Source organism: Rhagoletis zephyria, unplaced genomic scaffold, assembly GCF_001687245.7.
Source record: "Rhagoletis zephyria isolate East Lansing unplaced genomic scaffold, Rhagoletis_zephyria_1.1 Rzeph_scaffold_00224, whole genome shotgun sequence".
Lineage (NCBI taxonomy): Eukaryota > Metazoa > Arthropoda > Insecta > Diptera > Tephritidae > Rhagoletis > Rhagoletis zephyria.
Window position 1 is genome coordinate 62,280 of NW_016157308.1, and position 144,179 is coordinate 206,458.

Here is a 144,179-nt window from a genome sequence, read left to right on the forward strand (position 1 = left end):
AATTTTTAACCCTTCTTCTCTCTTGTAAGCAGAAGTAAGCGAATTTTTGATCCAAAGCGATCACTTTGTCTAAATTAACGAATATTTTTTCAAGATCAAAAATCATTTACGAAGCCTCCATTTTAGTAATTTGGCGGCCTACAAATGTTTTTAACAAATTTTTCAATTAAAACTTATATAGAAATACAACAAGGCGATATTCTATGTAGAAAGATTACCTTGCTCAAGTCTTGTACAAATTATGGAAGAATGAATTGTGCTTTGTAAAATATTGAAAAAAATTAATTTGCACACAAAAACAAAGGAGTCATAAGCCAAGCTCAAAGATGAGGGTCAACATAAATATTTATTCCAACTATTTTTGAGCATTCCAATCGTTTCTGTTTTTTTGAACTTGTTATTCTAAAAGAAAAAATGTGTACACATTCCCCGACATAAACTATTTATTCTTCTTTATTGGCACTGCAACCGCCTAAGATATACTATTTAGAGCCAATTACAAAAACTAAGAGCAAAAAAAAAACAATGAGTTTTGGAAAATATTTAATAAAATAAAACCCTCCCCCCCTTTAAAAAAATAAATTTCTCTAAAGCAGTAGTTCCATAAGTACATACTAAAAACCTATGTATGTGCGAACACATCAACATTGGGGTGCCAAACCAAAAAACAAGTTGTAATTTTTTCCACGGGACTAACAAAATTTATTATATTTGCGACTGCCGCCAAATTTTTCGGAACATTATTGAGATTTACGTTTTGAAAATACCTTCAAAAATCTTATTATCGTGATTCCGTTGATAAAATTTGTGAATTTTTCTATACAGACCTTTTAAGCTTAAACTCTTCTACCATCTGAAATATCTATCTTTTGTAAAAAAATATTTGTAAAAACTAATTTTACTTATAAAAAATTCGATTTTTGGAGATATTTTAAAATAAATCCAGCTCAGCTTTTTATAATATTTCGCGAATATTTTAAAATATAAAACTTTCTTAAGTTCCGATGGAAAAAAGTAACAGTTTTTTCTTATATTTAGAGTGATGCGCACTTATGTGCATCATTATGTATTTGAACACATCTGAGTACATATGTACATATATACGTACGAATTTATCAAAAAAAAAAGAAATATGGAAATATCGCCAAAGCGTTAGGGAGCGAGCGAGTGAATACGCGAACCATCGCCAAGACGCATTGCCATCTCATTCAGAATACAATCAAAATTGGCACGAAAAGAAATTAAAATAAATAGAATAAAAAGAAAAGCCAGCAGCGGGAGCAATTCCACGGCGCCAGCACACACACAGCCGCCTTACAAACGTATTGCCGAAATGCCAAAGTGCGACTGTATTTAATAGGAGGCGACTGGGTGGGTGGTGACAGGCGTAAACAATTGACAGGAGCGCTCGACTCATACACAAACACACACAGGCATGCAAACAGACGCACATACATATGTACATAGATATTTTAGTTGGGGTTGTGAATATAAATTTGAAATGGTAAATGTGAACTCGGATTTAAATGTACTAATGTTTGAGTGCTTTTTATTTTTGTTGCTGTTGTTGTTAGTGTTGCGAAACTCCCCGAAAAATTTTCGCCGGAAAATAGGTTGTAACACCCAACAAAGCACCAACGGCAAAAATGTTGTTGCTGGCACCGAAGCACGAGAGAGTGACTGCCTAACGAAGGCTACATTTGCGGAGCGCATTCAAGTAACGGTGTCGCACAGCCATTGCCTTCGACAGCGCCATCGCCATTGTCATTGCTTGCGACATTGCCATCTCATTCGCACAAGTATTTGGAAAAGGAAAAACTCAATTTGTCATTTGCTTTTTTAATTTAAATATTAAAATGTTTTCCCAATAAATGTAAGCGACGATGGTGGCGCCGCCAATTGTCTGTTACTGCGCCTGGCTGTGCATGTGTAGGTGAGTGTGTGCAGTGAAAGTAGGGTTGTTAGGTACTATATATGGAAGATATGTATAGAAACTTGCGGACAGCGAAATAGGTGCGCCTTGGAATGCAAACATAGTAATATTATAATCCTTAGACAGCTGCTTTTTTGATATACTATTCGCTCTCGGTTTAACTATTATTGCTTTTTTAATAGCAGTGATCGTGATATCTGTCGTTGCTGTAAAGCTGCTAGAAACAAGTCAAAGTGGGGATGAGGTATTTATCTGCTCGTGTAATCATTCAGCTATCATATCATACTCATCTTTATATGAAACTGAGCGATATTGTCACTACAGCACATTCCCTAAAGCCCCCTATGTGGAATTTGTATGCTGTTACAACAACATCAACAACATACTGACGACAGCTGATTCTGTTTGAAAATTCAGTTGTCCTCAGCCGTCTTAGGGGTGCAGCGCAGGAACATCTCAGCATCTACCATCGATCTCATATTTTCTTTGAAACCCACAAGAATCCGCAGAACTAGAGTCATGCGGAGGTTAGGTAAATTGACTTTAGGCTATAGTTGCCCTTTTCACGGTGTAGATGGCTTTGAACGAGTATATGAATGGAAGCGGTGTAAGAAGCTCGGCGTGAAATGTGCATCAGCAGATGACGAGACTACATTTAAGTATATACCAGAAATCTTTCGGGTAAGGCACAAGTGTATCACCATAGCCAACAGACAAACGATAAACAGATGTTCAAACCAGTAGATTTTTTAATTTAAATTTATTACCTTAAAATTCAAAACTGTAGACTGTAGGTGTCACTAAAGTTATAAGGATCATCCTGTAAAAAAGTGAATTAAACGGGAAAATTATGTATGCCAATCATAACATAAGTCAATAACAATGACGGGTATCCATTCAGGGGTTCAACGGGGAACCTGAATCAACAATTCGTGCTCGTCAAGTGGATGTGAAAAAGCACAGCATGCAGGAGAAAATTCAGAAGATTTTGAATTAAAAACCATATGGTATTGAAGTTGACGGAATCGATCCATTCTTATATGAACAGCTTAATATGCGCAGTAAATTTTCTTAAGCAAAATTATTGGAATTTTTCCGAAATTCGGCAATAAAATTACCTTTCAACAGACTATCTGCAGTATTATTAATTGGTAAAAAAATACCCAACCTGTAGTTAGCATTTTTGTGGGATTTTCGATAAATAGCTCAATTTTCATTAGCTAAGACAAACTAATAGGTTTCTACTTAAATACTCTCATACAAATTTTTCTTTGAATACACTTTTCCGCACAAATAATTTTTCGAATTCAGGACAAAAAAGAAATGATAATCGAAACTTTATACTATCATTTGAAGTTATGTCTGACGGAATTCGAAAAAGCGGAATATGTAAGCAATGTTAAATCAAGTAAATAAATAAACTTGTAAAAAAATTAAAAGTATTTTTTCTTATTGATAATTTATATCCCAAATAGTTAGTTGACACCAAATGTAAAGCTAACCATACAAATATAGTAAGCTTTCCTCAAAGAAAATATGTATATAGATGATAGCAACCTTTAGTTCCTTTCTAACCAACTTTCAGTTAAATTATTTACATTTCCTGCTGGGTATACACAGTATAGCTTCTAAGTAGTTGTGAGAAATTAAAGTATAATATCTAAGCAAATTATAGAGGAAAATCAGCAAGCAGAGAAGATGAACACAGTGAAATAAGAAAGTGAATCACCAACAATTTTATGAAAATACTGTAATACTTCTTGACATTGTTTCCATCATATCAGCATTTTGTGAATACAGAATATATTTTAATTTTTGAGATTTTTATAATTACCACCCCGATTCACTTTTTATATTTGTTCTTTAAAGGTCCGAGGTTTACATCTGGACTTGTGGGTATCGCAGAAACTTAATTTTGATTTTTTGAGAAACCACATTTTGAAGAATGATCAATTTTGAAGAAAATAAAGAAAATTGCTTGGTGTAATTTTTATACCGTTTCATTCAAACTACACAAAAAATCTGCATATATTTTGGATTCACTAAAAATTCGTTAAATTTCATCAACAACCATTTGGTAACTTTGAAAAAAATATGGAATTTTCTTAACTGCAACATTTTCCCTAATATGTACAAATGCCATGTATCTACATTTTTCTAATTCATATTCATATTTAAAAGTCCCCTATAATAATAGTCTTGTCATGCCGCTGGCTTTATTACATACAAAATTTTACTTCCACTACCGTTCCTATTTCAATGGCATTGACTGTATATTTGCTAGGGGGAGGAGCAGCTTCTTTGGTTCTCAAACATTAGTCGCTGATCTTAATTTATATTATATTTTATAATTCTTTTTACTTACTGAAACAATTTTTATGAAGTGACAGAAATTAAATAAATATAGATATGTATGTGTGTCTCAACAGCATACCTATCTATATAAGTGTTTGTTGTTTGAAAATAAATTTGATACCAATTTTTATCACATAAAACTGTTCTTTTTAATTCTGCAAATTTGAGTAGGTACGAACAATTACTCATCTCTTCTTGAAATCCACCTTTCTACATCTTAAAATGAATATCTATCAACGAATAAAAAGCAATTCAGCAAACATCCACACACAAATGTCATTCCAAACTGCAAATCGTGTGAATGTGTTCTTTTCGTGCCCCTACTGCGCACAGCTAAAACAAAAGCAAAAAACACAGCAAAAATAAAAGCAAAAAAATAATATGAATTCGCAGAAACATTCGTAAAGCAGAGAAGTAAATAAAAGCGCATGTTTATTGGTGCAGCCCACCTGCTCGCTGCTGCCGTACAAAAAAAAAAAAAACACCGCAAGGCATTGCAGCAACTGAGTATTAAGAGAGAGAGAGAGTGCACAACGAATGCTGGCAGCTGTACATGTTGTGGCGTGCACAAGCGATGAGTGTGAGTGAGAGCACACAACCGCTAGCCGAAATGGAGCCAGGTGCGAATGTGATGCCAGCAGTCGGCCGCACACACAGTGCAACTACAACGAACGAGTGTGTTTGTGAGCTGTGGAAACGAAATGATATGCGAAATGAATTCAGCAAAAAAAAAAACGCCAAAGCAAAATAAATACAAACCAATAGGAAGAGTAAGAGCAGCTGAGAGAAAAAATAAAACAAATAAAACAAATAACAATCGTATTCGAAACGGCAAATTGGGGAACAAATAGTAAATAGTTAAAGGGAGTGTGTGTGTGTGTGTGTGTGTGTGTGTGTGTGTAGTGGTGCACAGTACCACTTTTTATTTAAATACCCAGCCATTTGCGCATATTATCCGCATATGTTTCATATTCATTTCGTTTCATATTCATCTTCGTTTTATTATTATTGGGGCTTTATTTTCACTTCAATTTCAGCTGCAGGCGATTTGCGTTTATTTTATTTCTTTCTTTTGCCGATTTCGTTTATTTATTTATTCCACTTTGTTTTCGGTTTGTGGCCCATTCGAAGATGTTCGACACATTTGAGTGTTTGACGCATTTGTTGTCTTTCTTCCACACGTTGGCTTGCGACGACTGTGGGCTGAGAAAGCCAAGACGTGTGTGTGATATGTGGAAATCCATTAGTTTGTAAAGCGAATACGAATGGATGGCGGCAGAGGGCATCAGCCGCTGTCACTGGCTCTGCCAGCATTGCTGCGAGTGCTACTTGTTTTTATAACTGCTGCTATCACTGCCGTTGCCGCTGCTGCTGCCGCTGTCTGTGCTTCTGCTGAAATATATGTACGTATGTATGTATGTATCCATGAATGGCTGCGCTGCTTTCTTTTGGCATCTGGAGATATCATTTCTGTTCAATGATTTGTTGTTCCATTCGTTGATTCGTTGTGTACATATTTATTTTAACAGTAGATTTTTATTTGCTGATTACTTTTTTTTAATATTTGCAGGTTTACGTGATAGGTAAGTAGGTTCTATTAGTATGTATGTACATATGTATGTATTAGAGGTTTACGCCGACAGGCTTTGCGGCGGCGGCGTGTTCAACTTCAAAAAGAATCGGCGGCGGCGGCGACGCCGGCGCGTCTGGAAACGCCGGCGCTACTGCCCATAAGGTAGAGTCCAAAGAGCCATGAGGCTTCTAATCTCATCATGTCATCAGATTATAATTCTATTTAATTCATTCATTGAATTCAAATGTTGAGTGACTGCTGCTGATGGATGGGCGAACAGAAGAAAGTCTATATAGTATATACATTAGGTTTCCCATTGAAAATGATTTTTTTTGAAAATTTAAAGACCCTACCCCCTAATTTGATTCGTTTTTATGAGAAATATTATTGCCTATTTTTATAGATTTTTTAAAGGCCATTTAGAGGTCGCGGCCTGTCGATTTAGGTCAGAAAATACGATTTTCTAGATTCGTGAGTTTTTGAGAGACTATTTTTGCTTGAATTTCAATGAATTTTGTATATTTTGACCATCGATAATTTCCACAATTTGAAAATATGTAGTACTAATGCACAAAAAAAACTATTTTCGATGGGCACCCTAATATACATAAATCTCTATGTACTCTAAAAATGCGTATGTACTATTTCAATTTAAAGAAATAAAAAAATTTAAAGGTTAAGTTATTGGGGTAATTTATGTCGCTATCAATAAAGTTTTGCAATAAGCTTTCAACCGTTATGTTAAATTACGGAGTTCTTACGAATTTTTGCGGGTTATATATTGAAAATAAGGTTGGCCTACTTTTTTCCAAAAGTTTAACCCATCAACTCCCACCACAACGGGCCTTTTTGACCCACTGTTTGAAAAATGGCTTATAAATAGTTAAATTTCCAATAATATATTAAGTGCCAAATTTTTCTAAGGAGAACAGAATGTAATGCAAAATAATAGTAATTTTTACCAAAAAGGGGGACTTCAACTCTGTGTAGAAAATATTGCTATGCGCGGGAGCAAAACCTTCCTGGGGTTTGACCACTACTTAGGAAAAAAACTTTTCTACCCTATTCGACCCTAATTTAACTGTAATAAACGCTGTCGATCGAAAAACATGTTACCTATATATTTTTCTGAGTTACGCTTTTTTTTTAATGTTCAGTGGCCCAAATTATGACAAAAAAACATCTTTTAAAAATGTAATTTTCATTTCGTAAAATAGTGCTTTTATACGAGTAGTTAGTTAGTTCCTTCAAACGATGTATTTCAATGTGCATACAACATGAAAATTTTGTACAAAATTCCCTAGGCGCCGAACGCCGCCGCCGCCGCCGCCGCGCCGATATTTTCGTAACTCGGCGGCGGCGCGTGAGAAATGACAAAAAACGGCGGCGGCGGCGGCGTGGCCCGGCGGCGTATACCTCTAGTATGTATATATGTTTATATGTATTTATCTCGTCATTATATACTGCAAACTGTGGGACTCGGTGACTTACTCTGGAATCAGGTGCACTAAGGTCCTCCGGTAGTAGATCTGGAATCTGGAACTGAAATGAACTTATCTGCATTTTTTTATTAGCTATCTGGTGAAACAGCTAGAATTTTTACACAATCCAAGAATCCGATGAAATATGTAGTTGTAAAACTGAAGTATTGTAAGCCCTTACCTAAACCACGATTATTAATCTGGTGGGCTAGTTCAAATGGGTATGTATTGGGTAGCTCTCGGAAAAAAAGAAAACTGAGTTGGTGAACGGTAGATCTATCACAAATCTCACTCTTTCTCGGGATCCTCATACTGGAAGAGCTGCAAGGCGGGCTTTCGGGGTTTCCATTATGCAAGAAAAGGGCCACTTAATCTGAAACTAGTCGATCTGCGGACTTGCAATTCATCCAATATAAGGGAACGTGGTAATAACCACGGTAAGGCGAAACGCAGCTTCCATAGACAGTAGACGAGGTGGATCCTCTCCTGGATGTATGATACTATAATCAATCTTATTGTGCGGGCCATCCCCTGGTGGAATTCAACATAAAATATGCCGAAGATCACTACGATCTCTTCAACAGCACAAAGTCAATCTTTATTTGGACCCAAATGTGCGGAAGATTCATTTAGCATTTCATGCGCAAATGCCCAACAGTCTGGAAAAAGCGCCTCCAACTTTTTCGAGGTCTTATACAGCTTGCAAAAAGCTCTAAGGTCTAGAAGGATTCGACAGAAATTTAAGATGGTTTAAAGACATTTAGGGACAGGCCTGGGAAAATTCTGTCTTAGGCATCACCATTTACCTTTGCGCAGGTTTTGAGCGAACTCCTTTTACAGAGATAGCAGTCTAACCAACCTAACGGCCATTCAGCGAGGCACTTGGGTCGCTTATGGTGCGATCAAAACTGCTCAAGGAATGATTGACCTCTCTGTCGGTCACCTAGGATTAATTCTAAATTAGGCGGATTTGGGTTGCAGGAACATCCCAGGAAATTGCATGGCACATAAAAGGTAAGGAATTGCGCCCTGGAGATCATGTCTATTGTGAGGCAAGGCATGTGAGTTCCTGTGGAAATCTTTGAATTGCTCCTGGACAGATACGACTCTTCGTCGGCTACGCGAGAGCTGAACGAAACCCGCTAAATGCAAAGTTGCTTAGTCCTTCTGACCGTTAGCCGATCGAAGGCGATTAAATGAACTTCTTCAGCTGGCTAAACGTCAAAGCGGGAGTCAATCCTCAGGCCCCACAATAGAAGGGGAGATCGGGCTTATTTCTTCTCAGACCCGTAGAGTTAAGGGGTCGAGAAAATGAAGATGGAAGTAAAAAACTCGATTATATTTTTTTTTTTGGGTAGGGGGCCGTCACATACTTAGTACGGGGCCCGGCTTTTCTTTTGGCTGCCCCTCCATCTACGCTATTTTGTCGGTCGTTTACATCCACAGCTGTTTGGGAACAACAACCCAAGCTAAGCTAAAGTAATTTTACCTAACCTTCAGTCTTTTTCAAGAAGACATAAAAAATATCTATAATTGAAAACTTGTATTAGTAGGTTCATTTTTTTAACATCTCAGTAAAAGTAATGTCGCACTAAAACACCCATCATGGAAGAGTTGAATCAACTATTGGGGAACCCAAGTTCCAGATTTTCTCGCTGTTATCCAATCCATGTTATTTCGAAACTTCAAACGACATTAACACATTTGACCCCCTGAGTGTGTTGATAATGTTATCTGCTATTTTTTTTTTAGTTTTACAGCCAATTTTACGTAAACATTTTAGGAGAAAAATTACTTCAATTTTTTTTTTAAGTTTATATGGAAATAGACAGAAATTAAAAAATCATTTTCCATTTAAATTGCTGGTGAAACCGGCTGTTAAGGTTTTTCGCTAGCTATTTAAAAAACATGATAATTAATTGAATGGAAACGAAGACATGGTATTGCAAATTTGTACCCACATACATAGATTCTCAAAGAAAGCATCTAATCATAGACTCATACCTATACAATTTTAATTCTGAATGTTTCGTAAGATGATTCTTATATTTTGTAACAGACTGTTAAGAAATCGGTACATATACCTACTCATAGCAACGTTATTGGCACTAAAATAAAATGTATTCTTCAACTGCTCTTCGCAATGTTATTGGTACTTAATTTTTTAATACAAACAGAAATTTATATGTACAGTCATACATACCAACACTTGCGCATTCAAACACTCACACATGCATAATTGCGAACATCTTTATAGGTAATCTGCTTTCACAGAAATGAATTTCCTTTAGTTGCTGTCTCATTTTTCAATGCACACATTTGCTCACTTTACCAGTCCCCACATATGTATGTATGTATGTACAAGTTCATGCATGCATACATTTGGATGCCTCCAAGCAGATTTTGGGGTTGCAATTGCGCACAAATACACAACCAGACCAATTTCGCCGGAAGTATTGTCATTACAATTGTATTGTTGTATTTGTATAAATACAATTCGTTGTTTGTGGTATTTTTGTTGTCGTTCCGTTTCCATTTCAATTGCTCAGAAACTGTTTATTTGTTGTTTCATTTGCTATCTCGCTTACACGCACACAATACGTCCATGTTTTGTCACCATTTCCACACACACACACCAATCCACTGGCGCGTTCTCCGCAATCAACTCAAACGCATACGCCCATCTGACATGCCATTTTCCATTTCCATTTCCATTCCCATTCTCATGGCAAAGTCTCGCACTGCCATTCGTACACTCGCAATTGCATTCGTATTCGTAATTCATACATTCGTATTGCACACATTCACAATCGTAACGAGGATAAATAGAGCAGCAGCAGCAGCGATACGAATCGAACGCAACAGCGATCGTTGTGTCACAACAACAACATGAACGCAATATGCCAAGCAAACACAGCAAATAAACAACAGACAGTGGCGACAGCAGCAGCAGTTGAACTTTTCTTTTTTTTTATTTACCTGTCTGCGCCGCTAGCCCCACACTGAGCCACCGCACAAAATCACCACACCACCCTCACTTGCTGGAACGACGCGCCGCTCTTTTGCCTACCAAGCGCTAACCTCCGCTACTCACTCATCGACACTTTACTCCTCCTCGTCGACTTAGATTTGCATTTTTTTTTTTTTTTTCAATTTCTTATCCCATTTCAATCCCCTCTAACATTTTTAATGCAGCGCGCGTTGCTGTTGTGCCACTGTGGAGTACAACTACAAATACAAATACAAATACATTTCTCAAAGCAAAGCAAACACACAATTACAGCTACAGCCGCACACTCCAACCATAACAGAAAATATACAGTTGCAGATACAATTGGGGAAATGTGTGTTGTATTGCTTTTGCTTTTGTTGTTGTTGTTGCTGTTGCTGTTGTAGTTATTGTTCTGGTTTCATGCTCGCGCAACGGCAGCCAGCACACATTTCAAATCGGTTTCATTACGAATTTGTCATTCGTAAGCGAAGGTAATACAATAAAAATTTTTGCTGTGCGCGCTAAAACTCTGCAACTCGTTCTGTTCGTCGTCGCGTCGCGTTGCGTTGCGTTGCCGCATTGCCGTGTTGGGCAGTGTTGTTTTGCCGTTGACATTGCCATTGTGGCTCAAACGCGTTCGGTGTTTATTCGTAGGCTGCGCAAGCCATTTGGTTATTCGGTTCAGGTGTAGAGTAATCACTGGTAGGGACGGTTTAATTTCGATGAGCGCGCGTTTATGTATGTGTGTGTGTCTGTGCATGGCAAATGTACGGAGTGTTGTTTTGCATTTGCCGTCGCCAATTGGCGACATTCGTCAAGTGAGCGGTGTCAGCAACAGCAACTGACAAATACTAATCGGTTGGTATCTATTAGTGCGGATTGTTTTTTTATAAACAAATAATTCGATTTGCGTAAAACTAATTAAGAAAATTTTAAATGTGTGTTTTGTGAACTTACAAGTGGAGGTGAAAAAAACAACGAATTAATTGGTGACACAGTGTGTATCATTGAAACTAAGTAGCAGTGTTTAAAATTGTTTTGTGGTTAAAATAATTTTACGTAAAAATTTATGAAAAATAAGTGGAACTTTAAAAATAAATTTATGCATTCAAACATCATCAAAAAAAAAACATTGAACATTAATTGTAAAAAGTAGTTGCCGCAATTATGTAGGCATTTTATTTTGCCAGATAGTTTACAATTGAAAGCTTAAAAAAGATTCGTAGTAGGTAAAGATTTAAAGGGCGCAAAATACAAAAACTGCAGCAGCTTAAATAAACCCGTTTATGGAAGAACGATTGCCTTATTTTCTTTGGTAATTTTCTTCAAAGGGGAACAATTTCGTATTGTTGGTGGATGAATCTCCCAACAGGGTGAAAAGATGATATGCATATTTTGGAAAAAATTTCGGCCATCGCTTGTCAATTGTTGTTTGTAGACAAACCGGTTTTCCAAATATAAGTATTTGACAAATTTTTTTGTTAAATCTTCATTTCAAAATTTCGAAAATTTAACCAATTGGACATTATATTCGGGTCTTCCCTTGCATGAAGTTCTTCTGGCACCAAAACACTAAACTATTACAAATCACAATAAATATTTTTCATTATTTCTGTTGCTAGGAAAGGAGTGTGGCGGATGCTGTAAATTTTCTAGAAGAACTAAATATATGAGCTTTTTTTTCTTAAGACCTGCTCACTGATTTAAGAAATTTTGATAGGGGAAAATTTTTTTTCCCATTTCTGGTGCATAATTTAGTATCAATTTTTAGTTTCCCTTGAGAGCTACAGACAGGTCTTATAAAAAAATTCTAAATTTGAGTACAAAAAGGCACGCTTTCTGGTATTCCACTACGTATTAACTTGTAAAACGAGTTCTGAAAGAAAGAAAATCTTCATTTAAACACTAGTCAACGCGAACTTCTCGAAATATCATGTCAACCGACCTCAGTTTTGAGAAAAAGATAAGTCACCTGCAATGCGTCCAGCACACTTCTCCGGTGATATTAACAAACTTAAATTAGTTAGACCAAACCCTAATTTTCTCTATAAAAAAAGTTATGTACTTGTTTTTGTCATATCACGGTAGGCCTGACCTAATGAGTGGAGCTATGCAATGCCTTCGTTCCAACTGACATAAAATTTTGTGAATGCCCTTCAAAAACAAATCGTGAAAAAAGTTAAACAATGCCATATTTTTTTTCTACTTTTTGAGCTCAACGTCCGGTTTTCGCCTAAGAAGAATACGAAAGATTGTGTGTTTAGCAAAAGTTAGTATTAAAACTAACATAAAAAAACTTATAATGTCATCGGCGATACTACAAAACGTGCTATGTCATTTATTATCTATCACCTGTATTTGAACGCTCTTGTTAAGCGTTCATCTTCATCAGCCAAATGAATACAGGTTTCTCTTCAGTTTTTAAGAGAGTATGTATACCGATGCACGGCATAGGTAAGAAACCATCTAAGCGCCAAAGCTAATAATGGACATACAGTCGAGATTCGATGGTCCGACCACTCGATAATCCAAATATTCAGCAAACCGAACGGCTGTTCTCATAGCATTACCTACTCAGTAATCTGAACTAATTGCAATTCTATAATCGGAAAATGCATTTGAAATCAAAAAATACTTAGAGGTCGCTCAAAGCGCCCAAAATTTTCCATGTATTTTATATGGGGAAAAAACAACTTTTCGTAGAAATGGTATAGAATCAATAACAATCAATATTTTCCTACCAGAAAACTCTGTTTATCTGCAGGAGATTACCAATAATAATACCCAATTATGTATTTAACCATTTTTTCATCGCAACTAAAATTTATAGGTCCGCCATAAACCCACAAAAACCCCGAAAAATTCAATGGGGGTACAAATAAAAAGTCGTTGTTATTAAAAAAGTTAAATAAACAACTAGGTACTATTATTGATAGTCTCCTGAAGAGAAAAACAGTTTTCCGATAGAAAAATATTTATTTTCAAGAATTCTTTACCATTTCTACGAAAACTTTTACTTTTCCCATATAAAAATACATGGAAAACTTTGAGCGCTTTGAGCGACCACTAAATATTTTTGATTTCAAAATAAAAAATAGGAGTATACTTTTTTCGATATAGAACAATCCTAGGGGGTGAGAGCATTACAATTCCGACTTTACTGTTTTTCGACCACCCTATTGTGCATATTTATCAGTTTATGTGGTGTGATGATCGTGATTAGACAAGAAATGAAAAGTAATTTTTTAAAGTACATACTTATTTGCGTTACCTCTAATATGTAATTTTATAGGTCTCTCATAAATGAAATGTTTGATTTTTTTTACAAAATATTGTGGTTTCTCTAGATTTTTTCGACTATTTGAATCCGCTCTGGAATCATTAGTTCGGATGATCGAGTTTTGACTGTACTTAGAACGTTTGGCAGTATCATCAACGTAATGCGCTTAATAATAAAAAAAATTCCTAAAGGTGAAAAATTGGCATGTAAAGCTATCTTATTAGTTTCCATTAAAATCACTAAAAGCATCTCATACTTTTCTGATTATTTATCGTCAGAGTCATACGATCTTGCAAATCAATAATAAAAACTTTGTAACTTAAGTTGCGAAATGGCCTTTAAATATGGCAATTAATTTAAAATAATAACCAAAAACCATTAATTTTTTTGGTTTTAGGGCCTGGGAAAGGAACTTGTATACATCTAGGAAACGCCCCTAAAGTTCTAGAAAAAATGTGAAATTTCAATAAAATTTGAGTTTTGCCCATTATAAAAAAATACGTCTTTGCGGAAATTAAAATTCTGTTAAAAAACCAAAAAAAGAATAGTTTTCGATTGTGTCTCACACGAAAAGAATTTGTTCAGCTAGCGTCATTACTTAAAAATTTTAACTAGAAAAAACACTAACAACCAAAAAGAAAGAAAAAATCTATCTCCAACTAAAATAAGTGGGCAAATTAAGGCTTGAAGATAGTTTTGTTCTTTTGATAAAATATTTCTACCATTTACAGTCCAACTCCTCTCTAACGAACTTCTGCTTAATGAAGTCTTTTATATTACTATTATTTAACTAGTTTCGATATATGTACCGAATTTTTCTTTATACAGACAATTTTTGCAGCCTTCACTTGAAAGGGGATGCGTTTCATATTCCATATAATGAATTTATCCGAACGAGTTTTCTTTATGCATCTGTATGTAGATAGTTTAAAAAAAAGTATAATGTGTTTTCAAGGGAGCCACCAAAACTTGAAAAATACAATTACAAAGGTTAATTTCTATCGAAAATGTGCCATCGCTCACATTTTTGGCAGGAGATATTGCTTTACTTCTACATGCCGCCATAATCAGTTAAGAAATGTTCCAGCTGCCGATTCAAAAACGTCCTATCTCAGCACATTTTCAATACGTTTTCAAGTGATATATGTAGGTCGTTTTAGGTATAGGTCTGAGATAGGGTATTTTTGAATAAAATTCTGAAATAGGTCGTTCTTTAAAAGTTTTTTGAGATAGAGCGTTTTCGAACTGGCTGCCGAGATAGGTCGATCTTTCACTCATTAGTCGATATAACGGTGTATTTTTCAGCTTTTTTGCGATTCGTTATAAAATGCATATTTGATCGGGATTTCACAATTCTATCAAAATCGAATTCAACGATCTCAAAAGCGGTTTGCCACGTTTATGGAATTTGTCACCAATAGTGCAATATTATTTGTAGTTTGATGGTTAAAAAGATATCAGCTTTCACCATGTATTGATAAAAATTCAAGTTTTTTTTTTATAGATTTTGGCCGATACTCTTCTTTAAAATCCGTTCCAAGTATTTAAAGGATAATTATTCAATTCGGTCCTACTATTTTTGAACATAATCGGTAGAAAACGTCCCACTGCTCAGCGGCACAGGTTAAATATCAACCGATTGCAAAATAAAAAGGGCGGGTCTGGCTGAAAAAAACTTTGCACCGCCCTAATATATTCATGCTTCTCGTTATTTTTTTTTATATAACAAGTGCAATTTACAAAAAATGATTTTTTGATATTTTGTTGCTAACGGTCTGCCGCATTTTATTTCATAAGAAACTCATGGCAACATACAAATCTGTATGGAAAAAAAGAGCAAAAATTCGTGACCAAAAAAAGTTCTAAAAAATCAAAGACATTTTTTAGCCGTTTGAAACTTGCACATCATCAGACTAAAATTTTCTAAAGACTCAGATTAAAAAGTTGAATTTTTGATGAAAATTTGTTGAATTTTCCTAAATTTTGTGTAAAGTTTGGAACTGTGATTTATATGATTTGGTTAAAGCTTAGATGGTAGATATTTTTTATAGAAAACAAATGTTGCTTAAAAAACATTACAAATATTAGAAAAAAAATCAACACGTGGTCATTTGTTTGAGTCACTATATGTACATATGTATGTATCTACGTATGGCACAAAAATCAAAAGAAAAAAGAAATTTTTAGGCACTAATTCAAGAGATATATATTAAAATTTTTGCTAGTTCTAATATCTGAGTTTACACTGTAACACACATTTGAGTTAAAATATCAAACACAAAGTACATATTAGGTACCTATGTATGTATATTCCAAACTTTACATAATGCATACATATGTATGTATGTATGTATGTACTTTTCAAATAAAAATCCAGAATCTTCGAATTTTTCCATAAAATCAACAAACAATCCCTTTATACATACATACATACATATATCTTTCTCACACAGCAATCACTGACAAATAAAAGTCCACAAAAGTTGAAAAACAAAAACAAATAGCGACAACAATAATACCAACTTCGCAGCCAATGTCAAACGTCTGCCTCTACCTACCTCTCTGAGGCTCCACTAAAGTCACCGCCGTTAAATACACAACGAATGCTCCACAAAAATACCCTAAAGCTTGCGCCACAAACAATTCTCAAATGGCACCACCTACATACATACATATCTACATACATACATATTTCATTTCCAATTGTATTTTCAACCCCCAAAGCAGTCCGAAATCGCAACATAACATTTTCATTACTCACAACCCCAACCCCAGCACCAAAACTTAAAATTATTAAAAAAAAAAAAAACACAGAAAAAGTCCACTGCGACCGCAACTGTTTCCCCTTTTCAAACAAACAATTCGATTCGATTCAATTGCCAATACGTTTCGATCCACCAACAACAAAATCACATCGCCACGAATTAAATCGATGTTGTGCAGCGGCAGCGGCAGCGGCAGTCGCGCAGCAATCACATTTCTCTCATTTCCGACGCAACTACAAAGCAGAGCTGAATGTCATTTTGCCGCTGTTAATGTGGCTGCTGCTGTTGCTGTCGGCAGTGTAGCAGCGTCTCTGCCGCCACTATTATTGCTGTTAAAGTTGCGTCAGCATCACCGTCGGCTTCGTTGTCGGCATCGCTGCTGTCGTTTGCAGTTGGCGTCGTATTTTCTCTCTGTATGTGATTTTCTTTCTTTTTTTTCCGTTTCTGTTCCTTCTGCAATTGCAATTGTATGTAATTGTTGTTTGTCCCTGTTCTGTGTGTTTGTAGTTAGGTATGTGTAGATGTGCAAACTTGTTGTATTTGTGTGTGTGTGTGTGTGTGTGTGGGGGCATATCCGCGCATTTCCTCCGCAATGCCATTCCATTACTCTTGTTGGTGTTGTTGCTGTACACCACTGTGCCCGAGATGTGACTGTGACTGCTTCTGCTTGCTGATTGTGTATTTGGGCGGCGCGCCGTGCGTCTATTTACTATGTGAGTTTTGCATTCGTATTCGGAATGGCAATCGTATTCGTCGTATTCGCCGTGTGTTTCTGTGACTGTCTGCAATCATTTGTCCTCTCATACGCGCAGTGACACGCCGTCGGTACGGTAGTTAAATGCGGTAGTTGGTTAAATTTATTTTGCACTGACTTTATATACGCGGATGTTCGTTTTGTGTGGAGGAGTTTTTTTTGTTTTTTTTAGAAATTATAACTAATGCATAGTTTACGTTTATTAGCTAATTAAATTGGAGTGGTTAATCGGTTTAGAACTGTTTGTGAATTTTTAAACCTTTTTGTGTGTGTGTGTGGTGAGACATTTTAGTGACTGCATGAAGTGCAAAAAAGTCGGTTTGAAACAAAGTTAATTTAAAGAATTAAAACTGGTGTTTTGCAGTTTAAAAAGTACCTCAGTTATTATAGTAAAAAAAAAAAACATAACTTAAAGTTACTAAATAAGCAATTACCTACATAAAGCATTTAATTGCTAAGATAGTTACTTACATAAATAAAATATGCAAATTTCAACTAAATATGTACATATTTGATTTTTGAGCATAAAATCAAAAATTAAAATTTTAAAATGAATACCTACAATAACTAAATATTTAAATATTTTGCTGTTCTAATTTCAATAATTATGTAGTTGATAGCTGATTTCAGAAATATTTAAATTGAATTAATAGGTAGATACATGAATATGAAATCTGTTAAAAAATTTTATTAAAAAAAATATTCAAAACTAAAATTTATGAAAGTAAATATGAGTCGTACATAATAAACAGAATCAAATCGAACTTTAAGGCCGAAAGGACGTACGTGATTTTTTTTTTCTAAATTTTCTTTTTGATGCAGAAATGTTTCTAGAGCATAGAAAAAAATAAATAAATAAATAAAAAATAAAAATAAAAACCAAGTAATTTTTAAGCAAAAGCAAAACCGATTTCAATTCTCATATAAAAGTTTAGGAGTACCGTTAATTTTTTCATGATACAATGATTGGATCGAAACCAGATTAGTATGGGACCACCTCTGAGACACTACCTTTCTGTTGGTCCAAAGTTATGCGGTAACATACATAAAAAAAAAATAAATATAAAATATTCCGACGATCTGATAACCTCCTCCTGTTTTGGAAGTCGGTTAATAAAAAAGTGGAAACTAAAGCAATAGTTTACAAAGGACAACGTTTTCAAGTTGGAATGCAATAAAAATTGCCTATTTCTTTAGTTAAATACAAATTTAAAAAATATATACATACTTTAATTTAACACGGAAAGTGCTGTAGCATTTTGTCTTGATTTGACTTAAATCTTCTTTATTTCTTTGCAAAGAATCTATGCTTTTCAAGCGTTCGGCACTTTTCAGGTTTCCAGCGCTATATACAACTATAATATTTACATATATGTCGTGGGCTCGAAAGCTAAAACATCTGATAAATTAAATGTTTTTTTTTTTTTGTTGTATAAAAGTGCCAGAGTTAATCTGTGTTAAAAATATGCAGAACAACGAAATTTTCCACAAATGTTTCATTCGAACTTACGGTTCGGCCAAACCACTTTTCTATAAAAGTTTAATATCCGCTTCGATCAATTTTTAATCTTTAAAATTTTGGGCACTTTTTTATTTTGATAAATATGTTAATGCCATGTTTATTTACTTGCTAGAAGACTTTCTTCTCATCAATCTCAACTGATTATTGTAAATTATTATTTTTTTTATCAAATATGATTTTTTTACTGCGTATGTAAATTATATATTTTATTCGTAGTTTTTGGATTGTTCTGAATAAAAACAAGACAAATTTACATCGTGCTTTTAAATTCCCGCACCGTTGAACCGAACCGAAACTCCGGTCCAAACAAAAAAAGAAAAAAAAAACGTTTTGACGAACCAATCCAAAGGTGTGAGACCGGTTTAAACCGTTGAACCGAACCGACAAAGTTTTTAATCCAAGTCACGTCCCTGATATCTATATACTCTCCGAGAAAAATTGTGCTCTAAAAACAAGTCCGGCTGAGAACACATTTTTAATTTTTCGTTCTTAAAATTTTTAAATCTTTTCATTCTGAAACGTTCTAAAAATGTCAATAATCATGAAAGTTTATGTTAACGGTCTCCCAAAAAATTCTCAAAACAAATCTTTTTTCTTGACTCCGTATAAAAATTTTCGCAGTTACCGCACTTCTGTGACATAAATTCTTGATTTCGGTTTCATTTAAGTGTAAAATTGTATTTGTTTTTTTTTTTTTGAGTGCACATATCTACTGTAGATTTCGAATTTATGAGGTTTTGAGGTACAGTTTATATTTGTGCCAAGTCTGTATTTGAGGAAATCTGTGTAAAAATGCCATAATGCATTAAATAGACAATCAGTTGGGTTCCAAAGTAAGCATTGGTTGAGCATTTCAGAGGCGGTTACAAATCGGGACAGCTTTCATTTTGTATAGTCACCATAAATAATACTGTGCGTCAAAAGGTTAAAGTTTGAAAAATTTATTTTATGTATAAATTATGGCAACCCTGTTTGAAAGTATAATAAAGAAATTAATGTTGTACTTCTGTTCGCAATTGCAGACTATTTTCGTCCAAAAAGGCGCCCTGCCGGGGAATGTTTTTGTTGAACATTTCAACCTTAGCCCCAAAAATGTGTGCCAGTAAATATTACTATTGGGGTATTCACAACGGTGTCGTAACTGTCGTATTGTTGTATTTCGTACACTTTAAACGCCTAAAAAATATGTTAAGGGGGTTCGCAAAGTACCATCAAAGTCATATTATGAATTTTCGCAGTCTTAAAAAATAGTTGGCTGTGGTTTCAAATTCTCTAAACATTGATTTAAGCTTTTAAAGTTTACGACATACAACAATACGACACTTACGACACCGTTGTGAATCCCTCATATGTATATACCATTTAAGACAAGATTTTTTAATTATTTTCAGTTCACCATTTTTATACAATAAGAACAATAAGTTTTTCATACCAATGCCAGGAAACGATCAATTCAGGGAAAAATTCAAAATCTTATCGGATTGACTTGAAACTTGTCAGACGGTGGTTTTTGGGGTCGTTGATTACGAATTTGGCATTGGCGGATCCAATATGGCGGAAGATATTTTTAAAATCGATCGCATTAGCTTCAACTCTGTTAGTAAGGAATTTTTCGTTGTCGCTGATTGCGAAGAAAAACTCAGAAATAAAAAAATTAAATAGTGGATGCAATTTGGTCTACATTTTTATTATCGTTGAACTGACTTGAAACTTGTTTCATGATTGTTTTAGGGGTCACAAAAAGGTCGAAAATAACAGTTACTTTTTTCGATGTTATAACAGTCCGGGGCAAAATATTATCGTAGAAGAAAGTTATCAATGTTCCTTTGATGCCAGGACCTCCTGGATAAGAATACTAGATTATTTTTATCTTTCGAAATTTTAGGGAAAGAAAATAATAATTGATTTTTTAGTCCAATAATAACAGAAAAAAAATCCTTTCCTAATAATAAACCAACTGCTTATCCAAATTAAGCAAATTTGATACCAAATGCAAGAGGACTGAAATAGCTTTCAAACGGAAATACCTAAATGTAGGTTACCACCTATTTATATATATTTTTTTATAACGGGTGATTTTTTTGAGGTTAGGATTTTCATGCATTAGTATTTGACAGATCACGTGGGATTTCAGACATGGTGTCAAAGAGAAAGATGCTCAGTATGCTTTGACATTTCATCATGAATAGACTTACTAACGAGCAACGCTTGCAAATCATTGAATTTTATTACCAAAATCAGTGTTCGGTTCGCTTTACGTCCGATTTATGGTCTACATAATCGACCAAGTGAGCAAACAATTAATGCGATTGTGACCAAGTTTCGCACTCAGTTTACTTTATTGGACATTAAACCAACCACACGAATGCGTACAGTGCGTACAGAAGAGAATATTGCGTCTGTTTCTGAGAGTGTTGCTGAAGACCGTGAAATGTCGATTCGTCGCCGTTCGCAGCAATTGGGTTTGCGAAACACATTTCGAACCGAACACTGATTTTGGTAATAAAATTCAATGATTTGCAAGCGTTGCTCGTTAGTAAGTCTATTCATGATGAAATGTCAAAGCATACTGAGCATCTTTCTCTTTGACACCATGTCTGAAATCCCACGTGATCTGTCAAATACTAATGCATGAAAATCCTAACCTCAAAAAAATCACCCGTTAATTAAAAGAAATTCGTATACATGACCCAAGGTTTGTTCTATGGTAATTAAATAACATTTTTTATTGAAATATTTTGCAATAGGTGGCATTATTCATTTAAATATTTCGATTTGAAAACTATTGCGGTTTGCTTATTATTAAGAAAGGACTTTTATTTCGGCCTGAAAAAATTGTTGACCAAGTTTAACTGTTATTACTGGACTAAAAAAACTAAAAGTCCGGGTTAACCGAACGTTACAAAATATATGATCCCCCTTCGTCGGAATAAAGCAACACTAAAATAGTCAAAAGAATTTTATTTCAACATCGACTTTGTTAGTCCAATATCATTATGTTAATAGTGAAAAAATTATTGAAATTATATTTTACAGCATCGGTTATGAATAATCATTCGAAACATTAAAATTACACAAATCTAAAAAATAAACTGAAAACTAATCTCCAAAGCGAATACAAAGTGATTGAATTAAAAAGTGTAAAGAAAAAGTCAATGCGAAATCATCAAAAACACAAATAAAACAAAAACTACTAAAAGTGTTGTTAACTCGTGCGAAGTAAAAAGCATTTAAACTAAAGAAATAACACAAAATACCGCTCGCAAAAACAAAAAAAAAAAAACAAAACGCAAACGGCCATTGTCGCATGTGACAAAAAAGCATGGATTCTACCGTTACGGATGCTCATTCGTTAACAAGTGAACACAGTGTTGCCTCCTCCACGTCGTCATCGTTGGCGCTGCATGGCGCCGTGTTAGCGGCTGTTAAGCGCGAACGTTCACCAACACCGGTTTCGGTTTCAGTTTCGGATTCGATCGGCAAGGCAATGAACACCATTTCAGTGGCAACTAATCTTACAAACAATAATCACAATAATAATATTAATATCCACAACAACAACCACAACAACAATAATAATAGTCCACGTCACAAACTGAGTCCCAGTTATCATCACAGCAATAACAATAACAACAGCATACTGTTGGCGCACAGCATGAATCCCACTGCGCTGCTGATGCATCATCAGCAACAGCAGCAGCAGCACCAGCAACAACAACAACAACAACAACAGCAACAACATCAGCACCAACAACAACAACAGAATGGCGCACGTGATGGCAATGGCAGCCGCGGTGGCGGCAGCGGTCCCGGCGGCAGTGGCGCTGGCTCGCTAAGCGGCAGCATCGGTGATGATCGCCCCTCCAACGGCCGCCTTTCGCATACCGGTCGCGGCTCCAGCTGCTCGCCAGCCAGTTCCCCCACACGCCATCCCAGCGCCGTCAGTCCGGTGACATCGCTCAATCATACGATGATGCAACAAATGCAACAACAACATCACCAGCTAAGTCCGCCACCACATGTGACGGGTGTACCTACGCCCAATGGACTGCCCGCTGGCTTGCCGCCGCGCATGCCGCACGGTCTGCCGCCTCACTCGCTCGGCTTGCTCAACTCGCTACAAATGATGCATCACGCCTCGCCGCTGGAGCTGATGGCCGCTGCCCATCATCATGTGCCGCCGCGCTCCTATAACAGTCCGCCACCCATTTCCACCTCGGATCCCAGCGCCAACGAATGCAAGCTGGTGGAGTATCGTGGCCAGAAGGTGGCCGCATTCATTATTAGTGGTGACACGATGCTATGTCTGCCACAAGCTTTTGAGCTCTTCCTTAAGCACCTGGTGGGCGGTCTGCATACCGTCTATACGAAGCTGAAGCGACTCGATATTGTACCGCTGGTGTGCAATGTGGAGCAGGTGCGAATACTGCGAGGCCTCGGTGCCATACAGCCGGGCGTCAATCGGTGTAAGCTGCTCGCCTGCAAGGACTTTGACGTGCTGTACAGGGATTGCACGACTGCCAGGTAGGTGGATGTACCAAGTAATGCATAGGCGTTGTGTAAAGTGGGAACATTGTGGAATGAATGTGGGGTTGTGGTTCCAAAACGTTGACTGGGGTCTATTGAATATGTTTGATAGAGGATGTTAAGACTAGGGAATGGAGCTTGAATTTATTTTTCTTCAAATTGCTCTGGAATTACCAGATATAAATATAGCGTTGCAAGGTCAGAGCAATAAAATATGGTTGCATAAATTGAGTTATTGGGTTTGTACATTTTTGCGAGACTTCTAAATTCTAAACTTTATGGGCTGGTTTCTCCAACTCAACTTAACTTAGTCAAGCCAAATTTCTTGACTTAGTCAAGAATAAGCTGTGTAAAACGTAGGCTAACTTTTGACTTAAGTCCGAAAAGTGGCTAAACTAAGTTAAGTTGAGTTGGAGAAATCAGCCCTATGTTTCAAGATAAGATTAAATTAAATTATTATAAACTGATATCAGTATGTTCTTACCGGCCCTCTAATTGTCAGAGCCACATGACCTATAAAAACACAAACCCCCATTTTTTTTAATAGGTTGATTGCGCGTTCAACTTTTGTTGAATTTGACTTGCTTTGAAAAACTTATATATACTTTGATTTTCCGCTCTTTTCGGACACATATGCATAAATCCACGATTCGGTAAAGTCTGTGCTGTTCACTAAGTGTTTGAGAGTATCCATCGTATTTCTCCAGAATATTTTAGAACCTTCGATTTGAGTGTTCGCCAAATTATGCGGAAACGAGCGCGAACAAATATTTCGTATTCCCAATGGGTTTATACTTAAGATTTCGATATCATTTAATATTATTGTTATCAGGGATAAAGACCCGTGACCTTAAGATCTATTGTGTCTCGGTCTTATATGTAGTGATACGAGTTTATTATATGTCTATCAACTCAATGTCCGAGAGAATTTCTAGTATTTGGACTAAATATCTACACCTTTTCCAATAGTATTTCAGAAAAACACAAATGTATTTCAGAAAAAGCCAAATGAAATTCAGAAAAGGGCAAATGTATTTCCGAAAAGGCCAAATGTATTTCAGAAAAAGCCAAATGAAATTCAGAAAAACACAATTGTATTTCAGAAAAGTTCAAATTATTTTCAGAAAAACGCAAATATGTTTCAGAAAAGGGCAGATGTATTTCAGAAAAGCACAAATGTATTTCAGAAAATATGCGTCAAGTAGTTTCTTTACCCATTCTGCAAATTCAGCATTGCTTAAGCGAATATATTACCAGTTTAGTCAGAGGTAGTTCAGACTGAGTTATTTCTGGATATGCTCGTGCATCCCACATATTTTTCTTTTTAAAACAACAAAAACTAATAAATTAGAGCATATTAAATTAATCAAAATTAAGATAAAGCAAAAGGAAATAAAAATATTTTGAAAAATTTAATGAAATTGGAAATTTTTTTATTTTTAAAATAATAAAATATAAAAATTAAATTAGAAAAAGCAAAACTGGAAGAAAATAGTACCTACTTAAAAATAAAATAAAACTATATAAAACAAAAAAATTTTATTTCGCAAACAAAAATTAAAAGAAAATTAATTTAAAAAGCCAAAAATCTTAATTCAAATAAACTAACAAAAATTAAATGAAATAAAACAAATGTATTTTTCTTTTATAAAACAATAAAATATACAAATTAAAAGAAAATTAAATAAACAAAAGGAAAACAAGTTAAATTAAAAAAGAAGAAACAAATAAAATGAGTTTCTAAAATTTAAGTAAACTTGAAAAATATACTTGTTTTTAAATAATAAAATCTATTAATTCAAAGAAAATGTACCTAAAAAAAAATACTAAGAAACAAAAGTTTCTAAAAATTAAATTAAATTTAAAAAATATTCTTCTTTTTAAAACAAAACCCTAAAAATTAAAATATGTATTTTGTTACCAAAAAATACATAAAGTAAGTTTCTAAAAATTAAATAAACGTAAAAAAATATATTTGTTTTTAATCAATAAAATCTTAAAATTCAAAGAAAGTTTAACTAAAAAATAAATAAAAAATTATTTGGAAACGGAAGTTCCTAGAAATTAAAAAATATTATTCGTTTTACAACAAAAATTTGTAAATTAAAATTTCTTTTTTTTTACGAAAAAATACATAAAATAAAGTTCTAAAAATTAAATGCAATTAAAAAACATATATTTTTATTTTTAAAACGATAAAATCTACATATAAGAGATAATTAAATTAAAAAATTGATGTAAAAAAAGTTCGCTGCCCGAGAACTCGAACTCGGATCTCTCGAATGGCACGCCTGTGCTTTGCTCACTCGGCCATTGCGACTGTTGGAGCAGCGCGAGCTAAATGATATGCAAGTGCTTTCTCTCAGAATAACTTTTCACCACGAGTGGTGAATGAGAGAGCTTTTTTCTATGACTTTTGTGCCAGAAAAACAAAAGTCTTTCAAAAGATTTTGCAAGTAGGGTTCGAAATTTCAGACTTTGGTATCGATACTGAGTACTCATTCTGGCATCGAGCTCATGGTATCGATACTCTAAAAGTATCAGGGAAAAAGTATCGATACTACTCAGTATCGGACTCATTAAAATACGTTTTTTGGGATACTAAAATTATTTTATTCTTCAATCGTATATCTAGTTATTTCCTGAAATTAAAACAATAGAAATTTAAAATATTTAATTTTTATTTCATTGCAGAACTTACTTTCAGGTTAGAAGTAATTTTAACGTCAAATGTACATACATATATATATATATATGTATATATATACTTTCACGAATTTCAAGTTTTATTAAGAAATGTTGTAAAGTTTTAGTATGCATTTTTGTAGCCTATTCAATTTTAGTATAATAATGTGCACACTGAGAAAAGAGTTTAGTTACGTCAACTAAATATGTTTTTATCAACACATGATTTGGTTATAGTTACATTATTTGTTTATAGTTACCAAATCATGTGTTGAGAGGAATATATTTGGCTGGCTTTTTTCTGAGTGCAAGTTTGAATTAAAAGTCAACGGTAGTAGGCTACACGTAAATTTGAATAGGTTACAGAACTGCATTCCCAAAAAGTTTCTAAAAAATCTGCATTTTCGTGAACTTTGCGTAAAGTTTTATGGCCTTATTCATAAAAAATAAAAAAGGTTTATAAACTGAAAAATGTATGAAAATGTCATTTTATTAAGCTCTTTAAACCTACTTTGTTTTTTATGAATAAGGCCACTAAACCTTCACTTATTTGGTTTATGTTATGCAACAGAATACACGCAATTGCAGTTTATTTTAAGTGATAGACAAAATAGTAATCCATATAAGCAAAGAAAGCAATGGAAGAAAAAGTTTAAAAAGTGAGCGTTTTAAAAAGTATTCGATACTACGAGTACTTTGCAAAGTATCGAGTAAAATCACCAAATAAGGTATCGAGTATTAAAGTACTCATTTTTATACCCTCAGTATCGATACTTACTCAGTATCGATAGTATCGTTCGAACCCTATTTGCCACATTTCTTTCATTTGTCTTACGAAAGACTTTTTACTATTTTAGCCAGAATTGCCCTGTAAGAATTTTATTCTTGGCTAACTGTATCTTCGCAAACCTAGCCATAATTTTCTAAATTAATGTAAATTTAAGATTTAAGAAAAATTCGAATAACATAATAGGTAAAAGGGATTTTATCACTAACACAAAAACGCAGTACTTTGTTAACGCACATTAATATCTAATTACTCGTAACTTTGGTCTTCATACTAATATTTTTTTTTTTTAAGCGCGATCTAATTAATATTTTTATAACAGTTATTAAAGTTTATGCTTTATATCTCGCGCTCTATTAGTTTGGGCCAGAAAAACAGGCATTTAGACCACCGTGCACCGTCAAAACAAAAAGTATTCGCGTTCAGCATTAAAAAAGAAATAAGTGCACCAATACTAACTACCTAGAAAAGTGGGTATTGGAAAGTTTTCAACCGGAAAAACAGTTGACAGCGCACGCATGCCAGTTACAAGCGCAAGCAGCAATAACGAAAATAACAATAATAATAGCAAAATATCGGTCGGTAACTAAAATAACAATTTGAAATGCATAGAGAATATTTGGTGAGGCGCAAACGAAGCTGTATGTATGTATATTTATGCAACAACAATAACTAGTACCCATGCTTGTAAATAGTTACTTACAACATTTTTTTGCACTAATCAGTGCGCACACAAAAACTCCAAATCGAGTGAATATGCACTCGTGCTTACATATATATAGTATTTATATGTACATCCATACATATATACATACTCGTACGTCGATGCAGTAAATTCGTTTGCATTGCGTATTTCCGTTTAATGTCATCGCGAACGAATGTCCAACCAAGCGATCGAAAAACTTTTGTGATTACCTCGCAAATTGTTGTAAATGTTATTGTTGGCTGACAAGCCTGCCTCGCTTATTCTAACACACACAGCCGTGCGCACTTTCGATATGCACATATGTATGTACGAGTGTGTGTGTGTGCGCGTTTGTATAAATCTAGCCTAAATTAGGGCGTGTGTGCTAGGGACGCGCTTGGCAATGGCGGCGGCGGCGGATGTTTGCTCGTAAGCAATTGCATACACTTTGACATTTCCAGACTTGCAATTGGTTTGCATTTGCCATTTAACTTACACATTCTTCTGTATAAGTGTGCATGTGTGTGTGTGTGTGTGTGTGTGTTTATTCATATCAAAACAGAGCGAAAAAAGCAGAACTACAGAATTGTAATTGAAGTTGTTCGACAGCGTAGCTCAGTGCTGTAGCTCTCCACTCATTCTATTTACATTGATTTGCTAGTCGCACGCAATTGTGTGAGCGCTACGCCCCGTTTTTATTTTGCAGTGACTTCTAAGTGACTGCTAAGGTTTTTCGCATGCGTATGCGTGTGTGTGTGTGTGTGTGTGTGTGTGTGTGGGTCTAGTTTTTATTGATACTCATTTTAATTTCTAACAATAGCGGAAACAGGAAATGAGAAAATTTCTTAGTCTACGTTCGTACACGGCGTGGAGACGTCAATGACGATCGAGTATAACTGCATATTTTTGCATTGATTTTTGCTACTTTGTGCTGTTCGCATTAGGACAATGGAATAAAATACGTTGCGTGTACTTTTTAGAGTTCGAGAACTGTTACCGCCTACACTCTAAAATTTTTTTGTTTAAATTTGCGCATATTCAGATAGGCAACCAAGTTTTCTCTCTTTATGAATATAAATTTACACATCGTGTTAATTAAATTAAACACCGCCCGTTTACTTTTACTTATCATATGTGTGGCGTGGAACAAATTTCAAATTAGTTTGCTGACTTCTAAAAATTTATTGTTCACAATTTCGCAGTTTACTCATAAAATGTTTGAAATTTGCTCTAAAAAATTTTTGTTTAAGTTGACGCTTATAAAGAGAGGCAACTAGTTTCCTCTGTTAATGCGTGCAAAATTAAACGTTGTCTGTTTACTTTTACATACCAAATTTGTGACGTAGAGTAAAATTACACACAAAGTGTTTAAATTTTTGCAATTTTAAAAATTTTTTAAACATCTCATGTTCGAAATAAAATCTTGAACATCCTGTACGTATATTTATACAGATTCTGGTTGAAAACTAAACACTTTTCCGTAGTAGTTTTACATGTACTTCTTAAAGTGTATAAAGGATTTAATTTAAAGGCCTCTATGAAGACCTTTTATTTATAACTTCAACAGTAGATATTTTGTAATGGCTGTTATAGATTTATGTTTGTACTTTCTAAGCTCTAAACCTCATCTCGACAACTTTCTAGTCCAGAGCAACCCATACTTTTATCGATATGTTAGCCTGTAGCCTGGCGTGCTGAATAAAGTAAAAATTTGGTGGTTTTAACAGCCAATCACTATGGAACAAAGTTGGTTACTGTTATTTAATACTTGAATCATTTTGCTTAAGTTTTTTTTTTTAATTCGAAAGATTTTTCATTTTTAATGGTTAGTTGGTGGTATTGTTGGCTTATGGTTCGATTCCCAATCTGAAGAAGGAATCCCTTTTTCTGTCGATGTCATCCGCCATTCTAAATATGACGTCATAAAATACATGTTTTATTTGCATGTCTGGTACAATTTTAACTCCATTTTCTCCATTCTCTCTCCACCATATATGTATATTTTACGATGTTACAACGGGCTGCTCTCTCCCAAGCGGGGCAATACTGGACCCATCTAACGCCATTAGTACCATTGTAACATGGTTTCTCTTGGAACCACTACTGTTATCCAAGAATGATCGTGACTGTTATCTGCTGTCGCGTTTCCTAGATGTCTTCGAACCCATTGAACTTGTCGATGAATCTATGTACTTACATATCGACACCTGAGTGGAAGATCGACCTATCTTAGAATTCAGTTCAAATACGCCATATCTCAGCTGAAAATACATTGAAAATGGGCTGAGATAAAGCGTTTTTTAATCGATATCTGAGATTGGGCGTTTTTCAATCAAACGCTGAAGTAGGGCGTTCTTGAAAAGTTTTCTCAGGTAAAGAGTTTTCGAACTGGCTGCCGAGATAGGTCGATCTTCCACTCGGGTATCGATATGGACTGGTATATTGGCGCTGCAGCATATAGAAATATTTAACTATACGATTCTATATAAAAAAAGTGTCTAGTAGTGTCTCATGATCAGTTACGGGCACTCAATAAGATATTGTAAGAATGTTTCTCTACTTTCTTCAAGATTACAACCACGTCCCTAAGAGTTGTTGGGTGGTGCCATATAGCAAATAAGTAGTTACATATTCCTCCACTTTGATAATGTCTCATCCCGACTTTTCGCATAAATAAACAAATATTAATATAGGTATTGAACATAGCTAAATAGATCTGAGCCATTTTTTTCTCGTTTTTTTTTGGGATAATTTTCAATGAGGGCAAAACTATTTATCCATGGATATGTATTAGATATATATTATTCCGACAGGGTAGGAGTACATATATCTTATTTTTGAATGAATTTGCTTGTTAAATTTGGTTTGGAGACAAGTCGATTTCGAATTGCCATTTTTCGTTAAAATTAGACAACGCATGGTAATAATTCGTTCCAAAATGCAGAATTTCGTACTCCCGCCTAGTGCCTTTTCAATATCCTACAGATGTCAACTGCGTACCGCATTAAATTTTCAGCCTCCATAGCTGCTGCCAAATTCAAATCAATTTTTTTTCTTCTTAATTCCCTACCAAAATCTTACGACAAAAAGCGGTATGAGGCAGCTGATAAGTTCGACGGTATCTTCTGATTCTAAGCGAATGTTGAGCTTAGGTAACAGCAGACTGAGATTGAAACTTTTCAGGCCGTCTTTGGAATACTATGGAATACCATGTCTTCAAAATTGTTCGTGACAATTTCTTTATATATACATATGTTTCGATCACTCAGGCTACCGCACCTTCTCCGTTTTCTTAATTCAATGCCTAACTTTTCAGCTAATTGTGTGGCATTTGGGAAAATTCCATGGAAGTGATATTCTAAATGGATTCTTCGATTGCTTAGCGTTCCTACCAAAATTATCACGATGGCTGAAGCCTTCGGATAGCCGATAGTTTCTTACTGCAAAATCACACTCAGTGGCTGCATTACTGATAAAATGTCACTGAAGCAGAAATCACCAAAACGAAATTCAAAGTTACATAGAGGAAAGTTCTGATTCATTCTGTCTAGTTCCTTTAGCAGAAAGCATGTTAGACTTATTCTCCTCAAGTCGACTGCTTTCGAGTTTTCATAGCATCTTATTTCTTAATTAATCTAGACCTTCGCTAGGGGTCGCAGGTGTCGATATATTTGAGAAATCCATATTTATGGTCCGATATGGTTCGTATTTGGAATGAATGTTACCTAAATGAAAAGGAATAGCTCCACAAAAAATTTTGCCCGATAGGTGGCACTGTGGTCGGTTTTTATTTTTTCTTTATTAACCAACAATGAAAGCTTGTCTTCGCAATTTTTTTTTATAACTTGTTTACTATTTCATTGCATATTTGTATGGTTGTCAAAAGCTTTACTTTACACTACTCACCTCCAAACTAGTAAATTTGCCATTGAAATATGAACACACATTTTAAACTCCAGCTCAGAATTCTATTGCAATTCCTTTTGCCAACCACTTTATTTTGCGAAATTTTTGATAGCAGCCACTTAACTATGGTGAGCCGCAACATTAACTCCAGCGCATTGGCCGCAAATAGACACCCTCGTCTAAAAATGCATTGGATAATTTCATTACAACAACTAAAGCGACTAAATTGGCTTTTAGTAAAAACGTAAACGTAAAACAGCAAAAGTGGGTTCAAAGCGACGAAGAGTGAGTGCTGAGTTGAAAAGTATGTAGTGTGGTAACAGAGTAAGTAAATGCGGTGCGTCCATCCCCAACGACGAAGGCCAAACAAGCAACTTGACGAGCAGCCACACACTTCAACTGGACTTATGTTTTGGGATGAGTAGAGGGAGAGCAGGAAGGCAAAATGTAATGCAAAATTTTATAAAGGAAATTTCAAAAATGCACAACGCACACGTTTTTGCACATGCAAATGCTTAAATTTATCTACATACCCTACAAGACATTGCTGAGCACTTTAGGCAAAAATTCTAACACATTTACAGTTTTGTTTTTGTAGTACGGCATAAATGAGTAGTTTGACTATTAGCACTGAGGACTTTCTGATGACAACATTGAGGGGAAAGTACTCAAATTTTTCCCATGGCCTGAACGAAAATGAGGACTTTGATAAGCACTTTTGTGATTAGGAGTAATGATAATATGAGTACTCATATGATACTCAGCTGTCTTGTAGGGTACATATGTACGTACGTATGTGCGTATGTATATGTAGATATGTACAGTATGTTTGTAATGCAACATTACAACGGGGCACGGGTGCAAAGGCAGCAAAAATTTCACAAAAACGGCAAAGTTAGTTGTAAGGTTATAATTACCCTTTCGTTGGGTCGTTTCGAACCTTCGACTGTCGCTTGGACGTTTGGTCGCCGCTTCGTCGCTTCGTCGCTCATTCGGAGTCCAACCGGACATTGCACATCGTGCAATCGTGCTCTCTACTCAGTGGGGCGCATCGCCACTATTAACAGCAACTTCTGTGTCTGGCTGTCTGGCTGTCTGGCTGGCTGGCTGACTGCCGGGCTCACATGTAAATACATATTCTGTTTTTAATATCGACCAAAAGGAATATGAAAATAGCGAAAAAATACAAAAATAAAACAGTTACATGTGTACCTAAAACATTTTGTTTGCTTGTACCAATGTCCTATAGTATGTATGTATGTATGTATGTAAGTACAAACGCAACATGCATATATTCATCTTTTTGTTGTTATTCGACCCTACTGCCCTCTTCAGTCGTGGTAGTCGTCGATGTTTAACTCTCCCTGTCAACAGCTTACCACCTCTGTTCGGTCTCTTCGATATCTGTTACCATCTGGGGTTTACAGGTGTAGATGCTGTTTTGTGACTTTTATTGCTAATACGAATGTTGTTAGCAATAATATGTTAACAATATTTTCACTTGTGTATGCACACGTGTTTACAAGGTAGCCCGAATTGTTTTTTTAAAATTAGATGCTGAGATTCAATGGGTTAATATTGAAAATTTAACTGAATTTCTGCTTGACCTATGGCCATTAGGCTATTGAATACTTACAGGTCTATTCTGCACGTTACCAAAGATTTTGTAACCGGAAAATATTATTACCAAAAAATGTTACCAGTTCTTGTCACCACGATTCTAGTTACGTTGGTAATGCAGTTAAAATTTTCAGCAATTCAGCTATGAAGAATTGTGGACATTCTGGCATTGCATATTTCACGGGGCAATACTTTGTTACCAGCTTATAAGATGGTCACAAAATTTAACGCTTACAAGAGTACACAGAACTCGAAATGGGGTTTAAAATATGACAGGAACTTAATTTACCGGTTACAAAACATTTATTACCAGCGCAGAATAGGCCTGTTAAGCTAAATTACAGTATGTATTCACTGAAAGCCTATTTTACATAGAGGATTTGCATGACACTACATCGGCCAGAAGGTGGCAGTAATTTTTCGTCAACTTTGAAACTTCATGCTTAGAATCTTCTAAAAGTTAGAACGCTAGATATCGATGGTGTAATAGTATGGTGATGTACTTTAGAAAATATTTATAATAGCATTTGATGTGTGTCTATAAATGATTTTTGTCCCCCAAATCAATTTCTCGTTTCCTTTCATTTATAGGACATTGTCTTTGGCAGCAAATGAAACTAGATTTTGTACTGTCCTTTGTATCTTTTTCTCAGCCTAAAATAATATTTAAAACTAAGTTTATGACAAAATTAGTGTGAAATAGTAAATCTAATTTCTTATAATCTAATATGTAAAATATGTATCTATTTATATTCTGCTATATTTATTAACTCAAAACTGCAATATTCCATGAACAAACACAAAACCCTGCATACATCCCATGAACATTTGTATTTACAAAACTTTGCATATTTTCATGCCACATTTTTTGTATCTCTACTGTATGTATATGTATATACATATGTATGTAGCTGTACTGCATATTTATAACATAATAACCTCAAATACATATAGATTGCATTTTGAAAACTCGGTCAATACATTACTTTTTTCTCTTTTCTCTTTTTTAATTGCAGATGCTTATCGATCAAGCCACCTGAGAGGTAAAAACATAAACATATCCCTTCCTTACTATGCAAAAAAAAAAAAACTGAAGAAAACAAACAAAAGAAAAAATTCCAATACCAAATTATTAGCCAATGCGCAAAAATAATTGCAATAAATGCAACAACAAAGAGTAACGAGAAAAAAATAAACAAAATGTGACTGCACTTGAGCGTTTTTAGAGCGAGGAAAAATGAAAATTACATAACAAAATAAGCAACTAATTAGAAAATAACTGTAGAATATGAATGAACAACGGAACAAAAAACGTTGATAATGAATGATAAGGTTTACAACGAAGCTACGACGGCAACAGGGTAGGAGAGTGCGAAAAAAATGCGGGGAAGGGCGCATAACTGTCAATACTGTTTTTTCTGTTTTTTTTTGTTGTTTTTGTAATAAACATGATTATCGTGTCAAGAATATGGAATTTCCAGCAAAAATATTTGGGTGAATGCTGCGCATTTTTAATTTAAAATTGTGCAAAATATTTGAAGGTTTTTTTTTTTTGCTTTTCAGCTGCAACGGAAGTGCAAGGAAGGCTGTAATAAATAGAGCGGAAAATGTATGCTTGTATGTGTGTGCGAAAAGTGCTTTGTACGTGTGTGTGCGAGATGAAAAAATAATTGGATTAGTCGAAGAAATTACAAAGATTTGAAATCTTTATTAAAAAAATGCATTAAAATCTATTTCATTTTTTTTTTGAACTTAGTTGTTAAAATTTTCTGAGAAATTCAAATTTAATTAGAATTGAAATGCTGTATAATATTTATACAAATTTATAAGAAGAATTATCAAACTGCCCAGTCAATAACACAGCGCCCAAAACAATTTTCGCTTTTTAAAGCTTTCCATAGACTATCCATGGAAGCTTGCATTCATGTCTTGATCAAAAAAAGGCCCTCAAAAAAAAAAAAACAATATGAGTTAATGTTAACCAGTGACGATCACAGAGAGATATCTCTTCGAGGTCGTGGCTGCTTAAAAGAGTTGTTCATGTGCGCAGCGATCAGAGAGAGCTTTTACTTTGAGCTCGTCCATGCAACAAAGTAATTAACAGAGAATGCTTAACCCTTTGCACGCCTATACAAAACTATAAGAAAGCTTAAAAAAGCAGAGCGAGTATTTGACGCACGTGGTCAGGCAATACACTAAGCTCAGGTTTACGGCTGTGCGCACCACTGTGCATGAAAAACCCCGTTTTTAATACGATAGTTTTGATGAAAAGAGCATTTATATCAGTGAAGATAAGAGGAAAGCTTTTAATCTCTATGCAACAACTTCTCCAGCGATATATGTGTTGGTCGTGACTGATATATGTACTTATGTATAACAGCAGCGGCCACATAGAGCTTTTGCCCTATGCGTGCTCATATAAAATTTGCAGAAAGCTTTGAAAAGCTTAGTACGCGAGATTTGTTTTAGCCGTTACCGCTGTATAACGTCAAAACTTTACTTTCTTTAAGAGCTTTTTAAAGCTTCCTAAGCATTTTTGCACACCGGGTAAATGCTCTGGCAATATATATGTCACAATGATGTTCAAAACGTAGCTATGGGAAGACATTTTTTTCGATCCTCTGTAGGTTTCATATCAGTGACGGTAACAGGGAGCTTTTACTCTATTTGCGTTCCCATAAAACTGTTGGAAAGCTTAAAAGAATTTCCTCGGCTGGATATGTTTTGTTCTTGACTGATGTTGAATTTTCGATTATAAATCATATTGTTAAATCGGGAAAAAAATGTTAACAAATTTTGAGAAAAAGGCAAAATTCTCACCCTAAAAATTTTCCTAGATTAGGGTTTCAGATCGAACAACAGTTCATAGCCGAGATGTACTTACATGCTAAATATAGACTTTTTTGTGGATTAAAAAATTAATATTGAAATTAATGGTACACTGCTGAAGCTCCATATCTTAAACATATTTTTTTTTATAAAAATTCCATTCATTCCACTGCTGAAAGCATTCATATCCACTTCATACAAACATAAATACATGAATACATAATAATCACTCTAAAACACTCTTGCGCAAGTCATTTTTTTATACATGTTTATAATTTGTTATTGTATTTCAAAATCATACCAAAAACATTAAAGAAAGTTTGTCTTCAAAATCATTTCCAATCCAAATCCACATCCTTCCCGTTTCTACCTTTCAGCAACCTCAAGTGGCTGTTGGTTAGCATTTTTTTTTAGATTTTTAATTTTCACATTTTATTGACTTTATTTTCATAGCATAATCTAATTTAGTTACTTTTACTTACGTCTTTACTTATACCCGGTTCTCTGAAAGTTTTGGCCGCCGCAAAAAAAGGGCTGCCGTTCACATGTGCCTGACCCAAATTGAGGTTGACAACGAATAGTAACTGTCAAATCGCTGTCAACTTTACAATGCCCTACAAACGTTTGCTTGTCCGCCTACGGCAGACTTCTAGGCGAGCATAGAAGTACAGATATGCATACTTATGTGCATTAGGGTGGGAAAATTCGTATGGAGGAAAAAATAGTAGCTATAACTTCTACCAAAATGTAAATTGTTTTTATTTTCGACAAAAATTTTCATTATAAACGGCCTCAAGCTCAATAAAGTTTTTGAATATAATTTTTGTAAGGCCATAAATAACAAACACAAATTTTTTAAATGTAGATTAAAGTAAACAAATTACAACTGACAAATGGATTTATTAAAGTAAATAAGCTTGCATAAAATAACTTAAGATTTTTGAAAAAAAACTTGACGAAAGAAAGATTTTTAAAGTAAAAAAAAATTATTTGAATGCAAAACATAATTTTTTAATAAAATGTTGAAATAAACGCATTTAATTTTTTAAAATTTTTTATAAAACACTTCAATAAAACATTTATTTATTTATTTCATATTTGGAAAAAAAAATTAAAAAATTTTTTAAATTAATTTTTCCCCACTTGACACATTTTTGATATCAAAATTTAACACATTTTTTAATTGATATATTTATTACTTTAATAAAACATTTTATTAAAAAAAATATCTTTTTTCCAATTCAACGGACCTGCTCAGCGTCTTAAAAAAGTAAAATTTTTTGTTCTTTTTTCAATTGAAAAACTAAATTTTTTAAATAAACTTTTTCCCCCATTTGACACATTTTTGATATAAAAATTTTTCACATTTATTTTTTCAAATTAATATATTTATTACTTCATTGAAATAATTATTTTTGTTATATCCAGCATCTTCAAACAAAATTTAATTATGCCTTTGTAAAAATTCGACCCACACTAATATGCGCAAGTGTGTGCGTGATTTTCGCCAATCTTCTGTGCGGCCATTTGCGTCAAACCATGACAGTTAAACCACAAAACGCGCCGCTGTTTTTTTCCGCTCCTCTCCACCTCCAGCTGTCACTGCCCTTCTCTCAGCCTTTGTCTCCTCATAAAGTCATACAAATTTTGTTTATACATAGTTTTGGCCTTTTTCCTCATGAGCTTCAGCAAATTGCAAATGAAATCTGAAATCTCAATCGATTCAACAATCTTTTCCTTAGACCTATTCTCCATTGTTGTTTGTCCATCAGTTATTGCATGCTGTTTTTGTATTCATATTCACTATTGGCAATGATCGGCAATGACAGTTCTGGCTGGCTAGTCCCGAAACGATCGCAGCAGGTTGTGTGGGTTGCTCAGTACAGACGGGCAATGGCGTGTTGCCAGCCTAACCGCGATGTCTTTTAAATTCTTGTGGTCTCTGATCTCTGCTTATTGAGTTGCGACAGCTTCTTGTGCTGCCAGACAAAGCGGCGTTTACTCGAGTTCGAAACTGCATGGAACCCAGTGCTGATGTGGGTTGATGCTGTAAGAGTAGTAACAGCGAGGGTAGAGGGTAAACCACAGAAAAATAGTTGTAAATTGCATGCGACAAATTGTGTTGACTGAGATAACTCAATGAAGAGTTTTGTTGATAGCATCTCAATTGACGGAGGTGGAAGTGGCTTAAGGAAACTTCAAATGAAAAAATTTTTACTGCATTTTAAAAGAGTACAATCTACGGAATGATTGATGAAAAATAATATACTCGTAATATAATTGGCCCCAAAAAATACGTAAAAATTGGAAGGAAAGCAAAAGGGGAAAAAAAAACTTTGAAAATGAATTCCAGTAGATTCTTGAAAGTCACTACTAAAACAAGAATAGCCATAAATTTTCAAAAACGTTTGAAACGAGTCCGAAAAATTACAAGAAGGCTACTTTGGCCACAAATAAATAGATAAGAAAAAGGTGAGAGAGTTGCTCAGCCTCGCACGAGAGGATATTGCAAGGGGCATGGCTTGTGTTACCGGTCATTGGCTATTTGGCAGGCACTCTTCGAGTATAGGAATATTCTCCCACGAATATTGTAGAAGTTGCAGGAATGAGGAAGAGGAAGAGGAAGAAACAGTAGAGCCCTTCTTTTGTAGCTGCCCAGCTCTGGCCAAGAGGAGAGCACGTTTTTTAGGTAGGCCCGAAGATTAGTCACAAAGGTTTATTGTGTTCTGCTGTGTTACCACAATGGATCTTTAAAAGGTCTAAGTGAGTTGGTAATTTGAATCGACTGCCACATGAACCCAATTTAACTTTTGATGGAGTATACTTTGATTAATACAACCACCTACATAATTTTGTAGGACTCCAGAATAAAATAATTCAAGATTGTAAGATTTAGAAAAGAAAAGTTTCGTTTTTCATAAAAAGTCTGTTCAAGAATATATTCAATTAATTTTTAGACAAAACGACACGGTTATGAACTGCAAAAGATCTGTGAGGCGTGCGTACATACATATGATGGATGTTTAGGAGTTAAAATGGTTAAGAAGTGCTTTACTGAATACCAGTGTTGCCAACTTTTGAATTTCAAAAAGCACCAAACCTTGGAAATTTGAGCGTTTTACCGCACTAAAAGCACACAATTTTTTTTAATCAAAGGATACTTTCTTTTATAACAGTTTGTAGTAAACAAAAGTAAAAAAATAAACAATATTTACATGTTTAAATAAATACACATTCATGCTTACGAAGTAATACCGAAGTACTGCACATTAAAACTGGTACATCTGGAGAAAAAACAATCGAATCGCAACAAACGAAATGGAATTTTGAAGGGGAAGAGTAATACTTAATGATACCCTAAGTAGAAATGAGCGAAAAAATTTGTTGTTTTATAATAAACCGTGTTTTTACACTTAGAGGTTAGGATATCTCAAAATTCTGACGTGGTAGAGAAATTCTGCAGCCAGATTTGGATTCAGCACCGAAAAATCTAAAAACCGATGAACTCAGGTGGCAAAAAAAGTTAAAATTTTTCGGACTGTGTAATCAATCAATAATCAAGAAAATAAAAAGTAAACACTTAACTTATCTGCGTGCTAGCATTTTCAACGCGAATACAATTTAACAAGAACGCAAGAACGTGGGTTTGCAACTTCATCTTTTTATCAATCATGGTTTGCATTTTATAGCATTTAAATTTGTAGATTCTTGTAAATTCAGAAATTTAGTGCAGAAAAAAGCACTAAAAAGGGCACTAGGCACTAGACCATTTTTTTGGCGTTTTAATTTTCAAAAAGCACTAAAGCTTAAAGCACCAAGTTGGCAACTATGCTGAATACCGTAGTGGCCCTACCAGCTCAAGTAACGCATAACGTTCAGTTCGCCCAAAATAGGTCGAGACGCCAGAAATCGCCATTCTAATCCATAGTATGCGGATTGGCCGATGCTAAGCGAGTACATCACATTTCACTTGAAAATTAGGGCGATAGGTGTCATTATTGCACACGCTGGACCAAAAGTGCAACCGTGGGACTACTTCAAAGGAGTGCCCGGTCCGGGCTAAGGCTGCCCCAACAGAGTCATGGCGAACGTTTTTTTGGTATGCACGCCATCGCTTATTTCAGAAATGTTAAAACGATTAGCGGTGAATATTATTTAGCCCCCTTGGACAGATGTGCCATTTATTTTAAGTAAAATACGACCGCATGTCGCAATATAAAAGGGCTATTCCATCAAGAACACCGCAATCACTATGTGAAAATTGCATGACCGAGGTTACAAATTACCCGCTAATAAGCATATTCGCCAGATTTAGCCTGCTAGGGCTATTTTATATTTCGAGGGAAATGGCGGGTAGACAAGAGTTGTAAATGAAAAGGTCAGCACTGAAATAAACGTCCGTGTAGAGAACCTTGAGAAAACCCATTATTTGGAAGTGATAAAAAAAAATTGAGAAAGGCTGAACTATTTAAACCTTCATCATTCAGAACACCTTTTATTAATAAAATTTATTAAACTGCCCTAGTATGGAATATATACTTATGTTCAATAAAAGTTTATTTGTAACAAAAAAAAAAAAAACATAATCTTTAATACAAAGTTTTATTCCAAATTAAAAATAAAAAGTAAAAATTATCGACTTTTCTTGCTCAAAAATTTGTATTAAATGCAAAAAGTTTTTCTTTTTACAATCCTTTTTTACATTGCAAATGTTTTGGGTTAAAGAGTTTCAAAGAAGGACTATTTCAAGTCCCGACCTCTTCAATTTCTCTTAAATGTATTCAATACTATAATTTTCTGCATTCTCTAATTCTTCTCCATCCAAATTCAAATTCTTCTAAGCCACTATTATTTTTGTATTTGCATATGCTCGCTGTTATTGGTTAGATTCCAGATGGACCCATGATGTTAAAATTTTAGCACACATCTTTGTTTTCTATTACAAAGCTATGAAAAAGCATCTGGGAAGTGCAGAATAGAAGCGTATTTGAACGAAAAAGCCGCCAAACACATACATATCTATGTAAAGTAAATAAGCCCTCCGTTGCATTCCTTTTTCTATAGATAGTTCCTTACCAGTTCTAAATCCGTCACCTTAGATAAAGATTTCTAATGAAAAAAGTGAAATAAAATAGTTTTTTAAAAGTACCACATTTCGCCGATTTTGGACTGGTGGGGATTCATTTACTATCGGAATGGTTCGTTTTTGGCGATAAAGAACTAGTACGGAACCAGAACTCTGATTCACTAGTACGCGGTTTCACTAGTTCGCGGCTTCCCTGCAGGGCATGCATGCTTGAATGTATGTACATACATACATATGTGGCAGCCACCACAGCACCGACGCCTTCAATTAATTCTGCTGCATTACCGTGGCAACTTAATTTAATTTAGCGTGCTAATACCTCATTTAGTTTAAATTCAAGAAAAAAGTATCAAAGTTGAATTCAAAATACGTAAGTATTATGTACATTGTACATACATACATACATACATAAGTATGTAGTTAGTTTGAAAAAAGTATCTAAGATGATTGGCAGCAACAAAAAGGTGAGCGTGCAACAATTAGACGCAGCAAGTGAGCTGTCAATAGACAAACTTACTGAGCCGAATACTAGTAGTGAATTTATATTGTAATAGAAGCACATATGTTTACCCGTGTATAGATGTACAACATTAGGACAGGTCGGAATTCGACTTAAGGAGAAATAATATGTAGAAATTGTCAGAATAGCATTTAATCCAAGAATTTACTATTATTAACCCACATTTATGATATTTCGTCGTCCCTCTTTCTATTGGACACTTTGATGTTTTCCAACCAGGGAGGAGAAATTTGGAACTTAAACAACTACTATATTTCTTTTCTCTGATCTGATATGAAACGGCTGATAAAAAAAATGGCAAATTTCGATCCTAGCTTGTCTAAAAGAAAAATACTTCTGTACTAGCTTAGATTTAAATTAATCAATGATTTTAATTGTGAAGAAAATGAACTTATCATCGCTTTCCGAACATTTTATTTTTATGACTAAGGTCGGCTGCCTTTCAATCATTTGCAAAAAATTTGTTTACTTAAATATGCTATTCCCTTTTAACGACCCACCCTAATGTGCCTTCATCTAGTATGTGTTTTTGAATACTGCCCGAATGCCAGTACGAGTAGTAAGTATGTATATCTGCTTCCAGTTAGTCGCCCACAAATTCAACAAAATTGTCTGGGAATCAGCTGAAAACTCCAGCTACATAATTTTTCTGGCTCTAGGCGCCAATGATGTGTTGCACTGCTGCGGCCGTTGCTGCCACTACTTTACGTAAAAATCATAGAAATTTTAATTATTTTGTATTTTTTTCGAATACTCTTGCATTTTTCTATGTGCAATGGCCTTTATAAAGCTGTATTGTTATTAATACAGTTTTCTTGAATTATTTATTTCGCTGCCACTATCTACTCAATTGCAAGTAGTACATAAATACCTGCTGGTAATGCAATATAGCGCGCTGCGTCCGATTACGCTTCACACTTAATTAAACCTCATTTAAACAAGCAAAATCACACCTCAGCCCCTTTTTGTGAGCTTCCAACGATTAATTTTTGTATTTTTTTTTTTTTTTTTGTTCAATACAAAGTTGCAATTTTTTTTTTGTACGTCTATAAGAATTGTGTAAACTAATTTGAGCTGTAAAAAAAAAATCGTGTCTAAAACAAACGGCTTTGGAGTTAATTAGACTACAGCTAATAGACATTACTACTAACACAGTGCACTGCAATACAGTAGCCAACATTATTAATGCACTTGAGGGCTTCAGGTATTCGTATTTATTAATCGCATTGCTTGAAAACGAAATGTATGCGGCCACGCAGGCGCCAATGCGCATTCCAATTTTGCTTGATTGCCTGCCACTGGCGCCTCATTGCTTTCATTTTTACTACTCGTATAATAATTTAAGCAATTGTGTGTTTGTTACCTTCTGCATTTGCAAAATGCTACAATGTTAACGTAAACGTACAAGACTTTACAGGGCGTCGAAAGCCACCTCAGGATTATTAGGGTCATTCTTGAAAGTACAGCTGGTGCTTGTTTGCTTAGTATCCTGGCCGGTATTATTGCCAAATTTTTTAGGCATACTAAAATGGCTGTGCTTGGGAATAGATCCGGTTTCAATAATCTAGGACGGACTTTGGAGGGTGTTCATATTTCTGACAAGGAAGTATCGAATGCCTAACTCGAAATCCGTCGACTCTTCCGATATGACCATTTAATACTTCTTCGGGAGGGGTTAGAGCTCTAGGCGCTACTACGTTCTTTACTGTCAGTTGTCATGCTTCACTGTTCCATGAAGTTCGTTTCTATATCGAATATCATCCGTATCTAGCTTTTTAAGTACTGTTGGTAATTCGATTTATGAACCAGATTACAGGGTTTTCACCAATATGCAGCATTAATGAAAATGAGAGTTTCATCATTCCCACGATAAGCGGTTCTACGTACCGGAATGATACCGGTTTTACCCGACCAAGGGGTGTTGTTTCGGCGCTCTAAACCCGTGTCGGTCGGGGAAATCCATCAAACGCTGTTCTGGGGCTAAGTCTGCGCCGTATATTTCTGCTCAGGGCTGGCATAGAGTCAAATCCAGCGCCAGAAATATACACCCTGCTGCGTATGCCACAGACGAATGCATGTAAAATCCACCTCGGTCAGGTGTATCAGTTGCGACGAGTGGAGTCATCTCCGCAACTGATCGGGCTTAAGAACGCACCGGAAGTGAACTACGTCGTTTGTGGCCCCATGCTGTGCTAACCGAACCGTCATGATTCATAAATAAGCTCTGGACCCAACTGCATACCGACCGGCCTTCAACGGCATTCACAGCGCCGTTTGGGGCACACAGCTACCCGACGTGGACGGGAGAGAACTTTGTCTGGCAGTGCCCACCGTGCGGAAAGTCGCCACATGACTTACAAAACCCCGCCCAGCTAACGCCCTTGTCCCTGTGGACAGATTCTGTGAAAGTTGCGCGCTTCTTGGGCCTCCCTTTAGCTGAGTCAGACGATAACGTTGAAGTATGAACCGACCCGAGCGGGGCTTAGTAGCCGCTACAACAACAATATACGGGTTTCATTTTATTCCAGGTATCTTGATTCTTCAATCCTAGGCGTGAATCTAACTCCCTGTGCTCTTTATTCACCCATGCGTCAGTTCTGGGGCCAGTTAATTTTGCAACCTAATTTCTGTTGTAATATTTTCTGTGGCAAGCTTCACTTCTGCTGTGCTAGATTTTCTATTTTTGCCGATTTCCTGCGCCTAGAAGTCAAGTGGAATCTCCCATATATGAAGATTGCTACATCCAACAAAAATATTCTGTATGCAGAGAATATATCTATATGTTGGAGCAATACCTTGAGTATGTGAAGATCGTTTAAATGTCTCAAACCAGTCTTTCGCTCCCTACAGGAGTATTTAAATACGAGTATCCCACTACTCATGCCTCATGGTACTCGTCTGAAGCTCTGCTTCTATCCGTTAATGTTTGTCCAGCCATTTTTAAACCCTAATTAAGATGCTCGTATAAGTATAGCCGAAAATCTACCAGTATCCTAAACATGCTGTAGAACAATCTCATTATGCTCCTTCTCGTCGCTAGTTCAACATTGTATACGCTTTTACGACTGCTAATGAAAATGACTTCCGTTTTGAGAGTAGCAAGTTTGGAAGACCTTGCTCATAGCCGTTCTGGTGCTGCTTTAAAATATATTTCTCTTATCGCTACTACCTCTGTCATCATTGTAAGCCAGCCTTTACCTTTATTATTCACATTTCGGGTGACAAACACTTTCATTTAGACTCTTGATAGTCTGTGTTTGACGCAATGTCGATTGCGCAAACTTCGGTTGAGATAAAAATAAACTCAAAGACTTAGAGGCAGGCAACCTTTCTGCAGAGCTACTTATTACCCTATTCTGGACTTAAACGAAGATTTTGTAACCTAACATTTTTTACTGTTTACAAAATTTTTGTTTCCAGCGCAGAATAGACCTGTTAGTCGCCGAAAGAAGACCCAAAGGTCACATTTGAGAACTAGTTCTCAACAACATAGATACGCATTTAGAGCACACTATGTCGTTAGCCTAAAGAATACTCGTTTTTCTTCAATCAATACCCAATAAAAGGCAGTAAGGCAGTTGTAAGTCTACGTGTTTTTAGCTGGAATCGCCCCCAAGTGCAATTTGACACAAAGGGTGCCTTCTCTGTCACTTTGTCCAGCACAAGAAAAAATTCCCATGAATTCTGCAAAGACAAACCCCGAAGAAAAAATGATTGCAACACAAGGAATAACAATTAGAATTACATTAAGAATGTAAGTGCCTTGCTTAAGCTGCCAATTCGTTGAAAAGCTAAAGACCACACAAAAGCAAAGGCGGACAGTTGTACTTACGTATTTAGTAAAGCGCAACAATTCATTCCGTGAAATAACTCCAACTTGGCTTGGCACACGAGGAGGCAAAAAGAAATTTGAGCTGAGACTTTTGAAGTTAAACACTTCATACTTGTATGGAATGGCTGTTAAGTTGTTGGTGTGGAAAATCAGGGTGTCATGGCCGAACTTGTGGGGTTAGTTACCGATGAAGCTCTGTCACTAATATGGTTACTTACAACTGTTGCAAGGCTACTTAATTGAATGCCGAGTGGCCAAATTCACAAAAGTTGCAAGACGAAACGACATCAAAGTAATTGTTGGCTATTAAACAGGTCTGAACTACAAGGCAACAATTGATTAAAGAGTTAAAGTCTGTAGGTGAAAATAAAAGTCGTATGAATGTATGTATGCACATATGTATGTATGTATGTATGTAAATGTGTAGAACAGTTGCAGGTAAACTGGACTCAAATTCGAAGCAATTGGCATTGCGTTTGGCACTCGTGCCAGCTGTCAAGAATAGCAACCTTTTCCAATATTTTTATTTATGTTTGTATGTACATTAGGGTGAGTCATGCAAATATTTGTAAATACGAAATACTTTTCTTCGAGCTGCTTGCTCCAATACTCATACGAATAGGTCGGAGAAGCCCCTCAAAGCTCACCTTCCTCTAAGCCGCGAGCCAAGACTCCACACTGGCTCATTGCCGGATCTCGCACATGGGCAGCTCACGTTGCATCCATTTACCTTTTTTGCCCGGATCCAAGAAAAAAAATTAATATAGTCGGGCAATTTTAACTGCGTAGCCAGAGTGCTCATACATATACCCCTTTACACGTAAAAAAATACAATCCAGAAAGTTAAAAGACACTTCTAAAAGATTTTAAGACCGGGTCCAGCTGTTTTAAGCATGGTAACATATGTCCAGAGTACCCTAAAATTATAGACGGAACACTTCTGGATCCTGCTCAGCGGAGATAGCGAGCTCCCAATAGAGAGGAGATCGAACTTCCATTCCATCGATGCGATACAGGTTGGCAGGTTGGTGGCAATGGAAGAAGAGGAAGGATTCCATATCGTTGGAAAGAACAGATTATGAAGGTCGCCTAATAGTTTTAATTGACGCCAGTTAATAAGAAAAAGGAACGATTTTCCGGCTATATTCAATTCGATCGAAATCGCTTAAGCGATAATAGAGAAATTTTGCTAAATTGTGTGGCACCACCCATTAAAAAGTCTTTGGAACCGCTAAATCCAGTTGTAAGTAGCAAAATGTCCTCTCTTAAATGACATATGTATAAGACTTTTTTTTTATCGCAGAAACAGAAATAAATTCACGTGCAAATAAATGCTTCAACCTATCCAAAATATGTTTTGGGCCCCAAGTCCACATTTTGAGGATCAATTCAAAATTCTGAGTATGCAGATTTTTTTTCTGCTTGACTGGACCTACAATTTTAGCTTTGTCTCGCGGAAAGTATATTTTAACTGTCATACAGTTTTATCTCTTTAATATTTGCTCCGACGTCTATTTGTTCTTTTAAATGGACACAATAAACCTAAAATTTCAATGGAATCCTAAGCAGCAGGAAATATTGCCAAGGCGGTCAGCAGATTTTATAATAACCATATATCTACACAATAGTAGGGGGTCTATGATTTAATTGAAAAAAAAATAGGTAATACTATATCAGAATAAACGTCCAATTAAGTGTTTTTAATATTTGAAAGATTTTATTGGTTGCAATCGTAACTACATAGTTAAGTGCCAGTAGCAGGCAATAATGAAATTCCAATTGGATATTAAATCAATCCAAGCGGTTTAGGTGCCAGCAGGCGAATGACGCCAAAAGTTTAAGCGAATTTTTGCAAACTTAATTTAATAATTTGCAGCAACAACAAATACATATTTATGCATGTAACTGTAAGACATTTATGCACTCATAAACATATTTATGTTTATAGGTTGCTTTTTTATGTAGTTTTCGCAAAACACCTGCAATGCTGTAATTTATGTTTGCGTCATACCGGGCACGCCTATTTATGTAGCTCCTGAGGTGAATATATATATGTATGTATGCACATTAGGGTGGCCCATTTTTTAACAGAATTGAAAAATGTCGAAATTTTAGTAGACAATAAAGACAAGAATTTTTTTAACAGAATACAATGTTAGTCTAGGAGGAGCTCAATAGACGAGATAGAATGAAATGTAAGCAACTTAGTGGGGGCGATGGCTAAAGCCTATGAAGGATCAAACCCATTGGGTGTCATGAAAAATAAATTCCCGCCCTGATGAAATGGTGAGCTTAGGTATTTGGCGGGGTTGCCACATGTTTGAAAAATGAAAATCCACTTAATTCATCACTTAATTAAAATATGTATAGCAATGTCCGGCGAAGGAAAAAATACTGAAAATACTTTTGAAGAGGGCTGCCACCTGTTTGAAAGGTCTAACTCAATTAACTAATACAAAAAGGATATGAAATATAAAAATACCGTAGTCAAACGAAAGCATTGTTAAGAAATCCTTAGTTTGAACATTTGGAATGTTTGAAGAGGGTTGCCACGTGTTTAAAAAGGTACATTGAAATTATTCAATAAGTTGGATGAATTACTAAAAGATGGGTATAAATCCAAATGGGAAAATGCTCTATTCCTAACATTTGTTTAGGAGGGTTGCCATTTGTTCGAATAATCAAATTTAAATAAGTTCATCAGTTTATTGAAATACATGTACAATGTCAGACCAAAGAGATTTAAGAAGATTTTAGTTTGAGAATACTTTGGAAAAGGAATTTCAAAAATGGGCGGTCAAATTAAAATCCTTAGCCTGTCGATGAATGATAAAGTTGTATTTCTTTAATTAAGAACTCTTTTCATCGGTGTGGGTTGATTTGAAATTTGATGAAATTAAAAACATGTACTATGCGAGACTGCTCTGCATTTCACATTTGAAATATTTTTAAAGTTATTGGTAATTAGAATTTGTTTAAGATATTCCTAAATAGACTAAGTAAATTAGTAAGGCTTATGGAAATTCGAAGTTAACGCTAGTAAGTAATTTTCTTAGAAAATTTACGTGATAAAATATTTGCATTATTTACCTACCCAAATTGATATTAATCTACTCCAAAGTAAATCAAAACTGTAATTCTGGGAGATGGCAGTAGGAAAATTCCAAAAAACATTATGTTCCTGTGAATTTTTGGACCACGTTAATGTACACATTTATATGTAAGTACATAGTTTTATGAACGAATACAATTTGGCATGGAATTTATGATTCGTTAGTTTAGAACTAGCATATTTGACTTTGGCGTTTGATATTACGCAGTGCATATTTTTTTAGAAAATTAAATATGAATGTATGTATAGTTACATATCAACTTATGTAAATATATACCATCCCACCGAAATATTGTTTGCATAAAAATTCCACGTTAATATATATGTAAACAGTCAAACAAATGGAATACAAATAGAAACAAATTAAATCTCAGTGTAAATATTTAGGCAACAAAGCTTCTTATGCGGCATGTATACCAAAAGACACAAGACACAATAATTACATATACATATACAGTAGCAAACAAATAATGCAGATAACGGTTTGAATGAATTATTAAAAAAATAATATCATAAATAAATATCTATGAACAAATGTACATACATATGTACATACAAATTTGTGACTACAGTCATCGTGACGCTTATCTGCCCGCAGAACATTTGTGAGATCAGCAACATTTTTATTGCCAAACGCACAAATATTTACTTTCATAAAAACAAAAAACTAGGTATGTACGTATGTAGATATGTATGTAACAAGCGTAAACAAATTTGTAAAATTTATTAATTTATGCGATTAAATTTATAATTATTTGCATAATTAACGCATAAGTACATATTTATAATGTTCATGTTTGCCTACATACATATGTAGGAGGACATTAGGGTGTTCAAGAATTTTTTTGTTGCGAAATTTGACATTGAAAGTTATTCTCTTGAATGACAATTTTAAAATGATATCTTGTTTTTGTTATCTAAATTACCTTACAAATACTTCTCTCCGAAAATCCCAGCCAAACTCTTTAATTTTTAGTTGAAATCATCAAACGAACCAAACTGAGTATCACTGAAGTTAATATTCTTCATAAAATCCAATCCTAAACCGAGTACTTTGGTTACCTAGCGACCTCCGAGAATACTCAGTTTTACTCGGCTATGGCGAATCTCTGCTCGGGCGGACGACCCTCTTTTTCGCGATTATGTACCACCGATGGCTTCAAAATGGAACGCGGAGTTGTAGCAGGCGTGACTCCCTGAATCCCTGTAATTAGGGAGGTCTACTAATTTGCCCGATTTTGCAAGTGTTTGTTAATTTAAAAATAAAATTTCAAACAGATGGCAACCCTACCCAAACTTATTTTTGGCCGCAAACTTTCCTAAGCCTCTTTAGTTTGATACTCATATTGAAATAATTAATTTATCTTATCAATTAAATCAAATTGGAATTTTCAAACAGGTGGCAACCTTCCACAATATAATTTGCGACTCTAAGCCTCCTTAAATGTATTTCTTTAGACAGCCATGTTGGAAAATTTACTTTGTCTTTTCAATTTATTTAAACTGCGATTTTCGAACAGGTGGCAACTCTCTAATTGTTTTTTCTCCTATATTATAATTTAGACCTTTAGCAATGTATCGGTGAAAACTGCATTGGATTCCATCATTAGTTTTCGACTGATGAGCGTGAAAACATACCTACATACATATAGACAGACGGACAGACAGACAAAAATTTCAAAAATTTTTGATTTGGCTTCTGTTGCTCTAATAAAGACCCCCATATTAATTTTTCTTTAATATCTATAATGTTCAGGTCGGTCTGTTACAATTTTGTTATAAACTTATACAACAAAAAATAAAAATAAATTGTGAAAATTTGTTAATAAATATGTGGTGCAGTTATAATTTTTTCGATCACTGTATCTATAAACATATTTGCATGCGTGAAGAATATCTTTGCTATGACAACTTCTCCAACTTCAAAACAATTGACTCATTTGCTTGGCTTTAAACATTCCCCTCCATTGGTTTGCAAAAATTATCTTCTATGAATTTCATCACTCGAATGACATTTCATCGCTACGTGTCTCCTCCGCCAAGTGGAATGGCTTGCAGAAGAAAGTTGTTTGCACTTTGAATACGTGCGAGTGCAGCCAACTGTGTTTAATGAATTGTATTGTAAATTTCTTGCACTGTTTGTCCGGCGAGCGACAGTCATAAAGAATTTATGACATATCACATAGCATCGGTCGCAATCATGTGATTTTAATATAACATTTTTAAATACAAGTTAAATATATATACAAGAAAATGAAGGCAAAATTAAGAAATCAAAAGCGAGAATGGCTCCAAAATAATATAAAAATGTCCAGCCTCGATTGACAAGTTGATATTTGTCTGCAAACATTTATGCTTTTAATTTTTTAAATTTGTTTATAAAATTTATATTTTTAAATATTTAAATTTTGTTTAATGCCATATTTCAACTTATGCGGGTCGAGTAAATATTTACGTAAGTAAATCCCTTATTTTCAAAGAACAGATTAAAATTAAAGTAAATTTCTTTCAAGAGAGTTTGCAGCTGCTTAGATTTATTAATTTTTTTATGCACAACAAATTTCAATTTACTTGCATACATAAGTAAGTATACATTTTTTAGTGCCTAGTTGTATGCGCATTAGGGTGGTCCACAAACAGTAAAGTCGGAATTGTAATGCTCTCACCCCCTAGGATTGTTCTATAATGCAAAAGTATACCCCTATTTTTTAATTTTGAATACAAAAAATTTTTAGCGACCTCTAAAAAATATTGATTTTCAAGAATTCTATACCATTTCTACGAAAAGTTGGTTTTCCCCCATATAAAAATACATGGAAAACTTTTGGCGCTTTGAGCGACCTCTAAATTTTTTTTGATTTCAAAATAAAAAATTAAGGGTATATTTTTTTCGGTATAGAACAATTCTAGGTGGTGCGAGCATAAAAATTCCGACTTTTTCACGTGTATTTTTGGACCACCCTAATGCGCATACATACAAATGTACTTATATATCAGTGCAATAGAATATGCTTGTCTCATCGTTGTTCAAATATTGGTTTGGGAGATTTTGAAATGTTTATAAGGAAATATTTACAGATAAGATTAAATGAGATTTCGGTGAAAAGCTAAATTAAATAGATAAATTTTGAGAAAAAAAGAAATATAAACAACAAAGTGCTATATATACTGCAAGGTGAAAAAACAAAATTTTGAAAAATAATAAATTGTTTTTTGTTTTGCGATAACAAAAATTTGTCATTAAAAGAATATGGTGAAAAAATATAGATGCATAACTTTTTTGCCTCTTATGGGCTTAAAATGCTTAATGTATAATTAAATTAGTCTTGCTACTAGTGATATTTTTGTAAACTAAAACCCGTGCCATATTTCCAATTATTGAGTGTCCACTCGAGTACCTGCCTTCAGCTCCTGGTAACACTAATAACAAGGTTCCCACAACGGGTGCTACTATAGGGTACATTTTAAGCCTCTAACGCTTCAATAGGCGGGCCATTTTAAGAAAAGGGCAAACACATACACGAAACAGGCATATAAAGGGTTAAAATGTTTTACAAAAACATTTGCCATTAAATTCTCCTATAAGTCTCTGAACACACCAAAGCTCAAAATTCATATTCCCTGTCACATACAGCTTTTTAGCAGAAGAACTTGTCTTCCGGGTACAAATTTGAGCTTTTCGACGGCCTAAAAATACTGTGTCGCATTGCAAGCTATTTAAACTGGAATACATTTTATTCGTTGCAGTGAAACTCTAATTTGACCCACCAGTTTGGGCCAAATTTCGTCCTCTGCTACCGCCATATGGGTAACGAGTGTTTCTTTAACTTGTTGTTGCTCTTGTAGCGACTACAACAACCCCAGATTGGTTAGACCCTCAATCGTTGTCGTCAAACTCAACTAACGGGAGACCCAAGAAGCGTGCAGCTTTTAAGGGTCTGCCCATAAGGACAGAGGCGTTAGTTGAGTGGGGTTTTGTGGGCATGCGAAGAGATGTCTTGAGTCGCGCTCAAGTAGGAGCTTAACCTTCTGCAGTAGCCAGAGCGAAATTGGGCTATTGTGTTCCGAGCCTCCCGCGCCAGACGAAGCTCTGTCTCGTCCACGTCGGGTTGTCTGCCCAAAACGGCATTCACAGATCGAGAGTCTATATAACTCGAGATTGACTCCCTGTAAATGCCGTTTAAGGCCTGTAGATTGCTTTATGAACCTCTGGACTTCGTCCGTCAGTTCGTATAGATGCTTTTTGCCATGCCATGGCGAGGGTTCTTCGGCAAGCAAATGTCTGTTCGGGTGCCCACGTCGGTGACACCCTACCAAGAATTGCTTGCAGAGCATTGTGTTATGCTCCTTGATTGGAAACATATGGGCCTCGTCTAGCAAGTGATGTTGCGCCGACATCAGAAGGCAACCGGTCGCTGGCCGGAGTGCCGTGTTTTGGCAAGTCATCTACTGCGTCCTGCTAGTCCCCGGCACCACACAAGCGCTGTATAGTTCAATATGTTGCCAACAACGTGTCTTTATCTTTGCCCCAGGTGCTGCCGGCCTGAAAATCTTGTTCCGGCTTTTTACTCTATTGATAACTGCGGTTGTATGTGCCGAGAAGGAGAGCAGACTGTCGAAAATTAGTCCAAGGATTTTCGGGTTATTCACCGTCGACGTGAATATCCAGCTGCAATCTGAACTCCTTCGTCCAGGTGGCGAAAATGGTTGCTGAGGAGAAGCGAGAAAGCTCGGAGAGGTAGCCCTTTACTTTCGAGCACAAGTCTTCAATTCCATTCCCAGGCGCCATTACCAAGCAGACAATCGGAACTCCCTATGGTGGTTGAGGGAGCTTGGAAATATGGAATTGTTTGATTCCTGGGTTTGCCCGATTTGTCTATAAAAATTACTGACGAGTGTCGGCCACTCAGATAATAATTGCTTAAGTAGTTTTAAGTTTAAGAAAATTCAAATATGTATTCTTTTATTTCCTATTTACGCGCCAGTTGTTTTGCTTTTGTTGATATTTAGATAAATTAACATGTAATTTGTGTGTTTATTGGTACATATTTACATTTCTAATCTTTTACTCAAACAGTAGCAAGTTTATTTAAAGCAAAGTGCTGCACTATATTTCCCCAGCACGTGAAAACTAATCAAAAAAAATAGTAATATGTATAAAAAGAACATTCAACAATTCTTGGAAAGGACTTTCACTTTCTCATTGTTTATTCGTAGTAAAAGAGGAAAATATTTAACTTAGTAATAACGCAATTGCGGTCTAATAAATAAATCGCGGTAAATATTTTCTCGGAATTTAAAATAAAAATAAATATTTTGGTACCCAACTCAATGCAGATGAAAAACAAAAACGGTTGATGACAGTTATGCGCTCTACAAAAAAAATTATGGATTTTAAAAAGGCTAAAAAATTATTTTATATAAATTTATTTTAGTCAGAGAGGGAATTGATCATGTGATAAATGGTTTGTACTGTATATGTATGTAAATGATTCGTATGTCTGAGCCATAAAATAACTTTTTATTACTAGCTACGTAATATAAATTTTATATACATATGTATCTCCGCACTATTTATTCTATTGTACGTATGTATGTATGTATATCTGCATTGATTTTAACTATTTTTTATGGAGACACAACCACGCTGCTGTTTTCCGCATAACAAAAAACAAAAAAAAAAACGAATTCTTACTGTGGTTTGTGCTACTGACACTTGGCATTATTTTAACCCAACAGTAACTCTCTGCAATTCCGCAGTTCCAGACCGGGTCGACCGCCGAAACGTGGCCCCGTCGGTTTGTCGCTGCCGCCCACACACTTGTCGCAACATCCGCAATTGAAGAAGCATCGATTGGATAATGGTGACTACGCTTACGAGAATGGGCATATTGGTGGTGAGTAAACAAATTTGTATACTATTTCCAGCTCTATTTTGTGTCAGTGACAAATTTTTGTTAAATTTTTGTTACGGAAAAATATATGAAAAAGTTTTCATTTTTCAGCTACAAATGTTTTGTCACCAATACAGAATTGAGCTGTTAATGTACATAAATATAAATAAAAAATAAGTCGAAAATTGTTTTTCTAAACTTTGCTTTAATTATTTATCTCAAAAACATTTTTTGTTTTCAAACTTTTTCTTAAGTTTCTTCTTTTTTTAATTTGTATCGTTAAAAAAAAATCTAACACAGAATTAAAAGGAACAATTGTGCGAAATTTTTGGTCTACATTTTTTTCTTTAAGCTTACATTTTATTTTCTGAATTTATTTGTAAAAAGTTTGTTTCTTTTCCTATCATAACTTTCCTAGATAGAAAAATGTTAAAACTAGTTTCCAAATAAAACAATTTCCCTTAAATTTTGCTGTTATAATTGTTCTTAATAAAATTGATTCCTTAAAATGTCTTTCTTTTAAATTATATTCTTGATTTTTTAAGTTTTTTATTAAAACTTTTTCTAAACAGTTTTCGTCAAAATTGTCCTGTTTTTGTCACACTTAAAATTTTTTATTTTAACTTTTTTCTCAAAAATTTTATTCAACGTTGTAATTTTTTTACAAATTAATTTCTTCGAAAAAATTTTTCTAAATTTATTTTTATTTAAAATTTTTCCAACAATTTTTATTTTATAATGGGGGTTTAAAATATTTTCCGCTTTTTTAACAATTATTTATTTTTTTTTAATTTTGCCCAATTTTTTTACACTTTTTTCTTACATAATTTTTTCTTTAAAGTTTTCCTTTTTTAAGATGGTTTTAATAGAAATTTTTAATATTTTAAAGTTGTTTCATAACTTTTTTTTCTTGTTTTTTGCTCTTAAGTTTTTTATACATTTTTCCCAAAAGCTTTTTTTATAAATATTTATTTCTTAACATCATCCTTTTTCTTATAATATTTTCTTCTCACAGTTTCCTAAATTAAAACTGCCTTCCACTTAAATTTGTATAGACATCTACTTAAAATTTTTAGTCTCTTAAACAAATTTTTTTTTAAATATTCTTTCTTTAAAACTTTTAAATTAATTATTTTCTACGTTTTTTAGTTATTTTTGTTATTATTCGTTGCTCCTTTGATTTGAGTTAGATTTTGTCTATAACTTTCCTAATTAAAAATTGTACCTTCTCATTTTGAAAACATTTATTTTTTATTTTTAAAACTTTATTTCAGAAAAATTGTCCATTCTCAAAAGATCATGTTTCTTAAAAAAGTTTTTTGAAAATTTATTTTATTTTTCAATTTTTGAACATAGAAAATTGGAATCATGATATTCTATCAACTTATAACTTCATATAAACAGGGCTAAAAATGTTTTATTCAGCTTTAAATTCTCCAAGCTTAGAGTCTAAGCGAGCTTTCACTCTAATGTCTCTTTCGATAAATAAATCAAATCTCTAAATTTCGCTGTAAAAAGTTGCGATTTTCACATTTCCGCGCATTTCTCATACATTTCCTCTCAAGCAAAATTTCCCATTCGAAATGCGAGAAGGCCAAATCGAAAACTCAACTCACAAATCAATCAAAACTCATCGCCAGCAGCCGTTGAATTCGCACAGAAAACAAGTAGGCTACAATGCCATAAATACTAGTTTTCATTTGTTTGTGAGGCACCTTCGGCAAGACATCATCAATGGCAAAACTGATAATAGCAGCAACAAAAAAAAAAAATAAACTGCCAACAAAGCCAAACCACAATTGCAAACAATAAACAACAATAAGTAATTGCAGCGACGAATGCAGCAAAACTGTTAATAATCCGCGCGCATTCAAAAAAGAATGAAACACAAAAGAAATTCAAACAAAAAATTCATAAACCCCAAAACTGTGGAATAGTACCTGAGAATGCAAAGAAAAGTATCAGTTCCAGGTTTTAGCTGAAAAATCACTGTAATTCCACAGAAACATAATTCATGGCTCGCTGGCTGACTGGACTTGGCTGAGAGCTGGTTGGTTCGGTTGTTTAGTTGGCTATGTACGATGTCGTTCCCGTTTGCCTGTCGGCTAGCCGATTGTTGTTTGATTGTCCGTTTGTGTTTGGCTGCCATTATTATTATGGCGGCATACCACGAATATGTTTGCGGTATGTGGTAGATATTTATTATTTCTGCTATGCATTTAGGTATTCATCTACTTATCTGTCTGCTCTGATAGCAGGCAGTGTTGCACAATTGCACATCCGAAATGGCATGGAAAGAAATGTAGTACTGCCATGAAATGAAATCATTTTAAGCCTCGCAGGAGTGATCGTGCAATGGGAATTGTGCGGATTATTTATTTGCAGATTTCTGGGATGTTTTGCGGTATGTATTGATTTTGATTGAGCTACGGCACAGTGGTTTTGAACTGCTATGGAAATATATACATACATAACTAGTTGGAAGAAACTTTCATTCCAGAATTTCTGTTATAGATGACTTTAACTTATCAGTCACCACTGCGGTTTGAGCTCCACCGGAGAAATGCGCGCCTGCTGTTCAAACTGGAAAATCGTGCGGTTATTCCACCTAGTCATTCTCCAAAGAGCACTTGCCATAATATTTAAAGCAGTGTGGATCAAGTGTGATATTTCAATTTTACCACATGAAATCCAATCGCACTGTGTTCTACTGAAAAGCTCAAGTAACTCGGTTTACCTACTTGGATCATTGTGGGCCAGAAAGACTTTGAGATTGCATTTACTGTAGCTTTCGCGCAGTGTGCGCTGAGGTAACATAGGTAATCCTACTCTCTCCTTGATCTCTGCGTCTACTAATAGCGATCTCTGCCTAACAAATTCATTTGCCAAGGTATAGGTAACCACTGATCTCCTTCCCCGACGATTTCCACTTCTTTCTCGACCAATAAGCTCTCTTAATAGGATGAAAAACTTTCGAGATAAAACACCTCATTTGAAATTTCCGTCCCTTAGAAAGTTCTTTCTTTGGTGAAATCATATAGTCCTCAGAAATTTTACAAGGGCGTTTTGGAGCCATAGAGCTTATGGGGGCCTTTGGCTGAGGTGCAAAAGCGAATACATATGTCGATCATTCGTCTAAATTCCTGTAACAATGTCAGATGGCTTCTCAGCCCGAAGGCTCCTGCATTTATCTCTACACGCCGACTAATGACGTAGACCTCCGCCTGGAAGATTCTGGAGAATTCCACATAGGCTCTAAAAACCTTATACTGGAGCCCGTGATACCTGCCTCAATGCCTTCTGAATTTTCAAGGGGACTAGATGTGCTCCAGGCAACTTTGCTGCAAAAGACTCTATTGAAAATTTCTTCTCAAAAAAACAGCAACCATGTACATATCAATTTTCCATGTCTCTTGATAATAAGACCTTTCCTTTGCCAAATACATATGTACTTCTCTGGCTAATTTTAAGAGAGTAGGCTTAGCTGTCTTCTCAAGGGTGAAGTATAGCGGCTTAAGCTCGAGAATATCTATAGTGCTATTATTGGAAATGTGCGCGTTGCTACTGTAATAAATAAAAAGGATATACGCTTAAGTTTGGTAAGACATGGTTTCACTGTGGTTAGGGTAATTCTAAAAGCGATTAATGCCTAGCCCTGGAGCTCTGGATATGGTCGCTTCCACATATATCGGCCATAGAAGTTTAGATATCCAGATTAGATCAAGAAACTTCCTCAGGGACGGCTCTGGCCACGATTCCAACCAATGCTGTATTCTTCATACCTGGAAACGGTACTTTTTAACAAAGAGAACGATTTCCTTTTTGGGCCGTTAAGACCGACTTTGGCGCACCGGCCTTTCCGTAAGTCGAATCCTCTTTGTATTATATCGCAGAGGATACTGTCAAACCTTCCTCTACTTGTATCAGCCGAAGCTATTGTCAGATAAAATTTATAGAAGTTCGTCCAGCACTAGGCTCCACAAGTAAGGTGGTAGTACACCTGTTGTGGGCATTTCTTTTTGTTTTTTTATGTACACGTTGTCCTTGATGCCAGTTTAAGTGTTATCAGTGACGGACTCGAAACCCCTGAGCATTAGAGTGACGAAGTTTTGTATCCTTCATCTCTTATAAACAGGACCTTGGCAACCATAAAGTATTTCTGATGCCTTTGTTCATCATTTCCTCAGGTGGGGTTTCCTTGAAAACTTTCCCTTAAAATGGCTTTTTCTTTGGCGCCACATTTTGATCTATATAAAATATATATTGAAATAATAAAATACTGTATGAAAATTCGTATGCCTGCTTTCTTACGGCAAAGTGCCTGAATAATCTTTAGCTACTGCCCACTGTGCGCAAGCCTGAACAGCAATTTGGTCAGACTTTATGACGATTACGATTGGGTTGCAAAGGTATACGCATTTGATTTGCGATTTTGCTGCCATTGCCAAAGCAAATCATCATAAAACTTGCTCAATGAGAACTATGTAAGTGCATTGAATAAATGTATGGCTGACTGGTCGATTGGTCGATTGAATGACTGACTGACTGACTGACTGCTTGGTCTGACCGCAGCACCAGCAGCAAAGGAAATCTTAAAAGATAAACGGCGCAGTTTTTTTTTAACAAATTGTACAGAGAAATCGGCTTAAATTTATTGTTGCAGCCGCAGTGACCGGAAAACAAGATGGGTGCGTGATGTGCACGATGGCATTCGAGAAGAAATGGAGCTAAAAGCAGAACTTTAATACTTATGCAGCCGCAATAATTTGTATTGCAGTTTGAATATCACAAAATCGATTTTGCTAAATGTAATCCATAGGCATAGTTTGGCGGGGTTTCGGAGGGGATGTTCGCTATTTTGGGAAAAGACATGTGAGCATATCATGGGTGAAAGTAGTTGCAGAACTGCCTAAATAATTTTCAAGAAGCAGCTGCGTTCGGTTGTGATATGGGTTTTAGTTACTTTCTGATTTGATGAAAGTCACGGTGGCAGGTTAGATGAAGTTGTTGTTGTTACCGATTTTCCTAATAACTAATAAAAGGAACTTGGCAGGTGAATTCGAAAATCCAATTAACTAGATTATAGATTATCTGTCTGAGCCAGGTCTTGAATTACAAGGAATACTGCGTTCTAAGTTTTCTCCCTCGGTATATATGGTTCTCGAAGAAGACAAACTGAGATCACAAACGGATTCCGGTCCTACAAAGACAGTTGAGGTTACTTCGAACCCGGATTAACCTCGTATCCAGTAAAGTATAACAGTAGTGTTCGTTATCAAAAGTTGAAATGTGTCAAAGAAGTCTTTGACAAACTTCGATTTGATCCAATACTTAGTCCAAAAGTATTTAGTTAGTTTCACCTAACGAAACACCGCGTACCGAAGTATTTAAGTAGACGCTTTGCTTCACTAAATTCCGCGTACAAAAGTATTTACACTTTGTCTATTATAAATACTGGATACAAAAGTTCATAGTAGTTAAGGCTTTACTAAATACTAAATACTTGCTATTTAATCAGAGTAAAAATAAAGATTTTCAGAATTTTCGAGACTGCTCTGTGATGTCTAGAATTTTCGAGACTAGTTCGAGATTTTTGAGATTAATAGCATTGTGGGGACAATATCTGAATTCTCGGGAATATTTCGGTATTTTCGAGACTTATTCAGAGTTTTCGGGACTGTTGCGGGATTTTCGTGACTACTGCGAGGATTCTAGAATTTTTGGGGGTTTTCGAGGCGGCTTCAAGATTTTTCAGATTCTAGGTTTTTTGGGTTTTTTAAAACTAAATATATCGGCAAATATAAATAAATATATCGATAAATATCAATAAATGTATTGAAAAAATTATGGATAAATATATTGATTAAAACATCGATAAATATATCGCTAAAAAATGTATAGAAGTCTATTGGTAAAAATATCGATAAATATATCGATAAATATATCTGTAAAGATATAAGTAAATATATCGATAAAAAAGTCGGTTAACATATCGCCTAAAAATCGATAAATTTGTCGATAGATAAATATGACGAAAATTCCGAAATGGGTCCGAAAATCTTGAAATAGTCTCGAGAATCCGAAATAGACTCGAGAATCTCGAAATAGACTTGACAGTCCTAACTTAGTCCCGAGGTAGTTCTCAAATTGAACATGGTGAGAACGGGTGTGATTAGTTCAGTTGTGGTGAGTTAAGGTTTGGTGAATTTAGGCGGGGGGTAGATTCTGTAACGACTTAGCGACAGTTTCCCGATCGGTATCGTATTTATTGACGTATGATATGAATATTTTTATGTCAACAAGTGCGATAGCGATATCTGAAACTTGTCGCTAACTGAATACAGAACCTCCCTTCTGGTGTGATGAGTAGATTTGAGGTGAAGTGAAGTGAGGTGAAGTGTTTTGCGGTGAGGTTAGGTTGAGGTGAGTGAGAAGTAAGGTGTTAATTTCTCTAAATTTCTCCTAAATCATAAAATATTTATTTTAAAAGTATTTAGCCATCAAGACTAAATGCATTGGTACTATATTGCATTGGTACTATATTGCATTGGTAGTATTTTGCATCTCCAAAGTATCCGAGTACTTTGGACAAGAGTATTTAGCGCCCGCTAAGTATTTCCATTTTCTGTGCTTTGATATCTAGCAGCCATTAAATACCTAAGTATTTTTTACTTGAGTATTTAGCAAACTCCCAACTGGTACTTTAAATACAAAGGTATTTATTTAGGGATGCCGATCACTGTCTTGAACCATCTGGGTACCAATGTACCTGGTATGAGCTGGTATGCGAATTATCTCCAGGCGCTTTCTGCCAAAGCCGATTTCTTTGGTCATTATATTTCACATTATTTCCACTACATGATTTTCTACATAACTTCGATTTTTTTATTGATTTCTTCACAATGCATAGACTGAATGTATTTATGAGTGCAATTACACGCACTTATTTACTTCAAATCGTTCATTCTTCTTTATTTTTAATTTCAATTTCTGACATTCAAAACGCCTCCAACTTCGATTACCCAACAACAACAATTACAAATAAAATACCAACTATAATAAAATACAATACAATAAAGTTTCACAACGCAAATGCGTTCATGATTTGTCGAAAATTCTACTTTCAATCTTTGATTCGAACATTCAATTTACACAAATCGGCAATTCTTTTTAAGATTTCTTTAGAAGTCCATCGACTGACGACCGGCTGGCTGGCTGTCTTACTATACACATTCCATAATGCGTTGAGTGCATCTCTCATTGCTACTTTTTTTTTGTTGTGTATTTCGATTTTAAAATTTTGTTTTCTACCTTTGCCAAATTTGCGTTGTCATTCATCGTCAGCGGCGTTTCTTTTACATCAGCACATCTTACATTTGTTCATACGAGCATATGGTTGTTATTGATTTGTAATAAAATGTTATTATCTACAGTTAAATGCTTGTAATGGAAGCCGCGCTTTGCTCAGCGCTCAGTTGAGTGATTCAGTGAGTGAGTTATGGGCGTTGATTTTTGGGTGATATGCAAGTTTTATTTGAAGCGCCATGCATTAGTTCAGCTGGCTCCCAGGACGGATAAAAGGCATCATTAACAGAACTAAGAAATTGATCTGATTCGGAGTTTCATTTAGAATTGTTGTTGCTTTCTTAAAATCTCATAGGTTAAAATATTTATGAAGATCGCATTGAAGATTCTGTTTGATCCGTTCTTAATAGGTGAGTAGTTGTTGGAGGGAATCAGTTTTCCGAGTTGTGTGCCTTAAGCAAGGCTCTTACAAAGTGCTGAATGTACAGCAGCACCCTTCACCGGTTACAAGTCCAAATAAACTCTCGAAAATTTACTGTTCATGGCTGTAATATCGACTCGTATCTAGATTCTAGAAATATGCAATTAATTTGAACTTCTTCGTGAGAATATTTGTCACCTAAAAATGAATACCAGTAAGCTACTTATAAGCGGCAAGACTAAGCGGGGTGGGCTTTAAGTTCGCCTCAAGCTATGGACACTCCAGTATTCTAAAAGGCTTCGAGTTTCTACCGACCCGGACAGACCACTGCACGCCGGTTTGAGGTTCGAGGTCCGAATGCACCTTTGACCATCTACATTCTAGCGAGAGAGGACTTGGAGGGGTGCAGTATCTTGAATCGTGGTCCTGTAAACTTATTTACAGATGGTTTGAAGTTGAATGGGAAGGTGGGGGGAGGTATCTTTTGCGAATAACGCTCCATCAACCTGAAATTTAGGTTACCGGATCATTGCAGTGTCTTGCAAGCAGAGGTAGCCACCAATAAAAGAGGCTGGTTGCTTTCTAGTGTAACACCTTTTAAGGAGGTGAATATTTATTCCGACAGCCAAGCAGCTCTCACGGCTCTTGGCTTCTTGAAAGATAAGCTGGCAAGACAGGGAACCCTTGAGATATAATTTCGGATAGAGAAAGTCTGGGCGTTCCCCTGATCTGGTGGGATCTGCTTCTGGACAGATGTGTGTTTATCTCAACACCTGCTGATCTGATGCCCTGCCTTTGCGAACCTAAGGCTTAAGCACCTTGGGCCGAACTTTTTATCACACTCGCTGTCAGCTTTCGGAAATGGACATCAGTCGCTTGAAGAGTTTCGTTGCGAGCACGGAGCGCATCGCTTACAAGCAGCAATAGGTGTCGTCATTCTCCCTTACTTTCCCGCTCTTATTCGAAGAAAGTCATTTTATCTTTTATTTAAGCTACAAACTATGTTGTTTTAAACTCGTACTATTTTTCGTTTGCGACATATTTTTAGCTCATAAAAGCCATAATTTTCTCTATTCATTCCAACTTTCTCGTTTATCGGCAATTATAATCAAGTATACATGACAATTTTTAAATACCCTGTGTATCGATTCTAAATCCAATCAATCAGATATTGCAAGATATCTGTTTTATGTATAATTATTTCTATTTAGACTTCCTTTTTAAAAAATAATTAAATGTTTCTTGAATAATTTTATTGACTCAAATCATTAATGCCCATACACTTCTATGGACATAAATGTTAATGTCATGCAATTAATTGTAAGCGGACATTCATGCACTTGGGTACATTTTAATTCATATACATATAGTTATGTGAGTAAAACAATTACGCCAAGGTCAGTGTGGCCAGATACCGAAAATCAAAAAAAAAAAAATAAAAAAATAAAAAATCATACAAAATGCTACAAAATTCATCAGAAAATTACGGTTGATATTACGAAAATGTGACAATTTAACAAAATTGTAATTTACGCTAATTCGATTTTTTCCCAGCGGAGTCAAGCAAATGCCAGCAAAAACATGTATCTACAAATGAATATATTACATATAAACATTCATATGTTTGTCATTATATGCAACCACACGGCTGTAGAGAATATCAATGCTACATATGTATCTATATAAAACACTTGCCGACATTTTAGCCATTTGTCCAACCCGACTGGCGATTAGACAGCCGGCGAACGCCCGACCTAGCAATGTGGCCGGTCAGTATGTTTACATCCAAGTCTCAGACAAAGTTTAGTCTGCACATGTAGAGACATATATATATGTATATACATATGTATATAAATTAATAAATTGCTTTTGTATGTACATATGTATGTGTGGTCAGCTACCAGACAGTGTTATTTGCGTATACACAGGTGGGCCTTTATTATTATCCCAACCATGCAGACATACAAAAAAAAATATTTATTTACATACACATGTATACATATGTACAAATATACATACATATGTATATCGATATAATTTTTGGCATGTGTTGGTGAGCACTTTAATTTTATAATAGAGTTTCAATGATTGTCCGTCCGCCTATTTGTCTCACGCAACTTAGAACTGTCTGTATTGCCATATGTGTTAGACTACATACATACATACATAGATATGTACAAACATACATAAATATATCACATACGGTATGGAATTATAAAATTTTTTACATGTATATATGTAGTTTTTATTCAATATATTTATGTATGCACATTAGACTGTATCACTTCCCATACAAAAAAAAAAAAATGGTTACCGTTTTTCCATTGGAATTATAAAATCTGTCATAGTTGAAGACTTGCACCAAAATATTTCGGAAAAATATTAAGATTGGACCAATTTGAAAATACCTTCAAAACTTGAGTTTTCTATCAATCAAAATTGAAAATATTTAAAAACATATTTCAACTAATAACTAATCCATAACTAATAATGACATTTTAGATGCTGTTTTTGAACTTTTTCAAAGATTGATTTAGATAAAGTTGAATAACTCAGTCAAAACGTTACCGATTTGTACTTGTGAGGAATTAATGAAGAGGTACTTTTTCACCCTTTTTTCGTTGCATATATTTCAATAAAAGTATGAAAGAGAAAGGTAAGATGAACGAGCGTCATTCCAAATTGAATTAAGATGTGTTGATATTAAAAAAAAAAAAAATAGGACGTGATTGAGTTTCTTTGAAAAGAAATAATAAAGGTGAGAAAACACCTTTTCACTAATATCTCGTAAGTCTAAAATGAAAAAAGTTATAAAAAACGGCATTTAAAAATGTCTTTATAATGATTTCGTTCAAAATATTTTTATGGAGATTTTTTAAGCTTAAACTGTTTTGTCTTCTAAGAGGATTTTTTTTTGAAATCCTTTAAGAACTTTTAACCTTTAACTATTTTTATTCACAAAAAGTCGATTTTTGGAGGTATTTTCAAACCCGAAATATTTTGGTGGAAGTCTTCAAATATACTCGATTTTGCAACCCCGGCGGAAAAACCCCAATTTTTTTTTTAGTGAGGCGAGTCTAATGTGCATACTTGCCTAACAATATCCACATTAGGGTGGTGCGGAAAGAAAAAAATTTGCGTTTCGAAATTCTAATAGCCCACTAGAATAGAATAGCACTAACATTTTTTATTTTTTTTAATTCGTTTATGATTTCCGCCTCGCCTTTTTGATACAAATTTTGAGTTTTTTGTAAATTTTAAACAAATAACGTAAGTACATAATCAAATAGAACAATTTCAGGCATGCTACAAAATATCGCTGATTTTTGGCATTTTTTTTTATTGATGGTGTTATTCATTTCGTTCCATACAAATTATGTAGATACTCGTATGTTCGCTAAGGTTTTTATATGGAGAATATGAGCAACACTTTTAACAAAAAAAAGTGTTAAGAACCAAGAGTATGTCTTAGCTTAGAATTTACGAAAATTTCAAAATTTCAAATAAAAAAATGTAGGCAGAAAATATTAACCGATTTAAACAAAAATTTATTAGAATTTCGAAACGCAAAATTTTCCGTTTCCGCTCCGCCCTAAAACACATTCATATGCACTTTTGAGTACTACCTTACTTTTTATGCAGGCACAAAACACAATTTATGTACTTATATTTATTTCAAAAGACATGTGTGTATTTAGTATACATACATATAATTATATAAACATATGTACATACATATATATGTGTACATTCATACATATATATGGCGGTCTGATATGTTAATGGCGCGAACATTATGGCCGTCGCCGGTAGTTAGCTATTATTTCAAAACCATTGGGAATAAATTAAGCAGCAATTTTGGCAGGGTTGCCAAGTGTTATTAAATATTCCGTTAATAGCTTTTCAATGAAGTGCTAGTGAATTGCTTTTGGGGTCTCTCTCTCTATTGATGATTCGCTAACCTCTAAATATCAACAAGCCGTAGTAAGCAAGCACTCAAGGTGTCGTTTTCGGGGCCTAAAACCCTAAAAAAAGATGCAGCTAGTATGTGATATGTACATTGGAATATTGATTACAAAACGATAAACTATATTTGTACATAAGGATGGGTAAATTTTTTTGACTATGTGGGCATGGCAGCAAATTTTCCGAAGAAGTAATGGGTCTACAAGCAATTATGAAAATAGGTTTTTTCTTTAGTAAAGTTTTATTTTGTTGTAGTGTCGGTGAAATTTTTTTTGCGAGTGGTTTTACCCCTATTTCAAACATCTTTGATAGTATGTATGTTCACTTACTGAAATATGAAAGTTTAAGCGTTTCTGAAATTTACCGTTATATAGTATATATAAAAGTGGGCTTCATTTTAGGCAGATTTAAAAAATTTTCAAGGTTTTTTTTTTTTTTTTTGTGTTAAGTACAATAATTATACAGATTTTGGTTCAATATGTGGTTCTAGATGGGCGGTGCCATGCCCATTTTTCAATAATTTCTTAGTAGTTACTGACTTATGGTATATTTCGCATTTCTCTATATAAGCATTTTATGAGCAATAGGTGTGGTTATTGTCCAATTTTGCCCATTTTCAATAAATACAATCCGCCCTTAGCTAAAAAAAGAAGTACAAGTACCAAGTTTCGTTAAATTATCTCAATTTGTACTCGAGTTATCGTGTGCATAGACGGACACGGACGGACAGACAGTCGCGGTTTAATCGTATTCACTTTTTTAACTTATTCAGTATTTCGCCAACAGACATCGCCTAGTCCAGTGGGAGTAAAAATGCTCCAACAAGACCCCCCGTAGCGACGCATTTTTCAAGCAGTTCGTTAACGGTCATCACCTTGCGGAGTACCTGTATTCACCCTTCGCTGAATGAAGGCACAGTCCCACTCTGCAGCGAAATTAAAGCTTCATAATGAATTTAATAATTATCTGAAAGTATCTCGATGACAAGGAAAGCATCAACTGCAAAGCCTTTGTGAAAAAAGCTTCCTCAAACAATTTCATGTTTCCGATCTACGCTTACCATAAGCATGCTGAGCTTTTGATAGAGAGTTTATTCAGCCCCTTCAGCGTATAAGTGAAAATGAGGAGGGATTGATCAGCCTAAATTCTTTGGATGGTATGAGAGCCCTAGAAACAAAGCCGTGGTCCTGACAGCCAATGAAAATTGACCACAGGGAAACTCCTTTACACGGAAACGAGTCCTTTTACCGTTCGTTATTTGAAAAAAAGAAACTTTTTTCAGCTCTTATCTTAAAGTTTTTATGAGTTAAAGGAAAAAAGCAATTTAAAATAATCTTCTTTTATGTTAGTAAATTTGTTTATGCTCGCAATTCAGAAAGTTTTTTATGTAGATACATAGATACACGATTATTAAGTATTAGCTTAAATGTTTAATTTCTGTATTACAAACATACATTTGCTTTCTTAATTTCAGACCTTAATCGTCTCGATAAATCGCCACTCCTCGCCAACGGCTACAATCCCCCGCCCATCAATCACATGGCTTTCATGCAAATGAATCATCATCCCGGCACGGCGTTAATGTCACCCGGTATGCCGCCGCATGGCCTACACGCACGACCTGATAGTCAAATGTTGAAAGCTGCCGCTCAAGGTGGTATGTCCGCGGCGAATATGGATGCCTTGGCGCGCTCCGGCATTTGGGAGAATTGTCGCGCCGCCTATGAGGATATTGTGAAACATTTGGAACGGTAAGAATATTTGCCATATTATTTTTCTCTGCTTAAACCATAAAGCATCCATACAATAGGTTAATAAGTTAGCATAAAATAAGGGCTAGTGCACAAAGAGAGCTTAATGGTGAGTTGAGAGACGAATTAATCAACGAACTGAGAGGCACAGATAGAGCATGCACGCAGGTTCGCACACCAAAAGTGTTTTAAGCGAGGTTCGGACCTGAATGTGCTATATTTACACTCTCAGCGTCTATCAGCGCGCTTATAAGTTAACCACTCAGCTCTGTGTGCACTTAGCGTAAAAGTTTGACTTCTTTGATCTTATTTTCTGTCTTCTCTGTTCACCTTCTTCTTCCAGGCTTCGTGAAGAACGCACCGATGAGCGCCAACAAATGAACAGCGGTGGCGGTATCAATGAGCCAAAGATCCGCGATTTAAGCTCACGAAATTGTAAGTTCCTGCGTCCTGTACAGCAACTATTACCGCTACTTTTAAAATACTTCAATGCCTCTTATATTTCCTTCTACTATTCTATTATTTATAGCTGGTTCGCCGAACCGTCACAGCCCCGTGCTGAATCTCTCCAAGTCCGGCGGCAATACGGACCAAGGCAGCAATTGTGATGATCGCAGTGAACGCAGCGAAATGCATTCGCCGGTACATTCGGTGCGCGAGGGTAGCGTCGGTGGCGGCAGTCAGGGTGTGATTGGCGTGGAGGACGACGATGACGAAAATCTGAGTGATGATAATGCGTCAGAAGTCGATGAACGTTGCAACAAAGATGACGAAGGTGAGTGCACTTTGTTTTACATCAATAAAACTGTAGAAGCGCGAAAGGGCGGGACGTCATGTGGGCGGTGAAAGACAAGCATGCATACCAACAATAGCAGCACACAAAAGCTGTTTGCCACACTGACTAATGTTTTTTTAACGCATTCCATTTTCTTCTTCTTCTTCTTCATTTTCTCCTTTCTCCTTTTCTTCTTTATTTGCTCGCCCTTGTTTGCGCAGACTTGAGTGATACTGAGCGTGATAATATAACATCGTCGACGGCGGCGTCGTCACAACGTCATCCACTGCACCATCACCACCCACATCACCCCCACCCACACCACCACCACCACCACCACCAGCTGCACCATGGCGCCAGCAATGCTGTAGGTGTCGGTGAACGCGGCGTGCCAGGCGGGCCGGGCGGTGGCGGTGTCGGTGTAGGTGTCGGTGTTGGTGGCCTTGGCGTGGCTGCTGCAGCTGCTGCCGCCGCCGCTGTTGGTCTCAACGAACGCGACGTTGTCAACTCACACGCGGCACTACAACAATCTCCCGTCTCCACACACAATGCCGCTGCTGTGGCAGCGCTGCAACATCATCACCAGCGTGCTCTGAACTATTCACAATTGGCAGCGGCGGCTGCTGTTGCCGGTGGTGCTGCTGGCGGTGGGCCAGGTGCGAATTCTGCCCTCGCGAATGGGCCTGGCTCGGGTGGCGCGCTTGCGGGCACGGAAGCTTTGTTGGCGGCCAATGACGCCACTGCAGCTGCTGCGTTGGCCGGTGGCCTCGCGCTTGGCCCACTCGCTATGGATCCGCACGGTGCACCCTCATCTACAGAGACGCTGCTGCGCAACATACAAAGCCTGCTGAAGGTGGCTGCGGACAATGCGCGTCAACAGGAGCGACAAATCAGCTACGAAAAAGGTGAGAAATATTTGAATGGCTTTTGGAAAAATAGAAGAAAAGGCACAAAAGACATCAAGACAAGTTTTGCTTTGTCGTGCATTGTTGCTGTTGGCAGCAGACGGCCGCTATTAGCCTGTTGAGGCAAGGCGCTTTTAAACCTTTTTATATTTTTTACTTTTTTTTGGCAGCCTTCATTTAGCTTTTGCGCTGCCGCTTTGATCTTTTCGCTTTGTCAATAAATCTTTAATCAACTTTCTCCGTCTTTTTTTTCTTCTTTCTTTTTCCACTTGTTATCTGTAGCCGAGCTTAAAATGGACGTTTTGCGCGAACGCGAAGTCAAAGATTCATTAGATCGACAATTAGCCGATGAACGGAAACTTAGAGGTGAGTTACAACAACAAAAATTATATTAAAACAAAGGCACTGTAAAATTAAAAAAAAAGAAATTGTTTCCATTGCAACTGCAGTCGCTTGCAGCTAAAGCGTTTAAAGATATTTTAAAGATACAAAGTAGTAGATACAAAGCAAGTAACTATATGTGTATTAGGGTGCGTCACCCACCATAAAAAAAAATCGCCACTAGTTTCCATCGGAATAATACAATTTATTATATTTTACGACTTCCGTCACTATAATAAGAATTAGGTGAGCTGAACCGATTTGAAAATATCTTCATTATTTTGATTCCGTTGATAAAATTTTCAAACATTTTTATGTAGGCCTTTTAAGCTTAAACTCTTCTATTACCTGAGTTGATTTTTTGAAAAAAATATATATATATTTTTTAAAAATTTATTTCATAAATTTAAAATGAGAAATTTTCCAAAATTGATAGGTGTAACCGGGCATTAATATTTTGATATTTTTTAAAATTGATGCAGCTCACGTAAATTTTAATATATTTTTTAACGTAATAAATTATTTAATTCCGACAGAGAAACCGCGACATTTTTGTAGTGAGGCACCCTAATGTTTATACATATATCTACAGTAGATATGTACATATGTTTATATATAGCTCTGCGCTGTTAAGTAATGTCAGATCGGTTACGCTGACAACATTTTGTGCGGCGGTTAATTTCCATTTTATGCTGATTTGAGGTTAAATGAAGTCAGTTGTAGATTGTGGGCTGGAGTTTAGCTAACACAATGAAAACAGCACTTCCGCATCACAAATAATTACAATAACATGGCGAAGTTAAGCGAGTCAATCGGCCATATTATTGTTGTCGACGTCGACGTCGATGTTATGTTTTCTTCAAACTCTCCCAAGTCCAAAGACAGCTACGATGACCACAGCAAAGGAAAGGTGCTCCTCGCAAAACTACGATGGCCAGCGAAACCAAAGTTAGACTGATGAAAGCTATTTTTTAGCGAAAAAATTACATTCGACAACCATAATAGGGCCGAATATTTACAGTTTTTGATAGCAATCCCGGCAATAGTGTACAGAGTCACAGAGTTGGAAGTTGACATTGGAGCTCAGTTTTCAGTTGGATATACGGAGTAAGGCAGCCGCTGTGTGTGTAGTGGTTAGTAGTGCGCGCTACCATTCCGCAGGGCTTGGGGTCAAGTCCGTTTCAAAAAATAAAGAACAAGAATTTTTTTCTAAGAGCGCTGACTCTATGCCGTCCATTGAACTGTTTTCATGCTCCTTTTAATATGTTTTAAAACTCCATGATTTACGAATAAACCTGAGCAGATTAGTGGGTGTCAAAGAGCGCAGGTGTTCGCCTCTCAACAAATCGCGGCCAAATGTCTCATACCTAATTCTTGCAAAGGCGGATAAGAAGCACAATGGGCAAATGAAGATGTCATGTACGGCTATCACAGTCAGGTATTTGCGCCATGTGAAGTGACCAGGCAGCAGTCCAAAAAGTTATCTGCAGTCCCGTCTGCTCAGTGAGAGCAAAAAACTAGATAGGTGCAGATTGGCTATCACTACAGACACGTAAACTCCTTCCTCTCCACCTATTTTGCACCACGTAGTCCATGGCCTTGAGGAAGCCTGGAAGACCGAAGCATACTCCTCAAGAGAAAAGTGTAGCTTATCCCCATAAGCTTCGATAAAGACGTCAGATCCTGACCCAGTGTCAGTTTTGGAGCCATCAGAGGAGACTCGATAATGTGTGAGTCCCGGCTCTGGTATTAACCAGCATTCAGCCTTAGGGAACTCGACATGGTAGAATATTTTTAACAACGGTAATGGTGGAGTACTATCCTATAGATAGCATTGAAACGACATAAGTCGCTTCACTCAGTGTTATACCTACATCTGTTTCTTTTTGAACTGCAGATGGCCTTTAAGGCTTCCTCACGTATGAAGACACAAAGTTATGTTAAGTGAAGAAGTGCATCAAGAGCAGCGCCAGGTGTTGTAGAGAAAGCTCCCGTAGAGCACGCGGCAATAGTACTTTGAAGTTTAGCAAGCAGACTTCTCACGCTATTGATTGAGATTGATTATGGGTCTGATCATAGAGGTATATATCCAGAGGGTTCCCTTTGGTGACTGAGCCCATGTTTTGCCAAAGACGTGTTTACATTGTCAATATTGCTGCCAATGCTTCGGAGGTCCACGATAATTTTTTTATCCAGAATTACTCCTAGATACCTCATTTCGGGTGAGGTTTGCATTGTGACTCCTTTAAGTTTAAGGGGAATGATACCATCCAACCTTCTCTTTCTAGTGAAGAGCACAATACTAGCTTTGGTTGGGTTAGCGGTGAGCCCATTTTTATCACACTAAGTGTCAATCGTATTCAGTACTGTCTGCGCTTTCCTGCAAACTCCCGGCAGAGATGGGTCCCTGACTAGGCCCAGGGACATCGTGTCGTTGGTTGCCCCAAAAACGAAACAGCATGGAGTTTCCGAATACTGCGCCTACGAAATGGCTACCAGTAGCTTTTTCTCTACCTGCATTCGCTCAAGGGATGACGGAGGAAGGCGTGTTGCCCGGAGGAACTTTTTCACGGATGAATAAAAACTTGGAGGCAGGACTGATGGAGTTATCATCTTCCGGGAGCTCCACGTCAGCACTAGGTTCAGGCTTTTGGACTGCTGCAGGCGGAAATAAATATCTGTCATAAAGGAAGAGTGTGACTTCAGTTAGGGTGGTAAGCATATGCTCTGATTTCCAGGCGGCTCTCAAAACCCTCCACGCTATGTATGGTGGTACACTCAAAGCGTCAAGTAATGTCTGACCTCCCTCTGCCAGCGTCGGAGTATTTTCTAGTAGCGCTTATTTGGGTTCCGGACAACCCCTGCAACGTTGCCGCCGGATAGGAAGTAGCTGCGGACACCTCTGTCCTTCTTTGGATTACTCTCGGGTGATTGATTCTTTTCTAAGCAACTGCCAAGGTAATAGCGAGGTGGAATCACCCCAGCATATTCTATTAGACTGCCCAGTCTTTGCGAGGTTAAAGTGGAAACATTTTGATTCACACTTCCTGGCTAACACTGAGGAGCTCTCGTGCATTAACCTAAGTAATGAGTAAGTAATGCTCTCCGTTCAGATTTTCGTGGTATTACAAAAACGATCTGTTCTCCTTTTCCCAGAGCGTCCCTTATCTGTGACAATCACTGTAACCGTACCTGCTGTCCGTTTCAAATTAAATATATTCTACATGTCCACCCATCGGTTTGTGTTCGTTTCCCAATTTCACACAACATGTGCAGGTACTGGAGTAGGGCTGATCTGCCTTAGACAAGGCCACTTATCGATTGATCCTCGGCTGTACAATCAATGTCTACCTTCATATGTCTCCTTTTTGAATATATACTTAAAGCAGTTTCTTAGTTATGGCTCTGTAAGTGATTGTCACAATTAGTTAATGCATTTTGTAGCATTCAGTTGCCAACAATTAACTGGTATAAAATTACTAACTGCGTACGTATGTCAATTCAATTCCACATACTATGTAAGTATGTCGGCAGCCACCAACATAACGTATGACAAATATCCATAAGTACTTGCATAAATGTATAAGAACATACGAGTATATATGTATGTATGTAAATATTGTTGACGCATCAATTGATTAATATTGAATTCCTTCCATGGTCACTGCAAGGAGACAAATCAGCGCCAATCAAGCGAATACTAATGTGAATTGACTTAAATATCGATGACACCTGATATGATTAAGTAGTAGATGAACAAACAAAAGGAGCACAATAAAATAACAACAACGAAAAAGTAACATTAAAAAACATTGAAAAACAGTGGACATGGCGTCACGGCAAGTCAGCTGCACAAACAGAAAAAGTAACAAATCCCGAGTGAATGCCAGAGATGCAGACGGCCGCGAAAAAAGCAGTAATACTAAAATGTCTGCACTCGTTGAATATTTGTTTTCAATTTTGTGATTTCTTTTTATTGCTTTTCAAAAGAAATCACAATTCGAATGAATTTAATATCATTTCATTAGTCAATTACAGTTGAATGGATTTTTACGATTCGCGCGCATAGGATTTCATTTCAGCGATGGAGGATGGAGGCCTTTGTGGGAGAGAGGAAAGTGCATTTTTAAGATTGTTTGGAATTATTCTTAATTTTTATGGGCACACTGTCACAAATACTTTTGCTTTTCAACAATTCCCGCTTTCAATTGAATTTATGAATGTATGTATGTATGTATGTATTTTAAGCAGCTCGCCCCTAACTCTATCGGCTATCTCTATCGAGCCCTCTTTAGCGTCATTCTTATCATTAAATCAGCCACAAATGGCAAACAAAAAAAGCCGGCAACGAAATCCCGTACACAACTCGGGAATGTTTGTGCATTTGCAACATATGTTGTGGTTATCGCGCTCGTATGCTGGCTCCATTATGTTGGCAGCGAGTTCAAATTGGGTCCAAACAATTCGCTGCTGACAAGTAAACATACAAATTGCATGCAAGCGAACATCTAATTGCAACTAATAATAACAACTTCAACAATGCAACTTCAACAAGCAACAAGCTGATTTTTTTACATTTAATTTCTTGCCATTGCATGCAACGCGCCCATTCATTCTTTTAATCGCAAATTTGCTCATTCTTAGCGAGAGTTACAATGGCAATTGCAATGTACAAGATGTAACAAACGAAAAGAGAAGAAAAAAAAAAACGAAAGTTAGAAATTGTGGAAGCGCTGTAGCGAGCTGGCTGAAGGCAGGAAGAGAGGGTTTGAGTAATAAAAATTTCATACATATGCATACATACATAAACACATGAACAGATTTCACACTGTTGAAGTATTTATTTTCAGTTGAAATTTGTGTACCCACTGCTCTAACGAAATGGTTTTATGTTCGGACACTTCACAACAGTAGACAGTCGTTCTAGTACTAATAAATAGCTATGACGCGTGGGCAATCGCATGAAATGTTCTCTGGGCTTAGCTCGCCAGCCCATACTACCGTCTCTGCAGAAAGCCCCATTTTACCAAGATAATCTTACTAAGATGCTATCTCAGTTTGCAATGTCCTGTCAGATAGTCTATGAGAGAAACCAGACCCTCCTAACTAAGATTCAGAATCTTTGATTGCAAACTAAGAATCCTTATACTTACCACGGAAAGACATTCAAAGACATCAAAACCCTAATGTCCGGAAACCCACTAAAGGGTGTCCCGGCTGTGTGTCCTTAGTTAGTTCAATACAGTTTCGCAGTTATCCAAAGGCCTTGATGTAGTTTTGAACATTTTCATAAAACACGCAGGCGCATAGTTCAGCTGTAAAGATCTCGACCTGAAATATTACTTTGGAGCCAGATACAATGCCATCCTCGATGTTGGGTCCATCGTAATGAATGAGAGTCCTTGTTAATAATTTCGGTAGCATTTAGAAACTTGATGACGGGAACGTCAAGGAATGGTCTTAAAACTACCAAGTGCTCATGAAGGGCTGCACTCCTAATGCTCGCTAAGTTGCTGAGTCGCAAAGCGCTTTGGAAAGTCTCCTTTTCAAGTAGTATGAGTAGAGGTGATACACCTGATGATTATTCGCAGTGCTTTTGTTCGTTTCGATCGGTATAACTTTTCCAGAATCGCGATGGCATGGTTTTGTCACTGTATCCCTAAGTTTTATTATTGGTGGTAAGAACTATTTTATGAGAGTTCTAACTTAGCCTTTAGTCCAGGCTTGTGCCTACATATATCGCATCTTGCGATAACTCAATCGGCATCCCTTTGCATTAGGATTATCCTTTTTCAAATGCCAAGGAATACGCAAAAGACCATCTGCTCTCACTACAATGCGTTTTCAATTATCTCAGTAGTAGGTATCCCTGATGTAAAAATCAAGTAGTTTTTCTAAAGTTTTGATTAAAAAGGAACAACCTCTTTCTTCTTCCATGACAGTCGTACGTGGGCAAGTAAGTAAGTAGTGGACTTATGTGCAGTATTTTAATTAGTCGTCCAGCCATGCATCATCTGACATGTCATCTGGACCAGGTATGTAATAAATGTTGAGATGGCCCACTGGATTACTGATGAAACTTCCAACTAACGTTCATGACCTCCCATTGGCGCACAAAGCGCGTGCTGTGATTGTTTCAGAACGCAAGAGAGTTCAGTCCAGGAAGTTGGTGTCCAATAAAAGTCTAGTTGCTTCGTCCAGAGAGTCAGTCCTCATCCGGCTTTTTAAGAGTGCAAAAGCCTTTCCGATGGTTCAGTTTGGGGCCCGCTGTAGGGAAGAAATTTTTCTAGAGTACTCGCGTTGCTTAGCCCTTTTAGATATCCTGAAAACACAGCAGCCAGGCCCACTTCATTGGCAGTTCAGTCTTGCCTTCTCCTATGGAAGAGTTTCCTTGAGTTTTGGCTTAGCGCACTGAAATCATTGTCCCATTACGGAAACTCAATCTGAAATGGAGATTTGTTGACCTTCATTGGGTCATACTCTTCGAAGTCTGATCTAAAGACATATTGAGGTTGCGTTGATTCAAACTATAGAGGGCGGGCATTAGTGATTGTTGTTGTGGACGTGTTCATTTCCTGTTCTATATGCAGATCGAAGAGATCCTAGTTAGTGCCTTGGGATTCCATTAATTTCCATGTAGGCTTTCATGTCAAAGTTTATATGACAGTGATCTGACACTGATATCTTATTTCGGAAATGACTTTAACATTTGCAAAAAGGGTGCATTTTTCTTTTTAAGAATGTATCAATTACTTTTAATAATAAATTGATGAATTGCTTCTCTCCTAAATGGAAAATAACCCTTGTAAAATCACTGTGCGACAATGACAGAAATGTTTGTTGGAAGGAATTGCGACAATCAATCCTTAAACAATTTTGTCATAAATTCGTTCATTGGGTATAAAAAATATTACCTGCAACTAAAGTTGACTTTTAGCTTGCTTAATAAATATTTTCTTACTAGATTTTTGCTAACTACCTCAATTATGATAATTTGCCATATTTTTTATATATATTTTTTTTAGTTAGTATCTAAAGAATTTAATTTTTTTTCTGCTATGAAAACTACTCCTGCCCTTGACTCTTGCAAACTGCACTTAAGTACACAAAGTACCTCATTCATTCTTATGTAGATACGATAATTTATATTATTTCTGAGTGGGTTGTCATCACTCGCCTGCTGTCTTCGACAAACTTCGCATTCGCATTTAGTTAGGTGTGTCAATGCGAATTAATTTGTTGTCTGCTTGGTGAAACGGAAATGGAGACATCGAAGGGTTTTGCTTGCTGTTTTTTTTTTTCATTTTGTTGATGTGCATACTGCCTACATACGTTTTTAATCTGTCGTGGGAGATGATCCGTGGCTTTGCAAAGTTGACAATATTATTGAAGTAGAATTAAAGAGAAAGACACAACTAAGGGAGTTATTAATGACCAAAAACTCACTACCAGTTCTTAAGGGGCAATTTGTTTTAACAAGCAAAAATGTTCTTACATTACTTGTAAATTAAAAATTCATGTCTAGTTTTTAATGACCAAAAATTTTGCCAATTTTTTGAATGAACAAAAATTCAAGCCCACGATTTTTAACAAACAAAAAATTATGTCCAGTTTTAAATGACCAAAAATCGATGTAGAGTTTTATAGCAAACAAAAATGTATGCCCAACTCTTTTATGGACCCAAAATTTTTATCCACTTTCCACTTTTTACTAACCAAACTTTTATGTTCAGTTTTTGAACGACCGAACATTCAAAACCCCTGTTTGAGTGACCAAAAATTTACAAATTTTTTACAAACAAGAAATTTATCTTCGGTTGTTTAGTAAAGAAAAATTCATGTCCAGTTTTTAATGGCAAAAATTTATGTCCAGTTTTACTGACAAAAAATGTATGTCCAGTTTTGGAAAGAACAAAAATTTAGGTTTTGTTTTTTAAGAAACACACGAGGGTTAAAAAATTCATATCAAGTCCACCATTTTTAACAAACAAAAAATTATGTCAAGTTTTGAATGACCAAAATCTATGTCAAAGATATGTATCAAACAAAAATACATGCCCAATTTTTCAAGGGCCAAATTCTGAACCACTTTTTACCGACCAAAATTGTATGTTCTGTTTGAGTTACCAAAATCTATGTCCAATTTTTTACATACGAAAAATTTTGCTTCGGTTCTTTAACAAAGAAAAATTTGAGTACAGTTTTTAATGGTCAAAAATTTATGTCCAGTTTAGGAATGGCCAAAAATTTAGGGCTCGCTTTTAAACAAATACAAAGTCTAAAACTTTATGTCAATTTTTTAGGGGCCAAAAATTCATGACCATTCCTTAACGATCAAATATGTATATCCAGTTTTTAATTGGCAAGAAATTATGTCTAGTTTTTAATGGTAAAAAATGTATGGCTAACTTTTTACCAAAGATGTATGTTTGCCTCAGAAATTTTTAAAGACGCCAAAGGTTTTTAAGCCGGCACCGGAAACTGGAGAGACTTTGAGTAAATTTTTAAGATTTTTTAAATATTCTTTTAAGATAGCATACAAAATCATATGCAAACGCTAAAAACATTCCCACCGACCTGTGTAAAACCTTCTGATGACCCAACGTCCACACATCGCCCTCTCAATCGCCGATCACACTAATCCCCTATGACTTCCAATGACTGACATGATTCGTCTGTAAATTGCATTAGAACGAAATGACGACAACATTCGATTGAACGTAATTGAATTACGTAAGTGAGGCCCACACGCAAAACGGATTCGCAGTTGATTGCGTCGCGCAAAACGGCGAACGTCAAAGAGCCGGCGAGCATGCGAACGAGCGATCAGTCGATCGAATGAATGATCAAATGAACGGACAGACAGACGAACGCACTATCGGTCGGCAGCAATCAATGGCAAATCAGCAGCAATAACAAATAATCTGAATAAATAGTATAACAACAACAACAACAACAGCAACAGTTGTTGTGTTCAACAGTCACCCGTCATATGCCGCCCGCACACGCATTACATAAAAGGGGATGCTGATTGAATGGACGGACGATGATCGGCCGCTCGGTCGGTCAGTTGATTGAATGGATGAATCGCTGGTTCGTTGGCTGGTTGGTTGCAGGCGCGCTGCAGTTGCATATTGAATTACAAATTCCGGTTTTTTTCTTTCTACTCAAATATTTTTTTGTTTGTTTTCGGGCAAACAAGATTTTTCATTGTTTTTCTGTGCTTTGGTTTTTCATTGCAGTTTTGTACCAGAAGCGCTACCGTCGCGAGCGTAAAATGCGCATACGCTACCAACAGCAGCTGGACGGCAGCAAACGAAAATCGACACACCCATCGAGTGCGGGTGGCAATAGTGGCGGCAATGGCAGCAGCAGCAGCGGCGGCGGGGGTGGCGGTGTCGGCTGTAGCGCTGCTGGGCCGAATGGCAACGAGGAGGGCCGCAGCAGTGTCGGCGGTGAATGCAAAAATAGCAGCGGCGAAGCGGCGACGCGGAAAAACGAACAAGGTTGGTAGAAAATATTCCTATCAAATGTATCTACATAAGTAATTTTGCACTGGCGCATAATTTCGATAAATCAGAAACTTATTTACTTTAATGATAATGATGACTTAGGGCCGTTTACTCAAAAATTTTTTCAAATTTATGCGGCCTTTAAATAAATTTTTTGAGAATACAATTTATGTTTAAAGGGCAGACAAGTTTTGAGAAAACGATCCAAAAACCATCAAAAAAATTATTTAAAAAAACCTCTTAATTTCCACTTGAAACTACGATTAACCACCCCTCCTTTAACAAACAGCCTCTCCCTGTGCTCTCAATCTCGCCCCTTAGATAACGATTGCAAATCGAGCGAAAAATCTGAGAAATCGTTGAATTCAAATGATGGCTGCTCGCTAACACAACAATCACAAAATGCCCAAACGCATCAAGCACAACAATTGCAGCAACAACAACAACAACAGCACCAGTCACAAACTCAATCATTGACCCATCATCATCAGCCACAACAACAACAACATCATCATACCCATCACTTGCGACAACGTTCCGAAAGTCCTACTTTCAAACGTGAACCCCAGTCGGATCGTGATAGTCCCGCTGGTCGTCACAGCGCCGATCGTTTGGAACGTTGCGATCGTGAACACTCCGAACGTGAATCGCGTGAGCATTGCGAACGCTCAGAACGTGATAGCAGCGGTGGTGGTGGTGGCGGCGGCGGCGGCGGCGATGTGTCTGCCATGGAGCGTTCGTTGAGCTTGCCACCCACTTCACAAGCGGAAGGTAATTTGGCGGCAGCGGCAGCAGCAGCAGCTGCAGCGGCTGCGGCTAGTGGTGGAAAGGCACCATGGAATTATCCGGGCATCGATTTGATGGCCACTGGCGCGTTCTGGCAGAACTATTCTGGTGAGTATTTAAAGTCTTATTGATACAAAACTACAGTAGCCACCAGTGTGACCAGGTTACGCTCTTTGAGACTGGATTTAGCGTTTAATACTACGACATAGTCCCAGGATTTTAAGACTAGCTAATATTTCAGGAACTTCAGAAACCATTTCTTTGAGGATACTAGTTCTTAGCTTCTTATTTAGGATTTCATGCATAATTTCTCATATGCCAATTCAGAAATGTTTTTGTTTTTCTCACCCTGAACTGAACTCTTCTTTGCATACCCCGAAGTAGTGCCGCCGTTATATATAGAAATTATTTTGTGTATTGATAAGGATTTAATTTTTTTTTTAAAGAAAATTGTTTTCGCTGAAGTGATTGAGTTCGTGAAGAGGTTTTTAGATATCAATAAACTGACTTCGTTTTAACTTAATTTTTCAGAGAATATCGAACTTAACTCGGATAACTTAATTTTTCGAATCTTGTTGGAAATTGAAGGACAAATATAGACTATGTTGTTGTTGTTGTTGTGGTAGGATAGAAAACCTTGCTCAAATCAGTGAATCTACTAAGTGTTTTTGTCATGCTCATCTAACCTGGTCCCGGAGCATGGAAATTTCGAGAGGGATTGGACCTTAGAAAAAGAGGTGTTAGAAAAAATTATTCGAGTGAAGAGGCGGTTAATATCTTGCGGGAAATCTCCACAAATTTGACATAGTCAAGGTATGTCGGGGTTAGTTCTGGATAGGAGGACAACCTGCAACATATCCAGCAAGAGTCGTAGCAAATTATCGTGGATCTCACGAGGAGCTCGAGGTCTTTGTCTACCCCTTTATCTACGAGGAAAACCTAGCACTACATACCGCGGGTAGTTCCCTATAGATTTACAACAGTAATAACAATTATTTAAAACAAAAAAAATTACCAAAAATATAGTCTACAGAGGCAGTTCCTAGTGCAACATTCCAAAAGTAATTGCTTACTCGGAATAATGTCACGCTTATGTTAACTCAGAGCATTTTGGTCCTCGCTGTGAAAGTGGTGCTTAGATGATATCAGGGGACATGCCGTGGTAGCACTTAATACGTCGGTGTTACAGTTTTGAAGCTTTATCCACTGTGTGCTACTAGATCTTGGCGACCACACAGGTGTAGTGTAATAGTTTAAAACCCGCTGGCGATTTGTCTTGTACGTTTCCTACCGGCTGGCGATATCAGCACTTGTTTGTGGCTCTATACGTTATAGACAAAGTTGTCAAGTGTTACCCGTAAAGTTTTTGGGTTAATTATGGTCAGTTTTGTAGTTTTATCGATTCGTATGCCTAACTGTAGCTTGATGTTTTTCGTCCAAATTGCAAAAAAGACTTGTCGTTGATTATGCAGAAGAAATAATTAGGAATTGCAGTGGAAGAGCTGAAAAGGTCTGCGGTAGTCTTAACTGCCTTGCTGCTGTGGATACCCGGCAACAGTACCCCTGAAGCAACATAGCAGCCATAATTTCAGCTAGTTCTGAGTCATTCCTGCTCGTCTCCACTTCCCAAAAAGCACAAAGAGATGACTCACCCGTGTATGCCTCATTTCATTATTCATATCTCTAGGCCAGTGATGATCAGAAAGTACATGGAATACATATATAACTGCCTGATAGTCGATATTGATATTGATTGTGACTAAAAATTTAATTTCCCTGTCAGAAATTACTGTGAATTCGGTAAAAGATTCCAATCTTTAGATGGGTTTCTAAAATGGGCATTTAAACTGGAGTTTTTAGGAAGGACTGCCAGAGTGCTGGGTTTCAGGTATATAGGCATATCGTCCCGTTTTTCGGGGTGTTCCGCTTACACTTTGACTATTTCTGGGTAAACGGAAAAAAACGGAGGTTTACGCGGCTTTTTATTCCAAGCATACGCTTTCTAACGCGGTTATTAGCATGTCCCGGCACTAGTGCCTTATCGGTCCTTTGTTCAGACATCACTTAACGATTCCTTTGCAATCTTTAAGGATGAGAAAGAGATAGACGAATGAGCTTCCAATTTAAGAGACCAAGATAGCTGGTTTTGGGGACAAGTAAAGTTGCGCCTGGTGAATTCCTCGTTCCCATAGCCTTCACATTAAAGCTTTGAGACCACTAAGTGAAATTTTAAAGAACATCCTGTCTACCCTAGCCAATACTCGATATGTCTCATTGTTTAGACCATACATACGCTTTCGTTTTTCAAAATCTATTAAACCTTAACATACCAAGCGTTGTATTTGAAAGACCCCAGATAGAGGTTTTGAGTGATTCTGCCGTAACTACAACAAATAATTAGGTCTTAACTTTTGTATGGTGCTTAATGAAACTAGGAGGCTAAGCTTTTACTTAAGACAGGTTAGAGTACCCCCGTTTATAAACATTTTTAATTATTAATCTCTAAATATTACTCATTTAAAAATGAAACGAAATAATTTACTTACTAATAGAAAAAATTTCGTATGCTCTTCATTTCTTCTTATAGAGTCCTTGGCTCAAGAAATCGAATTGGAACGCAAAACGCGCGCCGCCAATGCCGAGCGTGACGTGAAGAGTCCACTCACCGATCGCCCACCAGCATACTACAAGAATTCCGTACTTTTCGGCAGCGCCAATTAAAAGACCACAGAGCAAAGTGAGTATTGCGAGAGCTATGTAAATGGGAAATGCGATGATGTGCCGACGGCAAAGCTTGTACTTATTTGAGTAGTAGATGAGTTAGAAATCGAAAACGTTTAAAAGTTTTAAGGAAGCAAAATGAAGAAAAGTGTAAAAGCAGACAAAGATTTACAATATCTTAGTTATGATCTCAAAGTGCAATCACAAGACGGGTGAAAATTGAAAGCGTAGTACGGAAAATAACGAAAGAAGAATATTGTATAAAGAAAAATTGAGTAAAACAATTAGCATTTGCTTTGATAGACGCGTTACGACGGCGCTCAGTATACGAAATGGAAGATGGCGTGGCAGGGCCGAAAGTGCTTACAAATACATATTTATATGCTTACAAGAACATTAATACGTGTGTGAGGGTATAGAAGAATAAGGAATTAAAAAAAAAAGCATTTACGTATAGCGAAAAGTAGCAAATAAAACTACTTACGAAACTTGTTACCAGTGAAACGCATACGAAAGTTGTGTTTGTATATAGTCAAGGCCAATTCATGTGGCGGCGTTCTTAATACATAGTTTGTATGTTGGTATATATTTATACATATTTTAATTTTGCGATAATAGAAGCTTAGCGAATTTTCATTTTTGTTACGTTAACACTAAAAAATACGGTCTAAAAAATAATAAAAAAAAATACCTAATAGTAGCTGTAGTTGTTTAAGCACATTTCAGCGTTTATTAAATAAGTATGTAGAGCGTAAATAAAATTTTGTTTAATCGCTTTTGAAAAGCGCTTAGAAAAAAAAAAAATAAAAAAAAATTAAAAAAAAAAATATTAAAAAAATGGTCATATATTAAACTTATTACTAACTGACTAGATAATTAGCTCCGTAAGCCAGTGAGAACAGCTTTTCTTTGTTTGTAAGTAAATATAATAAATAGTAGGTTAACATTTAACGATTTTAAGATTTCTGTAGAACTGCTGAGTTAGTGCTTGGTTTAAAAAAAAAAAAAAGTGTTAAAAAAATCAGCGATATTAAGCTTCCTTACAATTGTCAGCTTGTATGTATGTATGACTGCTAGTAGCATAAGCGTGTTAGATATAGTACGTACTTATACATATACATTTACATACTTACATCTACACACTCGTATAATTTGTTATACTTAGGTTAAACGATTAGTTAAACAAGTGATTGAAGCTGGAAAAATGCTTCGTCACCAAACCTTTGTAAATAAATAGCATAACATAGCATAACGTCTGCATATACGATTTTTCGCCGGGGAGCAGCTTTTGTAGGGATTACATGTGGAAACTTGAAAAAAATTTATTTATACACAAGAAAAATTTTTCAATTATAAATTCAGAATTTTTGGTAAATTTATTTGCCGAAAAGTTTATTTATTTTTCTTCATAAAAAAATTGTCGAAATTTCGTAATTTTTGTTTTTACAATACTTGTAATGAAACCCTTAAAATTTATCTAAAAGTGTTTAAAATTAAAACTGAACATACATTTTTAATCCAGAAGCAATGCTAATTAAAGTTTAGGCCTAATAATTTTTCTTAATCCTGAAAATAATTTTTTTTTTAAATTAAGTTTCTTTTGAAACCAAATTTCTAAAATTGTACTATGCAATAAATGCCATCAACCACTCTGTCATGTACTACTGCGCGCTACCACTCCGCAGGCGATGCATTGATTTATGATATCACGGATAAGTCTCCAAGGATATTAATGGCTTCAAAGGGATTAGAATAAATACCAATCGTCCGCCTGTACGAACTGAGAGCCACGTTTTGCTATTTCCCCCTTTCCTCGATGTCAGGCTACCATTACTGATTTTTGTTCATACCGCGTCTTACAGAAATGTCGCTCAGCCGCTCAGCCGCTCAGAAATGCCGTTCATTGCGTGGCCTCGGCCTAAGCTGGATGGTGGCACTGCCCTTTGCGCTTAGCTAAAGATATGGTTATTGGTGATAGGTAATAAGATCAACGGAAATAACATTATTACCTTTTCAAAAGCGAAATAAAATCCATTGACATTATTGCTCGTTCAAACAATAAATTTGCTTAGCTTCGTGGCGGGCCGCGTCCGCGCTCGCCCAGCGCACCACATCACGCTACGCTATATTTAATAAGCCATTTTGGGTTTCAAAAACCGCCACTCAAAATTTAAAAAGAAAAATGTTTACCCAATTTTTAAGACTTGTAACAGATTGCTTGTTTAGCTGGACCAATTTTGGGGAGAGGAGGCTTCAACGGATGAAGAATGCCTCGTAAAAACAAAAACCGCGTACGTATGTATATCTTCTGGAATTTAGGGAATTTCGGCAATTTGTAAACATTTTTTTTTTTGTTAACAATTTTAAGCGGAAATGTTAAAACGCACTAAAAAAGCTTGTTAATGTACATATTAATGAATCAAAATGAAAAATTATAAAAACCGTAAAGCGACAGTATTTAATGAAAAATAAAATTACATAACTTTAAATTTTTAAGTAATTCACGCAAAAAAACATATTTATTTCATTTTGAAGTAACATTTCCATTCAATATTGAATTAGACACGATAAGCGCATTGAATATTTAAGTAAAAGAAAAATTACTTAATAATTAAATTAAAGAAAAAAATCAATTTAGGTATTAAGATATTGAGTAAAAGGAAAACGATAAAAATGTTTACATTAACAACAATTAAATACAATTAGACATCATAAAATAATGCATAAATAGTAATGCAATTAAATAAACGTCACACACACACACACACACACGCGCGCGCAGTGCATACATACAAACAAACAAAACAACTTCTATAAATAAATAAATAACTACAAGCATTCAATAAATTATTATATACATAGCATACTTACATACAAACATACATACATACATAGTTATCCATTTGATTGCTTCGCATTGAAATGCAAAATGAAAACGCAAAAAAAAAACGAACACAAAAAAAAATCAACTATTATTAAACAATGCTACAGTAAAAATAAATTATTATTACTATTATTAAAATAAAAAAATATATAAAAACCGATTTTTTATTGCTTATATGGTTTACAAACGATTGGTAAGTATGAGCAGGTATCCCGTTAAGAATTCGTTTACTACTAAGGAGCCGAGACGATCTCTACTGACTTTGGGTATCGCGGTGCTGCGGAGAAATTTACCAAAGTTAAAAATTGCTAAAGCTTCCGACTTTCGTTCGGCCATGGTATCAAAAATGTGGCGCTTATGTTCAGAGTTTCTTTAGGAATACTTTTGGATTAAACAAACTTTCATTCGAATCCATTATTTGTGACATTTTTTAACCAATTTTTATGGAACGCGGTTTTCTGATTAAGTTTTCTTTTGGTAGTATTAAAAATATCCTTTGAAATTATTAAAAACGTATGGAAGGATATTCATCATTAGCAGCTCTAAAGAATCTTCGTCCACTACTTTCCGTGGAAGCCCTTGGGACGCATTGGCACTAGTCTCATTCGCGTCCTCCGTTTCCAACGCCTGAAAGGGGAGTGTGATTCAGAGAACGGAAGAGTCTTCTGGAACACCACTAGGTGCTCAGACTTTTCACCCACATTCCCCTTTTTGGTTATCGAGGGTGATAGAGTAGAAGCCGTTGCTAACCTCTCCGTTGCTCTCAGTGAGCACTGGGAGAAATTCCTCGTTAATCACCAATGTGACTTAAAGTTGTTGCTTCTTCACCTCGCCGAACTTCACTACTCTCCAGTCAAGGGTTAGTAGTGATTCATTGGAGATTTTTATGGGACCAGAATCTGGTGCGTACTTGGACCCAGGCCCTGGGGCGCCGTTTGCTATCGATCTCCTTCCTTTGCAGTGCCACTTAGTCAGCGCCGTGCCATAGTTCCCCAATAGCGAAAATGGCTTTCTTATATAGGCTGACCCATCTCTAAGCTGCGTAGAAGACCAGTTTGGTTCGGTTGTGGTATAGACCACTATTTTGCCACAGAATCTCCTTGTATAATCGGTGCAAATCTACCGGGACGAAGAAAGGGGGATATTCTTCGTCGTCAGGTTCCTCTTCGAGAGCGCTCCCCTGAGTCCGGTTACGAATTTTAGAGAGAATTTTACTTACCCTCTCTATCACTTCCTTCAAATTATCTGCCACGGAATCATTGCCGATTTCTTTTCTTGTCCCTGTAATACCGGGACGGGGGTTAGAGTGTCCATCTTCTGACTTGAGACCCGTGTAGGACTGATACTCGGTTGGCTGTTTTTCCGTGTAGGGTGTCAGTACCATTGCTACTAAAACCCCTTCAGAGCTACCCGTAGGTTGTTTGGTAGCCGCTGCCCTAGATGTTGTCAGCTGAAACAACAGGACTATCGGCCGTACAAACTCAGATTGCACGTTAGACACCTATTGCTAAAGTGGTGTCGCAAGTTACAGGACTTCTAGTTAATATTTAACGTGTAGGCTTCTTCGGAACCAAGCCCGCGGCTACGTTTAATTGTTTTATAGTTAACATCTGGTTCGTTGGTCAATTACTAAGCCGAAACCTTACGGCGGACGAATAAAAAGAGGTTAGGGAAAGTACGGGCGGCCCCAGTAGAGTCAAATGCTGTGGTAAGTTCATCGTAACTCTCAGAGCCGCACAGGTAACCGAGACTTCGTTAAAATCGAATGGCTTTGATACCGCTGGGTATGGATCCAAAGTGTCTAGTGAGAATAGGATCACCTCGGAAATGATGCGCCTTATTATTAGCTCATTACGGTCTTAATGGCACTGAGATATGCTTCATTCACACTCCGCATGATAATATTTACGACTCCTAGTTTCTAGCTGAATTTCATCGTAGCTGCAATTTAAAGAAAGTTTTTTCGTTTCGACGTCCGACTCATTATATTTTTTTTTTTTTTACAAAAATGTGTACATCACGTTCGTAGCTGTAATACATTGTCTTTATGTCATGGGTCCCCAATGGTTAAATAAACATTTGGTAATTATTGGCAGTCTCCTGAAGAGAAACAGAGTTTCCGATCGAAAATTATTGATTTTCTACAATTCTATAACATTTCTACGAAAAACGTTTTTTTTCAAATGAAATGGAAATAATTATTTCAATAAAATGGAAAAAATTTAGAGCTTTGAGCGAACTCTAAATAGTTTTTGATTTCGAAATAAAAAAACAGGGGTAAATTTTTTTCTATACATAATAATCCTAGGGGTGAGAGTATTATTACAAATCTGATTTAATTTTTCACAGGCACAAGTACATACATATATATGTACTTACTTATAGGAAGCATATTGCATCTCGTTTTATACTTGAATGCCTACAAAAAAGGAGATGAGATAATCTATGCAATTTTACGGTAAAAGTTTAGTGGAGACTATAATCTCTTAAGGGACTAGTCATATAAACCTTCGCAGGGTATGCCAATATTCACGCATGCATATTTTGATGTACAGGTGAATACATATATTCGCGCATAGGTAACATGGGCCATGTAAAAACTCTCTGCGGATTTTTGTCACTGTACAGGGTTGACAGCCATATATCTAGCAACACTAATCCAGTAGCCTCAAAACTGACGTACATTTGACAGGTAACATTTAAGGCTACATTTCCAGTTCGGTAATTCGTCGCTGGTACAAAAAGTTTTATTAAAATTTTGATGTCAAAGATGAACCTCGCTCTGGTTGTTCCCTCACCAGCATGCAAGCTATCTGCTTCTATCGGAGGCACATGCCAGTTTGAAACCACCGAAAAAGAGCAGGCTTTTGTAAATTTCACAACGTCATTCGAGAGGGAAGTACATCGGTCTAGGTCGCAATGACGTTTTATGGAAGAAATTAATTAAAATTTCGAAAATAAAAAATATAATAGGGTAATTTATCTAAATGCGTAAATGCCTCATAACCACGTAAACCTCGCAAATTTATTCAATTTTGTATGCAAAAATGTCTTTACCAGGTTTACGCGGTTACGAGACATTTAGGCGCTTTGATGAATACCCTGCATAAGAAATACGAATTTCAGGATAGCTAAGTAAAGTGTTAATTTTTTCGTAGTGGCAGTTTTCTTTAGAATTGTTTATTCTTCAAAATGAAAGCGAAGCTTTTCACATGCTTTCAAGTAAATATATTTGCACAGTAAAGGAAAAAGAAAAAAATTAAAAGTTTTTCGCCGATAAACCCAAAAATGGCCAATAAGTACTTAATTATAAATGAAGAATTTTTGTATCAATAATTTATCCAAAAATCCGATGAAACTTTTCACAGGACCCAATGCTTTCTTTCGAGTTTAATGCATAAATCTACTCTCCTCCCTGAACTCTTAACCTTCTAACTCCACTAATCGCTGTCTGGTTCCCATCAAATCAGTAATTGATCGACACGGCAACCAAAAATTAGGCGTGATAAATCTGCTGATGCAAATCCATCAAAATAAACAAAATTGTGAAGCAAAACTAAACGGAGGAACATCTTCAATTTGATTGAGTTGAGTGATTTATGCGTCGCCCGTCTGGTGAATAGCTTTGCGCAGCGGCTGTGATAAAAAAATACTAACCCAAGAAATGGCCAAATGCCATACGACATATGTCTGTCGATATATAGGCATGCGAATACATACATACATATAAATATGTATATGAATAATAAATATATGCAGCTAATACTAAATTCACTTCATTGGTACACGAGTTTTTTTCGCACAAGCCAAATTTTTAAACGCAGACGTGTTTTTGGCAATGAAACGTTTTTCGAAAATATTGTGATTATGATTATTGGAAAATTACATTTAATTCACAGTTAAACGACACGTACGTACGAAGCGAAGATCAATCGATAGCAACACTGTAAACTCGAAGGTATGTATGTCTGTATGTATGCTTTTGTACAGGTAGACACAGAACAGACCTTAAAACTTTGATATTCAGTTATTCGCATGTGAGAATTGAGGGGAAAAAATTGAAATAAAATAAAGTGAATAAAAAAACGGGACAAAACGGCACTTAGAGACACCGTATAAAGCTGAAGAATTGCAATAAAAAGTACAATAAAAGTGAACACAAAGGTTCGAGGATTGTTGGGCCCACTTCTCTCCCAAATCTTCTACACGGCGAAGGAAGGCGATCGAAGCGCTTGTGACGCGGCAACACAAGAAAATGACCTCAATTATCGATTTAACTTTATTATTGGTTTTGAAATGTGGCGTTCGTTAGTTTGCGAAAAAAAAACAATTTTTGAAACGTTTATGCACATATTTATGTATATAGACTCGTACTTATGTATGTGTCCACCAAATATTTTTATTTAACCAACGCCGCGTTAAGCAAAGTAATACACACATTCATACAGCGTATTCTCCCAGCGGTAAATCGAACCATGTCCAGATTACGCTTAACCCCGGCTTGCATCCGCCGCTTATTACTGTCAGCAAACACGTAAATGAGCAGGATCTGGGGTATCCAAATTCAACTTGGAAATCTGGATGTATAAACTATAGCCAAACCTTCCACCTGAAAAATCCGCAGCGCGTTTTATATGTGAAGCATTTCGATGTTCAACTTTAAACATAGAAATTTCAAAAGCTCGCCCCAAAGTAGATCTAAATGAAAATGCGAATAACTTACTCCTCGGAAGAACATTCATTTCTGGTACATCGATCGGTCCAAGGCCAACCATGGCATCGAAGAAACCCCGGCTTCCCCAGCTGGTTCTCAATTCAGAATACTCCTTTTGACCTTCGGGCCGCCTTAGAACTAAATTTATCTGTAGCCTTTTACAACTACAATGAAACGTTTTGCGAAAACATTCAAAAGTTTTTGGAGTCGCTACTCCCTAACTATGCTAGCGTCTTTCAGTTAGAAGTCCTGGGTACAGTGTAAGCCTGTGGATTGTAAAAAGACAACTGCGGGACGATACAAAGGTTATGCATTAAGCAGCAATATTGGCGCTGGCCTCACCGACGACAAACTTCGAAACCGTGAGGAATTGTATATTTGTCATTTGGGTACCCGGCCGCGCGGAATATTTACGGAAGCGAGAGAGCTGATGAATTGCGAATCTGACGAATCTGAATGGTTTTATGACAACAGATAACATCAGAAGCCTAAGAAAGTAAGCCATATCAAACTGGAGCTCTGCGGGCTTATTCGGTCTTGGGTTCATCCACCGGACCCTGATGTCAACTAATTATAACGGAGACACTAACGAAATCGCCTATATATAAACAGTACATCGTCAGCTTACTAAATAGGGTAATTAGTTATACTCTGCTGTATAAAGTGAGGATCTGAGTAGAATCATTGAGGTGAAGGCGTACCTTGAATATTACCGGATGTTCTATCAGGGCAAAAAGAAAGAAATTCAGTCACTGATAAAGCCGCTTCCTTTTTGAGATGACGAGAAAGAAGGAAAGAGGAAGATAGAACTATATCCTCATCAATCAATAAAGAGAAACGTAGCTACTTGCATCGATTTCGACACGACTAATCCCTATGTCCAGTTTGCAGTGTCAATGAAGATTCTTCTCAAAAATTTTATTTACTTCTCTGCTTTTGAATGCGATAAGCTAGGGTCTTAGTTGTGTGAATCTTTCGCCTACTAGATGAAAACAGCCACTCCAATACAGGGTCTTACCCAAACAACGCTTTCAAAGTTCTAACACACCGCCACGGCCTGCTGAAGATAGAAGCAATAGAAGATTGTAAGATGCGTTACAAATTAGGTGGGACTGAGGTGGACGGGGACGAAAGCTCCCGATTAGGGTGGCATGTTTACGGCATACGTAAACGAGTAATTCCAAGTTGACGCAACTTTGCGGAGTGCATAAAATTTCTAACGGACGTTTAGCTTCTTTCTCATAGCACCAGCTGATGAAATACTTGACAGAAGTACCGGGTTGGGAACGGTTTAGAAGATGTAATGGGTTAAAGTCTCACACTGACTGGTTAGGTGTTAGTCTCCGATGCCTTCTCTTCGTTAAAACAAAAAAAAAACAATACTACTACAGCATGATACAGTTCCACGACTCGGTAACGAGTTTCTGTGCCTCTGATTTCTTGCTTTGAAAAAGTAGCTCCCTCGACTATGTTGTGTTCCAGTCTCTAAGTAGTTAGTACAGAACCAGTATTATTACAACGCTACTCCTCTTTTTACCACAAACAAGTCAGCTTCACGATCACCAAATTACCCACTTTTACTTTGCGAATATTTTTGCAACGAAATTAAATGGAATGCTTATGATTACAGGTTGATGTTGCTGGTTGATTCGTCGCTTTTTCTTATTGTTGTTGCTGTTATTAGTGTTGTGTGGGTCCACACTTTTTTTTTTTTGGGAATTTTTGCAGCAAACGGCATTAGATTACAGGTTAGCTGCAGTCAATCGTATTTAATTCTAGTTAATTTTTGTGTGAATTGTTTCGAAACGTTTAACTGATTGAAGGGTACTTTAATGGTTCAAATCAGTGGCATACCTTTGTGCATATGTATGTATGTATGTATGTACTCGTTTGTATGTGTATGCCTTTTAGTATAAGAGTGCGTTTGTGTGAAGCGCATTGAACATATGTTTGCAAAATAACTGTTGTTAAAACATAAATCAAACAATTATACAAAAAGGCATCGTAATTTGCTTGAAAACGTGAATTTCGCAGAATATGGGTCACAGGATATTGGCGAGCACTTCACTCGAGTTCACTACATTCGGTATTTTGCAGCTTTTTGTCACTTATGGAAGGAATAAAATATGTACATATGTATTTAGGTATATTTTTAATAGAAGGTATCGTGCATTGTGTAATTTTCACGTACTAGTAAACTTCATACTTTTTAATTAGTATCGTTTTTATTTTTTTAACGATTGGTGAGGCTATGAGCTTATCGATTTTTCTGGAACAATGTTGAATCGCCTAGAAAATCGTCTCATGTAAATCCAGCTTAAAACGGCTTCTGAATAAGAATCAATTTGCCTATCAACCAGGCAAATCCACTGAGACTGCCATTCACAGCCTCACCTTAAAAAGTGAGAAAATTCTGGAGTCTAAAAAGATAGTGCTTTGTTCCTTTATTGACATTTCGTGGGCTTTTTATAACACATCATATAAGGTAATAGTATCAATGATTTTGTGCAGTTTATAATAACAACAAATTCGGGTTGTGTATCTAAGGTAAGAGAAAAGACGTAGTCCGTCCTTAATACGACATCACAATGGACGCATAGTGGCCTAAGTGAGCCCTTTTCTGTCCCATCACGTCACGTTTTCGAGAAAAAAGGGGTTGAAACCCCTAAAAACAGCGTTTTTGGCCATTTTCGAAAAATTATAGAGCTGAACCCTGACGTGGTACAAATTTTGCATATATCAGAAATTAAAGGCTAAACCGTGCCCTTTCGAATGAGCCCTATGCCGAATTGATCGCGTGCACCCTTAAAGCAGGGGGTGTATTTGTGTTTAGGGGTGCAGGAAAAATTGATCACAGAAAGAATTTAATCTTAAACGATCATAGAAAATTAATAATGCCAAGGTTTTAACTATATTAAAAGTCGCTGATTACGAATCTGCAGTTAGATTTTAAAAATTTAAGATGACGGGTCGAATATGGTGGATATAAAAATTGGACTCCTAGACACAAATACACCCCCTGATCTAAGGGTGCATGCGATTAATTCGGCATAGGGCTCATTCGAAAGGGCACGATTTAGCCTTTAATTTCTGACATATACAAAGTTTGTAGCACGTCAGGGTTCAGCTCTACAATTTTTCAAAAATGGCCAAAAACGCTGTTTTTAGGGGTTTCAACCCCTTTTTTCTCGAAAACGTGACGTGATGGGAAGTTTTGGACCCCAGATTCGTGTTCAGCACGAAAAATCCGTTCGGAAACACCAGGTCCCGTCTTATTCGCAAAACCCTTGTAGACCAGTGTAATCTCTTTTGCAGCATACAATTAATGTATAGTGGGTTCTGAGATATACCGACTTGTGGGAAAGAAAGATAGCCGAGATAAGATTAGAAGAAGCGAATCAAAACATACATCTTCTTGAAGACTTCATTTCTCATGAGCTGAGGAGATGGCTTCAGTACCTTCTACTAAACTTTACCAGAAAACCGGGAGGGTTTCAATGCATGTCAGGACAGTTATGTGAAAATCCTTTCCTGGGAATCACCTGGGATAGAGAAGTTAGGCACCTTTCTGGCCTTCGTAAACAAATTCGTATTGGATTTTTGGCCAAATATTTTTCCTTCTTTCAATTAACTTGCCAACTTTTAAATGAATGTGAACGAAGATGGAACCGATCTGATTTGGCGCTGGCACCAACCAATTGAATCTGAAGTTTCCACGAAACTCGAAAAGATTCAGTTTGCTAGCTTGTCGGCCAACTTGGACCGTTGGGAGCAACTCCTTACTTCTCCTAGCGCTGCTGCAGTTGGGACCGAAAAGGCTTGAGGCTCAGTGACTAAAGTTCCACCTGGTGAAAATAAGTGCAAGTTGGCATTAAGTTGGTGTTATATATCTACGAGCGAGTTATTAAAAAAAAAAATTGCTCCACATGTAAATATGTATGTCACTTTACTAGCTTTTCCTATGCGCCGAACTGTCGCAAGCAATAAAGCATTAATTACTCATTGCTGTCTGCGTGTAATGGCGACATTAGGCGCAGTACTGACGTCCCTTTCGCCACCCAACTACGATTAAATCATCGAAAGCTGTTGACATGGTGCTGTCACCAACACCGCCACAATGTACAAACAAAAAAAGGTTCAAAAACGAACAGCAACATTGAAATCTAAGAAGAAATTTTTACAAATAAGCCGACAATTCGTGGCAATTCTAACCAGCCATGCGCCTATGCGAAAGACGAAAGATTACACAGTGCAACATGTGAATATGAAGGCGAGTAATGTTGGCGCATCCATAGCAGCAACAACAAAAATAGCAAAAAAAAACGTGCAGAAAAACGCAAAGCAAGCATTTGGCGTTGCTGGGCGATAAATCAGCAGCGGCTTTTAAATAATAAATGTAATTGAGTCGCGCGCGCGCATGCGCACACATTGGCTCTAAGTCATTGCAAGACGCAAACACATAACTTAAAATGCATCTACATAGGTAAGGCTGCGCGCATATCTCACAGATACTTTTGCTTTGCTGCACATTTGTATCTTTGGCTAGTTAGGAAACGATTTGGTCTAGTATTGTACATAGGCGCAGATCGCGTGTGGGAATGCAACGATGACTTTGTTGGCTGCAGAGAGACAGACAGAGGAGCGTTAGCTTTTGCTCGAAACGCTTGCATTTTTTGATTGTACGAGTAATTGTTATTGTTGTTGATGTTTGTATGCAGCTATTTAACAGCTTGTTGTAAGTGCTCAAGAGGGAACTTGCAGCGACTGGCACTGGGCTTTCGTGCGCCTCGCGCCGGGATGCTGTCAGCGGCAGCAGCAGCTTAATGCACGAACGGCTGGACAAGCGGCGGGGCATAGCACTTAGCCGGCTGTCGCCACTTCAGTTGCTAAGAGTTTTGTTGGCTTCTTACCTACTCTTCTTTTACTAAAGGTACTTCTTTTTTTGGTTTTGTTTAAACACGAATTACATTTGTTTTGTAGGTATTGTCCGTCTAGTAGGTACTTATTAAGGTACTTATGTTTTCAATGGTGTACAATTTTTTACAAGCGCCTTCGCGTTAAATGCTCTACTTTGATGGCTGTCAGAATCTATTAGTAATTATGGTTTTTGTCAATGGATAGAGCGTTATCTGAAATTGTTAGCACTTCTAAATTCGGCGATATTTGCTTTGCTAATAACTGAGTAACCGCTGGGGACAGAACGAAGTAATAAATATTCCACACATAATGGTATAAAAGAAAATCCAGATCATTTAGGCTATAAACGCTGTATATGTTTAACCACGGCTGTATTCGTTTCGTTGAGGATTACGAAAAGCTTATAGATTAAGTTAGCGAGGGTTATATTTAATAAATCTCTAAAGTCACCGTTTGCAGTGCAATCCCTGTACTTAGTATGTTATTTGAACTTGAAAACTCGAATTTGGTCTCAATTTCAAATTCCTTATGGAAGAAATGTATAAACTGACATTTTTTTCAAGCAACTTCAGTCAGTAGAAATCGATTCAAAATGGACGTAGAAACGTCGTCTCGCATAGTGGCATCGAGAGCCCTTTGGTTGGCAAGGCTAAAATGGAATATTCATAAAATTTCTTAGACAACGCATAGTGCTTTACTGGGCTCTAAGGCGTAGTGTTGTTTCGGGAAATTAAGAAGCGGACGAGTGTGCGAGAAAACGGTCTGCTAGAGGACTTTGGGAACTCAATAGTTTCAATGGGGATGTTCGCCATCCATCGTCAATTTTGGTTTGGAGCTGAACCGTTTTCGGCACTGCGCCATTTTCAGTGACATTTTTCATTCTCAATAATATGGCAGATAGACGAAAATTCGTTCCAAATTACTTTATAAACAATACTTAATTATAGAGACTGTCGAATAATATCAAATTGGGAATACATATATATAGAGCTCCTTTCAAAAAAATTTAATGCGACTTCAACTAAAGTAAAAAATTTCCTTTCAAGAATTTGATGTTGCAATCATACCCTTTTCTAGAGCTCTTTGGGAATATCTTTATTTTCATCTGACAGGTTCGAATAATTTGCCGAAAGTTAAACCGATGCTCGTAGATTTTTATTCTGCTCCTTTTTTTGATTGGAGCTATAACTAAGCCTAAGCCATTTTGCCCGAGTCCATCTTTCAACATGGCAGGTTAGTTGTTTCGTCTTCCCGCTAACTGGTGGCAATTAAAAACTCAAAATGAAGGCAAGTACACCTATATATATCTGGACTTTATAACCCAGATGAGGTATACCTCCTCCACCGCGCTAGTTGTAAGCGGTAAAGCTCGAACCATAAACTGAGCAGTCGCCCTTAGTTTGTTTAGTTTTAAATCAATTGGAACTGAGTGAATATGATTTGTATTCATATCCGCAAGTCTCTCCCATTCTCTCAATATTTCACTTCATAGGATATTTATAAATGCTTACTAATCGTTCAAATTCAGTTCCCTTTTCCTTTTCCACAACTTTTATACAATTCAAAAATCCTACCAAAATCGTAGATCACCATTGAACCGCAACATTTATTCTCCGCTGCCACAAAACGAAAACAATTTTGTGCGGCGAAGTCCCTTTCAATTGCGATTCTTTTTATTGCCCGATTTTATTTTTATGATTTCTTTCACGCAGCTAATCCCCACTTCATATTTTGCATTATTACGTTACAATGAGGCATTTATGCAAGTATTGCAACAAGGATGTATGTTGGTATGTATTTAAGCTTGCCAGCAACATATGAGCACTTGATCGTTTTTTAATATTATCCTTCATGATCCCCTCGCGTGAGTAACTACAACTACATATTTAGTTCAGACTGCGTGCAACAATCCCTTTGCCGGCCGTTTTGTTTAAAAACAATTTTTTTGCACCGTTTTTCTAACGCATTCACTCACCCAGAAGACATTGAAAATTTTGCGGTAACTGCCGCGCCGCCGTTTAGGCCTTTTGTTTCACTTTCAATAGCATTCAAAAATTCTACGCATAAGTGCTTTTGCACAGTGAGTATTGTGCAATATGTTGCGGCCTTCGCGTCGTCGTTGTTTGTTTGTTATTCCTTTGGAGTTTTTTTTTTTTTTTTGTTGCAACAATGCTGCAACAACATATGCGGATTATGACCACAATCTGTTGCAGCTATTGTTGGCTGGTGGTGATGGTGGTGCTACCCCGCTGCTGATGTGTGCTGCTGTCGCCTCAAATACTTCTTTGCTTTTGCGGCGCGAGTGGAAGTGGCAACCCAAAGGATTCTTTACTTTTTTGCACTCAAAGAGTTTTTGCTTATTTAATGCGGTTGTTTGTTATTGGTAACTTAGTATAAAATTGACAATTTGTAGATTAAATGTGATTTTCTTCAACCCAAAGTGGCTATTGCGGCATGCGACAGCTGCAGGCTTTAATTGTACTTTGATTACAGTTTAAGTATGTTTTTATTTGAGAACATTGCATTGGAGAGAATGAATAAGGCCTATTCATATTGGAAAGGATCCTTCAAATGGGTTCAATTTTTTAATCGGAATAACGATAAAAAATAGCGAGTTCACACTATTTGGAGCTTTGATGGTAACATCAGATTCGGGCTTAGTCATTTCCAAGCGCATCTCTGGGCAGACAGGCCACCAGTCGGGCTTGATTAGGTTAAATTTAACCTGGATGTAGTGTAAGTGTTAGAGCCCTATTTTGTCAAAAACACCAGAGAATAGATTAACCCCTTTCTTTTCGCCCAATGCCCAAGCGCTAGCGTACACCACCACCGGCAATCCGCCATCCCGCCAGACACTCAGGGAAGAGGTATTGTGAAACTTTGGAGACCATGAAGAAGGCGTAAAGTCTCTAAAAGATACTAGCCAGTTCGTATTTTGAGGACAGACGGCTCCAGGATGGACTCTAATTAGGAGTCTTTGAAGATTCTGATTGAAACAACTTTCCAGGTAGCGCTTCAAACGAGCCTCTAACATTACGAATAAAGTGAACCTAGCTGTGCTATCAAGTCTTTCAATTCCTTCAAAGCAGCGGGTACCTAATTTAACAAACATTTTCTCAAGATTCTAAGCAAGTGGGTATGTACCTAAGGCTTCGAGGGCGGGGAGAGTTATATTAATCCCTACTAAATCACTCACAGGTAAAGGATTTCAGATGGATAAGTCTTTGTAACTAGTTTGAAAAACTAACAGACCTACAGATGGTGTTATAGCCATATAGCTGCACTGTTGGTTCAATGATGGATAAATGATTTGTTGCCAATGTCTTCTCGGAGGACCTGTAGGTAAGTATGTAGGTCTGCTGAATCTTCCTCTCTGAGATTTATGATATAGACAAAACTGTTAGACCTCTACTAAATTGCATGGTTCCACGGTTTAACGGTCATTGCAAAATAGATTGAAACCAAGAAGCTGAGCGATGAATAGGGTATACGGATAACATCCAGATATCCGGTTCATATCCGTTTTCCATTGTTATATACCGTCTATACCACTAATGTCCGTTAGAATGGACTAACCAAAGGAGTTGTTTGTGTGGTATCAAAGGAGTTGCATCAATTGAACGCTCTATGTGTCGGTGTACGGGCCTATATTCCAGACTGCACAAATACCTCGGCTTAGGCTTGTTCACCCGCATTATATAAATATTCTGAGGTATCGATCATTCCCAGCAATATTTAGCTCAGGATCTGTTGTCCGGGAAAAAAGGTTTGCATTTAATCAAAAGCAGAAGATAAGGAACTGTGCCTACCACATAAATTTCGAAGGAAAACTTATTTTTTTTATTTTGTTAACTCTTTTTAACGAGTGTCCCCTTAAAACTCAGCCGTCATTGCACACGTTGCGCATGCGCCATAATCAATTCCCGTTACAAATTCGACTCAGTTCAAAGCTCTCTTAACTTCTAACTGCGTCTACACCCACAACCAAAAAGCAAACAATTTCCTTGAGCGCCACAACTACGACAAGTATCTATGTATCACATCTCTTTTGCAATCACTTGCCCTAACGCAACCCAATCTCGCTCGAGCAATGACGTTTCCGCCCGCTGACGCAACTATTACATCATGAAAAATAATCAGCCATAAATATCCTAACCACCGGCAGAAGAAAGCACAGAGAAAAACTTAATTAAAACTACGCTCGAGAATTTAGATGCAAGCTTCTATTGTACTGCATTCATATGTATGTATGTATGTACATATGTATGTATGTGGCTCAACAATCGCATCTTCCTGTTGTTGTGTAACAATTAAAAAAAAAAAAAAAACGATACTTTTCACCACAACTCATTCCTTCTCTGATTGCATAGAACGCCCCCAATAGGCGTTGTCCAGCTCTGCGACTCTGGGTCAATGTCAGCGACTTCTATTCGCAGTGTAATCGGTTGCCGCATTGATTTGGTGGTATCTTTACCGAACGATCGCTGGGCATTTGAACTGAAATCAATGTTTGTTCTTTTGTGTTGTGCGAGTTTATTTACAACTAATCGAATTGCAAATAAAAGGCTAACCGTAATCAGTCAGTTAGTAGTAAACAAACATGCTATGTGACGGCGGCAGCGGCAGCGGCGCACCAGCAACGTGCAACATTCCAGCGCTGGTTGGCCAATGTGGCATTTGGTAAGTGGTCGTAAGGTGCGCAGATGGTCAATAGCGAGTGGTATGCGCTAAATAGTTAACTAAAGTGGGAGCATATATATATTTGTACATTAGGGCGGGTCATTTTTTTTTTTACTATTCGCGTAGGAGGGTTCTACGTGTAATTCTAAGCAAACTTGCCGATGAAACCTTGGGTCTAAAATCAATTTGGAGTTTGTCAAATTGCCAAAATAAGTTTCGAAGAAAATTTTCACTCATCACCCTCTGGTGGAAGTTTTAAGAAGAAGATAAGTACAGAAATGGATTCCTCATACCAAACGTATGTTTTTGTACAAAATTTAAGCACTTCTTTACAACTATACAGCAAAATGCTAAGAAACCTATTTCGCATTTTGACAAATTGACCCGCCCTATTGTACATACAAACATATGTATATACATAGTACGAAAGAGTCTTTATATGGAAGTCTTTTTGACTTAAGTGTAAGGACAGCGACTTTTGTTTCATCTAATAGGAAGGTCCGCTGATCGGGAAGGCTTCACAGGACGACAGGTTGTTCCAGGGTAAAATTAGCCACTTGGATAGTGTGGTCTCAAACAATTTGTTTAAACCGTATTCTTTCCCTAAAACATGTGGGTGGTCGAACATCAAGTAGAGGTAGATGCGTAGTCCATTTTGAAAAAAATTTTCTTTCTCTTTTTAGCTCCAACACTCAATAGAGTTCCTAGATTCCTTGAGTTGGGCCACTCGTAGAATATTCCTCGTAGCGGCATGGCACATCTCATCTTTCAGCTCAAGAGTGGTTTCAGGCAGAAGAAATGAGAGCTTCGCGACAATTTAGTTCCATGCCTTTTGTGAGGACAGCTTTTTGAAGTCGAGATTTCCGCGAGTAATTACAGCTTAATAGCTTTCTATATACTTCGTATAGACCATTGGCGATCAGATAGCTTTTACTCGGTTTTTGATACATATGTATGTACATATTAAATCTATGTATGGTAAGCTTTAAAAAGCTTTACTGGTGGGATATGCTCTGGTCCTGGCTGAGAGAGAATTATTTCAAGATCTTAATTTTTTTTTGAGCTTTTTGCATCAAAACGTACCTCAGCCTGACCATTTTAAGATTTCGGTACCTTTTTATTGGAAAGCTGACTAAGGAGAGATTCCAGCATGAAAATGTTCATATAAGATCTACAGAAAGCTTAAAAAGCTTCTTCCTCGGGATATGTTTTGGTCGTGTATGTTTTGTGGGCGCGAATGGTAATAGCTTTTTCAGTTTCGGTTTTAAAAAAATTTAAATGTTAAAACAATCAATCCTTCAGGCTTAAATATCGCCAAAAATATGTAGATTATCCAGCTAAGCTTTATAACAGATTGAAAGGTATCTCAATTAAGAAACATGTCCTTGTTTTTCTAAACGCAGACTTAGGCAACCACAAGCCAGGTCTTCTTGCAAACACAATCACATTTCTAAAAGTTTCAATTACCCCCGACGGTGCACGGCGTCGTCGCCACAGCTACCTGCAATGAACTCGGCAAATGCCAAGCAACCTGCAGCAATGCAGTTTCGCATTCAGCCGCAGCTTTAAATCTGCCGCTGCCAAAACTACAAACGCCGCGTCTGCGCAGACTGCTGACTGCTGACTGCTGCTGGTTGCTGCTCGCTGCCGGTGGGCGTAACTCTAATCATCGTTATGAAATTAATTTAAAATTGAAGTTTTTATGTTGCTACTAAGTCAGTGACGGCAGTAGTAGTAGTTGTTGTTGTTGTTTACTGGTTGTCTAACATTTTTTTTTTTTTTCCAAAACTATGATTTTTTGCGGCAACATTTTCTTTATTTCCTATGTGCAATATTTAGTTGCATTGCATTGCGTTATCTGTTCGAGTTGTGGCAAATTCATACATATTTACATACATATTTATTTATTGCTTGTAGGTATGGATGCATGTACTCATGCTGGTGTAGGGAAGATATGTTTGCACTTAGAATTCCAATTGGATTTATGCAATGCAGTAAACAGTAATTTGTTTAAGTGCAATAAAATTTAAAATGATAATTGGTATTTGGCAATAAGTGCAATTCGGTATTGTATGTACGTAGAAATACGTTGAAGAATGGGTTTCAATGGGTTGGTTCCAGAAGCAAGCCCGGAGGCTGGGATTAGTATAAAGATTTGCAAGAGCTATAAAATAAAGACCTAAAAAAAGCTAGGGGAAGCTTATTACATATTTAGCTGCTGGATAGTTTCCAAGTTGTACCAAGGCTGTAAGGCTAAAAAGGACCCTCTTATATAAGGGTATCCATACGATCGCCTAAGGACTTGTCAGAAGTAGTAGCTAAAAGTCAGCCGGACCACATGTGATCGAAAGTTGAAGGTACATACCAGTGAAGTGGACTTCGCGCACAAATTAGCAAGCGTAATGAATTTCCTCTGCCATTTAATATAAAGCATCAGCCTAGCGCAGGAACGCAGTGGACCATATTCAGAAAAGTTCAGCAGGCCTTGGAGGCTTTTTTTTTTTAAATATATGGTCCTATTTGGTTAGGCGACTTGTACGAGCTTATAAATGACTTGGCCATAGTCAGACGCATCGCGTCGTTGGTACATTTGGATGATGAGGCTCCAGAGACAGGGTTCCTCGACTCGACATCAATGGGGAAACGACAGCAATGTACCGCAGGAATACAATGGACGCACACTCGGTATGAAAAATTGGCGTAACTTCGGTAAGAAGAGATTAAATTTCAGTAGGTTCTGTTCGAAACCCGACCGACAAAGGATTTTAGTGGCAACTAAGATGAAAGCATGACTACGAATATGAGAATATCTGTGCTTTTATCGAGAAGGACTTTGCTAGTAGCATATCTGTTAAATGGTGGAAAAAACCGCCAGATGCACCCAAACGATTGCCGATTCGTCTACTACAAAAAGTGCTGTAGTTTTCATTAGACGTACAAATTACTTTCTTTGGCGATACACGCCTATACTGCTTAACCTAAAAGTGTTAGAAGTGACTCCAAGAAATGGGAAGTTACCAAATTTTTTTCTAGACTAGTGGCGATAAGCGAAAGCTTTTACACAGTGCGCTTTCATATATAATCAATGAAAAGTATTGGAAAGCTCTTATAAGCTCATGGTATACCATGTTTGTTATCAGCGCTTTCATGGGCTTAAAACGTTCCTGCTTATGCGAATCATGTCCAAGTCCATAACAAGCAGGGGAAAAAAGGGGGTCTAACCACGTGGAATAAACCGAAATAATAAAACTTCTGGAATGACTGACTTTGACGTGGTTCACGCTTGGACGAATGAGCCTCATGTCAGCTCAGTGAACGTGTGGAAAACATTAGGAAATGTGGAATCCAAAGACATTTTGGACCAGCCGGTTCTTATGCTTACAAACCAACGTCTATTTGGGAAAATTCTGGCAGGTCATCTGAGATCGTTACTCCTGTGGAGAGCCTAAAAATCGTATCTTATCCTCACTGTCGCTTTCGTGCAGCTATGATTCAAGTATCTTGGCAAATTGCTGTCAACCATGAAGAAGAGTGATTTGCTGGCAGAATTTCATCGATAAAGAACCACCCCAACTGGGGATGATCACCCAATCTAACTTAACCCGACGTAGCTCTTAAGGGGGGTAAAAAGTGCGCGGGAAATTAAATTGAAGATCACATAATCTTCGAGCGTCAACACAAAGGAAAAAAATATTTTTAATATAAATCACAAAATATTGGATTAAGAGCATCGACATACGAGTATGCACATACTTCATACTACTTCAAAATGGTAAACTATTATGCACAGCTCGGTGCTCGTTATGTTACATTACCAAGAATTTTACGAACAATAAATTTTTTGAAAATAAATGCAATGCAAAATAACATTTACCAAAGGTTCCCTAACTCTACCCGAACATTCTTTATTTTCTAGTGAATTTCCAATCAATATACTACAACCACTCACTAATTTAACGCGATGATGCTAATTAGACAAAAATTAATACGAAACAATACAAAAGAATATCATAAATCTAAAGAATTCGATATGAACACAACAAACTCGAGTAGCTTGGGATTTATTGAATTCTGCACGTCTTCAAGAGCAACAATGTGCTGAGAAGGGCGTTGGTGAAACGTGTATGTGCAACGACGATATTGCATACAAACTGACATATGTATGTACATATATGTATGTATGCAGACTTTCTTCACTTAGCGTGCAGAAATGTGCCAGCAACGTCATTCGATATTATTGCGCTAATTCGATACTTTTCTACTACAATACATACATATATTTATATACAAAATTTTTTTTCTCAACTAAATGCATATTAGTTGCCCGCCCTGCTGCTCTGGTCCTGCCTGCTATTGCTAGCTGACGTTCTCGCTTCGACTGTCCATTTTTATTTTTACATAATTTTCCATATTTTTTTTATCGATTTGCTGGCTTATTTCTAAAAACAACGCATGACAACAACAACAACAACAACCATAAGTAACAATGTGTGCATGAACTTAGACAAAGAATTTTTCTTGAATGCAATTCGATATTTGTGATTTGCTTATATTGAACCCACTCGTATGCCATCCTTTTTTCATTTTTATTCACATTAATTTTTTTTTTATAATTTGCTTGCGTCAAATGCGTTAAAGAATGCTCCACAGGATATATGTACATCTACATATTTATGTATATGAATAGGCTGAAGTGTATCTCTGAGATACTTTTTTCGCTTCCATTTAATTGGTTCATAAATAAATGTACATATGTATGCACGTATGTACATATGTATGTATCGACATTTTTAATAAATGCTTGTTATTTTCTTGCATATGTGATTGGCTTTGTATGGTGATTCGATATCTGCGCGCCAATACGTGCCTCAAGTTGCTGGATGAGCTCTATGCAAGATGCATACATATGTAACGAGAGCTATCTATATGGGATTGAAATCAAGATTTGTTCTACCCCCTATATATTGTTTTAAGATTTTGAAATTTTTCTTGATAAAAATTACACAAAAGTTACTGTCTTCTTGAAAGCTTTTCAGGCATGAACATTAGAGTATCACTTAAAAAAAAGTCGAGGGTTTTCCAACGGAATTATAAAATAAAATTAGATTTTAAAAACATTTTACTCAAAAAATCATTCGATATTATGAAAGAGTTCAGGCCTAAAAGGTCAGCATAAAAATATGTCAACATTTTATCAACGGAATCAATACAATAAGATCGTTGAAGTTATTTTTAAATAGGCCAAGCCCACCAAATCTTAATATCTTACCGAAATGTTTTAGCGAAAGCCTTTAAATGTAATAAATTTTACAATTCCGATGGAAAAAAGTTACCGTTTTTTTTTTCTATGGAGTGAGATGCATCTTAATGTAGAAAATTCATATGTATATATCAGGTGTCATATGATATTGCCAAAAGTCTGATTGGCTTAGGAGGACCGCATACTTTTTCTTAACCGAATAAAGTAAAAAGTTCGAGAGGTTAATGAGTTGAAAAGACTTAGATGAAGTTGTCAACAGGCGTGTGCCTGGGAGAAAATGAAGCTATGGTTACTACTTTTGATAAGGTGTCAAAATTCTTATTCCTTTGCAGTTAGATTTTTGGTTAGTTAAAACCAAAGTATTTTCCTTTTGGTATTGCTTAATATCTTAATATTATTTGTACAAAAGGTACCTTAATCTTATGACTTTCGACCACTTTTTGTACAAAAACCCTTTGTTAAGCAAAAGACTAGAGAGTAGGCCCAAAAGGCGCCCGTTTGGACATCGTTTGCGATAGAACAGAGTAGAAGAATTTTTCCTGGTATAGTAACTACGAGTAGTCTATTTAAATTGTTCGGAAAAATGCTGCGTTATCAAAATACAGTTCCTCAGTCAGCTGATTCTTCCACTCAAAATTTCTGGGAGCTCTGATTTTAGATATTTACAATTAATCTAGCCAAACTGAAACATCTGAAAAGAAAGTACTGAGATAAATCCACCAGTATGGAACGGAAAGTTGCCGTTTGGCTAGTTTAAGACGTTTTTCTTTGACTTCGTATTGTCCACCATAGATCAGAAGTATCCGATAAGGTTTTGATTCAGCATTAACTGAGGCGCATAAATGCACAGGAATGGACCGCAGATTGTCACAGGAACTCCCATACTCTTCTAACAAGGTAAAATGACCTCTATGGTGCTCAGCCTAATCAGTTTTTCAACCTTGAAGTTTACTGCCCTGCGAAAAATCCGGTATAACCGTAGCAGTTTAGACCGCACTGACAGCAATCCTAAATCCTTGATTACCGCTTAGCTTCCAGAGTAAATATTTACTCTTCTAATCGGTATTACGCCAATACAAAGCCGATCGACTAGTTGCTTTATAGCGGCTTAGATTTATACGGGTTTTTAAGAATAAACTTAAGATTAAATAAAAATTTTTTTTTAACTTTGTCAATATGTGGTGCGCTTATAATTATGACAGGCGGTAAGACTTTTATGCATTGGGTGTACAAAAATTGCATGAATAATAACTGTATTCTTGCAGTATAAATAAATACATACCTACTATGTAATTAGGGTGGTCCTTAAATGTAGGAAACAGATTTTTAAATCAGATTTTCTAAGCCTCAACTCCTACGTAGATGCTGCTATAGTCGAAGATATCACATATACGTGTCGCACTGGGGTCAGATTACCATATGAAGACTCAAAAAATTAAAATTAATTTTTAGTTTTATCTACATAATACCCAAAATCGATACTACTATTTATAGTCGAAGATATCACATCATCGAATTGGAGTCGGTTAAGGGGTGTCGCCCAGGGGTCAAATTTCAGATTACCCTATGAAGACCGACTGCAATCGGAACTAAAATTTATATGTGGTATCTTCGACTTTAGTAGTACGGATTTGGGGCATTAAATGAAAAAAAAAAACAAAAATATTTTAAATTCTTTGAGTTCCTAGAGGCATCTGGCTTTTGACCCCTGTCCGACACTCCTTAACCGTTTCCAATCGGGACCGAAATTTATATGTGATATCTGTGACCATGTTATTACCGATTGAGGGGGTGAGGCGGAAAAGAATCGGTCATTTGATTTTTTTAAGTACCACCCTAGTGTACATAAGTATGTACGAATGTGTATATTGAATCAATATACATATCTCTATGCTGGTGGCTGCAACTGTCACAAGTAATTACAATATTTCACCGTTGTTATTAAAAACAAAATTTACGCCAGCTTTTTAATTTTTTTCCTGGCATGAAGTAAGTACGTTTGTTGGTAGCTCTTGCATTTAAAAAAACAACACAATAACAACAACAGCTGCTCGTTATTAAAATACCGAGTGACCACACATTATGCTTGCGATTTATGTTATGATAATGCTGTGATTTTTTTCTCAACTGCAGGCATTGATACTCTCCAAGGCTAAGTATGTATACTTGCAAGTGACAGTATCGATAATTCTTTGCGTTAAAGAGGTAATAACAGATGTTACGTTAAACTGAAGGAAAAAATCAAATATTTAGCAAGTCGAGCGATATTAAATGAGTCTTTTACAGTTAACATCATGTTGGCCATCAATTGTGGGAGTTTGTGACAGTTGGTGTTGACATTAATATGCTTGGGAAAGACTGCAACCTATGTATATGTATCAAGTTATAGATTGGCAGAGCAGTTGGAAAAAGTGGGAGAGGGAGAAGTGAGGAGTAGTTGGAAAATAATTGCTTATGTTTTTAAATAAGATCACATTAAAGTAGGGAAGTTATGTATATTTTCTGCTAGATCTTTTCGAGTGAAACCAGAACCGAAATATGAAATTTGCCAAATGTCCCCAAAATCTTGATTTACCGTTAAAAACCCAGTTTTTCGTACTTTTGCGCAGTTATAAGCTTTTAACTTAGTTGATTATGAACCGAGTTTCAGTTCGTTGCCGGGTTTAGAAAGAAGAAACTTGAGCCTTTCGGAGATTCTCGGGACTTATCGATATAATAATCGATATTTTTACCGGTTTTGTTATCGTAATTTTTATCGATTTTGTTATCGATACTTTTTTTTTATCAAATTTGTCAACGATTTTGTTATCGATATTTTGTTGGATGTTACTATGGATTTTGTTGTCGATAGAGTATAAAAAAACAAAATCAAGATAAAGGAAAACAGAATAACATAAATGTAATTAGAACGAACAGTGGTAGAGGTAGGGATCTAGATAGAAAAAAGACAAAAAATATAACCTTGAGCAAAATCAGATATATGTATGTATGTATTTAGTTATGAGACCAAATAGATATGTAACGTAAGTTTCACTTCTCCAGTGTGGCCCAGGCACACTTACTTTTTTTTATGAGCAATTGCAAGGTCAAAAATGCACTAAATCACCAATATTCTCTTTTAAACTCTATATTATTAATTCTTATTAAACTCTATATTGTTTTGTTTTTAAAAAACAAGTAAACAATGTTCCCGAACTGAAACCAGAAAATGCAAAATTTATAGTGCTGCCACTTTAGTTTTATTTCGTAATTATTAACATTAGTTCATTATTTCTCATACGTAAAATGTTTGCGTATGGCTTTACTTCACTTTCCCCATGGAAATAAAGTCATATGACCTTATTTCCACATGTGGAGTGAAATAAAGCCATATGGCGTTATTTCCTATGGATTTATTGCACGGCGCCGTTGCCTATACCATATCGAAATGCGACAGAAGGTAGGGTTGATCCAGATCAACTCGTTTATTCGGAATGTAAAAGCAAGTTTTTGAAAATTTTCCACTTAATGGAGTTTACCGATCTTAAACTACCTTTTTCGGGAAAAACACGAGCATGTACAATTGACTGTCTGACCTATGAAAATACAGAATCCGCTGAAACAGACCGACTATACAAAGATAGTCTATTATAAACAGGTCATTCATAGATAATTAAAAAATGCAATTTTTTTTGACACTTTCACCTTGTTTAACTCAAAATCTCGAGCTGATGGAAATTTTATACATACAGATTCGTAATCATCACGAAAAAGTCTATCGCAAACAGCTTTAACATTTGTCGCACCAAAATCAGTGTTGCCCTGTGTACTCAATTAACTCCTTTTTCAACACTCTAACCCCTCGAATTCCAACATCGGAAGCCAACGCGACCTATCGCAGACGAACAGCTCGAATTGCTTCGTGACGCTTGTAGCAGGTTAAGTTGTTCAGTCCAACTTGAATGAAGATGCCCGACGACAATAACCTCCTCTTTATATGCCCACTCATATTAGCTCATCTAACATCCCTCTCCCTACGGCTGAAACCCGTTCGTTCTGGCCTCTTCCTGAACCGTTAGTCGATTCTCTGATTTAAACAGAGTTTAGTAAGCTACTACAACAAAAAAAAAACAGCGAAAGATGTACTATATTCGTTCGCTTTTCAATTTATTTTTGAAGTAATTTTCTGCAGTGAAACATTTTCCAGTATTCAGATATAAAATTTTTTAAAATATTCTATTTAGTTCCGTTTTTAATGAAATAAGTATCTAGAATTTTTAGATTCTGGTATACATGTGTATATGTAAGTAAACTAGGTGAAAACTCGGTCTATTCGATTGTAAAAATCGATTTAAAAAAACCGAAAAAAACCAGTTTTGCCAAAAATTAAGAAGTTTTTTACTTTCTTTACGATCAAGACCGAGCCCGTTTTGTCTTGTCTACTCGGCAACCCGTTAAAGATTCCACTAGCTCACTGACTGCGCAATAAAAAGCTGCCGACCATAATAATTTCCTGGACATTCTATCTAAGTAAGTATGTAAGTATATGTAAGTCGGAATAATTTAGGGAGGGGTAGACTTATCTGCTTCATTCGTCAAAGCCCTTGACACAGTGGTAAATCAGTGAGCAAAATTCTGAGAAGTAACTTTCGCGGCTATAAGAAAAACGGCATTAAATACCATAACGGATTAAAATATATAAAATTATCTACTGCAACCACCGCATATCATCTTTGTATAAATATGTATGGTATGTATGTGTGTATAACTCGTGCTTTCAATTGTGGAACGTTTTCAAGAAATCTTCTATATCTGCATGTCGTAACCGCCAATAAAAGAAATTCCAACAATAGAATCGTAAACTGAGTTCTCCCCCCCCCCCACCAAAACAATATCATCGTTTCAACAGTGGGTAGACGACACTCCATGCCAAAACAAGTACAATGATCAAACCAAAGCATGTAGGCAACACTAAGGTTTACATCCGCATCGGGATAACGGAAAGATGCGAGGCCGATATGAACGCAATTGGGCCGGTGAAGGGGATCGCTGAAGTAGTACGGCGCGAAGAAAGGAAACAAATCAGCTACTTTGACGCTACAGAAACCGCAACTTGTGCACGTTTCCTTCGAAGGATTGTAATGAATACTAGGATTGAACACACGCCCGCATATCACACGTGTACATATGTATATTTAGGTATGCACATATCAATAACAATGGCGTGTAAAAAAAGAAAACAAGAAAATGAAAGATTTCAATTAAAAACAAGAAAATTGTAATTTGGTTACTTGGCAACGTTGGAAGTCTAAGAAAACGCCGAAGTGTGTTGCGAGAGTAAAGCAACAGTTTTTGGGAACGTATGTATGAATGCAAATATGCATATGTAAGTATTAGGGCTGCGACTATCCGTATTTTCAGATATTCGTTCGAATATTCGTGCATACGGATAAACTCCGGATACCCGTTCATGAAGTTCTCCGGATATTCTAAATTTGGGTGAGAACGGAGCCGTAAAATTCTTTTCAAAATTAATGAATCTATTGAGTTACAAAATAAATAAAATTAATACACAAACCATTTTTTTTTTACTTTTAGAATCGAAAATCCATATATGGGGTTAATAACCATTCACTTTGTTATACGGTTATACGAACTTTTTATCAGGTATTCGATATTCGGATTATTCGGGTATTGAAAAAATCCGGCTAGAACTTCCAGCCCTAGTCAGTATGTAAATACATGTTGTACGTACAAAAGCCTTGCAACAAAAGTTGTGGCAAGCTAGTTGTGAAAGTATATTCTCGCACACAAACAATGATGTTCAAGCAAAAGGACCAGAGCAGAACTCTTGAAATTAAATTTTAATAAATTTGGGTTATACTGTACTACATATATATGATATGGCATTTTTAAGCACCCTGTATGCTTTATTTTATTAATTTCTTACCTCATATGCGGGTGTACTCAATTTTTTTTAAAAGCTGTATGCAAGGCTGTTGAGAAACGGTTAGGATATTCTTACGAGGAAGCATTTATGCATTCACATATATGTACCAAGAAGCCAGTCATTACAAAGGAAAAAAACAAAATATTTAAATGCCTTGTAGAGGTTTTCGAAAGTTCGCTAAATAAATTTATTTTGGATACACGTTTTTCGAAGCTCTTGTAAAGCTTAGGATTGGCTTTATTCCTACGCATGACAGTTCCGTAAGAGAGGTAAAGAAGGGCCTACCTAAAAAGCCTGCTCTCCTCCTGACCAGAGCTGGGCAGCTACAGCAGAAGTGCTCCACTGTTTCTTCCTCTTCCTCATTACTGCAACTTCTACAATATTCGTGGGAGACTATTCCTAGTCTCGAAGAGTGCCTGCCAGATAGCCAATAACCGGTAGCACAAGCCATGCCCCTTGCGATATCCTCTCTTGCGAGGCTGAGCAGCTCTTTCGACTTTCTCTTATCTATTTGTGGCCAAATTAGCCTGGTTGTTCTACAAGTGCCCTCTTCTAGCCATGACCTGTTGGTCTCTTGGATCATGCTATTTCGAAGCTCTAATTTGCATGTTGCCATGGGTATCCCAATAGTGCCTCTGTTTTCACATATGCGGAGATTGGTATCTTTCCTTGCTAGCTCATCGGCCCTGCAATTTCTTTCAATACCTATGTGTCCCGGAACCCATATGAGGCTGACCTTAAACACGGCGCTAATATCGTTTAGAGCTGCGAGACATTCCTGCGCAACCTTCGATCTCAGCATTACTATGTTCATTGATTAAATGGCCGCCTGGTTGTCCGAGAAGTTATTAATCATAGCCATCATTACAACCTGCGTTAAGGTACACAGTCACCTCCTTTATAGCTAAAACTTCTGCCTGATAAACACTGCACTGGTCCGTGATTCGGACTGATAATTCCAGTCCTGGTTCCTTGCAGTACACTCCGTTGCCAACCCTATTGTCTAGCGTGGATCCATCCGTATAAAAATTCAGTTCCCACCTTCTCCATGGTCTTGGTGTTTGCCATTCTCCTCTTGACGGGAGACGGGACGTCTTAAAGAGCCTATCGAAGGTTGGTTTAGGGGCGGAGTAGTCCACTTCCTGTTCGTGACTACCCAGTGTGTAAAGTATAGAGGTGTGACCGAACCGCCGATCCTTCCATAGCGCCATGCTTTTTAGTCTGAGCGCTGAATCGGCGGCCCCGTATTTTCCCACCAGGTTTATTGCGGGCAGATAACCAAACTTCCCATCTTTGCATCTCTCCATGTCTTTTCTTCTGTCTTTTTCTATACCAACTGCATGAATTGATACAACTTTGATTGCGTTTTCCCAAAAAATTTAAAATTTCAAATACTTCGTTATGTTATAATAATTATTAAACGTGCGATATGTGATCTCTGGATATGTAATGGGCTGCCGTAGATATTTGGCTAGTTTTCCTGCCATAAAATATTTTTTATGAATTTTTCTCACACATTTAACTTTGTGCCATACTAAAATTCATATTCACGAGCATACGTACATACATATCAATGTATTTGACTAGTTCATGTTAAAAATCAATTAATTTAAATCATTTCCAATGGTTGCATCAGTTAACTTGTACGAGTACGGATTAGTACACAAAATCCATGCACACATACCTACCCGAATGAAAAGAGTTCTTCTACTAATGTACTCTAAAAATCTAATGAATAAAATATGCGCACACAAACATGAAACTTCTTATGAACAGTTTTGGTTGGCCCTCCCTGCAAACGAGCTGTAGCGTGGGGCAGTTAGTTTATGACGGCGCCATGACTTGGCAAAAATGTGCAGTTGCTTAAGCGCCGAGATTTAACACAAATCCATCTATGTGTGTATGCAGTACATACTGTCAAATATACATTCATATATGCTACTTTTCAAAGCAATTCCTCTGGCTTCTTTAAAAGTACAGCAAAGTTTATATACTACATACTTGTAAGTACACTTCTTTTTATCAATCAAATTTCAATCGATTCAAACGCATTTTGCGCGCTTCAAACACAAAGGCTTAACCGACTAAATCGACAGACGAACAAACCGAGTGACTGACAAACTGACTGACAGCTAGCTACACTTTATTAGTGGTGCAATGTTGAAAGCTAACAGCCAGCTTGTAATACTCGCACTTAAGTGAGTTAGTCAGCGCGTGAGCGAGTGGATGATAATGATCGAATAGCAGGACCGACTGACTGCTCGCTATTCGCTAGCTGCCTGCTTGCTCAGTCAGTCAGTCAGTCAGTCAGTTGGTCGGGCGGCCGGTAGTCAAATTGCCTCATCATGCCGCTGTCAGGCGTAATGGTGCTATGTGACTCCTGCCGACGGCTGCCAACCGTTTTGGCCGCGGCGGTGCCTTTTTATGCCACAGTTCGGCATGCATCCTTTCAAGCGGCGCGCACAGTCCCTTTGAAAACACTGCTGCATCACGTGCTATACGCTTATAAAAGTATTATGCTTCGTTTTTTTTTTCTTCGCTCAAAGTTTACATTATTTCTTATTCAATTTGCGCGCACAATACAAGGCAATAATATAATATTACTTGCAATAGTTGTTGCTGATGTGTTATGCCGCTCCTTTCACTCTTTCCTTAATTCACTACGAATATCCTTTTACTCGGGCGCCCGACCCCTTTTCGCTAGACGCGTGTTTTTTCCAGTAGTCATGCTGCCAGTGATCCATCTTCATTTTTTCGACATTCGTTCGTTACATTTTCTCGTCTCGAAATCGGTGTTCCTATTGAATGCGAAGATTTTTGCATTTTAATTTGTCGAATCTTGGGTTTGTTGAACAAAAGGATATGAAAGGAGGTGAAAAAAAATTGAAATTAAATAAAACACATTTGGCGAATTGGTTGCGTGAATTGTGCGGTACAGCACTGCGCTGATCGATGACATTTTTATTGAGTTGAGTGAAAAAAGTGGATAAGAATGTGAAACAGGGGCGTCATAAAAAAAGCGTCGAGGGCCCGAAAACAGATTCGTTTTATGTTATATCACACGTTTACTAATAGAGAGATGTAACTCGAAATTTACGTTTTTGGAGATTTCGTTATGCAGTTAATAAGCTTGATATGTTCCGTCTAACAGATAAGCAAACTTCCCAAATATGGCGAAGATATGTGTCCTTCCATCTGTCTTTTTTTATACCAACTGTATGAAATGATGAAACTTTGATTGCATTTCCACAAAATTGAAATTTTGAAATACTTTGTTGTATTACACTGTGCGATAGTAAATTTTACACACACAAAAGTAAACATATTCGCGAAGCCATGGGCCAAATGTAATTATTATTTTTGCTCTGACGTCAGGACTTTTTTTTCTAAAGACTTTGAAATTTGCATAATATGATAACTTAAAAAATGTATTAAAAAATTTCAGGGTAATGTAGAAAACAGTATGGGTATCAAATTAAGGAGAAAATGCTGTGGAATTTAAGCCGATAAAATTCTGGGTGCATAAGGACGATTAGTTATTTTTATCCAAAGAAATGTTTTAGACAAGATTTGTAATCTTTTTCACGAGGAAAGACGAATAGTTCAATGATAACCGGAACGTTGCGGAGGCCCCCTGGAGAGAGTTTTGCCGATTAACCTTAAAGAGTAAGGATCGAGAAGCTGGGAAGGGAACAAGTCTCGCCTAAATAATTTCTGTGCCAGGATATAATTTAAAGAGAGTACATGGATGATTCTTCCACCTCGTAGTCAATGCATTAGAAACCACTGCTCTAAACATTACCCCTTCCTCTAAGGACATTTCGGAGTCGATTGTCGATTCTGGAACTAGAGAAGATAAACCATATTTTTTCAGTTTTATTCTTTTTAATTACTTAGTAACGTTATTTTGAATTCCACAAAGGAAACTCTTACTGAAGAAAGGCTGTATGCAGAACTGTGTGATATAACTTGGTAATGCCTTGGACCTCAAACTTATTTGTAGGCTGGACAGTAAGAAATTAGCCAAAAATTTAAGGAAACCGATGGGGATTGAATCAACACTTGATGTACATATATATATATATATATATAACTCGGGTTTGATGTCCAGATCTAAGATACTAAGGACTAAGTCGTTAAACCACTCTGCAAAATTGAGCTGCCAGCTGTTGGCGCAATGGATGCAATGAGACTGTCTTTACAGACCGATCAAAGAAGAAATGGTTCTAAAGAGTGGGGAAAAACTCAATTGCCCGCCTTGAAAAGTCTGCATCGCTGTCGAATTAATCGTTTCTCCTCAGTGAAAAAAAAACTCTTCCGCAGATCGAATATGCTTAGTGCTAACAAAAAATTGTAATCGGAACAGAATCGTCGACCTACGCACGATAAGCGAATTAATCCCCTCATATCTGAACCCAGCTCCTTTTTGGAATATATATATATTTTTTTTTAGAGTAAATTTATAATCCTTTAACGGCTACTAGCATAGACTAAACATGGATCACTTTTAGCCCGATAAACGCTGATTACAATACCGGCCCCTTCTAGCGCTCCGCTCGCGTAGTTAAAAATCTTACTAATCAAGTTCTCAGCACTTTTGCTTGCCGAATCACCGACACTCGCCGTTTGTGCTCGACTTGACATATTCAAACAAATGTGCCCAGTAAGGGAATCAATCAGAGTACGCCATGGGCCATCAACGAATTTTGACACACATCAACATACAAGCAAACATTCAAACTTTGGCGTTAAAAGCAAACCAAAAACTAAATCACAACCCTTTTTTAACAAAACAAAAAAAAAAAGTACTGTGTCATAGTACTTACATACAAATACATAGACATCTTCTGGACGGGGTTTTAAAGATTAAGAGAAGCAAGAAAATTCCAAAAATAGGTGATACGTCATCATGATTTGGCAATTTGCCACTAATTCATGCGTACGTGTGTGCCGATTGTTTGCCTGTATTTGAATGAATATTTTATGCCCCTTCCTCGGTAGTACTACATACATTTATATATCTGCATACTTTTTTTAAACTGCCGAATCGAAAACATTAATGTATGTATGCACGTAGCTGCATTGAAAACAGCTGAGATTACAGCGTGATTTGCTAAAATGGCAACAAAAAAAGTGGAAAGAATCTGAGCGTCATTTGACACAATGTTGCCACAAACGATGTTGCATGCATGTTTTGCTGTTTTTTTAAAAAATGGTTGAAGATTCAAAAAGACAAAAAATAAATAAAGAAAAGAAGTAAATACATATGTACATATGCATAAAGAAATAAAAACGAAATGGGGAAAATGTTCTCATATGCAACATACACGGTATCTTCTCCCACCACATAAAGCGCCTCAAATATTTAAACCCCTTTCAGTCGCCTCACTCAGCTTCTTCACGGCGACAATTGCGTGCGTAGCGCAGATACTTCATTTGTAAATGGCATAAAACACGCTGCTCTTGTTCTTTATTTTGTTGTTGTTGCCAGGTTGCCTGCTCGCCTGCCGCTCGCTGTTGTAATTTGTATTCATCTGCCAAAGTGTTGCTGTGTGCAAATCTGATTCGATTCTCATGTTCACTCTGTTGTTGTAATTGATAAAATGCCAAATTGTTATTGATGTGCACGCGCCTGTTTGAGAGTGTCTGCTCTTTGAGAATGGAGAATACAGTGCAGCGCCCCTTTAGCTGAAGACTTAGGGTACGTACACACTGGAAGCGGCGCCGAACCAAACAAAGTCGTTCTGCGCAAAGCGGAGCATTCAAAGTTATATATAAAAAAATAGTACCCTGAAATGCTGGCTTGATAGTGTTTAGTCCCCACACCCCATTGAATTCCATTCGGCCTACGCCGATGTGTATATGAGAGTGTTCATACAATGAGCTTTTTCAAAAGCATTTCGGAGCCATGACGCTACTGTGAAACAAAAATGAAATAATCGAAAGAAATTTTTATTTTCTAAATTTTTTTTTGAAGCAAAAAAAAAATTAAAATTTCAGCAGCTTTTAATTGCAAGAGAAAAGCCCCGCTCTGCCTCATTCAGTGTGAACAGCCGTAGCTTCGCTCGGTTTTATCTATTTTTCAGCTTCGTAACCCGGCTGCGAATGCAAATTTAAAATTATTAAATTAAAATGTATTTTTCGATAAATCTTTTGAAGCAAATGCGATATACATATAGTACAGCCGCTTTTCAGTGAAATGAAATTTTGGGGCATTTTTGCTGGCGACTCAATGCCAACAGCTCCACTTCGCCTCGTTCACTATGAACACCTGTAGCTTCGCTCCGCTCCGTTTTGCTCGCCTCCGCTACCTGTGTGCACGTACCCTTACACTTAAACGAAGCTTTTTTACAACACAAAAAAAAACACATTTAAAATAATAAATACAAAAACAACAATGCCATATGCGACTAAATAAAATTAAATTATCAGTCAAATGCGTTTTGGTATTAATTTGTTTTGATGTTGTACGCGTGCGCACACGCACCTCACGCACCTCAGCTCAACTGGAGCGGCTCCACTAAGCGCGAGAGCGTGAAGACAATCCGAATGCCCATATGGATGCATATAAAGTAGTAGATATCAGCATCTACATTAGGATGGGCCAAAAAATAGAAGTCGGAATTTTAATGCTCTCACACCAAAATCCCAGGTTCTACAACGAAAAATAAAACCAAACCCCCAAAAATTTCAATCGGGGACCCATAAAAAATCATTAGTAATAAAAAGGGGTAAAATAAACAATTAGGTATTATTATTGGAAATATCCTGAAGAGAACCAGGGTTTTCCGATCGAAAAATATAGATTTTCCTGAATTCTGTACCATTTCCACGAAAAATTGTTATTCCCCATATAAAACAGGGGTACATTTTTCGGGTACAGAACAAAGATAGGGCGTGAGAGCATTCAAATTCGGACTTTACTTTTTTCACATACATTTTTGGACCACACTAATCTATACACATCTGTACATATATATATATATCTACAAATGTACATAGAATTGCCGCATTGCATTGCTATGCTTGGCTGCCGTCACAGTTCTTTGCCGCTGAAATGTTGTTGCTAAAATTGATGTCCAGCTGTGAAACACTGTGCTGACATATCGTTGAAATATTGGCACGCAATGCAATTCGATTTTGCTGTAGGCAAGTCGTACAAATCACGTTTGTTTGTCAATCGGTTAACATGCAATGTGAGAAATCTTCAGTTGCACGGTAGAGAAATAAATAGTCAAATTATTTACAGTATAGTATCTACTTTTGTGTTTTATGGAAGTTAAATACTATAACTGAATATGGAAACTAAAGTTTTTTTTCGCTTGGCGTGAAAAGTATGGATGCCTTAACTTTATTCGGATAACAAGGACATTCTCAAGAAAAGATAATCATAGGTTTGGTTAAGTTAGGTTGAAGCGTCTGCCAGTAGCCCCACTAACACACCTAGGCCCTACTCAAACCATCGTGTAGAGTCTGAGAAGCTCAAAATTACCGGGTTCCTACTTCGGCTATGCCGGTTAAACTTTCGAAGAATTCTGAGACCAAGAAGAAGGCGACTTCTTTTGCAAAGTGCAGGACATTCGCATAGCAGATGCCGTACGGTTTCTGGCTCTTCTTCGTCTCTGCAGCTCAGCTGGCAAGCCGGCAACTCCAGCAGCTTTGTTGTTATTCAGCCGCGTATTTGCTGTTCGTACCATCGACTGAGGCTTTGTGTGTTTCCTCCATAATTTAAGTACGTTCGGGCATCTGTCACTAGATCTCCCGGGTCTTGAAACCTTCCGTATATCACCTAACTCCCTGCTAAAATTATCGGGCATTTTTCCTGTCGGACAGCATCTCAAGCTCCTCACACTCGCGCATTTCGGCTTCTCTATCTTCTTATTACGGCAAATACATATGAGTCGCTTCCCTCTTCAACTCCCTATATCTGTCTCACCTTATCAATATCAGCACCCGAAGGTAGCGAGGCCCCGCAGGCGGCATATTTTTTCTGCAGCATTGTGGAATTCCTCATCGTACGAGTTGTTCTTTCCGTTGGCTGCGATTGCAATTTTTCGACGTTGAGTTTTCCTTGCGTTGTTGGACGGCCATTTTTTGCTTAGCAGAGGTGGGTGCATATCTTGGCTGCAGAATGAAATTGGTTCGGGTTAATGTTTGGCCCTTGCCTGTGCGTACTTGGAAAACACTGGTAACGTGAGTTCCGTCTATCCCAACATGATCGATTTGGTTTCTCGTTGTTCGCTATGGAGGCAATCAAGCACCTTGATGCATTTTATTATGCTTGATCAGCCTCAGTCCGTAATCGAACGTTTCATCATGGAGGCTGAATTTTCCAACGGTGGGGCGATAAATCCCCTCCTTGCCCACCCTGGCATTAAAATAGCCAAGCAAGATTTGTATGGTGTAACTGGATGCCTCGTCCTCCCTTCCATCGGGGTGTGGGTGCAAATGAGTGATATTTTAAAGAACTTCGCTATGAAGCGCATTGTCGCTAGATGCTTATCCACAGAGCCTATCTCCCGCCGCATATTCAACACCCAATTTTCCCTCCTTTATATAGCAGTCTACCTTGTCCCGTTCAACGCATTTCTCGGATGGTGGTGATGTCAGCTTTTGTCCTTACGAGGACATCAACCTTCCTCATTAAAGATCCGGACATTCCAGGTGCATTCCTTCAAATCGTAGTCCTTTAAAAGTTTACCGTGGACGTCAGAAAAAAATGGGGCTCATCCGAGATCGTGCTGTATTTTTAATTGGAATTGGTTTTTACGTGGCGGGTCCCAAATCTAGTGCACAACTTATTGCTATTATACTAATATTATAAATACAAGAGTTTGTGAGTGAGAAAGTCAGTGAGTGAGTTTGTTTGTTGCTCATTCACGCTGAAACGGCTGGAGATATTTCTATAAACTTTGGCGTAGTGATAAGTTATAACCTAGATTAATATATAGGATGTTCTATGAAGAGAGGCTTTGGTGTCTGTCTTTTTCAAACTTATAATCAAACGAAAGGAGTTCAAAAACGATTTCTTTCTGCTCAAAAAGGTAAAATCAATTTAATTAACAAGTTAATTCAAATATTATAATATTGGTGTCAAATGAAACAGGTCTGAGTAAGATTTATTTAAGAATGATTGAAGGTGGATTGTAGTCAGGGTTGTCAGGTGTCCGGTTTTTGAAAAAAGCGGACGCTTTTAGTTTGGCGAGGAAATTCCGTTTTTTTTGGTGTCACCCGGCCGAACAGACTAAAATCCGGACTGTCCGGTTAAAAACCGTACACATGGCAACCCCGGTTGTAGGTCAATTCAACATTTTAATAACGGTGACCAGCAAGAGATGCTTAAGAAAGACTTATTCGAAAATATTTTTGACGAAGTTTGCCACCTGTTTAAAAATTCAAAATCAATTCAATTTTATAACAAGTTAGACGAAAGTTAATATAAGTAAAGTAAAGTGAGGTTTTGGAAAGATTTGTTTCAAAAATTTTTCTGAAGAGAGTTGCCACCTGTCTAGAAATTCAAAATAAATTTAATCAAAAAGTTATATAAAAATTGTAATATGGATATTAAATGAAAAAGGTTTAACAAAGGTTTAAGAACGCTTTATTTCTACGTATAGTAATTTACAAACATTTAATTTTTCCAATTGAATTAAATAAATATTTCAATATGGGTGTTTCACAAGAAAGCTTTAGTTTTAAAATAATTTTGAAGAAAGAGTTTTAAGTGAGCGTTATTTATAAATTATTTTTGAGGAGGGCTGTCACTAGTTTGAAAGTCCCAGTTCAACTAAATGAGAGGTTAAGTGAATCATGCGAGTGTCAAGCGAAATAATTGAAAGACAGTTTTTCTCCAAAATATTCCGTTATTTGTTTTAAAGTGAAATATAACTTAGTTGATTGAAATATTATATTGAATTATATAATTTACAGCAAAGTAAATATTTTGAGCGTATTTTTTGCATATAATTAATCAGCTCTTTCTTGCTAAATAAAATATTACAATTTGACATTGATATAAAACTGAAATTAATAAAGTCTTACGTAAAATATTATATACGAAAAATAAGTAGTTATTCACACTGAATCGGCTGATTTAGTTTATATTAATGGTAACATTGACCATTTCCTGAGATATATCTTGTATTACACTGCGTGAACTGTGCACAGCTTTGTTGAGAAAATGTTGAGGAATTTCACACATATCTCACGGCAAAAAACTGTACACGGACTTTGACATCTTTTTCACTTGAAATAAGAACAGAGTACTATGGTATAGTGGTATATGTAGTAGGTACTTTATTTGCTGACCAGCCAGCCAAGCAAGCCATTGCAGATTTCGATTGTCAATTTTCGTGTCCTTATTGATTTTCTTCAACATCACTTATCAGCGCAGTTGCGCGCAGCTTTCGTTCGCAGAGACTATGATGGCACACATTGCGGGGGACTAATTGGCAAAATTGTTAACTTTTCGTCATAAGGTCATGCAGAGTAACATAAAAGGCAACAAAAAACAACAATAGCAAAAAACAACAACATTAAGCTTTGTAAGTAAACAATCACATAAAAGACAGAGGAAACGCAAAGAGGCCCTGAGTACTGTTAAAAGTCAAAAATACAAGAACGCAGCGCAGTTAACCTCACGTTGCATGTACTCATAAATTGCCCAGTAAACTAGCGACTCTGCTTAAAATTTGAGAATCCTATTAACGTTTCTGTTAATCGCACCATTTGACTTGGCAGTGATGAGGTCGAAAGCGGCGGGAATTTATGCGCCGCCAAGTCATAAAACAAACAAACAACAATCAATCGCTACAAAACGTTGAGATGCCGCCGAGATCGATGGCAATGTTGGCAACTACATAGTATATATATGTATGTATGTAAATAGATCTAAAAAGGAGCGATCGTAAATATCGGCAGTGGAGAGCGAAACATGCAACATGCTTTATGAGAACATGCAACCTGCATCGTTTCCTTGTGGCAAACAGGCGACCGACCGACTTTTGTTTTGCCTGCATACAAATCTGTTTGCTTCGCCTGCCTCACTTTTATGTGCATATCTATGTATGTATGTATGTATGTATGTATGTATGCTTTAGTGCAGCAGTTCACATGCTGTGTCGTCAACGCGCTTTGATCGCACCATCGGCCTCGGTTGATGCATCCGCAATTATTGCTACAACAAACAAAGCAAAATGAAGATAAGCAAAAACGAAATAACAGCAACAATCGTAAATGCAACATTACTCATTAACGCTGTTGTATTTACATTTGTTAAGTACCGACTGAGGCTTTTAATTAACTCACTGATTTCGATTTGTGTCAGCTGTGAGTTCGATTTTGAATGTTTCAACTCCTGACTACTACAAATGCCCTGTGAACTTCTACTACTTCAAAATCAGCGGATTCGATTGTTTAACATCGTTAAATTTATACCTTCATACATTCCATACATTTGCACAAATGTACATTAGGGTTCAACATTCTCCATAAAATGTATTGTATTTATAGACTTCCGCCAAAAAATGTCACAAAAATATTGAGATTTAGATGAGCAGGACCTTTTAAAAAATATCTCCAAGTATGGAGTTTTTTTTATATATAAAATTTTTTTCAAGCATTTTTTTTCTAAAAGGCCCCTTTAGATGATAGAAGCATTTAAGCTTGAAGGGTCTTCATAGAAATATTAAAAAATTTAAAAAAAAAAAATATTGAAAAATGTTGGAAAATGGAAGTATTTTCAAATTGGTCTAGCTCAGGTTATCCTTAATTTTTTTTCCAAAAATTTTTGGCCAAGTCTTAAAATATAATATACTTTATAATTCTGGTGGAAAAAAGCAACTTCTTTTGGCGATCCATCCTAATGTACATATAGAAATATGTGTATGCCCATAAACTATGATTTCTTTTCTTCATATCATTCTTTTGGAAGTAGCTGAACCTACTTGCATATACTATGTATGTATGTATGTATGTATGAATGTATGTATGTATGTACATCGGCTCACTTTAGTTAATCAATCAGTGAGCCGCTGAAAAGGTGCTTCGATTTTTAAGCACACGGCGCCAGCTGTGCAGTTCACATTCGGAGTGTATTGGTCGGGAACAGCTGGTGTTTTCGACCATTAAATGCTGATCATAAAAAAAAGCAAGCGAGTTTAAAGCTTCGAATGAATGAACGTTTCAGTAAAGTATAGTTTACTTTTTTTGTGAGAGGGTAAAAATATCGGAGAATAGTGGGCTTGGAGTGTGGAATTTTTTTTACCTAAAAAGGTAACGCGCTATCAAAAGTAGTATTAAAATGTGAAGTGTGTCGATTTGCTTGTCCGAAGACGTATATGGGCCAGTCAGTTGGTTCTTAAGGGTTGCAGTCTTTCATACAGTATCATCGATAGGACCTAATAGGCAATGCTAACGTAATTTGTAGGTGGATCCCTCCCTGCGTGTGGATATGGCAAAAGTACTTATTCTCCTAATTTGGCAGAGTAAACTCTGTTTTTATCCTACGGACATGTATTTAAGAGACCAAATTCGACGTTACAGCTGATATTTATGTATACCAGTTCTTTGCTGTGCGCTTTAAACAGCTGATCAGGTATACCGTCGGCTCCAGAGACTGCGTTGTTCGTAAACCTAATTTTTTCTTGTAGTGAAGGGATGCTAGATTTGTCACTATGCATTAAAGCAATGCGTAGTGTGGCTTTGATATTTCTAGTGTACTCTGAACGTCAATAATCAGATATCCGTCTACGCCTGGTCAGGACCTAGAGCTGGTTTGGAAACCGTTTGACTCTTTCCTACCAACATTTCAAGCCCTTCATATCTACATGCGTATCCTTGCCTCCCGATTACTTCTTTTGAATATACGTCTCTTCGCAATTCTCCTGTTCTAGTATTGCTCAATTGTTTATGATGAAGAAGTAAATAATAATAATTAAGAAAAAGAAGTGAAGGCAAAATTGAAGCTATAGACGAAAATGAAAACAATGAGACAATCATAAGAATTAGGCTAACTAAAAGGGTACGGGACTTTATTGAAATTTTTCGAAAAGAATCGAAATAAATTCAGTCATAAAAAATTTAGTTGTCGAAAGTTATCAAGGTATTGAAATTTATCGAATCATCGAAGTTTATAGTTATCGAAATTTATCGAGTTATCCATGTTTACTTAGATACCGCAACGTATCGAATTTTCCAAACTGATCAATGTTTATTGAGTTGTCGAAATTTACAGACACAAACTTGGTTGTTGAAAAATTATTGCAATGAATCAAGGCAGTATAACGCTAAAACCTTCCTCGTATTGATGTGAGTACACAGGAAACACTGTAAGGAATGCAGTAAAAATGATTTTTAAATAATAAACGCGCGAATTGAAAAATAATACAATTCCCGATGGATTTTTTTTGTAATCATAATGGCGAAAGTAAACTAAAGTGACCACAAAAATTCTTCAATCTCTCGAAACAATAAACATTTTGAGATTTTTCCAAAAAATTATAAATGTAATAAATCAAGTAAAATAGCCAAGCTGTTGAAATAAACAAGTCATTAAATGGACGTGCGCCTGCATCTTCGGGTCTAATTTAATATTTAATAGGAGCTAAGAGATGTGAAGTCCACATTATATGGATTATCACAGGCAAATTAGCAGCACCAGTTTGTTGCTGGTGGTGGTGACGCGGCTGGCAGATGACGGATGGATGGCGTTAGGTAAGCAGAAAGCAAATATGATGAGCCGAGAAGGGTAATAAAATTTTGGGGCATAGCGCCACGTTTAGTAAGCTATAAAACGGTTAAAATGCAATAATAAACAAAGCGGCACGGAAACACACACACACACAACTTCACGCAACACTACACTGGCGTTAGAAACACAGCTATTTAAAAATTTGGTGAAATAGTAAAGGCCTCGTCCCCACACAGGACCTCACAGTGAGCGCTCGAGTTGTAATTCTGCCGCCGGCTGTTGTTGGCGGCGGCAACACATTTTCTAACTTGCGGTCAAACCGGCGAGGAAACACACACACACACATACACACACACACACACACACGCGCGCGGCATGGGTGTTGTAGGGCATGCGGCAGTTTTCAAAATGCAAACACTTTCACTTTTAACGCGCGTTGCAACAACATCTTCAACAACAACATCAGCAACAACAACAAACACTAAAATAAGTGCAGCAACAATAACAAAGTGCCCAAATGTATCAAAGCTGCTGCTGGCGATAAGCGACGCGACAAAAGCAAACAAATGTGGCTGTGCCCCCAAACAAATGCATGCGGATGAATGGCAGGCAATGCAACACACCTCCGCTCCTCCTGCGCGCTCGCTCACTTTCGCTTTGCGGCTTCGCTAGCTCATCCTCATCCTCGTTGTATTGATTTGTTGCTTTTATGAATGTTTTTGTGACCTAACGCGCCTTTTAATTAAATCACCAACAAATAAAAATTCACTTTTATTGCAATGCGCTTTGCAACAAAAACATCACGTACTGCAACAATAACAACAGCGGCATGCAGCACTAGCAAAGGCAACAACATTCAGTTAATAGCTGCGCGAAGTCATAACTCAATGAAATTAAAGCGTTGCAGCTCATTCGTTGCTACATACATTTATCATCAACAAGAAAATCAAATTGACTTCGCCGACAAACGTTTGTTTAGCAATGTTGCTAGGGTGATCGGAATATCAAAACATTCGAGAGTAAATATATTTTCTTTTAACAGAAATGAGCGACTGGTAGATGAACTCATAACCGTACTCAAAAGGCTACAGGTAAACTCGGCAAAACTGTCTCAGCTGAGATGAGCGAAACTGGTCCTGTGGTGCTAATTTTGCGGCCACCTAACCCAGAAAAATACTTTTTGAGGTCTGAACTCAAGTAGATTTACTGTATGAACATCCGTCCTAGTTTTCTTGGTATAATAGCTGAAAAGGTTCAATAATCTACACAGTTTGGCAAGTCCTCCGGCCACAAGATCGATGAACATTCGCAGAGTCATAAATATTTTGATAACGAATGGGTCATAACTGGTCTGACTGACGTCAGAGCACATTCCGTGTAAATTGTACGGTGTGGACCAGATGAGTATATTTCATTTCATTTAAAGTTGAACCATTTATAATTAGGCACTCTTCTACCAAGGTTTGCTTAGCATTTATGAAGAAGCTGGGGTATGTGTTATGCACTTAATTCAACCTGCTTACCACAAGATCGGTAAATCAGGTTAACGCACTGTTTTAGTAATCGTAGAACAGTTCTTCTCAGATGCCGTCTATAACAGAACTGTTTCTATAGAGTACGGCAGCGCTTCCTTCCATCCAAGAGAAAGTGAGCAGAGATACCCCACAAGGTAGAGCTCTCTAACCACGTTAACGGACGTTGGGATAGGGAAACTATCCATTAAGTGGCCGTGGTATAAACAGGCTATAATTCTCCGTTCTCTTATGTGAGAAGCGTTGTCGTCAACGATCTGCTAGAGACTTTGGGGAAAACCTGCTGTTGGGTGGTTACCTATGCTGGCAACGTAGTACTAATAGAGAAAGTCCTTAGGCGGCCTGAATAAACTCATCCAGGGATATCAGGGATCTATCAGGAAAAGTGGGTCGCCAGCTGCGGCTTATGTGTACGCCCAAACAAGTCGTTGGTTGTTCTTTTCACAAGCTGATATACTAAAATCCCAGTCTTTTAACCTCCCTCACTGGGCGACGTTCCCTTAACGATGTCTGGTAGAAAGAGTTGGAGCTTGACAGTAAGGTTTCTTGGGAAGCGAACGCCGAGAAAAGGTTCAAGAAGGCACCGATAGGCTTATACTGTCGCAGAAGGGCCCTTGGCAAGCACTGGGACTTCGCCACGAGAGTGATTTACTGGTCCTTTAACACCATAATTAAACAAATTTTATTATTTAAAAAAAAATGCTGATCACCCTAACCTCACATTCATATAATGCATTGTACATATGTATTATATTAACAGCGCGGCGCATGGTTGAATTGTGCGCGGCCTTAACGTTTGTGCCACCCAGCGTGGGCGCATGTACACAAGTTTTAATTATTATTGTTGCTATTAAAAATGTTTAGACACAAATAAACAAATCGAATGACTTCAATGAATTGTTTGAAATGTATGTAGGCACGTAAGTATGTTGGTACATACGTAAATGCACACGTAATTAAATCATTAAGATATTTGTGCAGAGATTGGAATATAAACTTATTTGGATTTTGAGTTGATTGATTTTGCGGTACTTAGAGAATGACTTCGCAATTGAAAGTATTAGGGATTGTATACGCGTCCCAGCAAGGTTGAAAAATCTGAGAGAGTTGAAACGACTGCGAATTCCGAGGTTATGCTCACTTTTATATCCTATAGCCATTCCCATTTTTTTAGCTGCGTTTATTTTAGTTGCAGTTATACAAATCTACAACCAGTAATGGTCATCGAAAATGTGCAAGGAGGCGCTTATCCGATGTTGCAATCTCAATTGTGAGGTGAAGGAAATGAGCTGACGACGACGGCAACAAAAAAGACAACACACAATCGAAGAAAAAATCGTGTGAAAGACTTAGGCCGAGCTGCTGATCCGATGGGCGGTGCGCGCTTTGGTGCTTCGCTCGAACTGGACTATCATCGAGATGTGTATGGAATTTAAAGGCGAGATATTGTCTGGGACAACTATTTCCTCCGTTTATGTACACTGCTTTGGAGTTGGGAGTTGGATTAAACCCATCATCATCATCGAGTCAATAGTCGATCAGATCCTGCACTGCATGTGTTTCATGTATGTATACTGCAATCGAATTGGTGGCGGATGTGTGTTTAGCCCTTCGAAATGGTCCGGTCTTTGGCTGTCTTTTGGGAATGCAAAGTATGTCATTAGCAATCGCACTTGTTATAAGTACGTACATAAGTATGTACTGGCGTCACTGCAAGATATTCAATTAAATTTCTTGCCGCATTCGTGCCAGGCATAGCGAACATGAAACATGTTGTAAACAAGATGTAGCAGACACAGTTCAAAGGCAGATGAGCCCAAAATCAGCGCCACGCCACGTTGGGAAAGCCAAAGCCAAAGAGCACAAGGGCAGCAAGCATCAACAACAGCTTCGGCACCGCCATGGACTGCAGCAGGATGGATAAGCGCAGATCGATCGAAACGGTATTGTCTCAGTGCTTTCCGTGGAATTCACAGATTGGAGTAGGCAAAGCAAGTTGATGGCGCGTGGCTGGCGGAGAGTGTGGACAACTAACTCTTTTGGATGCCTCGTAGTTCGTAGGGCATAAAATGAGCTGTTTGGGGATCATCGACTTGTGTATGAGCAAGGATTTTTGTTGTAGGCTTTCTTTTGTGCGCTGTTGACGCCAGGCAGTAAAAAATCAGATAGTCAACTTTGTCGTTCCTTCAGATTTTTTTTTTTTTGAATTTTTTCCTTTTCATGCCGGCGTTGTTGTCGCTTGTATCGCGCGCATCTAATTAAGCGCGCGCTTGCTTACTCGCCATCGCCGCCACTGTCGCCAGCCGATCGCTTACTTGTTTACTAGTACTTCTCGCCGACTTATTTGAGCTGCAGACGCTTGAAAGGATTCCCTCTGCTCGCAATCGTTTGGCTTTGCATGCGTTGCCTTGGTATTTTGCTTATTGGCTTCTCGATCAGCGCGATTTCATCTGCATGACTCACTTGCCACTTGCAATGCGGTAGTTGAGATTCTTACAGTTTGCGCTGGTGGCTATTAGTGCTGGCTCTCCCGTTTGTTCTCCTCGCGCGCCGGCAATGAAATGACAAATATGTGCGTTCTTCGGTCACCTCACTTAAATAAGATGCAACATTTTCAACATCATTACTGTGCGAGGGGGCGATTTCGCCGATTGGCCGATGAAGTGTGGCTGATTACGCGCCAAAGTTGCATTGTTTGCGGCGAAAATCGTGTTCGACGGACAATTTTGCTTCTTCGGAAGACAAAATAGCAGATAAGTTAAGCTAATGGGATTTTATTTTGAATTGATTGCATTGATGTGGCTTAGTTGGTTGAAGAAAAAATAAAAATAAGCAAAAAATCAAAACGAAAATCCTTTGGACCAAGAGCTCCTCTGCGATATTTGGTTTTAAGTATTGTACTTGACCATTCATCCCATAAGTGAAGGCTTTGACGGTGCGAGTAATTTAGCATCTTCACTCTACATTCATGAGAAATGTGTGAGAGGGTGTGAATGGTGGTCTTTGGCCACTTGAGTAAGAACGAGAGGGACCTAGCCACTCTTACAGGGCAATTCTGGCAACTTTCTTTGAACTCACCACAGTCTTTCGAATGAAAAAAGTTTTTCGTAAGACAATTGTCAATTCTGGCAACTATCATGATAGCTCTTTACTGCCTTTCGAAGGACTAAATGAAAGATTTGCTAGCGGGAACCTTAGCGTTATGCTCTTCGCCTTTTGGCAATACGTTTTTTGCTCTTTTGTGTAATATGTATTTACTTATGGAATCTTTCTTTCGAAGCTGACAATAAGTTTTCAAATCTTACAAAATATTACTATATTAAAAATTTCTGCGGCAAAAGTACTTAAAAAATAAAAAAAATGTAAATAATAACTAACAAGTAATTTTTAGCAAAAAAAAAACCGACTTAAAAAAGAATATATATATCTCTATATATTTCATGATCGGATCTAAACCAGATTAGTATGGGACCACCTCTGAGACCCTACCTTTCCGATGCAAAAAGAATTATCGAAATCGGTTGACGTGGTCCAAAGTTATGCGGTAACATACATAAAAAAAAAAAAAAAAAAATATTCCGACGAACTGATAACCTCCTCCTTTTTTGGAAGTCGGTTAAAAATTAAAAGAAAATTAAATTTAAGAAGTAAATTGAATTAAAGGAAGAAGGAATAAATAAAAAAGCTTTTAAGAATTAGATAAAAAAAATATATTTTTCGTTTTAAACAATAAAATCTAATAATTAAAAAAAAATATATAATAAAAGAATAAAAAAATTAATTTAAAAAAAAAAAAGTCAAATAAATTCTTTAAAACTAAATAAAGTTAAACAAAATATAAAAAATAAAAAGGAACCGAAAATAAGTAAGAAAGATAATTAAATTAAAGAAGGAAGAAGTGGAATCAAAAATTAAATATTTTTTTTTAACAATAAAATCTAAAAATTTAAAGAAAATTTTATAAAAAAAAAATAAAATAAAATTGAAATGAAAAACAGACAAAAATCCGCTGGTCGAGACTCGTACTCCCTATTAATCAGCCTTGTAGCGCGCGATGGGGATGCTCATACCCAAAGAAGTGACCCTATTTTCAACAAACTCTTTGTATATCTACCACAAGGGTGTCGAAACTACTCCCTCCTCGTATTCAGCGATGGTATACAGTTAAGAGGCTTTCCGGATATATTCTTACGGAGCTTATCGGCGACTGGTTCACCTTCTATAGTAATGATGGATTCGCCCTGCCGTTATCGACGGTGTTCCCCTCTTTCCATGTTTTTCTCTATGGACATCGGCAATCCTAAAATTTGTGAAGGAAAGTCGAGCCACCTAGCAAATGGTTTCAAGAATAGGCCAACCAAATGCTCTGCACTACTTTAAAGCACAGGCTACGGAAGAGACGGAGCCTCTGACGGAATTAGTATCGAAGAGATAAAGAACTGTGGAAAAAATTTCTAGTGAACCTAAGCGGATAAGATCCGACCAGTAAAGCACCTGAAGCTACACATAACTGTCCTCAAAATTATTGATGGGCTGATTGCTAAATTTACTGGATGACTGCAACTCGGCCCTCATAGGCTTGGGCTGACTCTATAAGGAGACCAACTAGCATCAAGCCGGCCCCAAATCGGTATCTTGCGCCAACGGGCGTAAAGGGCGCCACAGCCGCCACGACAACCTAAAAGAGGACCAGTTTCTACATTCGGCGCTTGAAGAAGCAGGCCCCCAAAGGACGTGAACCCTTCTGGGTCATTACGACATTAAACATTTTCGATATTGTCCAATCATCGCTTAGATAAAAAAAAATCCTGTTCTGAATAACTGACTCTCTTTTAACCCTAAAATAATTGTCTTAATGATAAAAGTGCCACACAAAACAAACAAAACTAGGACCATGCAGTCTTATCAGAACGCGAAATCTCTCCGCTTGGCGCAGTCGTGAGTTTTACATCGCAGCGCGTGCAGCAAAAGGTATCGCGCTGATCCTGCGCTGAGATTGGCGTGAACAGCACATCAAACATACATTGCAATTGAGGCGGACAAAGATGCAAAATCAAAGGTTAGCGCTCAGCGAAAACAATAACTTAATTTAGTTGTATTCAAGAAACAGCGGCGCTAGCGAGGGTAGCGAAAGAGATTGTACGCAAATCTGTACAACATAAAAAAAACGGCTGAGGGGTATACATAAGTAGTAGCTTTGTAAGCGCGTACGAGTGCATTACCTGGTGGCATGTCAACGCGCTTTCGATTGGCATGCAAACTGGTACCAGCGCGCTGAGAGTGCACCCACAATGCAAATGAAATAAAAATTAAAAAACAAGCCGAAGAAACACACAAAAGGCGCAATAGCGGTTGGCGTGTAAAGGGAGGGGAGTGCTGCCGCTGAGTTTTTTAAAAACAGCCAATTTGGCTGCACATTGCTCTAAGCGCCAATTACACACGCGCGCTTGCCTTGCTGCATTGTGCTCCGTTGCCTGCTAAATGTAGCTGGCGCTCGCATTTGCCCGGCTGCGCATGCGCATATGCATAAGCCACTTACTTACCTGGCCCCTGGTATGGTCAACAACAATTGCAACAATGTGCAACGGCGAACAATTGCAGCGTTAAGTGAGCAGCCCAAAAACGGCGCTACTATTTGACAAAGATCGCTAAGTGGCGATAAAAGCATTTAAGCTTTGTGCAGTTTTTTCAGTGCCACTATGCAATTGTTGAAAGGGGACTTGGAGGGCTTTTGTAAAGTAGCTGCTGAAGCATTTTTTTTTTGTGGCATTACAAAATCGTACACTGCTTCACAGCGAGAAGACAGTGGGCGCCAACAATTCAAAGCAAGCAATTAAAGCTTTAGTTGGTGGTAGCCTGCTGGCTGTTGGGCAATCGCGTTAAAAACGACTACCTTAAGTGGGCAGTAGCGCCTTTAATTACATTATTGCATTGTAAATGATTTACTTCGATTTATTTTGTGGATGGAAATTAATTTCTTTGCATTTAGGGTTAGTATCCCTGCACATTTAATTACAGGAGTATAGCAATTACAATTAGTAGGTAAATAATAAATTAAATTTAAAACTTAACTGTCAGTTAAGCAGACAAGGTCTTATCGAGGTAATTAAGTAAAAAAATAAATGCCACCGTCAATGAACTTATTTGGATGTGTTGAAGGATACCCCACAGCTTCACCTAATGACCTACGGCTCAACCGGAACGACTGTGATATCTCAGGATCCTTTTGGCCGAGACTCAATAAGCGACGTACTAAAGAACTATTGGCACTAAGCAAATCGATTAACCTCGGTTAGGCACTCATAGAGGGTATTCACAATGGCCAAATCTGCCCCCGTGTGTAAGTATGAGTCATTCGTGCTCCTCCTCCTAACCTAACCTAACTTATTTGGCTTTATCAGATCGGATTAATATCTGGCAAATCCACATCATATGGTGCCTTGGATGGCAAGAAGAGAAGCTACCAATGCACCGCGGTGTCTGATTTTGGTCTGTCCGCGAAATTTGATATCGGTCTAAACAACCGCTTCTTTGCTTTGCCTTTTCCAAGTTGGATGTGGAAACAAAGCGAATGGGTCTGGAGCAGTGTTGCCACAACGATTTTTTGTTTGTTACCAAAGTCATCAGAAAAAGTTATCACATTCCAAAAAGAAAATACCGAACGTATTGAATGTGGAGAATTATAAATAGATACATATATATGTATTCTTATTTGAAGAGACTAAGGCGGTCATGTAAGATTATCATAAAGTTAAGATCACACATCAAGTTTTTCCTGGCAATTAGTGATCATTTATATTGTAACAGGACATTATCAGGCGTTTAATTTTACGTAGAGGCGATGCTAGTGGGCCAACAATATAAGTATGTATATATATCAACAGGTTGTCGAAAATATCTCAAAAAGTTCAACACAATCACAAGTATAGAGGGCTACAGAAGCCTTCTCATAGTTCAGCTTCTTATCTAAAATAATGCCTAGGTAATTGAGTTTTGTTGCAAGAATTAACTAGGCGCCGCTATGCTCCGGTAGAGTAACCGAAGACATTTTATACTTTCTTGTAAAGAGGACGAGCTCCACCTTGCTTGAGCTGACGCTTACGCCACAGTGAGTGACCGACCACCTGGATACATCCCGAAGCAGCATAGTAGCTAACCAATAAACGCCATCAGCGAGTCCTCGCGGCGTCAGTTGGACGCGCCTTCAATATCCAATAAAAATACGAGTCAGAAGTTCTTAACGCTGAGGGACTTCTCGATATAAGCGACCAAGCTATGAAGTTCGGTCTCCGTAGATTTACATTTTTGGTACGCGAGTTGGTCATCACACAATAGGCGTCTGACGACGGTGTCAGAAAGGAAGCTGCTAACAATCCTTTCAAGTGTCTTAATGGCAAAGGAGGAATAGCTGATGGGCCTAAGGTAAGTAAATATACAAATTTTATTCGGACGATAAATTAATAATAATACGGATAGATCCGAAGGTGCAGTTTTATCTTTCATTTAGTGAGATAAGGTAAACGTTGTCAATATGGCTCAGGTAATTCCTAGTCTAAGGTAGCGTACTTGGAAAGCATGGGGCGAAAAATTTTTACACCATCGGATTTCCAAACAGAAATATGCCTCGCTTGCATTTTATGTGCTTACACACGTATGTATTTTCATTTCGGGAAAATTAATTTGTGTTTTCATTTGCTATTCGCCAAAGCCGAGAGCATACAGCTGTGTCCTTTTGCTCAATGACTGAAAAGTTTATTTTTATGTGTTTGTTTGAACTTAAATTTTTGCCATTTGGCGTCAACAGGTGGATTGGAATCATTCGTACTCCGACTTTTGTGATAATTTTAAGGCGAATTCCAGATATTGCAAGAAAAGCTCAGCCAAATACGTGGGACAAAATGTGTATTGTAAATAAATAAAAACTACAACAAAATTAATTTTACAAGCAATAAAACAATGAATTTATTTTCCACTCTTCCAGAAAGCACAAACTCGAAATTAGGTAACACCAACAAACATCATTGATCGATAAATATTTTTAAATCCATGCATCTAAATAACGCTGTGGCTACTATTGATTACTCAAATCAAAAACTGCATCTACATATATATTTTCTTTATATTTCCTCCCCAATTCACTTAAAGCAGCCGGTATTTAACAGCTCTCAGCATGGGGAACTTATCGCCGGTACACTGGCCACGGAAGTCATCCAAGGTGAGATCGAACAACGCCACGCCACCCAAATTCTTTGCCTTCACATAACCCGCCTTGCTAGCGGCCGTATCGGGATCCTCATAACTCACCCATACGCCGTTAGCGCCATCCTCATCAGCGGTGTGGAAAGCATAAGAGCCATAACGTTTGGTGGGATCGCTGATGCGACGTAATGGAGCCTCAGCACCTTTGGCATTGATATTCGAAGGGTTTGGCAGACGCTGGCAAACTTCGAGCCAATTGAGGAGACCTGGTGTCTTCGACACTGGACCAGCAGGTGCTGCGCCCTCCGTTGCAGGCACCACAGGCAAGCCAGTGGTACCGGAATCTTTAGACATTTTCCAAGCGCGTCCGTAGGTAGCAACGCCAACGTTAATCTTGTTGCCGGGTACGCGTTGCAGTATCCAATTCTCGACTTGGAAGTTAATATTGTAGTGCGGCAGACGATTTTGATCGTGCAACTCGTAGAGAGGTGCGGTGTAATCAGCTTCCTCCGGATTGCGTTCGGGTGTTAGGAAATCGAAGGTGGCCAAATTGATGAGGTCCAAGCTGTCGGCGATCGCTGGTGCGTCGAAGTACCCTGAAGAGGTGTATGCAAATACATAGCTAGTGAGTGAAAGACGGGTAGTAATGGAAGCAAGCGAAGATGTAGGTTTGTGATTGTCGCTCTGTGTAATAAATTTGCTTTACCGTTTTAGGGATCGAGCGATCGAGCCATAAAACTTTAGTTTACCGTTCATTCCTGCATCTTCGATTTTCTTGCTTCCTACAAACAACCTAAGTATTTTTAATGCTTACAACTCGAGTTGACATTTGGCAGCACCGTCAATGACAGCAACATATTATCCGCACGCAGCGTATTCTTCAGATCCTTAATTAAGTCTGTCAACTCTTCCTTGTGATCATCTGCCTTCTCGTCAACGATGAAGTCGCCTGTAAAGAACTTCTTGAAACTCTTCCACGCCGAACCGACGTCCGAATGCACCTTTCTCGGCTTGTTGCGCGGCAGCTGGAAAGCCAAATCCAAGCCATCAAAGTTGTAGCTACGCAAGAAGTCGCGCGCCGAGTCTATGAAGGCTGTTTGCTTTTGGCGGCCCGCCTCCAGCAGGTTTATATACTTCTCATGTTCGCCAGAGTCGCGATCGCCACCAACACTCAGCAAAAATTTCACGTATGGGAACTTATCTTTGAGCGCTGTGATGGTGGCGAAGTGACGCCGCTGTATATCCAGATTTTCATTGAGGCTCATCAGCTGGAAGGTGTCCGGCTTGATGCCCACATAGCCGTAGATGACGTGTGTGCAAAACTGCAAAGCAATTTCCAAATCAGCAGTGCTAAAATGGGCTGCACCTGTGGAAGAGATGTTAGTGGAGGGAAAAATTAGTGAAATTCAAAATGTAACCTGTATGCGTGGCGGCATTGGAATTGTAAAAGCACACTAAATTGCGTTCCAATATGGACGCGGACGCCCAGCACGTATACGCTAGGAAAGCTAGTGAGACAAGCAGAAATTTCATTTGGGACGTCTAATCTGCTTGCAGTACGAAATAGAAATAATATTTCCAAGCTAAAAATCAAGTTCGCGCATATAAAACAGCTTTCTCAGAAACTTATCAGCGTATGCCTTAAAGGTTCAGCGAGATCACTGGAAATACGCTCATTATCGCGGCGATAACACAGAAATATTGGCTAAAGGTTTTTTTAGGTAAAAAATTGATTGTTTATTTGGAAAAATAATGGAATATAGCAAAATAAAAATCGATAAAGTTTCGTGAAAAAATAGCAACGAGGATGTTTACAAACGGAACTTGGCTGCGCGCAAAATAGGATATTTATCCCCAGTACACAGCCCACGGAAGTCATCATAGCTTAGATCGAACAGCGCCAAGCCGCCCAAATTCTTCGAGTGCACATAAGCAGCTTTATTGGCAGCCGTATCGGGATCTTCGTAGCTCACCCACAAGCCGTGTTCGCCATTGCCGTCGGCTGGTCGGAATGCGTAAGTGCCATAACGCTTAGTAGGGTCGCTTACACGACGCAATGGTGCATCGGCGCCCTTCAGATAGGCATTGGCGGGATTCGGCAGTTTAGCGCACACCTCAGGCCAGGATAGTAAACCTGGTTTCTGGCTCTGCATGCCAGCAGGCGCTGGGCCATCTGTTTCCTGCACTACCGGTGTGCCGGTCATGCCTGAATCGCTGGATAGCTTCCAAGCGCGACCATAGGCGGCAATACCGACGTTGATTTTGCTGGCCGGACACTGCTGCGCAAGCCAATAATCGACCTGGAAGTTGACGTTGTAGTGTGGCAAACGGTTCTGATCGTAGAGCTCGTAGAGTGGCGCAGTGTAGTCGGCCTCTTGCGGATTGCGTTCGGGTGTCAGGAAATCGAAGGTTGCCAGCGTGACAAAGTCCAAATTGCCAACCAATGCTGGCACGTCAAAATACCCTGTGCAAAGAGTGTGAGTAAGTTTTACATACTTATTTAAAAGATTTTCAAGTGCACTTACAGGACGAGTTAACATTCGGCAGCACCGTTAGCGTGAGCATCATATTGTCCGGACGCAAAGCATTTTTCACATCACGCACAAACGCCGTGAATTCTTCCTTGTGCTGCTCGGCCTTCTCGTCCACTATGAAATCGCCCGTGAAGAGCTTCTTGAATTTCTTCCACACCATGCCGACGTCAGAGTGTACTTTGCGTGGTTTGTTGCGCGGAAATTGGAAGGATAAATCCAAGCCGTCGAAGCCATAGGAACGCACCAGCGAGTAGGCTGAGTTGATGAATGAAGTTTGCTTTACCTTCTCGCCCTCCAACAGCTCAAGATACTTGTTGGGATGCTCGGGATCGATATCTTGATCGCCACCAACACTCAGCAATACTTTCAGATGTGGATATTTACGCTTCAGCGCTGTGACCTCGGAATACTGATGCTTGCTTATGTCCAAGTCTTCGTGCAGACTCTGCACCTGATAGGTGTTTGGGTTGATACCGGCATAGCCGTAAATCAAGTGAGAGCAGAATTGTAGAGCGATCTCGAGGTCGGGTGTGAGCAGTTTGCCAAGACCTGCGTATAGGTAAATATTTTTTTTTTTTCGAAGTGTGAAGATCAAATAATATTTATTGTTTACTTTATTGCAATGCAATCATACATACATAGATACTACGTGCGTAAATGAAAATAGTGTATGCATGCGTGACAAAAATACAAAACAACAATACCCAAGTGTTAAAATGTATGGATGGGGGGGACAAAACGGACGGAATGGAATACAAAACAAAATGACGAATCACAATAACAAAAGTGAGTTTATTTCAAGGAAATAAACTATGTACATTACACTGCATCACCAAAAAAATTGCGGTTTTTCCGCCGGGATTACAATATCTACTAGATTTTAAAATCTATTCACGGAATCGTAATAATGAAATTTTTGATACTGTTTTTTTACTTTTTTCAAAGATTGATTTACGAAAAACTTAAATAACTGGACCAAAACTATTCTGATTTACACTTATGGGATCTCAGTAAAAAGGTATTTTCCCACTATTTTTATTTATGTGCAAAAGAAAGTCATTCGTGTCCCAATTTTTTTTTTCAAATACCAACACATCTTAATTCAACTTTGAATGATGTTCGTTCATCCTACCTTTCTCTTTCATCCTTTGAATGAGCTTATTAGCAAAGAAATAAGAAGGGTGAGAAAATTCCTTTCCAATGATTCCCCACAAGTCTAAATCGGAAGAGTTTAGCTTCAGTTATTCAAGTTTTTCTTATACCAATCTTTGAAAAACGTTAAAATAAAGCATCAAAAATCTGATTATTACGATTCCGTTATTTTTTTAAATTTTTTTTTTTTAATATTTTTATGTAAACTTTTAACCGTTTTGTCATTTAAGGGGATTTTTTCAAAAAACATCTTTAAGAAACAATTTTTGGAGGTATTTTCAAATCGGTCCAGCTCACTTAAATCTTAATATTTTTCGAAAATATTTTGGTGGACATCTTAAAATATAATAGATTTTATAATTCCAATGGAAAAATAGTGCCAATTTTGTTTTTGTATGGGGAGTGATGCAGTCTAATGTACATACTTAATTTACATATGTAAATTACATACACCGGAAAAATTAAAATAAGCACATCTCAAAGCCCCTCAAAAATTGCAATAGAACGCCTAGTGCGGCGGTGCTTTTTATTTGGAAATCTTTTATTTTTTTTTTGTTTTGTTGCTCATTTTGATCTGGACTGTGAAGCACCGCTTATTGTCTGATCACAACAATAGTAGTATCTACATGAATGTAGATGAAGCTTACGTCATTAACAGGTTCCAGCTTCTGGCTAGGCTAGCTATGTGATTCACACTGCGACTTGTCACTTGTCATACGAATGCTAATAAATTCAGCAGTGGAATACTAATGTATATATGTATTTATGTATCTATTTTTCAGAGTGTTGTGAGAGGTGTTGGCGGTCAATTGAGTGGTTAGCGGTCAAGTGATATTGTGTGAACTGCGTATGTATCTACGTTTTATAGTGCATAGTATTAGGTCGGGTCACTTATTTTTTTGAACATTTTAACGATTTTCTTCCATAATTGAATAATTTTTGTGCACTTCTGAAAATTGTATTTATTTCAAGAAAACTATTTTTTTTTTTAATAATTTTTCACTTAAAAGATTTTTAAATAAATTTTTTATTAAAAAAAAATTTACCATTTACACACAAATTCACATATTCACAAATTTAAATATCTTCAAATTATTACTTCCTACCAAACATATACTTAAAAAAAGAAGTAATTTACAACAGTGATGCAAAAGTTGCTTTTTTTATTTTACTCTCGCCATTCATACTGTAACGATACACCATTTTAGGTACATTCAGAAAGTATTCCAATGAAATTTCTACTTTTTCCTACACTACAAATAAACAAACGCTTATTAAGTTTAGCTAGAACCAAAAAAATCTTCACCAATTCCCACTCTCTTTTGCGATATTTTTCCAGATATTCAGACCTATTTCATACATGTATATCTTTATTAGTTTAGTCAGTGCCATTTGACTATATCGATACTCGTCGTCTACGGAATCAGGGTCACAGATCCTATTCCCAAACTTTTTTCATTTTGTATAGATATATCATCCATATCGTGACATAAAAAAAAAACGAGAATGATTGTGGGAAATGGTCTTTAATGTTTCGAAGCTAAAAGCACTTCAACCACCAGCTCGATCTGTTTTTTTTACGCCTCTAAACTACAAAAAGCCGTGATCTATGTATAAGGTTAAGGCTGAGATCTGTAAGGTTAAGACCAACGATAACAAATACATCTGAGCAACCTCAGCAAATGACAGCATACTCAGGAGTAGAATCATCATTTTCAGGAACTACATACATATCACCTTACAAGCAAACAAAAAAAAAAGTTCGCCCTACACCAACTAACGACAGCCCTGAGTCCAGTTTTCAAAGAAGAATTTTTTATAGCCGAAGCTAGCGACCGCCTTTTTAGATTTTTCGGTGACACCATACACAGGAATAAAACAATGTTTTAAAATAGTTCTACGTTAGGGTGATAAATTAACCCTTGGAATAACTGTAAAAATATATACTTTTATTAATTTTTAAGGTACATTTATCTGCTGTTACGTCGAATGAATTGTTCCGGCATTCTGAAAATTTCATTTTGTTAAGATCGATTTATTAAATAAAAAATGATGCATCCTAATGTTTATGCTTCTGTGAACATATTTATATTTGAGCACGCGTACTGTGGAATTTCAATTAATTGTGAATTTTTGTATTCATTATTTTGTTTATTTTTAATTGAATAAAATGATGATCGTTTCACTCAAATGTACTATATCATACATAGATATGTAAATTTTATGTCAAGAGCCCATAATTAGATAAACCAACCAGCTACATAAAATATGTACACATATCAATTCCTCTCCACACATATTTTAGTCGGGTTCAATGTAACAGCTTTGTGATACTTTTGTCATTCTAATCCGCGGCTTATTGTTCTACACCGCAACCTTCTGATAAGCCAGTGACCCATCTTTGTGTGCAGCTGATACGCAGCTTCCGAGACATGTGATAATTTTTAAAGCTACACTTGTTTACAAAGTATGTACATATGTACATAAGTACTTAGTCCTAAGTTACATGGCGCGTTATCTTTTTTTAGTTATTTATTGCAAAAACAATAATCTCAATGTAGGGTAAATTTGCTGGTAAAAGTATTGAATATTTGCTTGTGTAATTATAAGCGAATACAACTGAGAAAAATAAAGTCAATTACTTTAGATTAATTACTTCCTTAGAAAAAGTACAACTAAATAAATATATATGTCTATATCTGTATACATATGCATGTATGTATAGAAAGTGAAACGTTCGCATAAAAAAAAATAGTAAACAGGAAAAACTGCATCAATTATAATGCTACGAAACCGCATTGAATTACTTATTCCAAACGTTTGTATGTATTAGGGTTGTCCTACATCTCAATTTTATATGGTGAACCGGTTTATTTTGTTCTACCTACAAAATATAGACATCCACGAAAATTTAAAAAAAAAATTTAGGGTTTGAAAAAATTTTTATTTTCAAAAATTGCAAAATTTCGACCTGTTTTCGACTTCAAATCTGGAATATTTCCTCTGGCCCTCTGGCCTCATATTAGGACTACTATCCATAAGTCAACGTGCCTATACGAAGGGAAAGTCCACAGAAATAGGTCTTCCCATCGTAGGGTAGCGTAGAGTGGCGTCTCTTTTGGCATAGATAGCTGGCTCGAAAATACTTTGAGGTGTCAAACAGTAAAGGCTGACTGGAGCTCATCTATGACTTGAACCAAGGAGGTTTTTTTTATCCCCGTATGACCAAGCCATCATCATTATAGTAGATGCCTTCAGTCGTTAAGTATAATACTCTGCGGGTGCGGGGTTTTGCGGAAATATATGTGTTACTGTACAAAGAAGGTGAAACTGTAAGTCGTAAGAGGCAATAAACTGAACTGGATATTGTATGTGGAAGAAAAGTTTCTCCAAATTCTCCACCTCTAATATACCAGATATTGGTATGGTAGACCACAGTAAATAAAACGACTTACACCAGAACGTTGGGGGACGTATACAGACTAGCCAATTTATGTATAACAAGAGCACTTAGTGACCTAGAACATCGCAGAAAAGTCTGCGCTCTGACTTAAACTTCCAAGACAGTTGACTCAGCGGATATTTTGTTACAGTTCTCTGAACGATTGCCAAGATTACGTTATTCCTCAAATCAATTTCAAAAGGGGACTTGACCTAATACGAGTAATACAAAACGATAGGGTGGGCAGAGAGCTTTGGTACAATCCCCAAATATATATGTAATGTCTGTACAGATGGGGGAGCGTCTGTATTCTGCTAGAAACTTGAAGCTTACGTTACCCGAAAAACCATCCCTATCTCTAGTGTGAACATATTCATTGGCACTCAGGCTGCCATTAAGACAGTAAATTCTGTGATGGCAGTGCAGATCCAAAATATATGAAATTTATAGTAACAGAAAAGTGACTTATCAACTAGAGACCAAGACTGATGCGCCATTAAAAATCGATGAAAGACTATCATCGGCTAATGAGGACCGCGTCTATAAGCAATCTCAGGACGAAGTTAGACATAGCATTAGAATATGAAGCAAAATACTACAAACTGTCAAGAAATCGAATTTTACTGCAATGATTTTCTGAAGCATAGGACTAATGGCGTTATTTTTTCTACCTTCTCAGCGCCCTCTACGCACAAATCCAAAAGAGGTGGCAATGAAAAGGCAAAATTGTGTGTAGAAAAGTAATCGCTATTACTCTATGCTCTACTTACTGCTCTTAGTGCTTGCGGGACACAGTCTCACACCATCTTAAGCCGCAAAGTAGGACTGCTGCAGAGTGGATCATAAAAATCAACGAAGGCAACGCCAGAAGGTATCGTTGGACCACTTCTGTTCTCACTCTCGATGGCACAAGCGACCAGTTGTAGTTTACATGAGGCATCCAGTAGGATCTCAGCCAAGCTAATCTAACTCAACTCAATAGTATTTATGATGACGAGTCTTTCTAATGGCATGAGAAACATTTTTGCGTAGCCTAAGTGAAATAGAAACTTAAATTTTTTTTTGTACTCTCAAGTCTGTAAATTCGATGGGGAAAACCATAACTGATGCGATGTCTACCAGGGTGTGGACTACCTCGCGTCTTTTTCACTAATTTTAAGGCTGAAAATCGTGATCGATACATAGATTAATGTACCTAACCACACTAGTAAACAAATTTAAAGAAATTTTGGAAGGACATTGTTGCCTTTCGTTTGGTTATATAAATTCGGTGTGATCCCAGGCTCAGGATCATCAGCATATAGCTGTCAAGGCTTTTTACAAGCAAAAATTTTAAATTATGTATCAGTTGTTACGAAATCGGTGGAATTTCATATTTACCAAGGGACCTGATTTCCTGCAACAAAATTTAAATACATTTTAGGGTCGTTTGCGGAAGAAAAAAAAAACTTTGCTGAATCATACGTTAACGAACAACGAGATTTATTATAAGTTTTATAACGTATAAATTGAAAAATAATATGAATCTTATCTTTAGTAATCTATTATGCACCCCATCTGAGTGTAACCAAGAAATTCCACAAAACTACAACAAATAAGTGCTTTTACTTTCCATGGCCACACGCGCACAAACAGACAATTAAACGAACAAACAAACAAATGTCGTAAATGAGATTTATCTAGAAAATAAATATTTGCGATTGCCAACATAGGCTTGTGCTTCCTCACCTTCGCGTATATAGCTGGCCGAGTCATAGTAGCAGACGAGATTAGCGGCGCTCGATTGGGCAACCAGCAGGCCCAGTGCCAGTGAAAGTAAGGCGAATAACTTCATCTTACAAAAAAATACTGGATTAACAAGTTGTAAATAATGCCACCGATGTGTAATTTATGCGTTTACTTGATAAAGAACGAACTGCACAAAACAAAAGTAAAATTGAAACTAAAATCGTTGAGCTATAAATGTCACTGAGCCGCAAATGAAATGAATGCTACCACCGTTGGTCAGCTGGGCGTGAGGAACTGAGCTTCAAAAGCTCAACTCAAGTTTGGTGGAGAGCTCACGTGGTGGTGGTACTACGCGCAGATCGAGTTCGAACAGCTGATCGACGGAGCTTTGAGTGCGTTTGGAGTGCGAGAAAAGTGATAAGCAGCCGGTGCTTTTTTTTTTTTAAAGAGCAGCATTTGTATGAGGGAAGATTCGGGGGAGGAATTAGAATTAAGTTGATTGTGGGTGAGTAAGCGCTCGGAAATAGGAGCACGTCAACAAATATTAGCATACAAATGCGTGTTTGTACTCGTAAATTAATGTTCTCGAACTTATTTCGAGTGCCAGTGCTTGCGATTGCCGAGAGGCGAGAAACGAAAGCGCAATAAATGGACAACAAAAGATTTGTTTGTGTTATTTTTAAATTTGAGTTCATATTTTCTGATTATAGCTGCTTTGCACGATTTGCTGCGGTACTTAAAATACAAATTAATCGATTTAGTAAACAAATAAGAAAAAAAAATAACAAGTCAAGCAGTGAGTCCAAATAAAGAAGCAAGCGTTGAGTAATCGCTCAAACATCACACGTTTCAGGGTC

The 144,179-nt window shown here is 37.0% G+C and overlaps 2 protein-coding genes across 15 annotated transcripts; one reads left to right on the plus strand and one right to left on the minus strand.

Annotated features, from left to right (window-relative positions):
• The first annotated feature begins 10,816 nt into the window (after positions 1-10,816).
• Positions 10,817-83,128, plus strand: dac (dachshund family transcription factor). Of its 12 annotated transcripts, none has more exons than XM_017609440.1 (12): positions 10,817-11,331; positions 21,692-23,179; positions 33,882-33,908; positions 53,984-54,141; positions 67,305-67,581; positions 67,925-68,016; positions 68,111-68,356; positions 68,578-69,261; positions 69,544-69,627; positions 78,885-79,148; positions 79,476-80,048; positions 82,528-83,128. In XM_017609440.1, exons 2-12 carry the CDS (start codon positions 21,978-21,980, stop codon positions 82,659-82,661), a joined length of 3,741 nt encoding a protein of 1,246 aa, XP_017464929.1. In that variant the 5' UTR covers positions 10,817-11,331; positions 21,692-21,977; the 3' UTR covers positions 82,662-83,128. The 12 variants fall into 12 exon arrangements, with proteins under 12 accessions (XP_017464929.1, XP_017464928.1, XP_017464930.1 ...); XM_017609439.1 differs by having other exon boundaries at positions 10,817-11,192; XM_017609441.1 differs by lacking the exon at positions 10,817-11,331 and adding an exon at positions 11,347-11,559.
• A 51,075-nt stretch (positions 83,129-134,203) lies between these two features.
• LOC108358234 (chitinase-like protein Idgf2) lies at positions 134,204-143,581 on the minus strand. 3 transcript variants are annotated; one of them, XM_017609451.1, is made up of 3 exons: positions 135,885-136,121; positions 135,281-135,832; positions 134,204-135,062 (listed from the first exon to the last, which is right to left on the minus strand). In XM_017609451.1, the coding sequence occupies exons 1-3, from the start codon at positions 135,997-135,999 to the stop codon at positions 134,407-134,409; spliced, it is 1,323 nt and encodes a 440-aa protein (XP_017464940.1). In that variant the 5' UTR covers positions 136,000-136,121; the 3' UTR covers positions 134,204-134,406. The 3 variants fall into 3 exon arrangements, with proteins under 3 accessions (XP_017464940.1, XP_017464942.1, XP_017464941.1); XM_017609453.1 differs by lacking the exon at positions 135,885-136,121 and adding an exon at positions 143,323-143,581 and having other exon boundaries at positions 134,211-135,062; XM_017609452.1 differs by lacking the exons at positions 134,204-135,062; positions 135,281-135,832; positions 135,885-136,121 and adding exons at positions 136,179-136,930; positions 136,992-137,549; positions 143,323-143,578.
• Between the last annotated feature and the right edge of the window lie 598 nt (positions 143,582-144,179).

Excerpts from the sequence above, each read along its gene's own strand:
- dac (XM_017609440.1), top strand. The coding sequence starts at position 21,978 with ATGGATTCTACCGTTACGGATGCTCATTCGTTAACAAGTGAACACAGT. Across the intron at positions 23,180-33,881 it reads AGGGATTGCACGACTGCCAG|ATGCTTATCGATCAAGCCAC; the intron begins GTAGGTGGATGT and ends TTTTAATTGCAG. Across the intron at positions 33,909-53,983 it reads TCGATCAAGCCACCTGAGAG|TAACTCTCTGCAATTCCGCA; the intron begins GTAAAAACATAA and ends TTAACCCAACAG.
- LOC108358234 (XM_017609451.1), bottom strand. The coding sequence starts at position 135,999 with ATGAAATTTCTGCTTGTCTCACTAGCTTTCCTAGCGTATACGTGCTGG. Across the intron at positions 135,833-135,884 it reads CAATGCCGCCACGCATACAG|GTGCAGCCCATTTTAGCACT; the intron begins GTTACATTTTGA and ends TCTCTTCCACAG. Across the intron at positions 135,063-135,280 it reads GCCAAATGTCAACTCGAGTT|GGTACTTCGACGCACCAGCG; the intron begins GTAAGCATTAAA and ends ACACCTCTTCAG.